This window comes from Macaca mulatta, chromosome 9, assembly GCF_049350105.2.
Source record: "Macaca mulatta isolate MMU2019108-1 chromosome 9, T2T-MMU8v2.0, whole genome shotgun sequence".
In the NCBI taxonomy this organism is placed as follows: domain Eukaryota; kingdom Metazoa; phylum Chordata; class Mammalia; order Primates; family Cercopithecidae; genus Macaca; species Macaca mulatta.
Window position 1 is genome coordinate 58,175,396 of NC_133414.1, and position 144,179 is coordinate 58,319,574.

General features: G+C 41.2%; 2 protein-coding genes, 1 non-coding gene and 2 pseudogenes across 4 annotated transcripts in view; 3 read left to right on the plus strand and 2 right to left on the minus strand.

The window, feature by feature from the left end:
* Positions 1-13,833: 13,833 nt before the first annotated feature.
* LOC144331436 (ribosome biogenesis protein BMS1 homolog) lies at positions 13,834-69,391 on the minus strand (annotated as a pseudogene). Its single transcript, XR_013398513.1, has 24 exons — positions 69,305-69,391; positions 64,315-64,476; positions 63,681-63,693; positions 63,228-63,400; positions 61,609-61,688; positions 59,816-60,004; positions 58,774-58,916; positions 57,924-58,045; positions 57,395-57,580; positions 56,545-56,683; positions 53,727-54,483; positions 53,435-53,541; positions 52,331-52,488; positions 48,473-48,554; positions 34,348-34,421; positions 33,529-33,705; positions 30,633-30,821; positions 30,370-30,549; positions 30,064-30,123; positions 28,859-28,981; positions 27,786-27,933; positions 27,265-27,441; positions 20,323-20,484; positions 13,834-19,878 (listed from the first exon to the last, which is right to left on the minus strand). The product of XR_013398513.1 is annotated as a ribosome biogenesis protein BMS1 homolog (transcript).
* LOC114676081 (small nucleolar RNA U13) lies at positions 40,806-40,909 on the plus strand. The gene has a single exon (XR_003719715.1). It is a non-coding gene; the product is annotated as a small nucleolar RNA U13 (small nucleolar RNA).
* A 59-nt stretch (positions 69,392-69,450) lies between the features above and the next one.
* On the plus strand, positions 69,451-70,292 carry LOC100426395 (olfactory receptor 6C74-like; annotated as a pseudogene).
* A 30,522-nt stretch (positions 70,293-100,814) lies between these two features.
* Positions 100,815-105,783, plus strand: LOC718883 (olfactory receptor 6C75-like). Its single transcript, XM_077945545.1, has one exon. It carries the CDS (start codon positions 101,231-101,233, stop codon positions 102,167-102,169), a length of 939 nt encoding a protein of 312 aa, XP_077801671.1. The 5' UTR covers positions 100,815-101,230; the 3' UTR covers positions 102,170-105,783.
* A 38,018-nt stretch (positions 105,784-143,801) lies between these two features.
* The window catches only part of OR13A1 (olfactory receptor family 13 subfamily A member 1), a 986-nt gene continuing 608 nt past the window's right edge, over positions 143,802-144,179 (minus strand). The window contains 1 exon segment of the mRNA NM_001194549.2: positions 143,802-144,179. This exon segment is cut by the window's right edge and continues 114 nt beyond it. Within this exon segment, the coding sequence (NP_001181478.2) occupies positions 143,802-144,179 (378 nt within the window).

Genomic DNA, 144,179 nt, shown 5'->3' on the forward strand with positions numbered 1-144,179 from the left:
TTTTATTATTATGTCTCTTGGTCCTGGGGATTGAGTTGGCTCAGCTGGGTGGTTCTGGCTTGGGACGTCTCATGTGATTGCAGTCAGAAGGTGACTGGGTTGGGTTCATCTCAAAGGCCTCCCATGGCTATTTCCTGGGCTGGGAAGACTTGAACAGCTGCAAAAGCTGATGTTCCTCAGGTATGCCTCTCTATCGGTATTTGGGCTCTCCATGTGGTCCCTCTAACATGTCAGTTTCAAGGTAGCTGGGCTTTTGCATGACAGCTTAGGACTCCCAAGACACATGCCCCAGAGAGCCCTGTAGAACTGCACCCCCTTTCTAACGCATCTGGGAGTCAAGCAGCAACGACTCCACTGCGTCGTGTTCATTCACAATGTCATATGCCAGTCCCTATCCAAAGGCAGGGGAATTAACCTCTTTCATGGGGGAAGTGTCAGAGGATCTTTGGGCATATTTTACTACCACCACAGTTCTCAATACACACTTGTTGATTGATTTAATGAATAAATGAATAGATGAAGCGCCATTTTTTTAACCATTTCCAATATGAGAGAAAGATAATGTGATAGTGGACTGAAATTTTCTTACTATCTTCTTCAACATAACAAAGAAATTTGTTTATTTTTTAACATGTTTACAACTCATGAGAAAGTGTGAATTTCTTTTGTCCTTCTTATAAAATCACACTATGTTATCGACTGGAATTAATGAGTGTGGACCTCCTTTCTCTAGCTATTAATTTCCTTCTGCTGTTGCCTCAGAAATATCTAACAGTAGGAGCTTTGAAGAACCTTTGCTGTTATCTAAAAAAATGTTTTTAAGTGAAATTACTGGGCATCTCCTTTCTGTGTGCTCTGCTCACAGAAACCTACAGGACACTGTCCAAAAGGCGAAGTGAGCAAGGAGGCCGGGTCAGTCCTTCCTGGCCCTATGGAAGTCAGCTCAGCAGGACCCCACATGGATGGGCTCCTGCAACTGTGAGCAAAGGGGGCCCATCAGGCCATGCCCAGCCCCTAGGACACACACAGGAAGGGCATTTTCCCAATACCTGCCGCCGGGTGCCTCTGCACGGCCGTGGTGTGCACCCTGCTGCAAGGAGCAGGCACCCTCATCCCTGTGGCCTGTCTCCCCCTTCTTGTCCTCACTCTGAGGCCATAGAAAATTGGCCTGCAGCATCCTCACCCTCAACCTTGCCCTGCTGGGAAAACTTAGACCCTCAACTAAGCCTCCCAGACACACTTGCTCGGCCGCAGTTCTCAATCTTCCCTCTGCCTGGAAGGCCCTGTCCGGTATTTCACACTTGCTAAGCAGAGTCCCCTCTGAACTCAGCACCCCCGGATCCAGCCCAGCCCTCCTGGATCCACTTCCCAGAGCATCCCCTGACCCCACCAGCCCCTCCCACTGACAACAGTGCAGGTCGGTGAAGGTGACCGTGACAGCTCTGGTAATCCTGGAAGAATCCGTGGGAGTGAGCGCAGCTCTCGGGCTCTGATTACAGCTGATTACCATAATGGAGAGAATATCTGGATTCTCCCCTAATTTCCTCTCCTCTTAAAATTTTCAATTAAGAGCCTAACCTTGATAGAAAATGACTGCTTTCTGGAGTATTCTCCGTGGTGCTGATTCTTCATTGCTAAGTGCTTTTTCTAGACAAATACAGGCTCTCGATGACTCCAAATAAAATCAGAGCCAAGGAGCTTACCCAAAGAAGGGAGGAGAGCAGAGCAGCAAAGAGCAACGCTCCGGAGCCTTCCCCACTGCTGGAGACCCCCGGTGGGTGGAGGGTCTCTTGGGCCCTTCCAGCCTGCAGAGCTGCTGAGAGCCAGGCCTGGCCACCAACAAAGCAGCTGAAGTCTTGAGAAAACTTCCTGATTGCATTAGCGAGGTCGCACCACCAGGACATAATCAAATCTCCCTGGAGGACGTGGCTTCCGGAAGGGCTGCTACGAGCCGGTGGCAGAACCAGGGCAACCAGGGTCAGACACGGCAGAAGGAGGGAAGTCCCAGGGTTGAGCATAGGTGGGCATCAGAGGGGTGTGGGCTGTACCATCTGGGTGCAGGGGCCAGCGGGCAGTGCGGGTCCACCCAGCCCAGAGCCAGCCTTTCCCAGTGGTCATGTGCAGAAACCTGGCACACGTCATCGGGCAGCGGTCCCCCATCATAGGCCCTCCTGGTGTTAGCAGTCAGGAGGGTGCCTAGAAAAGCCCCATGGCTACAGGGACAGCAGGATCTGAGCCCACCCTCCACACCAGGAACCTGCCCAGCACCGTAGGCAGGGCCCGGGTGCCCTACTTAGGAACGAGCTCTGGTTCCAGCTTGGCGGTCCTAGTTCCATCCTGTCTGTACCTCAGCCGACCAGGAAGATGGCTGTGAGGACCACAGAAAACTCCGACACAGAGCTGGCACGAAGGAGCTGTGCCCGTGGGAGCTTCGGAGTCCTCAGGCCAGGCCGGCCCTGGCTCTGCCACCTCCTGGCTGGAAGACCTTCAGGCACCTACTGAGCCTCTCAGGGGCTCAGCATCCTCGTCTGTGGGACAGGGATAATAACAGGGTTGTTTTGAGAGTGAAAGCACAAAACACAGAGCCTGGCTGGAGAAAGCACAGGTAGCTGAGGTCAACCGAGGCTGAATTAAGTGTTCTTCTTAAAAGAGCAGACAGGCCATCCCCCGAAGGCATCAGTGCGGGCAGGAGGGAACCTGCACTTTGCAGTCCTAACATCTCAGGGCACAATTCCTGCTAACCTGACCCGCAAAAGACCAAAGGACACACCCAAGACCCTGGACCAACATCCCACAACGATGCCTCCTGGTTTCTTCTCTAAGAATACTTTCTTTAAAAGTTCCCCAGGAAGCTAACTCTATATTCCTAATATAGAGTTCCGTGGACCATGGAAAGAAAACAAGTGTCTCAGTTGGTTTATTCAACAAATGTGCAAATGCAGGGATGAACGAAGACACCCAAAGTCACTGAGCAGTTCAGTCGCCTCCGACATGCTCGGGGGCCACATCCACCTCCAACCTCTGCCCTGTTCACGCTTTCCTCCACCCAGGTTCCCCTCTTGCCCTGGCACTACAGGAATTGTTTGCTGTCCTGGAAGCTTCCTTTCTCTGCTCCACAGACCCTGAGCCTGGAGCCTCCCTGCCTGCGTGTTCATCTCACCCTCCGAGTTCCAGGAGCAGGCGTCTGTCCTGCTCACCCTGACTCGGCAGGGAGGGCTGAGCTCTGGAGCCTGAGTGGACCCAGACCTGCCCCATGGCCTCCTGTGCCTCGGTGTCCTCCTCTGCCTCCATGTCCTCCTCACCCTCGACTCACCGAGGAGCCCTAAGGACATGAGGACTGGAACATGCCCAAGACCCACGTTGGGGCCTGGCACACACCAAGCACCCAGTGAATGCTGGATGACTGAGGACAGCATCGCTTCTTCTAAGAGGGAAAACAAAAAGGAAAGTCAACCAGAGACGATTTGTAAAAGATGGTTTTGACTGAGGCCTTGAAGGATGGGCAAGGATGGGCAAGGGGAGGGAGGACTCAAAGTGCAGAGATGAGAAGGCTCTAGGTGCATGAGTGCCTGTGCATGTGAACGTGCATGCGTGTGCATGTACATGTGTGTGTGCATGCGCCTTGCAGCCTTGCATGTGTGTGTGCATATGCATATGTGTGTTCATATGAGCATGCATGTGTGTGTGCCCTAGTCCAGACAGGGCTCTGAGTGCACTGTGGGGGACAGATGATTTCAGACTCCACCCTGAGTCTGAAATCAGTGGGACAGATGACCTTGAACAAGCCCTTATGGCTCACTGTGAGCCAGACTCCATAGAGACAGTGATGGCAGGACACATGCATGGGGGTCCACCTTCCCAGAGCTGGAGCCCACATAGCTCCAGGACCTCAAGGGAAGCCCAGAGGCTGAGGGGTCCAAGAGGCCCATCCATCCAATGGACCCAAGGAAACTTCGGGGACTTCTCTGTTAAGATTTGAAAGGGGTGGGGTGCCGTGGCTCATGCCTGTAATCCTAGCATTTTGGGAGGCTGCGGTAGGGAGATCACGAGGTCAGGAGTTCAAGACCAGCCTGGCCAACATAGTGAAACCCCGTGTCTACTAAAAATACAAAATAAATTAGCTGGGCGTGATGGCAGGCGCCTGTAGTCCCAGCTACTTGGGAGGCTGAGGCAGGAGAATCGCTTGAACCGGGGAAGTGGAAGTTGCAGTGAGCTGAGACTGCACCACTGCACTCCAGCCTGGGAGAGAGAGCAAGACTCCATTTCAAAAAAAAAAAAAAAGATTTGAAGGGAGCCCAGGGGGCAGGGCTGGGTGGGCACAGGATGGAGATGGCGACACCCTTGCTCTTGAGTAGCTGCTGCCAGCCCCAGCATATCCTCAGCAGGTGGGGTGACAACAGCACCACTACCTCTAGTGTGAGGCCCAAGAGAAATTCACGTGACACACCTGCCTGGGCTTGGTGAGTGGAAAGCTCCCATTGATGCGAGCACTGGTGGTAAGGATGGAGAGGGAGGTGGAGATGGAGGTGACAGCGTGGGCAGATCAAGAGCACGGCTGTGGCAGGGAGGTCCTCCCAGTCAGCCTTCAGGAGGCCCATGGCCGGCCTCGGGGTAGGAGGAAAGAATGTGGACCAAAAGCAGAACATCCAGCCAGGGGAGGCCCCAGCAATGGCTGTATCAGGGCTGAGTATGATCACAGGAAAAGCGACCCAAGGATTCAAATCGAATGGAGTCAAGACCACATGGAAGCCTACTTCCATGATGGCAACTTTGGAAGAACATGTGAGCTTGCGGAAGTGCACAGAAGGCACTGCTGGCCTGAATGGGTCCTCGGGCCCTGGTCTCAGGCTGGCTTCTCTCCCTTCCCCAGACCTGCCGCAGCTCCATCCCCTCTCTCCTGCATCCTATGATTGCTCCCAAATAACCACCTGTTCACAAGCCTTTTCTTTATTTTCTTTTTGCCTTTTTTTCTTTACATTTAAAGCATGAGTCCATCTGGAGCTTATTTTAAAGCATAGTATGAGGACTGACATTGACCTGTTTTTTAAATGGAATAACTAGTTGTCCCAATCTTGCTTGCTGGATAACGCTGCTCTGTTTCAGGAGCACCCCCACTGGCATGCACCCATGGGTCTGTACCCCTGGGCTGTCCATCTGGGCACTCCCCTGCCTGTGGCACCCCCTTCCCGAGGGCTGGCCTCACCCAGGGCCCAGCTGCCCTCTCCGTGGCCTGTGCCTTCCTTTCCTGATGCCTCGGATTCCCCCCATTCTCCAGCACTCTCTCCATCCTCCTGGCCTGGCTGGGCACCTCCCCTGAGGTGGAGGACTGCCCTGCTCCAGCCCCCAGCTTCCTCACTCCCAAAGCCTTGTGGCCTTGAAGCAGGAGCCCCAGGTTGCATCTGGATGGCAGCTTCTCTCCTGGCCAACAAAGGCATGGTGCTGGCTCCCTTCCCAGCATCTCCCCTCAACTCCTCAGCTCCACCTCAGGGACTTAACACACACATGCACAGCACACACACGTACAAACATATGCACACACAGACATACACAAAAATGCACATACAGACTTACACAGACACATACAGATGCGCACACATATGCATACACAGATGTGTTCATGCAAACTCACACGTGCACACTCACGGGCACGTACACATGTGTATGTTATGCTAAGAAACCTATTTTGTGTAGAAGACACTCAGGCTCAAATACGTGTCCAAAGTCACACAGCTACAGAGCGGCAGAACTCAGGTCTCTAGTGCACACAGCCCCTGACTTACCACAGTTCCACTTAACAGTTTTCAACTTTACAGTGATGCAAAAGTCATCCACAGTCAGCAGAAACCCTCGTCTAAGTCCCACACAGCCACTCGGTTTTTCTCTTTCAGTACAGTAGTCAATGATTACATGAGGTATCTGACACTTGACTACAAAACAGGCTTGGTATTGATACTTCTCCCCACTGCAGGCTCAGGGCAGTGTTCCCAGCGGGCCAACGTGGGCCCCCACTGTGCTATTCGGTAGTCAGGTGGACTGTCATTTTCCACTCGCAGTGGCCTCATGGGGCCGCAGCCAGGGGTAAGTTGAGCAGCGTCTGTACTTTTAGCTCCACCCTGGATATTTTTAAGTGACAGATTTACGAAAAAAAAAAAAAAATACAGGGTTCCAAATAGTAGGGACATAAAAGGAGATAATGCATGTTGGGGTCAGTTTATGCCTGGGAGCATAAGCATTACAGGGGCACCAGCAGGCGTGACTAGCGATTGTTCCTGCTCTTCCTGGCAGCAGCGACCTGGGCCTGAGACTGACCGCCCTGGCCACAGCCCGAGGCGAGGCTGCGGGGAGCCAGGAGCCGCCACGCCTCTCAGTCGCGTGTCTGCGGCGCCACCCCGTGGCCACTGCGTGGAACTCCCCGTGGTGCGGGCCGGGAAGGCCGGGTCCCCCCAGAGCCGGAGCTGGAGCACAGCGGTGCGCACTCGGCCCAGGGCATCCCACAGCACCCGGAGACTGGGGGCTGGTCCCCGAAACCCCCAGGGGTGAACGGAAGGAGGTCCCCAGCCTGCTGAGAGCTGTCCACTGAGCACACACATGCGCACACTCACACGTGCATGTGTGCATCCTCGGGCAACCAGACGCGTTCACACGCACGCACACACGTGTGCACACGCACCGTCTTTCACAAGCGTATGACGCGTTCACACAAGAGTGTGACCCGTTCACACGCACGCACACTCCCTCTGCCTCGAGCCTGGAAGGAGCTCTGGGCTCATGAGAGGTGGAAACCATTACCGCGGCAGAGAGGCGGCGCCAGGACCAGGATGCGCGCGTTTATTTCAGACGCGAAAACCGAGGCCGGAAAGAGACAGCCGGTTTCCAACCCTGTCCAGCGTGTCTGCTGACCGCGCCTCCTGTGTGCGACCTGGGCGGGGGTGAGGGCAGCGGGCCCACCGCACGCCTGGCCGGCCCCGGAGCCTGGAACCGCTGCCTCAGGAGTCCCCGGTAGCCGCACCCAGCACTTGAGGTTCCCTTGGAGGCAGGCTTCCCGGCACACAGGAGCGGTGAAGCTTCGGGGCGCGGGGCAGGGCACTGCGGGTCCTCGGGTGGGGACTCTGCAGTTGAGTCTTTAAGGACGAGGTCACTGAGGATCAGGGAACCAGGAGGGAAGGGAGGGTGGGGAGGGTTGCCCCTGCCTAGTGGGAGAAGCATGTGAAACCCCCCAAGAGGGCTGGGGGTGATCAAGCGCTCCGCCTGGCCTCTCCCTGTGGACTGCTCTGGCGCCCCAGAGCCTCCGTTCTCCAAGCCCCATGGATGCCCCTAGAAAGGTGACGCCCTCGCCCACGCTGAGCTCTGAGTGCTACACGAGAACTCAAAGGGCCGTGTGCCAAGGCACAGGCGCTCCCCGTGTTATACGCAGGGCTGAGGCACCAGGAGGCCCAGGAACCGGCTCAAGCTCGCAGGACTTCGTGGCAGGATCTGAAACAGGCAGACCAGTTCCAAAATCCATGCTCTTTTCAAATTTTTTGATTTTGGTGAAAATATACTTAACATAAAATGCACAGTTGTACCATCTTTTAGTGTAAGGTTAACTGACATTTAAGTGTACTCACATTGTCGCATATCCCCTATCACTGTCCATCTCAAGAACTTTTTCATCTTCCCGATAGGAAACCATACCTATTGTACACTGAACCCGTTGAACACCAACTCCCTCCTTTTGGTAACCATTGCACTTTCTGTCTCTGTGAATTTGTCCATTCTGGGCCCCTCATGTAAGTGGAATCACAACGTATTTGCCCTTTTGTGGCTGGCTTATTCCACCTAGCACAATGTCCTCAAGGCTCATGCATGTTGGTGGGCCTCTCAGAATTTCCTTTCTGGCGGGGCACTGTGGCTCACGCCTATAATCCCAGCTCTTAGGGAGGCAGAGGCGGGAGGATAGCTTGAACCCAGGAGTTCGAGACCTGCCTGGGCAATATAGTGAGACCCCATTCGCCACAAAAAGTAAGAAAAAAAAAAGAGAAAAAGAATTTCCTTCCTGGTAAAGGTTCAGTAACAGTCTACTGTATGCATAACCACATTTTGCTTGCCCATCCACTCACCCATAGACCCCCAGAATGCTTCTACCTTTTGACTCTTGTGAATCATGCTGCTTTGAACATGGGTGTGCAAATATCTGTGAGAGTCCCTGCTCTAAAAAAAATCCACATTCTTGGCACCACGAAGAATCACCTCTCACAGACACCAGGGAAAAGCAGGTCTGTCTGAAAGCAGAGGGTGAGGAGGGGAAAACCGGGCTGCGGACCACAGTGGGCAGAGGAAAACTCACCCGCGTGTTCCAAAACTCACCCGCGTGTTCCTATGTGTGGGAGGAGAGAGGAGAAATACCCTCCAGTGAAGGAACTCTTGCAGCAGCCAGCTCCATTCCTGTTTGAACTGTGGAGGGCCAGCTCAGGAGCCCAGGCCACGAATAAGCCAAATGACCCACAAGGTCCATCAGGAAACAGAAGTGGGCGGTGTCTCAGCTGCAACAACAAACAGAGGTAGGACCTGCCACCCACCCTCCAACCCAGAGGAAATGCATCCACCACACAACTACCACCACTGCGCTCATGACACTCTCAGAGACAGGCATGGGAGCTCCCGGCAAGGCGCAACCAGGGCAAGTGACAGTTTGCCAGTCCTGGGCAAGCAGACACCTGTCCTCTCTCCAGTCCCCCATCCACCAGCCTGCGCAAGCAGAGAAACATCCTGCATAAATTAAAAGATTAACCGGATCATCGAAAGATCTGAGCAAACAAAACAAGTAAGACAAAAAACAAACAAACAAAAAAACCACCAACAGAAGAACACTCATTTTTACAGAGAGATTTGAGCCCATCCCAACAGAGTACAATGCTGTTTCCAAGCTCATGGACAGCATTTGGAAAAATTAGCTGTGCTAAAGGAGCAGGAAGCCTCAGTCCCTTTCCCGGAACTGCTGTTACACAAATCACATTCTCTCACCAGGGAGCAACAAAATTAGAAACCTGCAATAACAAAGACCATGTGAAAAGTGCATTTTGGGGCCGGGCGTGGTGGCTTATGCCTGTAATCCCAGCACTTTGAGAGGCTGAAGCGGGTGGATGACCCAAGGTCAGGAGATCAAGGCCAGCCTGGGCAACATAATGAAACCTGTCTCTACTAAAAATACAAAAAATTAGCCAGGCATAGTGGCACGTACCTGTAAATCCAGCTACTGGGGAGGCTGAAGCAACAAAATCACCTAAACTTAGGAGGCAGAGGTTACAGTGAGCTGAGATTGTGCCACTGCACTCCAGCCTGAGCGACAGAATGAGACTCTGTCTCAAAAAAAAAAAAAAGAAAAAAAGAAAATGTGTGTTTTGGAAACAAAGTTAGTTTTCACAATGAAAATTATAAAATGCCTGTAACTCAATAGCAATAGGGTATTACATATTAAAATTATGAACTCAACAAAATTGACACTTAGGGAGAAATTTATATCCTCAGATTAATTTGTGATAAACAGGATAAAAGGAGAAAGCTGATGATAATTTGAGTAAAAGAGAAAAAAAACTAAAATGAAAAACTTCAGAAGCAAACTACAATAAGTGTGTGACCTATCAGAATCTTTGGATATGTCCAAAGCAGTTCCCAGGGGAAACGTTATAGCTGCAAGTGTTTATTAATAGGCTTGAACAAAGGATATATAAAATTATATAAACTAAGTAAACATACAAGAAGCTTTTTAAAGGGAAACAAGAAATCAATGTATTTAATTTTAAAGCAGCCATAATAAAAGTAGGCTTGATAAATAAAACCCAAAACTACTTCTTTGAAAAGACCGTTAAAATAAAAAAACCTCTGGGAAGTCAAGCAAAAGAGAAAGAAAAGGCACAAATTTTAAAACATTAGAGGTAGAAAAATGGCATAATAACCGATGTGGAGAAGCTGCTTCAAATCAAGGAGACAGGAGACCAGCTTCATTCCACGGAAGGCCAGCTTCATTCCAGTAGGTTCTGTTTCACCTGTGACATGGATCAGTGGGAATCTCCTCACTGTCATTGACTCTACATTTCCCCAAAGCAGGCTGGGGCCTATATGGTAAACCAAATTAAGGGTACCATGAACCGAACTGGAATGTTCACATAGGATCAAAAGTTTCCTTACATAATAACCAAAATCTCCAGAATATATTTGAAATTATTTATCATATCAGGAAACATAAAAAGCAACTTGAAGCCAGGTGAGGGGGCTCACACCTGTAATCCCAGCACTTCGGAAGGTCAATCAGGAGGATGGCTTGAGCCCAGGAGTTTGAGATCAGCCTGGGCAACACAGCATGACCCTGTCTCTACAAAAAATTTAAAAATTAGCCAGCTGTGGTGGCACACACCTGTGGTGCCAGCTACTTAGGAGGCTGAAGCAGGAGGATCGCTTGAGCCCGGCAGTTTGAGGCTGCAGTGAGCTGAGATCATGCTACTGTACTCCAGTCTGAGCAACAGAGTAAGACTCTGTCTCAAAAACATAACAGAACAAACAAAAAACAACTTAAATAGCAAAATAAGATTAACCAAGATAAATCAGATGTTGGAACTTTAAAGCAGCCATCAAAAAAATGCTTCAGAAAACAATGGTGAATTTTCTTGAAACAAGAACAAAATGAAAATCATACGACTGAAAAATGCAATAACTAAATGAAAAAAATGTGCAGTTGGGTTCAATAGCAGAGTGGGGATGACAGAGAACAGAGTCTGTTGATTCAAGGACGATTAATAGAGCTGACCCATAGGAACGATGGAGAGATAGGAGACTCAGAAATAAACATCTCCTTGCGGACGGGCTGGCAGTGACAAAAGGCCCAGCGTTCCTGTCACCAGAGTCCCAGGACGAGAGGAAGGAATGTGTAGTGAAAAAGTATTCAAAGGCACAATGGTTGAAGACTTCCCAAATTCGGTGAAAGAAATAAACCTGCAGATTCAAGAATCTGAGCAAACCCCAAATAGGATTAACACATCATAACGGACTTCAGGAAAGGAAAAACAAAGAAAAAAATCTTTTGAACCACCAGAGAAAAACGATGCATTAAGGGACACTGGTTCTGAGGATGGTGGGCTTCTCTAAAACCACGAGGCAGAGGGGGCGGCACACGATCGCCACGTGCTGAGAAAAACTGTCTGCCCAGAACCCTATTCAGTGAACATAACCTTCAGGGATGAGGGGAAAATAAAGATATTCTAAGAGGAAGGACAACTAGGATAATTTGTTACCAGAAAACCTACCCTTAATAAATGGCTAAAGGAAGCTCTCCTAACAAAAAGGAAATAAGGAAATCAGAAATAGCAACAACAGAAGGGGTAATCATATGATAAATATAATTGACTACGATGAGTTTCTTAAATTTTATTTTATGGTTGAAGCAAAAAATAATAACATCATCTGCTGTGGCGCTCTACATCTGAAGAGGAAATATTTGTGATAATTACATGTTTAAGTGGGGGAGGCAAAGGGGAGGTAAATAAAAGAAAGCTTTTTGATATTTCTCATGAAGTGGTGAAACACTGATGGCAGCAGGCTGTGATAAGTTACATGTGTGTATTATAATCAATCCTAGAGCAGCCACTTAGAAAACGATACAAAGCAATGCACCCAAAAGTATAAATAATTCAAAATGAAATGCTAAAAACGGTTCAACTAATCCATGACAAGTGAAACGAAACAGGTTAAAGGAAACATAAGAAACACGCAGAAAGCAAATACAAATGGCACATTTGAGTCCTAAATGTAATTTCTGTGTGGTAAAGAATTCGGCCTAGCCCAAAGAGAGGTCTAGCCTTTGTCCTGGCTCCTGGTAAGTAGTCCTGAAGCCATGTGACAGGAGGGTCTCTGTTATTCATGGTGGGCCCCTCAGACCATACTGAAGTTTCTGCCACCAGCTGGCCCATGGTGGGCCCTCCCAGGAATGTGCTGTCAGCCCCAGATTCCGGGAAAGGGAGCGGTGACCACAGAGTTCCAACCAGTCTGCAACAGATCAGTCAATTATGGCTGCACAGTGCAGCTCCAGGAAACACTCTGGACACCAAAGCTTGGGTGAGGTTCCTAGATCTTAAAACAAACCTTAACAAATTTTTAGAAACTGAAATCATACGAAGTATGCCCTCTGACCACAGTGGAATCAAACTAGAAATAAATTGCAGAAAGACAACAGGAAAATCTGCAAACACTTGGAAATGAAGCAGTAAACATTTATATAAAATGTGGACAAGAAGAAGTCTTAAAGGGAATTTTTAAAAAGCAAATAGCAAAATGAAAATACAGCATATCAAAATTTGTGGATGCAGCTGCATGCAGTGGCTTACGCCTGTCATCCCAGGACTTTGGGAGGCTGAGGCGGGTGGATCGCTTGAGCCCAGGAGTTCAAGACTAGCATAGGCAACATGGTGAAACCCCTATCTCTACAAAAAACTAACCAGGTGTGGTGGCATGCACCTGTAGTCCCAGGTACTTGGGAGGCTGTGGTGGGAGGACTGCTTGAGCCCAGGAGGTTGAGGATGCAGTGAATGGAGATTGTGCCACTGCACTCCAGCCTCAGTGACAGAATGAGACCCTGTCTTAAAAAAAAAAAAAAAAATGTGGGATTCAGCTATAGCAGACCTGAGAGAGAAATTTATAGCACTAAATCCTTATATTAATAATAGGGAAAGTTCTCAAACCAATAGTCAAAGAAAAGAAACTAAAAGAAGAATAGTAAAATAAAGTTAAGGCAAATAGGATGGAAAGTTAAGAGCAGAAATTAATGAAATTAAAAACAGGAAAGCAATGCAGAACATTAAAGAAGCAAAACACAGGTTCTTCAAAAAATTAATAAAACTGATAATCCTCTAGCATGATGAACAAAGATAAAAGGAGATAACACACAAATCACCAATATCAGGAATGAAACAAATATCACAAAAGAGCCTGCATCCATGAAAAATGCTATAAAAATTATATGCTGACAAATTTGACAGCCTAGGAAAAAATGGATCAATGCCGTGAAAATCACAAATTACCATAACTCAGAAAAGATGAAATATATAACCTGAATAGTCCTATAACCGTTATATAAATTGGATTTGTAACTAAAAATCTCCTGAACACAACATATCCAGACCCAAATGGTTTCACTGGAGAATTTACCAAATATTTAAAGAAGAATCAACGAGAGTTTTACACAATCTCTTCCAGCAAATAGAATAGAAAGGAACATGATATCATTATCCTGATATCAAAACAAAGCAAAGACAGCACAAAGGAAAGAAGGGAGGGAGGGAGGGAGAGAGGAGGAAGGTACAGAAGAAAGAACACTGCAGGCTGATTTTGCTCATAAGCCTAGATGGAAAAATCCTCAAGACAGTGTTAGCAAATCAAATTTAGCAATGCATAAAAAGAATAGTAGACCATCTCTACTAAAAATTCCAAATTAGCCAGGCGTGGTGGTACATGCCTGTAACCAGCTACTCGGGAGGCTGAGGCAGGAGAATTGCTTGAACCCAGGAGGTGAAGGCTGCAGTGAGTCGAGATCACACCAATGAACTCCAGCCTGGGAGATGGAGACTCCAGCTAAAAAACTTTAAAAAATATTTTTTTAAAAAATAGTGAATAACAGCAAATCCTGGCAAGGATGCAGAGACACCAGAGCACCCACACTTGCTGGTGAAAATGTAAAATGGTACAGCCACTCTGGAAAAAATTTGGCAGTTCCTTATAAAACTGAAAATGTACTTATCATAGGACCAAGAAAATGCAACCATGGGCATTTCCAGGACACAAACAAAAACTTGTTTTTAGACAGAATTTTATATACAAATGTTCATAGCAGCTTTATTTGTAATAACCCCAAACAGAAAACTACCCAGATGTCCTTTAATGGTGAATGGTTGGATACATTGCGGTACATCCATATTATAGAATACTACCCAGCATTACAAAGAACAATCTACTGACACATGAAACAACTTGAATGAAACTCAAATAAATTATCAATTTTAAAAAGTAAGTCAATCTTTAAAAGGTACATACTATATGATTCCATGTATATAACATTTGTGAAATAACAAAATTACTAGCAAAAGTTTTGCTCCTCGTCCCCAATACCTTATGCTCTGCTGGCCTAGAGGTCTTAGTTCCAGAGGGAGGAACGCTGCCGCCAGGAGACACAGCGATGATCCATTGCACTGGAAGTTTAGGCTGCCACCCGGCAGCGCCAAGCTCCTCATGCCTCTGGATCAACAGGTAAAGAAGGAGTTCCTGCGCTGGTGGGGGTGGCTGGTCCAGACCACCAAGGAGAAACTGCCCTGCTGCTTCACAACGGACTGGGGAAGAGCATGTCTGGGGTATAGGAGGGCTCTTGGGGAATGTGCTGTGATTAAGATCAATGGAAAAGCACAACAACCCAATCTAGGCAGGATTAATAATGGTCCAGAACCTTTGGGAATGAGGGTTCCCCACCAGGTTAAAAACCACAACCAGCAGAGTCTTCCTGAAGGCAAAGGGAATACATACTGGGGAGTGGAAGAACGTAGTTATAGGACCATGTGACCAGCTACAGAAACCAGGACTGCAATTGTCATGAGTGTTTCCTCTTTATTTGGTACCAGAGAGAGAGAGAGGGAGAGAGTGTGTGTTTAAAGTTTTGGAAGAAAACATAGGAAGAAATCTTCATCACTTGAGGTTAGGGAAATTGTTCTTAGACATGACGCCAAATGCATGTAAAAGCAAAAATCCATCAATTAGACGTAATCAAAATAAAAAAACATAGCTTGGAAAAAGACACTATTAAAAAACACTGAAAAGACAGCTAAAGGCTGGGAGAGAATATTTGCAAACCACATATCCAACAAAGAAAGTAGTCTGGCATATATAAAGAACTCTCAAAATCAACAGTTAGAAAACCATCCAAACAAAAGTGGGTAAAAGACTTGGATCCTCACTGAAGAGGACGCTCTATGTGGAAGACAGCAAGCCTATGAGAGACCATCAACACTAGTCATTAGGGAAATGCAAATCAAAACCACAGTGCGGTGACACTGGAAAGCACTTTGACAGTTCTGTTAAACCACATAGCCCAGCAGTCCCACTACGATTTTCCCTGCAATAAGGAAAAATTGTGTTCACATGAAAACCTCTGCACAAATATTTATAGCAACTCTATCCATAATCGCCCAAATCTGGACACAACCACATGTCCTCCCATGGATGAAGGGGTAACCACCCGTGTCTCCCTGTGCAGGCAAACACCATTCCACAATAGAAAGGAACACGCCACTGACACACAGAGCACTGGGGTGGATCTCAAAAACATGATGCTTAGCAAAAGCAGCCAGTTACAGAGATCCCATGCTGCGTGTCTCCACTCACGTGACCTTCCCGAGACAACAGTGTGACAGGGATGGAAGGTGCATCAGCACTCAGCAGGGTTGGGTGGGGAGGGCTGGACTCCAGCAAGAGGGGTGCAGTTCCTCGGCATCCTTGAGTGGAACTTTGTACATGTGAAAATTCTCAGACCTAAACAGCTCTTTTAAATGGGACCAGATGGGGAAATAAAACTAACATTTTTGGTCATCTGTTTCATATCAGTCACCACAGGTACAGTTGTGACCTTTGAACAACAAGTGTCCAAACTACATGGGTCTACCTACATACAGATTTTTTTCTTAAAAAAAATTTTTTTTTTTTTTGAGACGGAGTCTCTCTCTATCGCCTAGGCTGGAGTGCAGTGGCGCGATCTCGGATTACTGCAAGCTCCACCTCCCCGGTTCACGCCATTCTCCTGCCTCAGCCTCCCGAGTAGCTGGGACTACAGGCACCCGCCACGACGCCCGGCTAATTTTTTGTATTTTTTAGTAGAGATGGGGTTTCACCATGTTAGCCAGGATGGTCTCGATCTCCTGGCCTTGTGATCCACCCGCCTTGGCCTCCCAAAGTGCTGGGATTACAGGCGTGAGCCACCACACCCGGCCTTAAAATTTTTTTTTTAAATTTTTTAATTAAATCTTCTTAAATAGACATGGGGTCAGCCAGGTGTGAAATGGCAAGCATGTCACCAAATGATAATACTTAAAGCAAGTTCACAGGTTTTGTTAAAAAAAAGAAACAATCTAGTACATCCACAAATAGGAAACCAAACACACCTGAACACATCTATGATTAAATAAGAATATTTAATGGCATGGAATGATATGTACACTGTAGGTTCAATATGTTTTCAAAACATACCCAGCACCTATGGCTGCCTGTGCATAGTGAAAGCATAGAAAGGTATAACAGAGTAATTTTTACAATTAATAAAGTTCAATGCAATTGAGAAAGGTTTCTATAAAAATTGTTAAAATATTTTAGAGGGCAAATGCTTACTTTGCATAGCAATGCTTCAGTTACCTGGAATGCCCTCCCTTCTTTCTTCCAAGCAATTTTATGCAGTGCTAAGCTCAGTGGCTCTTACTCCAAGTGCCAGCAAGGTGAACAACCCAGTTCCTGCTCTCAGGGAACTCACATTCTGGTGGAATTTATTTTTGCAACATACTTGCTGACAATATCAAATGAATAAGCTATTAGTATTGAAAAGTAATTTACACACTCTCCAGTGTGGTCCTCATTGTGACATGTCTTCCTATGAGATGGATGCAAACCCACAGCAAAAACTATGTGTATACATACAGCCACATGCCGCATGACGTTCGGTCGACGGACCACATATATGGCGGTGGGTCCACCATATCCTATTTTTGCTACGCCTCTTCTATGTTTCGATACATAAATGTTTACCACTGTGTTACAACTGGCTACAGTAGTCAGTACGGTCACATGCTGTCCAGGTTTGTAGCCTAGAAGCAATAGGCCATACCATAGAGCCCAGGTGCACAGTAGGCTGTACCATCTAGGCTTGCGTGTCACTCTATGATGTTTGCACAATGACAAAATTGCCTAATGATACATATCTCAGAATGTATCCCCATGCTTAATTGATGTGTGACTGTATTTTACTAACCTGGCCAGGTGGGACCTTCACCAATAAAAATTCTACATAGAAAATGCTATTTATTATTTCTTTCAGACATTAGAGATTCCTTAACTTTAGTTTTAAATAATCTTGATATACAAACTTTTTATTTCCCTTGTTCTCCAAATATGGTAAACCAAGATTTTTCATATTAACAGGTACGACTTCTACCTACATATATTGCCTTTGGAAAAGACAATTATCTGCAACTGTAATTAAACATTCTTTTATTTCTCCCATTGCTTAAAGGAGTTCACTCTTCTGGCTGAAATATAAAACTATACAATTATAAATACTTATTTGCAAGGCTTCTCTTTGAACAAATTTGCTTGTTGTATAAGCCACTTGCTGATCACTTTATAAGCTACTTAATTATAAAACATGGTATGACAGAGTGTCTTGTATAGTTTAATTGAATTATAGTTTTGCATTTTAAAATGTACAGATTATGCTATATAACATATTAGTTTTAAATTGTTTTATAATTGTTATGGACTTACTATGTGTCAGTCCCCAGATCTGTCAGCATGCTGGATGATGAAATTCATAATAGCTCTTGAGAAATAGAGGAAAATTTACACCCAGAGTTGCTCAGAAAGGTCTGGGCATGTTCCAACTATCACATCCCAGATGGACCCAGCCCTGATGGGATCCTCACATCCCCTTCCCTTCTTATGGAGACACAAAGCTGAGCACCTGTCTATTGACAGCTTTCGGCTTTTAGACAGCCTCTCAGACTAGGCCAACTGCTCACAATCCTGCTGACCCTCTTTGGCCCCTATGATGTTGTAAAGGCAATGCGGTACTCATGTCAGCAGCACACATACTATAACTGGCACAACACAGAGGTCAGCATGGGCCCCGTGCACAGATGACATACAAATTCATGAAGTGCTCTACACATATATATATGTGTATATATATGTTCTACATATATATGTGTGTATATATATGTTCTAAGTATATATGTGTATATATATTTTTATATAGGTATATATAAATATACATTTTTTTTTTGAAACTGGGTCTTGCTCTGTCATCCAGGCTGGAGTGCAGTGGTGCTATCACGGCTTACTGCAGCCTCGACCTCTTGAGCTCAAGTGATCCTCCTGCTTCAGCCTCCCAAGCAGCTGGAACTGCAGGTGTGCACCACCACATCTGGCAAATTTTTGTATTTTTTGTAGAGATGAGGTTTCACCATGTTGCCCAAGCTGGTCTCAAATTCCTGAGCTCAAGTGATCCTCCTGCCTTAGCATCCCAAAGTGCTGGGATTACAGGCGTGAGTCACTGTGCCCAGCTGCATTCCATATTTCTACACACACATGCACACACGGAGGAGTATACGTTGGGGAAAGTAAAGCTGGGGAAATGTGAATAAAATCAGTGGGTTGTATTGATATCAATATCCTGATTGTGATATGTGTGAAATGTTACCGCTGAAAGAAATTGGGCAAAGTATACAACTATGTGTGACTCTATGATTACATTGTATAGGATTAGATTGCATATAATTATATCAACATATAATCATAAAATACATTCATTGCCTTTATAATAGTATGATTATATCAATATAATGTTTAATTTTTTAAAAAGGCAATGAGCTGGGCGCCATGGCTCACACCTGTAATCCCAGCACTTTGGGAGGCTGAGGCGGGTGGATCACAAGGTCAGGAGTTTGAGACCATCCTGGCCAACATGGTGAAACCCCGTCTCTACAAAAAATACAAAAATTAGCTGGATGTGGTGGCGTGTGCTTGTAATTTCAGCTGTTCGGGAGGCTGAGGCAGGAGAATTGCTTAAACCTGGGAGGCGGAGATTACACTGAGCCCAGATTGCACCACTGCACTCCAGCCTGGTGATAGAGTGAGAGTCTGTCTGGAAAAAAAAAAAAAAAAAGTCAATGCAGTTAGGCAGGTATAATGCATGAGCATAATATGGGCATAACATATGAGCATAATATAGGAAGCCTATGTCATTGATATATACGATTTACTTGGTCTCTGCACCTGACAATCTCCTGGTCTAAAGCTTTAAAAATGTACTTACTGTTACCTTGTCACTATACTAATGTGCAAACATATGAAATAAGATAGAAAATGTCCACAAGGGCCAGTGATCAAAGGAAATAACAGACAACAAAAACACTACACACCCTTCTCTAAAATTTTCCATGAGAGCTGAGGGTTCAAGTGAATATTTCTTTCTCTTCTGGAAGACTCCTCATGAAGGTGGTAGCATAAATAATTATCCACAAAGGATTGTCAGGCATTCATCCCTAATGAAAACTACTAAGCCAAAACTAACAAAAAAAAATTGTAATGATAGTTTTGTAGCACAAAATAATTAAACTGAGGCAGGCAGAGGAAAGTAAGAGAATCCACATAACCACAGCTTACATCACTTTAAATCTCGACAGCCCCAGGTGGTGAGAACGAACCCAGTCCCAGCAGTCCAGGCTTCTCCATTCCTCCTCTTGCAGGCACAGTTTGGGTAGAGACATCTCTTGAGCTCTTGCCCACTGACTTGTCATTCACAGGCATTCAAACTGTGATGTTTGAAACTGTCCACCTCCGCAGATCCAGGGACAGTCCCTCCAGTCCAAAGGCTTACTGCAACTGGCCCTCAGCCCCCTTCAAACTGGACTTCTGGTTGCTTCTTTCCTTCTCCCCCTGAATTCGGAAGAGCTTCTTCCTGAGGTCCTTCTGCCACTTCAGCTTCTCCTCCTCCTCCTTCTGCTAGGCTCTGAAGTGCTCCTTATTGTGCAGGTGCTGCTGCTCCTTGGCCTTCTTCATCTTCTGACTGTGCACTGTACTCAGAGCATCCAGCAGTGCGAGGATCTGACCAGGACAAAAGCCAGTGAGTATCAGAATGCTCTCAGCCACCTGACACACTCGCATCCTAAACACTAAGACTAGAGGCAACCCACGATCCAAATGAATATTAACTGCATGAAACTGCATCCTGCGCTAGGAAGTCATTGTTGGCATGGAGACACAGGTGTGATCGCATTTTACCTTTACCACCTGTGTTCATCATTCTGTGGACACTGTGTGCAGCTAACCAAGACAGAGGAGTTCTCCAGCCATGTGCCTGTTATCCCCATCAAAAGCACAGGGCAGAGCAGGACCAGGCAAAGGAAGGGAAACGGACTCTGGCTCTTCCTCTGACTTTAGTTCCAGTGCCCTGAATAACTGAGACTGCAGTAGAAACAGGAAGTGTGCTGCTGAGAGCGTTCTTTTCCTATTTAAACGCAGCATGCAGTACAGCATGGGCAACAGCACCTGTCTTTCATGAGGCTCGCGTATGACGGCCGGTCTCCACCTGTTCTTCGGCACCTTGCCTGCCTTTGCTTGGTTCTTGGGCTTGTTCTTAAATGTCAGGGCCTTCTGCGAGGCTTTTGGAATCTGCAGTGAATTTTTGCCTCAGGATTGCCTTAGGACTGGCTAAAAAGAAAAATAAAGACCGTGACATATTCAAATTATGACCAATGTGTATTTAAAACTTCTGCATAAAATCTTCTCATTGGGTTGACTTTTCCACAAGATCAGCAACACCAGAGTACACTGGCCCTGAGAAATCAGGTCTCAGTCATCCGCCAAATATGAACTGCCTCAGTGGACCCCCACAATTCTTAGTAAACAGAGGAACAGAGAGCTTATACTTACAACTCTCCCCCCAAAACCCTCTGTGCCCATTTCTATGGTATGGAACTATGGGGTCTCAACAGAGCAGATGAATAGATCCCAGTTTCTTTTCATGGAAATTTTAGGCCTTGTCTTTAGGCCACTGAGGTGGTTATTTCCCAGCCTAACAAAAATAATTTAGTTTTTCATCTTGACTATCAACCAGTCTAGATATTGGGTTTTTCGTTTGTTTGTTTGTTTGCTTGTTTGTTTGAGATGGAGTCTCGCCCTGTCACCCAGGCTAGAGTGCAGTGGCACAATCTCAGCTCACACAACCTCCACCTCCCGAGTTCAAGCAATTCTCCTGTCTCAGCCTCGCAAGTATCTGGGACTACAGGCACACACCACCATGCCCAGCTAATTTTTGTATTTTCAGTAGAGATGGGGTTTCATCATGTTGGTCATGCTGGTCTAGAACTCCTGACCTCAGGTGATCCACCTGCCTTGGCCTCCCAAAGTGCTCGGATTACAGGCATGAGCCACCACGCCTGCCCCACTCTGGATTTAAGGACAGTTCTTCCTTCAGTCAGCAGCCAAAGAGTCCTGATTCCTGATTCTAATTAAGAAGTTTAACTTTATTCTATTTCTGATGGAAGGCTGGCTGAAAGAAGGGAGACTCAAAAACAGATGAAGGCAAAATACTCTGTACTGAATTTTCAAGGTAATTTTAAATTCTATGTTTAATCAAGATGGCACAAATTCTTAATTGCCTCATAAATACTATTAATAAATTGAAAGTTTTGCCCTAGGCTTTTATTAAAGTCAATCATATAGAAAAAGTTTCTCCTATGTCTTGAAATGTATTATTAAAGACATCATCCCCAATAATATTCCCTATTCTCTGTTTAGGAACCCCAATTGTTTTCGAATTCAAGAATTCAGAGAAATCTGCTTCTCACAGAAGAGTAGAATGGATAATGGGCACCACATCCTGAAGTATATTTTAACAAAAATTCATGTAAGATGGTTCAAAATTTCATTAACTACTTTATATAAAAAGAAATGCCTGGGAGACTTCTGTTTCTAGCAGAGTGGCAGACTGATGCCTTGAACAACCCTCTTATTACAAAACTGAATACTCCACATGAAAACAAATCTTTTCAAATACGTTGTTAAGCTATGAAGAGAATAATGAAATTTCTAAGAAACCAAAAATCTAAATGAAAATAGAAGTCCAGACAGGCACTGAAAACCAAAAAAAAAAAAAGAAAAACAAAACAAAACAAAACTTGAATTGTCTTCAAGCATGTGGAACAGCAGGAACTCTTTAAGCTGCTGCTGCTGGTGGAGGCCAAGCCACTGTGCTCCCAGAACACGACACAGAAGCCTCCACACTGAGGCAGAGCACAGGTGCCCTGGAGTCTCCACCCCACCCAGGGATCCTCCAGCAGAAGTGTGTGTGCCCCTACATACCTGCAAGTCCCACATCCAGACCTAGCGTTCAGGGCCGTGGGATAACGGCCAAAAATAGGAAATCATTTTACTCATCAGTAGATAAATGGTGACACAGTCATATAATGGAACTCAACAATGACAATAAATCAATGTCTGCCATAGACAAGAACATGGATGTGTCCTGTAATACTGAACCAAAGAAGCCAGGCTAAATAGAATGTGTTGTATTTTATAAAAGTCAAAACCAGGCAGAACAAATCTACGTCAGGAACTGGGAAAGTAGCTATTTTGTGGGTTGGGGTGGCAGTGCCTGGGAGAGGCCACAGGGCGAGGCTACTGCTTGGTCCAGGGTGTGGCAGCCTGGTGTGCTACAGTTCATCTAGCTGCACACCTGCAATTTGGGCATTCTTCTGTATGTACATTAACATTTCAATAAAAAGCTTATTAAAACATTAAAACTTTCAGAAAAATCCACATTGCTTCAATAGAAATTAGCACATTGATGCTTTAAAAATACATGTATATGGTGGGGGAAAAAGTGGTTCAAAAGAGTACCCAGTGAAAAGTTTAAGAGGGAGGGACACTAGCAAGGGGCCAATCAATAGCCCCTTGCGTCTGTCCTCTGACAAAGACAGCCAAAGCAGCAAACAACTATATTTTGATGAAGGTTCTAAAGGAGAGCCCCAGAGTGCATCAAGGAGTAGCAGAAATCCGGTAGAGCACAGAAAACCAGGACGGTCACATAAAGGAGAGAAGGAAACATCTGTCCCCTACCACCCATCCCCAGAGGGATCAGCCTGAAGCAGAGGGGATGTCTCCCTGCGGAGATAAGGAAGCAAAAGGGGCCCAGCAGCCCCAGCACTCCCCTCAGAGAAGGAACTGACGTTGCGCCCCACCCCCATGGACCAGCTGCTGCTGCAACGTGACCTCCTGGACCCGGAACCACTTCGGGAGCATGTCCCGCCCAGGGTGAGCAGCCACTGCACCCTTCTACCATCCTCAGGGTTTGTTGCTCTGTATCACCCCCGCCTAGTGGCCCACCACCCCTGAGCTGCTGTTACACTGTCTTAGGCCATTTAGTATGGCTGTAACAGAATACCTGAGACTTGGGAACTTATTTTATAAAAAAGGTTTATTTGGCTCACCCTGCTTGTGTCTGAAAAGTCTGAGATAGGGCAGCACATCTGGTGAGGGTCTTGTGCTGCTTAATCTCATGGGGAAAGTGGAAGGGGAAACAGGTGTATGCAAAGGGCTCACATGGCAAGAGAGGAAACACGAGAGTCTAGGAAGCTGAACTCACTCTGATAATCCACTCCTGGTAACTAATCCAGTCCCATGAAAAGGCCTAACCTATTCATAAAGGATCTGCCCCAGTGACCCAAATACCTCCCACTAGGCCCCACCTCCCACACCACCACATTTGGAATCAAATTTGAACATGAGTGCTGGTGGGAACAAACGAAGTCCACATCACAGCATACACCCTACCCTGTGGGGCCAGGCTGCTGTGCCCCTCCCCTCCCAGCTGCAATTGCGCCCTGCCCCTTGGGCCCTGAGCTGACTTGGTGCCCTGCTTTCCAGGGAATCAGTGCCTTGGCTACCCAGAGCAGACAACCTCTCATTGCATGAGAGCTGAAGCACTGCCCCGCTTCACAGGGAATCAGTCTTGGCTGAGCTGAGCAGCCACACCTGACAGGGATGAGACAACATGGCACCCCCACATCCCAGGAAAATAGCATTGGCTGAACTGGGGTACCTTGCCTTTCAGGACAAACAACTGTGGAACCCTGCTTTCTTGAAACTGGACTATCCCTGGAGAATCTGAGTTGCCCAGGCACCTGCCTCTCCAGGGAGAGAAGTAGTTGTTGCGCTGGTCCCTGCCCCCGAGGGCCCAAGCCACAGCAGTGCTCCACCATTCTGGGGTCCTTGCTGGTGCTGTACTTGGCCTCATGGAGACTGGGATGCTGCTGTGTTCCACCACTCCAGGGTCCAGAGTCACTACCACGTAACTCCCATGTCCAGAGTCACTCCCATCCCCTGGGAGTTTACTTCTTAAACTCCTCCCAAAAATAGAGAGAGAGGAAATAATTCCAAACACATTTCACCAGGCCAGTGTCACCTTAATACCTAAGCCAAACCAAAACACACACATACACACACAAGAAAAACTACAAGTCAACTTCTCCAATAAATTAAACACTGATGCAAAGATCCTAAAAAAATTTTAGCAAATAGAATTCAACAACACATCAAAAAGATTATACATAATGATTAAGTGGGATTTTTCCCTGGTGTGCAAGCCTGGTTTAACATATGCAAATCAATGTGATATATCACATTAACAAAATAAAATGTAAAACCACATGGTCACCTCAATTGATGCAAAAAAAGCATTTAACAAAGTTTAGCAACATTTCTTCATAAAACCTCTTAATAGTTTATGCATAGAAGGAAAGTTTCTCAACATAATAAAGATCATTTATGAAAAACCCACAGTCTACATCATAGTTAGTGGGGAACAACTGAAAGCTTTTCCACTAAGATTGAGTACAAGATAGAGATGCCCAGTCTTGTCACTTGTATTCAACATAGTACTAGCAAGAGCAATCAGATGAGGAAAAAAAAAAAAAGGCAACTAAATTAAAGAAGTAAAATTATCTCTATTTGCAGATGACAAGATCCTTTATCTAAAAAACCCCAAGGATTCCACAAAAAAACTGTGAGAACTACTAAATTGATTCAGTTAAGCTGCAAGGTATAAACTCAACATATAAAAATCAGTCGCATTTCTATATACAAATAACCTAGCTGACAAAGAAATCAAGAAAATAATCTCATTTACAACAGCATCAAAGAAAAACAAAAACTTAGGAATAAATTTAACCAAGAAGGTGAAAGATGTGTACACTTGAAAACCATAAAACATTGATGAAAGAAATTTAGACATGAACAAATGGAAAGATATCCTATGTTCATGGTCAGAAGAATTAATATTGTTAAAATGTTCACACTGCCCAAAGCAAATATACAGATTTAAAACAATTCTCATCAAAGTTCTGATGGCATTCTTCACAGAACAGAAAAAAAACAATTCTGGCCGGACGTGGTGGTTCACACCTGTAATCCCAGCACTTTGGGAGGCCGAGGCAGGTGAATCATGAGGTCAGGAGTTGGAGACCAGCCTGGCCAACATAGTGAAACCCTGTCTCTACTAAAACCACAAAAATTAGCCAGACATGGTGGCACGTGCCTGTAGCCTCAGCTACCTGGGGGACGGAGGCAGGAGAATTGCTTGAATCCAGGAGGTGGAGGTTGCAGTGAGCCAAGATCGTGCCACTGCACTCCAGCTTGGGTGACAGAGTGAGACTTCATCTCAAAAAAAACAGAAAAAACAATCCTGAAACTCATATGGAACCACAACAAACCCCAAACAGCCAACAGATTACTGTTAGAGAAAAAGTTGGAGACATCACATCTCCTGATTTAAAATTGTATTATAAAACTATAGTAATCAAAACAGTATGGTACTGGCATAAAAACAAACAAACAAAAAATAGACCAATGGAACAGAACAGAAACCTTTGAAATAAAGGTCATATACTGCCAACTAATTTTTGACAAGGGCAAACAAGACAACACAATGGAAAAAAGATATTCTCTTCAATAATAGTGCTGGGAAAACTGGATTTTCACATGCAAAAGAATAAAATTGGACCCTGATCATACACCACACACAAAACTTAACTCAAAACAGATGCAAGACCTAAAGAAGACCTGAAGCCATAAAACTCCTAGAAGAGAACATAGGGGGAAAGCCTCTTGATATTGGCCTTAGCAATAATTTTTTGGATATTGCACCAGAAGCCAGGCTAACGCAAATATAAACAAGGAGGACTGCATCAAAATAAAAAGCTTCTGCACAGCGAAAGAAACAACCAATAAAATGAAAAGGGAACCTACAGACTGGAAGAAATATTTGCAAATCACATATCTGATAAAGTGTTAATATCCAAAAATGAGTAAAGAACTCTTACAACTTAAGAGCAGAAAAACAACCCAGTTGAAAAATGGGCCAAATAGGAAATGACCAATAGTAAATGGGGAGACATACATTAAAATAATACAAAGTAGCAGACATGCAGGATGAAAAACTTAAAGATCTAATGTACAACATGAGGGCTGTAGTTAATAAAAATGTGTTGTCTTTGGGATTTTTGTTAAATAAGATTTTAGCTGTTCCTGTCAAACACAAAAAAATGAAACTATGTGAGATGGTAGATACATTAATTTGCTTCACTGTAGTAACCAGTTTACTATATGTATCCTTTAAGATCATGTGGTCAACCTCAAATATATAAAATAAATTTTATTTTAAAAAAGAAAAGTTTGTCTTCAATCCAGAAAGAACCACTATTACCATTTTTTGGTGTTTTTTCCGTTACAAAATATTCCGTGAATATACAACTGTTCAATCAAATTTAACATTAGACTTTATACCTGAACATTCAAAGCATGTAAGAAATTATAGAAAAGTGTCTGTGTGACTCCCTGTCTGCAGGGCACAGACTGCATCTGTTATGCCCAGACGGTTTATTCCCCGAAGAAGACCACCAGAGTCCAGAGTCAAAGCTAAGCAGCAAGGATCTTTATTACAGGTTCGAACCTGGAGCTCTCACTTGCTCGTGAAACGAGACGGGCAGGAGAGCTCCCCTACTGAGCTCTGAACAATGTTATATAGTCTAAGGAAAGTAGGCATAGAATCATTATACAAATTAGAGGTATGATTGGCTGGAGTTTGAACAAAGCGATTTGGCAAACTATGATTGGTTCCCGCCATTTCTGATATTTCAGTACAACCCTTGAGGCGGAAGAGCAGTTTTACACAAAGGCAGTTAATTATATTGCATCAGGTTGCACGACCAGTTTATGGCTATCTTGCTTAAACACACCTTGTGACCTGGCTATCTTACTTAAACATTCCTTGTGACCTGGCCTCAGAAAGAGAAACATGTACTTACAGAACTTACGAAACCTCTGGTACGTGCAAAGATTAGAGAGCAGAACAAGGGTGTAGCGGGTGGGGGGCGGGTACACATCTATCTTTGTGTCCTTTCACATCTCCACTAACACACACGCGACTGGTACCTTACGCAGAGAGTCCTTGTTCGCCTTTAGTCTGACGCCATGGGTAAGCCCGAGTTGGCTGGTGGTCCACATTCCTGACCAGGTGTCTTTCTCACCCACTGGGTTTCAACAAAGATGCTACTGGGTTATAGAAGGCTGGGATGGAAACAGGATACCAAGTTTGCATGAAAACAAGGTCTGAAAAGAGAGGTAATTTACTTTAACGTTTTCAAAAGGAGATTCATATCCATATTGTGAAGAAACAAAGAACAAAACTTTCACTCCAAACTTCTCTGCCTGGCTGCAAAGTATTTGAAGGGAAAGCTCGCTAAGGAAACTATTCTCATAGATCACAGAACTGTTACTGGGTGTGGCCAGGAGACTGCAGACACAAGGCGAATGGGCACACCGCATAAGACTGGGAGATCTAAGGCTGGAGCTGATCAACTCTCTAGAGACCTGACTCCAGCCTCTCGTCACACTGGCTAGAAGTCAAGCATGAATGGTAACACCCTGCCCTGAACACTACTCAGGACACTCACCACTCATCAGCAGCTTATCCTGAAAGCTGGCCCAGAAAGCTCCTTCTGGAGCTCGGAGTGCTTTCTTGATCTGCCCCCTTATCCCACTGACAGTTCGAATCACAGCACCTTCAAATTTGGCTACTTCCAAGGCAGAATTAAACATTCCCTACAGGTATAGCAAGATAAAAACACACACAAAATCATATACTTTATGCTTTACTTCTTCCCTCAAACATATATCCTTGGTTAAAGAAAAAAAACAACTCACTGAAGGGTGATACAATAATCAAAATGTATTTGCCCCTGAAAGTGGAATTACTACCTCAAAAATACAACCCTTTCATTTCCCCCAAAATAATCATGTGGGTTCATGGGCATGCTCATCACCACTGTCTGTGTGGAAGAGAAGATCGAAGAGGGATTTACTGGACTGAACTGGCCTAGGCAGCCTTTGCTGGCGTCTTTCAGACTGGACTGCAGCTCAGATCCTTTTACTCAGGTGCGTGCACTTAGAACATGAAAACAGTAAGATAAACGCCAGTGGTATTATTACCTTATATTGCAAGAACATTTTATGATCTTCCTAACTCTGTGTTTCTAATGGAAACATCCCCACTAATGAAATTGTCAATAAATGCTGCTCAAACCACCCTCCCCAAATACTGAAAAACAGTACATCTGTTTCTCTGTACCCTTGCCAAGTTGTCTGCAAATGCTTTGTCTATTTTTCTACTGAATGGTTAGACAAACTTGTGATTTTTTCCCTTTCTTAACACAAATTTAAAAAGTAGGAAACAAAAGCCAGTGGATAAAATGATATATTTTCATTATGAGTTCTGTGGCAGTCTCACATGGAAGTCATGAGTAACAGCTTCAATTCCTAAATAGCTGTTTACTTTTAAAAAAAAATAGCTTTTTTGAGCATATTTAAGTAACACAGAATATAAAGGAGCAAACAAACAAAATATGAAGTTTATAAAAGATTTCAAATACTTTTCTAAAAACTTGAGGCCCATATTTTAGAAGTATTTCATTCCTTTTCTCAAACAATATGGACATTTATAAATATGAGAATATATAGATATACAGACCTTAATAAATGAAGTGTTCTTGAAAATTTTATATGGAAAACCAGTTAGCTTTAATTTCTTCACAATTTTTATGGATTTATCCAGATCAAGGACAACTCCTGTGGCAGCTATCCGAAAATCAGGATAATGGAAACCCCAAAATTTGAAAATAGTAATAATATCAGCTAGAGAAAAACTTCAATTCTATGTGACACAATACATTACCAAAGTGAATTTTACTTACAATTAGCTAAGAAAAATAAGGGAGACCATTTGAACTGGCAACTCAGTGGTTTGACAAAAGCAATCCAAAACTTTAAAATTGGTAAGCCAAGCTAACAAGGGTGACTTGAGGCTGAGCGCAGGTAATCCCAGCACTTTGGGAGGCTGAGACGGGTGGATCACTTGAGGTCAGGAGTTCGAAACCAGTCTGGCCAACATAGTGAAACCCCATCTCTACTAAAAATACAAACATTAGCTGGGTGTGGTGGTGCAACCTGTAATTCCAGCTACTCAGGAGGCTGAGGCAGGACAGTCACTTGAACCCAGGAGGCGGAGGTTGTGGTGAGCCAAGATAGCACCATTGCACTCCAGCCTGGACAACAGAGTGAGACTCTGACTCAAAAAAAGGTGGTGGGGGGGCAACTTGAGTACTCTCCCGAGAGTGATTTCAGAGGAACGTAATTCACTATAATGATCTATTTAGAATGAAATGGAAAATAAAAATACAGTTGCAATGTTTAGGAAATCAAAATTTGGACCTCCAGGGCAGGTTCCATCTGCTCATTATTCTGCTTTCTTCTCTGTTAAATGGGACCGATAAACCCTGCCCTGCCTGACTGGTCAAATGAAAATGGTGTGAACAGACTGCTACCCCAGCACGGCTGCAGGGAGTCTCGTGTCTGGCTGGTCTCTGATGGCTCTTCACAACCTCATGTAGTGCTTGGCACATGGTGAGCACTTCTTAAGTACTTGCTTAGATAAATAAATCCAAAAGATGCACAAAAGTAGAATATGTCTTCAGGACCATTATAATTCTTCCACCTCACCTCCCCTACTCCCACACCCTACTGAAAAGGATGTAGGAAGATTAAAAGCAAACGGAAATTTACTTTATAATACTAAAAATGAATAATTTTCAACTTAAAGTCTCATGTACATAATAACCCACATTCAGGATATATTTCTCAAACCAATCTGTAAAAGAAATCATCCAAGATAGTTACCATTATGCCACTGACAGACTGTATTGCCAAGAAACCAGTTCCCTGTGGAGTGATAGGGCCTTATAGGAAACGGAAAAAAAGAAATATAGCAAACCACAAATTTTAGATTCCAGTTTTAAATATTGGATATGGATATTTACATTTGGATATAGATTTACATATATACTCCAAACCACCTCCCCGCTCCCAGAAAAGAGAAAAATCTTAGGAGTGAAATTTTATGACAGGAAAAGCACAAAGCTGTAATGATGCAGCCTATAAGGTGTAATCTTGGCAATAGGCAAGTTATTGTCATCATATTTTTCCCCAAAAGGCTGCTCCGCAATGCATGTGCTGTGGGGTATACTTTAGAAGCCTTTGTCTTCCATTGTGGTCTTCGATACAATAGAGCGGGATGGTCTGAAACCTCCTCCACCCTACAGAAAATATGATTGGATCTCGGGACTTGAGGATTTTCTTATACCAGCGATGTTTCTTCAGACGCATCTGAGGGGACGAGAGGGTAAGATGATTGATGGAGGGAAAATCCACAGAGCCTCAGGCACCAAATACCCAGCAAAGGGACCCACCTGCACGTATCCAACATTTCCCTCACTGTTGCCCAAGCCACCCAGGATAATGGGGTAATGGGGGTCAAAGTTCTGCACAAATTCACAGGGAACATTTTCAATCTCAACGCGGACGTACATCCCAGGTCGAAAACCCTCATACTGAACTCTGGCTTCATCATCTTGATCTTCAAATTCTGCGTGATTCAGCTATACATGAAAGGAAAAAAAACCCATATGCCGTTATCTGTAATAAACATAAGATTAACATGAACAAAGGAGCAATTTCTAAGTAAAGGAACTGTGGACTGAATTATGTAGGCTTTATCCTATTAAAAATACTACACATTTGGCAGGGCACGGTGGCCCACGCCTGTAATCCCAGCACTTTGGGAGGCTGAGGCCGGCAGATCATATGAGGTTAGGAGTTTGAGACCAACCTGGCCAACGTGGTGAAACCCTGTCTCTAATAAAAATACAAAAATTAGCTGGGCATGGTGGTGCATGCCTGTAGTCCCAGCTACTCAGGAGGCAGAGGTGAGAGAATCGTCTGAACCCGGGAAATGGAGGTTGCAGTGAGTTGAGGTCATGCCATTGCACTCCAGCCTGGGTGACAGAGTGAGATTCCGTCTCAAAACAAAACAAACAAAACCACACATTTTACCTCTGCAGTCTGCTCAGAATATGTCCCGTTTTCTTCTCTGCTGCTCCAAGGGACAGCAAATGTAGATAACTCTGTGGAGCCCTGCGTGCCTGAACACTGGAAACGTCCCCAGTCCACACCTTCTTTCCTTCCTCTCCAAACAATTCTTTCACACTTTTCCCGTCTTCAAACACCCAACACCACCCTCACCTCCACTCAGCTGATGGCTGTTTCCTGATTCACTCCAAAACCAAAAGAACCTCCATGGTCAACCCTCTACCAGGGTTTCCTCCCATATCCAGCCTTATTAGAGCTCCAACCTGGCCCGTAGGGGAGCTATGTGTGGCTATTTAAATTAAAGTTAATTACAATTACATAATATTTAAAACGCAGTTCCTCAATCACACTAGCCACACTGGAAGTGGTCCATATCAACCTGCGGCCAGGGTTACAATATTGGGAAGAATACACGTGCATCTCCATGATCACAGAAAGTTCTACAGGCAGCTCAGGCACAGATGATTTGTCCAGGCCTCTACTCAGGGCCACACATCACTGGCTCACTAGACACCATCCACTCTTCCTGGACTTTATTCCAACAGCTCTTCCCTCTGTTCTCTCTCTTATCTCAAAACCTTTTGATTCCACTTCTTCCACCACCAACTGCTCCATTTTTCTGCTTCTCTCTGCAGCAAAACCCCTCAAAAGTTTTCTGCAATCGCAGCCTCCAATTCCTCTGTTCCCATTCTCCTACATCCATGAAAATTGGTGCTTGCTAAGATTGCTGAAGGCTTCCACACCCCTGCTCCAGTGGTCAACTCTGCCTTCACCGCAGTTAACATGGCAGCAGGGTCCGAACAGCACGTCATCTCCGTGTACAGCTGGCCTCCCGCATGTGTGCATGCTTACACTGCTTCTCCCTCCCGGGCACTGCTCAGGCCTCACGACCACAGTCGCCCCATCTCGCCCACACCAGTGCTGCTCCTCCAACTCACTCTACCCTCACTCCCCGGCCACCTCACAGCTTTAAGTAGCATCTACATATTGAGGGCTGTACATCTAAGTCCCTGGCCAGACCTCTCTCTCTAGACCTGACACTCCGCTTGTCTGCATGACACTCAGCCGACTCAAACATCATCTTCCCAAAGCTGCATCTACAGAGGGTTTCCTGTCTAACTTACAACAACCCATCCTTCCAAGAACTTCCAGTCACCATCCTCATTTCCTCTTACACACCCCACATTCAGTCCACCAGGAAATCCTACTGACCCAGCTTCTAAATAAAGTCTATCCGGGTTTGACTCTGTCTCATTTCCACTGCCAGCTCTCTGGTTTGTGCCACCCGACTGATCTCTTGGCAGAGTGATCCGATTACCTGAATGTCTCTCCTCTGCTCAAAACCCTCCAAGGACTCCCATTTCAGAGTGAAACATTCAGTCTTTTCCAATGGCCCACAAGGCTCTAGGTAATTTTAAATTGTAAATGGTGTGAAGCAAAAACTTCAGAGTTAACCTAGTCATGCCTGTCAAAGGTCAACACAGACTTGCAACCACTAAGCTAATGTCTAATGAGGAGATAGTTCTTTGACTAAATGAAGACCTAAGATGAAACTCTGTTTCACAAATCATATACCTAATCTGTTCCAGCTTACACAGGCACTCCTGGCCTCACTAACAAGGCGCAACTCAGATGCTCACCATCAACTGTACACACTTTTCTGTGTCTGTCTCCTTCAGAGTGAGATCACTGCCTCCAGCAACCTGCTCAGCACCCCCAGGCAGGAGGGCCACACCATATCCCTTTATCTCTGCATCAGACCTTACACTCCACATGTCCTTGTGAACTCTGACCAGGATGAGTTTTCAGAACACTCTTCCTGGGAGTTCTGGTGTGTCCATAAGCCACATGGGCCACTGATCACCTGCCATTCAAATCAGGGAGCAGCAATCAGAATAGGCAGCCAATGCTTGCACTGAAATGAACACACTGTCTCAGATCACTACATTGTAAAAGTCTCAAAAGTAGAGACCATGCCTCAGTCATTTCTGTTTCCTAATTCTTGTTAGAAAATAGGTATGAATCTTTTTCTGGTGACCTTCTGACTGCAGAAACAATGAGCTCACTGCATGAATAAACACACTCACATGCATCTCTACCCAGGAGTCCAAATGAAAGGCACAGAAGCAGGATAGGAAGCAGGGACCCAAACAAAATCAGGGATTCCTGTGCTATGATAGTCTTGACAAGGGGCTGAGAGGAACTGAGGCTTCTCACCTGTGCTTGTTTCTGCATTTCTCCTTTAAGATAATCAAACTATGTGCTTTTTGCTTCATCATAGTCTGCATCAAACATCTCCTTCAATTTACTCTTCTTATCCAAATGCTTTTTCGTGGCACTTTCCTCTTTGTTGGGGTCAATTTCTTCCTTAACTTCTTTCTCTACATCTTCATTCTTAAATTTCCAGAAGAAAAATTTTGTGTACAGTTATGAAGGTCTTTTCTTTAAACATTAGACTTTTTAAAGTTCTATTTAAACAAAAATCTTAGCAAAAATCTGTTATCATTATCAATAAAACAAAACATAACACGACCTTTGTCTCTGAATAACATGGTACTGCTACAGGGAGTGGTTACATCTGCATTACAATTAGCTGCCATTCCTTAAGCTGGCTGGGAACACAAACTAGAATAAAAATAACAGATGTGTCCCTCACTGAGATGCTCCCAGACCCTGTTCTAAAGAAATATTAGGGAGAACAGGGACTTCGTTCTTTTAAATGACACTTACATTTAAGAGGAGGAGAATGATGGCAACAGTGGAATGTAAGCCCGAGGAGCTAAGACTTCTGTGAATGAAAATTCACAGCAGACTTGGCAAATGACTATGGCAAGAAGCGGTAGTAATTGTCATCCAAAACTTAACAAGTAAACAAGGAAGCTTCTCTCTGGCCCCCATATCCCCACCACCCTTTAGTAAGAAATCTATCCATCCAGTCTGCAATCTTCACACATCACAAGTAAGATTTGCATTTCTCAATGTGGGCCTCTCTCAGAACACAATGACCAAGAACAGCCAGCCACAATAAAGTCACACCTGAGTATCGGGGTCTGATTTTCCCTTGTGCACGTCCCCTGTTTCCAAGTCTTCAAAACCACCATAGAACTCCTCTGGGAAAAGCACATCCAAAGGCTGCTCTGTGAGCCAGGCATGCATGTGTGCTGCTGGCCTCACCCACCACAGGCCCACAGTGTGCTCCGCGTTCCAAGCCTCATTCACATCATTCCCGTCACTACACACACAGACACAGGCAAAACTTTGCTCTAGGGAATGCTTCGTAAAACAGTTAGTATTTCATCATCTGTTTAGGTAAGCTAAATGGACCCAATCCACATTCATGTCAAACTTCATGTCAAAATCAGTTTCAATTTTTCCAGTATAGATAATGGACACTCTTTTTCTTTTTTTTTTTTTTGAAACAGTCTCACTCTGTCACTCAGGCTGGAGTGCAGCGGCGCGATCTTGGCTCACTGCAACCTCCGCATCCCAGGTTCAAGTAATTCTCCCTCAGCCTCCCGAGTAGCTGGGATTATAGGCGCCCACCACCAGGCCTGGCTAATTTTTGTATTTTTAGTAGAGATGGGATTTCACCATATTGGCCAGGCTGGTCTTGAACTCCTGACCTCATGATCCTCCTGTTGCAGTCTCCCAAAGCTCTGGGATTACAGGCATGAGCCAATACATCCAGCCAATGGACACTCTTTATGAGAGACATAGAGGTCTATCTATGTCCCCCAAACGAATAGTTCAAAGAGTGAATAGAAAAGCCCCACGCTGATACCAGCACATGTTAAAAGGAGTCTCAATATAAGTTCAACACAACACTATCATGTAACACACCTAGGGAAATCTTAGATTATATAAAACATAGCATTTAGATTAAGAGTAGAGCACCAAACCCATGGGAAGAGCTTATTCACTCATTCATTCCTTCATTTGTTTTTGCAGCTCTGGGCTCAATTATAGGTCCCATTTTTAAAAGAAATAGATAAGTAAGGCTGGGTACAGTGGCCCACGCCTATAAACTCAGCACTTTGGGAGCCCGGGAGACAGAGGTTGCAGTGAGCCATAATTGCGTCACTGAACTCCAGCCTGGGTGACAGAGTGTCAAAAAAAAAAAAAAAAAAAAAAAGGAAAAGAAAAAAGAATGAAAGAAATAGACAAGTTAAAACTCATTTGGGAGAGCAACTTTTTTTTTTAGTTGTAATATTCTGTATTCTCTTCAAGATACAAGTTTTTAAAATTTTAAATCACACAAATAATTGCTGGTATCAAATTCCAGTTATCTAAAAATCAATCAACCAACCACCAAACAAATGCATCAGGGAAGTGTGTTTTGCCCACAGGCAGGCAGTTAATACCCTTTCCAGATGTTAGACCAATGGTTTCCAATAGAACTTTTGTGCTGATGGAAACGCTATATATCTGCTTTGCCCAACTCCATAGCAAATTACAATATTTCAAGTGGCTATTAAGCATTTGAAATGTGGCTAGCAAGACTGAAGATTAAATTTTAAATTAAAATTTAAAATTTTATGTTATTTTAAAAAGGTTTAAATTTACTTACAGGTGGCTAATGCCCACCATATTAGATGGCACAGTTCTAGGTCATTGTAAGAATTTTGGGTTTACTTGAGAGAGATGAGAAGTTGAGGAGGATTTTGAGCAAGGCAGTGGAATGATCTGACTTACTTTTCTTATTTTAAGAGATGGTAGTGTTTTTGCTCTGTTGCCCAGGTTGGAGGGCAGTGGCTATCATAGTGCATTACAGCCTTAACCTCCTGGGCTCAAGCAACCCTTCTGCCTCAGCCTGGGAGAGCAACATTTAGAAGGCTATTAAAACATTTTCACATAAGGACCAAAGAACCAGGTAGAAGTTATAATAGATAGGAAGCTCCTATTTGTAATAAAAGCAAAAAAGGATAAAACAGGAATAAACCTAACAAGAAATGCACTGGAAATTTATTTTTAAAAAAAGAAGAAAAGCTTTAATATGCCACCAAAGGACAAAAGAAATAGCATCACCACCAACACTCGTAAGTGTTCTCCACACCAGGCACTGCATTAAGTACTTTCCTTGCCTTAACCACATTCTTCAACCCAAGGAAGTAGGTGTTGTAAATATCATCTACTGAATGATGATATGTCCTCATTTGAAAAGAAAGACTTGACATCACAAATATGCCAATTCTCCCTTTAGCACAGTTACAACCCAAAACCACCACTAAGGATTTCTGGTCTAGAGAAGACAACACATTATTTCCTCTTGACTAAGAAGTGTAACCTAAACTCTAGAAATAATAGACAGGAGATGACCAATGGAGAATTCCTAAAGGTGGAAAGAAAAAGGCTGCTGAGGGATTCTAGGACTAGGGAATACATAGTGGCCAGGTGTCTCCCTGGATCCATCCAGCAGGAAGGTGACCCAGACCCAGTGTTTCCCAACTCCCAACCTAGAATAGAAGGCAACCCAGGCAGGCTCAATCCCCCCAGATCAAAGGAGATCTTCCCCACAACAAGAAAACCAGCTCCACACACCAAGACAACCACCATTCCCCACCCACCTAGCTGCAGCAGGTGGCCCAGCCTGGGGCAGCTCCCCTGTTCCCTCAGGTGGGCATCAGCAGGGACTGGTGGGAGAGCCCCAGTGATACCAGATACGCCAAACAGACCAAAATAACACCATGAAGGCTCTGAAATTAAATTGTCATTGGAATTACAGCCCACAATGTAGACCAGGACCTACAGACTAAACTTAAACAGGAGGACTGCCTGCAAAAATAAAAAATTTACATAGGCCTCCTAACAGAATAACCAAAATATGGCCTGTCATACCACTGAGAAAATCATAATTTTAATGTGAAAGGACAAGTGAAGACATCAACACTGAAATGAGTCAGATGTTGGAATCATCTGACTCATCACTTATAACAGCCAGTATAAAAATGCTTCAACAAGCAACTACAAATCCTATGGCAACAAACAAAGAACTGAAAACTTCAGCAAAGAAACTGAAGAAGAATCAAATGGAAATTACAGAAATATAAAATACAGTAACAGAAATTTGAAAAAATCTCTCTGGATGGCCTCTATTGAGTAAAAGTGGAGATGACAGAGGAGAGAATGGGAGAAGCTGAAACCTGATCAACAGAATTCACCCAGTCTGAACAATAGAGAGAAAATAACCTGAAAACAAATGAACAGAGCTGCACAGACCCGTGAGACAATAACAAAAGACCCCACATTTATGTTATCTGAGTCCTACAGGAGACCAGAGCTGTGAAAGCATGCAAATAATTGATTCCTGATGCTTCCCACATTTGGCGAAAGATATAAACTTACAGATTCAAGAAGCTGGGCAAACCTCAAAGTATACCAAAAGAAAGCAACACTGATTAAACTTTCAAAATTAAAAACAAAGACCAAAAGAGGCAGAATGCCTGTAGGGACACGCCAACTCAAATGCCATTGTATTTCTCCTCTAAAATCATGGAGGCCAGAAAGAAGTGGCACAACATTTTCAATTGCCAAAAAACAGACAAACAAACAAAAACAAACAAACAAACAAAAACTGTTGGCTACAAATTCTATATCCCATGAAACTACCCTTCAGAAATGAAGAGAGAAATAAAGACATTCTCAGAGGAAGAGAATACAGGAATTTGTCACTGGTAAATTTAGAAATGTTAAAGAAAAGGGCTACAGAGATATGTTCTGTCATTTCTACAATACAAAATATTAAAACAAAAAAATCAAAATAAAAAAACGGCTACAAAATGTTCTTATGCAGAAGGGATGAACATGGGATCACGGGAGGGACCAGAAATGTGGATACATACACTAGACAATTCACAGTTCTTAAAATCACATTTGATAACTGAAACAAAAACGATACCACCACCTGATACTCAAGCCAGTGATTTACAAAAGTAGAAAAGTAAAGAGGCCTAAATGGAAGGAAGGTTTCCACAGTTTGAAGTGGTAAATACTGGTACCAGTGGACTACTATATTACAATACGCATATTGTAACATCCAGAACAAACACTGTAAGACTATACAAAGAGATACATGCAACTACATTATACAGAAATAGATGAAGATGGAAGGAAAGAAAAAGGAAACAAAGAAAATAATAAAAACATCAGACTTGAGCAATTACATAACAATAAGCACCTTAAATGTAAATGGTCTAAATAAACCAAAAGATGGATTGATGGAGAGCCTAAAATAAACACATGGCCCAATTAGATACTGTTCATAAGAAACTTCAAATTCACTTAAGGACCTAAGTAGGTTGAAAGTAAAAGAATGGAGAAAGATATCTTATATAATCATTAATTTTTTAAGGAAGCAGGAATGAATATATTAATATCTCATGAGGTAGACTTCAAGCAAAATAATTTACCAGAGCTGGAGGGGGTCTTCGCTGAATTTTAAGATCTAAAATTTCCTATGCTGCCTTGACATCTTTGAGCCTTACAGGGCCCCAAAGGCCTAGCCATGGGTTTTCCTGTTTCTGACAGACAGCTCCTACCCTGCCACCCAGCAGGAAAGGCTCCCCACCTGGCTAGTTCTTTTATCAGCCAGAGCAGCTGCACCTCAGCCTAAGAAGTTTCACTTCACCTGTCTGCCAGCCCATGAATGTATTCAAACAAGCCAATTGCATTCCCCCTCAGGAACCATTAGTCATTGTGCGCTCTTGTTACTACCAAGCCTGCCTGCCTCCTCAGACCCCAGCCCTCACTCCGCTACAGAGTACGGTGCCCATCTGACCCTGTGTGGCATTCAGTGTCCTCCTCTGAGCTGTGGGTATATGTGACTAAAACACTGCTGTCAATCTCATCCATCCACACCAGGTGTTGTGTTCAGCCATCTCCTACACTTTAGGGCAGGGACCCCTCCTTCACCAATGGCGTGAAAAGGAAGTGACCATAACAACTGCTTAATGACAAAAGGATTAACCCACCAAGAAGACATCTACTTCAACATCCTCCTCTCAGCAACTGTTAAAACTAGGCAGAGGCCGGGCACAGTGGGTCATGCCTGTAATCCCAGCACTCTGGGAGGCCAAGACAAAGGATCGCTTGAGGCCAGGAGTTCAAGCCTGGGCAACATAGCAAGGCTTCGTTTCTCCAAAGCATTTTAAATTTAGCCAGGTGTGGCGGCACACACCTGTAGTCCCAGCTACTCAGGAGGTTAAGCCAGGGGAACAGCTTGAGCCGAGGAGGTCAAGGCTTCAATGAGCCATATTCATGCCACTACACTCTATCTAGCATAAGTGACAGAATGAAACGAGGCAGAAAAGGAGCAAAGATTTATAAGAGATCTGAACAGTCAACCAGCAAAATCTGACATCCGTACCACACTCCACTCCCCAACAGCAAAATACACACATTTTTAAGGACAACAGAACATCTACTAAGAAAAAGTACATTTGGGGCAGTAAAAGAAATCACAGCAAATCTAAAAGAATTCAAATCATAAGAATATGTTCTCAGAACATAATGTTATCAAGCTAGAAATCTATAACAGAAAGACAGGAAACTCTCTAAATACTTGATAATTAAAACAACATATTTATAAATAATGCATGGGCCAAAAAGAAGCGGTAAAGGAAATATGAATGAAAACACAACATTTGAACATTTGTGGGGTGCAGCTCAGCAGTGCTGAGAAGGAAATTTAAGCACTAAATGCTCGCTTTAGAAATGATAAAAGATAAACCAATAATCTAAGAAATTTCAAAAGGAACAAAATAAACCCCAAACAAGCAGAAGAACAGAAATAATAAAGGGCAGAAATCAATAAAATTGAAAACAAAAAACCAGAAAAAAAATCAATGGAAGAAAAAGCTGGTTATTTGAATAGAATCAACAAAACTAATAAATTTTATGACAAAGATAAAAACAGAGAAGACACAAACCAACAACATCACAAATAAAACAGGGGTTACCAAAAAGGCTCCCGCAGCCGTTAAAGAGTATTAGGCAGATACTCTAAACATCACCCTCAGACTACTCAAGCTGGTCTCTTCGAGAAGGCACTCAGTGCAACTTCCACTTCCCTAACGGGCCTTGAAATACCTTGAAAATAATAAACTACCAAAATTCAGGCAAGATGAAATAGATAACCTGAATCATCCTACACCATTAAAGAAACAAAATTTGTAATTAAGAGCTTCTGAATGAGAAATTTCCAGGCCCAGATGGTTTCACTGGAGAATTACACCAAATATTTAAGAATTCATACCAATTCCATGCAAACTCTTCCAGAAAACAGAATAAGGAACACTTTGCAACTCATTTTATGAGGCTAGTATTATCCCGATGCCAAAACCAGATGAAGACAGAACACCACAAAAAGAAAACAAACAACAACAAAGAAAAACCCACGGACCAATATTCCTCATGAATGCAAAAAGTCCTCAACAAAATACTATCAAATGGAATCCAACAACACATAAAAAGATTTGTATAAAAATTTTCACATGGCGATCTTTTCGTAGTTCATAAGTGTGATGAGTGGGTATTCATGCATGTATGTGGGATATGCCACCCTTGACCCTTGTTACAACATTAGCACATTAACCATCTGACATGAAAAGAAAAAACAAAAAAACACACACATTTCCATATGTTGTATTTTTATTTTTATTTATGACCAAGTGAGAGTTATTCCAGGAATGCAAATCTGGTTCAGCATTCAAAAAATGAATCGGGCCAGATGCAGTGACTCCTGCCTATAAACCGAACACTGGGAGGCCGAAGTGGGAGGATAGCTTGAAGCCAGGAGTTGAAGACCAGCCTGCGCAACACAGTACGACCTGGCTCTACAAAACAAACAAACAGCAACAACAACAAATTAGCCAGGTATGATGGCACACACTTGTAGTCCCAACTACTGGGAGGCTGAGGCAGGAGGATCACTGGAGCCTAGAAGGTCGAAGTTGCAGTGAGCCATGATCGCACCACTGCACTCCAGCCTGGGTGATGGAGGAAGACTGTGTCTCAAAAAATAAAATTGAAAAGATCAACGTAATTTATATCAAAAGAGTAAAGAGTGAAACCCATATCCAGATGACTGTAGCAACTGACACCAAAAGGCATTAGACAAAATTCTACACCCTATCATGATAGTAAACAGAAAGCAGTGAAAAGATTGGGAACAACATAGGAAGTCCACTCTCAGCACTCCTACTCCACATTGTACTAAAAGTCCAGTCACTGAATTAAGGCAGAAAATTTTAAAACAGAAAGAAGGCCAGGAGAGGTCGCTCACACCTGTAATCTCATCACTCTGGGAGGCTGAGGCAGGCAGATCACTACAGCTCAGGAATTTGAGACCAGCCTGGGTAACATAGCAAGACCCCATCTCTATTCCCAATTTAATTAACAAAAAAAAAAAAAAAAAAGAAAAAAAAAAAAAAGAAGAGGGAAAAGCCTTACAGGTTGAAAAGAAAGAAATAACACTGTCCCTATGTTTTCTACGCAATTTTCTGTGCAGATGATCCCAGGCAATCTACAAAAACACAACAAAACGAAACCCTCCTACAACTAATAAGCGAGTTTAGCAGGATAAAAGACAAATGAAAATCAACCAAAATGAAATACTTAGGGCTAAATTTATCAAAACATATTTCCAACCAGTGTGCTGAAAATCATAATACTGACGAAAGAAATAAAAAAGCTAAAATAAATAAGTATACGGTGTTCATATATTTTAATACTCAAACTAGAAAAATATTCTCCGCCAAACTGATCTATAGGTTTAATGCAATTCCTATCAAAATCTCAGCTAAGTTGCTGTAGACATAAACAAGTTTATTCTAAAATTTATATGGAAAGTCACAAGCCCTGGGATAGCTTAACCAATTTTGAAAAAGAAGAATAAAGTAAGAGTAGACACTCTAACTCAACATTAACACTCACTATAAAGCTACAGGAACCTACACGGCAAGGGTGGTACTGGCCAAGGGATTGACACATGAAGTCAATGGAACACAAGATAACCCAGAAACAGATCCACACAAAGATCCTCAACTATTTTTTTACAAAAGTCAAAAACAATTCAATGGAACATATGGTGCTAGAAAAATTATACACCCACATGCAAAAATATAAACCTTGACCTAAGCCTTATCTCTCATAAAATCAAAATAGATCATGGGTGTAAAGAGAAAACAAAAAATACTACAAAACTTTTAGGGTCAGGTGCGGTGGCTCATGCCTGTAATCTCAGCACTTTGGGAGGCAGAGGTGGGCAGATCACAAGGTCAGGAGATCGAGACCATCCTGGCTAACACGGTGAAACCCCATCTCCACTAAAAATACAAAAAATTAGCCAGATGTGGTGGCACGCGCCTGTAGTCCCAGCTACTCAGGAGGCCAAGGCAGGAGAATCCCTTGAACCCAGGAGGCAGAGGTTGCAGTGGGCTGAGATGACGCCACTGTACTTCAGCCTGCGCAATAGAGCGAGACTCCATCTCAAAAAAAAAAAAAACTTTTAGAAAACAACATAGGAGAAAAGCTTCAGGATCAAAGAATAGGAAATAGTTCCTCCACTTGAAACAAATTTGATATTCCCTATAACAAACAAACAAAAACTAGTAAATTGGATTTCATCAAAAATAAAAACTTTTGCTCTGTGAAAGGCCCTGTTAAGAAAGTGAAAACTACAGACTAGGAGAAAATATCTGCAAATCACACATCTGACAATGGAGTTAAATATATAATGAACTCGCAGTACCCAACCCAACTCAATTTTTAAAAGTGCAAAAAAAACCCAAAGACATCCCCAGATATTTTATATCTGTATATAAGATATAAAAATGCAAATAAACACATGAAAAAATGCTCACCATTATTAGTCATCAGGGAAGTTAAAACCTCAGTGAAATATCACATACCTATTAGAATAGCTAGAATAAACAACAGTGAGAACACCACACATTGGCAAGGATGTAAAGAAACTGGATCACTCACATAATTGCTAGTAGAAACATCAAATGGCCCAACTACTCTGGCAGTCTCCTATGAAACTGTGCAATTATCATATGACCCAGCAATTGCATTATTGGGCATTTATTTCCCAGAAAAGTGGGAAGTGCATATTTACACAAAAACTTGTATACAAGTGTGCATAGTAGCTCAATTCTAATAGTCAAAAATTGAAAATAGGCCAGGAGTTCAAGACCAGCCTGAGCAACACAGCAAGATCCTGTCTCTACAAAAAATATGAATATTAGCCAGGTGCAGTAGTCCATGCCTGTGGTACCAGATCCTTGACGGGCTGATGTGGGAAGATCACTTAAGCCTAGGAGGTCGAGGCTGCAGAGAGCCAAGATCGCACCATTGCACCCCAGACTGGGCATCAGAGCAAGACTCTTTCTTTAAAAACACAGAACAAAACAAACTGAAAACAACCCAGCTTGATCTCAGATGAATGGTTAAACAAACCAGTACATCCATACAATGCAGCACTATTCAGCAATAAAAAGGAATGAACTATGGTACATACACTAACATGAGTGGATCTCCAGGAAATTTTTAAAAAGCCCCTCCCAAAAGGTTATAGACTGTATAATTCTGTTTATTTAACATTCTCGAGGTTGACAAAATTGTAGAAACAGAAAACACATTATGGTTCATAAGGGAAGGAACTGGGGGCTGGGGAACAGCAGGGGCATGGGTGTGTTTATAAAACAGCAATACAAGCGATCCTTGTGATGGAACTGCTCTGTATCTTAACTGTTGGTAGACACACAAACCTACACATGTGATAAAAGAGCACGGAAGTACACACACACACACACACACACACACAAGTAAAACTGGAAAAATCTACATAGCAGATTGTATCAATGTTGGCATCCAGGCTGTGACCTTGTACTACAGTACACATAGTATATATGGTACATATATACACAGATAGTGCTATAGTACAAGATACGGGAGATCTCTCTGTATTCGTTCTTACAAGTGCATGTCAAACTACAATTACCTCAAAATTAAAAGTTTTCTTAGGAAAAAAGAATACCAGAAAGTTTTCTTTTGGAAATAGGAAAGGTGATTCTTAAGTTCACTTGGAAAATAAGCAAAATCAGGACAAAGCAAGGATTTTTACTTTGACTTCTTATCCACACTGTCCTGGAAGTTTAAAGCCAGGGCAGTAAGGCAAGAAAAGTTAAGTCATCCAGATAGGAAAGAAAGAAAGTAAAACCACTGGCATCTATCTTAGCCTCTCTGTAGAGAAAGAGGGCTCCTGCTAGACTCCCAGAACCATCCCGCACAGAAATTGGGAGAACCATATGAGATTAGACCAGAGTGAAAGGTCAAAGCAGAAGTTGGAACCCCAGGCTTTATTGTGCAGAACAGGAGAAAAAGCAGCATAAAAGAAAACAATCCTTAGGATAGGAAGAAGTATTTACTTAGAAAACCATCAACACTCTTTAGTCAAAGTTTACCCCTCCCCTCCAAATACACACTTGAGGTCAGGAGTTCAAGACAAGCCTGGCCAACATGGTGAAACCCCATCTCTACTAAAAATACAAAAATTACCCAGGCATGGTGGTGGCTGCCTGTAATTCCAGCTACTTGGGAAGCTGAGACATGAGAATTGCTTGAACCTGGGAGGCAGAGGCTGCCGTGAGCCAAGATCACGCCACTGCACTCCAACCTGGGTGACAAAGAGAGAGAGACTCTGTCCCAAACAAACAAACAAACAAACAAATACAAACTAATGAGTAATTTAGCAACATTGCAGGATACAGAACAATGTAAAAAATAAACTGTATTTCTTACATGTTAGCCATACACAAATACGAGTTGATATGAAAATAAATTGTTGAGAGTTGTATAAGACCTGTATCCTGAAAACCTTGCTGAGAGAAATTAAAGAACAAGAAAAATGGAGAATTACTATGTTCATAGATCAGAAAAGTCAACGTGGTTAATATGTCAATTTTCCCAAATTGTTTTACAAGTTTCATGAAATCCCAATCAAAATTGCAGTGGACTTTTTGGTAGCAATTGACATGCTCATCTTAAAATTTATATGAAAATGCAAAGAACCTAGATTAACCAAAACCACTTTGAAAAAGAGACTAAAGTTTGCAAAACTACCTAAAGTTGAAAACTACCTAATTCCAAGACTAAGTATAAAGCTGTAAGTCACTGAGACAATGTTGGTATTGGTATAAAAATAAACAAATATATCAAAGGAACAGAACAGAGAGCCCAGAAATATTCATCCATATATGGCCAACCAATACAGGCTAATTCAATGGGGAAAAAATGGTCTTTCAACAGATGGTGCTGGGAAAAGTGGATATCAATATGTCAAAAGGAACCTAAATCCATACCCAACACCATAAAAAAAAATTAACTCAAAAAGGATTATAGGGCTAAATGTAAAACCTGAAACTGTAAGACTTATAGAATATAAAAGACAATTTGTGACATTAGATGAAGCAAAGATTTCTTACATACAGTATCAAAAGCATAGTTCATAAAAGAAAATTTTGGGTAGGGCACAGTGACTCATGCCTGTAATCCCAGCACTTTGGGAGGCCGAGGCATGTGGATCACCTGAAGTCAGGAGTTCAAGACCAGCCTAGCCAACATGGTGAAACCCCATCTCTACTAAAAATACAAAAATTAGCTGGGTGTGGTGGTGGGTGCCTGTAATCCCAGCTACTAGGGAGGCTGAGGCAGGAGAATGGCTTGAACCCAGGGGGCAGAGGTTGCAGTGAGCTGAGATCCCATCGCACTCTGGGAGACAGAGCAAGACTCCATCTCAAGAAAAGAAAAAGAAAATTTTGATAAATTGACCTACACCAAAATTAAATACTTTGCTTTGTGAAAATCTATTAAAAATATGAAAAGACAAGGCACACACTAGGCACAAATAATCGCATATCACATGTGATACAGAATTTGTATCAAAAATACATAAAATTTCTTGGAATGTAACCAAATTAAAATAATGTGCAAAAGATTTGAACAGATGCTTCATCAAAGAAGACACAGATGGCAAATAAGCACATGAAAAAATGCCCAATACCATTAGTCACTAAAACTTCAAGATACCACTCTATGCCTAAAAGAAGGTTCTACAATTTAAAAAGACTGACACTACCAGGTACTGGCAAAGATGTAGAGTGAAGCAACCGGAAGTCACATAAAGTTATGGTGGCAATGAAAAATGGTGTAAACACTTTGGAAAACAGTTGGATAATTTCTTAAAAACTTAAATGTGTACCTATCATATGACCCATTTAGTCCATTCTGAACTACTTATTTACCCAAAAGAAATAAAAGTGGTGGTTCATATAAAGATTTCTACAAAAATGTTCACAGCAACCTTACTCATAATAGCCAAAACCTGGAAATAATTGTTTAACAGGTTAACAGATAATAAATTGCTACACATCATACAACGGACTACCCACTAGCCAACAAAAAGAAATGAAGATGCAACAGCATGGATGAATCTTGAAATAATCATGCTGAGAAAAAGAAGTTAGACAGAAAAGAGTACATACTGTAGGATCCCATTTTGGTTAAATTCTAAAGGGAATACCTACTGAATAGTGACACAAGGCAGCTGAATGTACCTGGCGATGGAAGAGGACAGGATGGAGGGTTACAAAGTGGCGTAAGAAAACTGTGAGGGTGATAAATGTGTTCATTATTTTGATTGTGGCGATGGTATATTCACATATTAAAGCTTATCAAATTGTACACTTTAAACACTGTAGTTTACCATCAATTATACCTCACTAAAGTGATTAAAAAAGAAACCCACCACACTTTCTTTTGAAAACAAAAGACTATTCTTAAGTTCCTACGGAAAAAACCCTAAGGAAGTGAGAATAGTCAGGAGAATCCTTTAAAAAGCCCCCCAGCAGAACAAAAAGAGAAAGAAACTGTTGAGACACAGTTTTAATAACTGATGTCTTAATAACGTGATAAAGCTACATAGGGTTCTAAATTATAGTAATAATAAATGAACCAACAGAGATCAATGATATAAACTAGAAAGTCCAGAAAAAAAATTGTATATATGTAAAGAATACATTAAAATACTACAGACTAGGCACAGTGGCTCATGTCTGTAATCCCAGCACTTTGGAAGGCTAAGGCGGGAGGATTGCTTAAGCCCAGGAATTCAAGACCAGCCTAGGCAACATGGCAAGACCCCCATCTGTACAAAAAAATTGAAAATTAGCCAGGCATGGTGGTATACATTTGTGGTCCAAGCTACTCGGGAGGCTGAGGCAGGAGGATCTCTTAAGCCTAGGAGTTTGAGACCAACCTGGGCAACAGAAAATGACTGTCGGTACAAAAAAATTAAAAAATTAGCTGGGTATAGTGATGCAAGCCTGTGGTCCTAGCTACTCAGGAGACTTGGGTCTGCAAGGCTGAGGCTGCAGTGGGCCATGACCACACCAAAGCACTCCAGCCTGGGTAACAGAGCGTAAAAAGTGTGAGCCAAGAATTATTTCAAAGTTGCTCAGTGTGGAGTTCTTTATAAAATGAGCAAAGTACAAAACTACTTAGATGTTGAAAAAATTGTGACTTGAATTATGGTATGATATTCAAATAATAAAAATGAAACCTTTGAAAAAATTTGATGACAAAATTTATATAATGTACATCACTTAAGCAATCCTCCTGTCAAAAGTTATATAAAGTACAACTAAAAAGGTTTATACACATGATTTTTAAGTGACTAGAAGTAAATACTTCAAGAAGTTAACAAAGGTTTCCTTATAGGTTGATAGAATTCCGGTATGTTCTGTATTTTTCATTCTAAATTTTCCACAATGCATACTACCTTTATTATCAAAAGAAAAATATAAATACTATTTGTGTATATTTTTCACATCACACAAAATCTATTTTTAACAAACACATGATAAAATTTATGGAAAGTTTCTCACTTTTAAGGTCTATATGTAGTAAATCAGTTAGCCAACTGAGAAAATAAGATCATCATAAAAGGAAAATCCGGAATATTACCTGGCTCATATACTCCTGTCTGAATTCCCCAAAGCATTTCACAAGTGACTATGATTTTCAATTTCACTATTGTCTAAGATTCAGAAGAAAATAAAGTTTGAGAAGCCAGTCTTCCTGAAGAACCCAGCTCTTTACTTACCATCTTCTGCTAAGACCTTTGCTGCATCTTTATCGTCTTCCCACTTTCTAGTCACGAAACAATCTCTGAGACTGTTCATGGCCTTATGCAGAAAAGTGAGTACTTAGGTGAGATGTTCCAATCACTCAGCAAAACAACTCTAAGAAATGGCAGTAGGCAACAACTTGCCTTTAAATATTTCCCACTTTCATGGATATTCTCATTCCAAATGAGTCTAGGAAATAACTTTACCTTTGATGGAGACAGTGTAACTGCAGAGATGAAACACGTTAAGCAGCAGATAGGGAAAGTATTAAATACTACTAGTCTACTAACCTCATAAGTAAACAAACAGATAATTACTAACTCAACTAATTTTCAATTTTATTAAGGTTTCTAAGGTGATGCAATGAAACAGTAGTTTACAAAGTTGGTCTTGATACTTGTTAATCTAAACCCGTCTGTTTGAAAACTTAATTCCTATAAAATGGGTGCAGATATTTGAGAATTATGTATCTGATAAAGGACTTATATCCAGGATATATAAACAACACATACAACTAAGTAATCCAACTTTTGAAATGGGCAAACAATATGAAGAATATATACAAATAGTCAATAAACACATGAAAAGATGTTCAACATCATTATCTATCAGGGAAATGCAAGTCAATACTGCAATGAGATACAACTTCATCCCCTCTAGGATGGCTATAATCAAAAAGACAGATAATAACAAGTGCTGGTGAAGAAGTGGTGAAACTGGAACCCACATACAGTGCCAGTGGGTAAGTAAAATGGCACAGTCACTTTTGAAAAGAGAAATGAGTGAGTATATGAGGGAAAATATTATTTAACTGTTTTCAGTAATCATATTATTCTGACACTATTTTGTGTGTAATACGGGATAAAGCAAATGAGTAATTATGTGATTCTCTAATTTCATCATCTTCTGATTCAACCAGGGAATAATTGTCCAGTGGAAGAATGAATAAGATGTAGTCCTGAATGTGAACTGGAAATATCTATAAGAACTCTCCTGGTTTGGGTAGCTGAGAAGGCCTAGAAGTAATGACCAACTCATGGCAGTAAGCATTCCTATGCCTAGGCTGTCATGTTGAAATACCATTTTCTACTAAAAGAAATCAGGACTTCTTATGGCTGATTCCAAGAGCTCTCTGACATCACAGAGCAAGAATTGATCAAGGATGACTATGATCGTCACATAAGAACTCAGGAGTTGGCATGCAGAGACTCCCACAGGCCACAGGTGGGATAAAGAGGAGTTTCAATAAGGATAACAGGTGCAGCAGCACCAGGCACATCAACTACATTTATATCCATAACACCACAGTGAAACTTACTAACAAGTGTCCTTTGGAAAAACTGATTAAAAAATCAAGTATGGGCTGGACGCATTGGCTCACTCCTGTAATCCCAGCACTTTGGGAGGCTGAGGTGGGCGGATCACAAGATCAGGAGTTTGAGACCAGCCTGACCAACATGGTGAAACACCATCTCTACTAAAAATACAAAAATTAGCCGGGCACGGTGGCGGGCACCTGTAAACCCAGCTACTCAGGAGGCTGAGGCAGGAGAATTGCTTGAACCCATGAGGCAGAGGTTGCAGTGAGCTGAGATTGCACCATTACACTCCAGGCTGGGTGACAGAGCAAGACTCTGTCTCCAAAAAAAAAAAAAAAATCAAGCATTTACCTTATATATATATAGAAGTGGATAACCGAATAGTAGAAGAAAAAAAGTTTCTCTTTAAATAAGTATTACAGCTAATAAATAAAGAGAAATTATTGAACAGAACATCATCACTCTATGTTCTTAAGAAATGGATGGTTCTGGGCATTGAGCACCAACAACTGATAACATCTAACATGATTAAAAGGACACAATCAGTCTTTATGCGCCTCCTAATGAGAAAACACCACCCACCACCTGGGAAGCAGTTTTGCCGAAAAATAAAAATCAAATTTAAATCCTATCCAACAGTTAGATGTTTTGTCTATAAGGTAACTAGAAACATGTGGCTATTTAAATTAATTAAGATTAAATAAAATTTAAAATTTAGTTCTCTAGTCTCGCTGGCCACATTTAAAGAGCTCAGTAGCCACAAGAAGCCACAACCCACAGCTCAGATATACATTGCGCTCATCACAGAAGTTCTATTAGTATTGCTCCATACCCATTCACAGGAAATACAGGAGGGCCTGTGAAACTACAGAGGGATGCAAAGCAATCCACAAAGTCCAGAATGCAAGAAATTCTGCAGACCAAAGACTTGGTTTCTTAAATAAAATGTAACCAAAAAAAAAGAAATGGGAAGGAAAGATTGTTGACTAAAAGTGTTAAAAGATAGAGTGAAAAACAGTAATGAAAATCAGGTAAAAGTAAACTATGATGCTTATGGAAGCACGGACGAGGAAACCAGGAAGAAAAGGAGAGTCCCCGTAAGAAGCTGGACCACACCTCCTTCTACAGGGAGGAAGGGGACTGTGACTGGTGTCGCAATTGAGCAGCAAAGCTTGATTTTCCAGCCTGAGTGCTGGGGTCTTCACCTTCTGGCAACCCATTAAGTTAAACAATTGTTTTCATGTGGTTTTCTACATCTGTATTAAATTTCACCATAAAGAACGGTTAAATAAAATCTCATAAAGTTCATTATGTGGTACCTGGTGAATTACAATAGGCAGTATGATAGCAATTGGGCCTCTGTGAGAAGCGACATCTAAGCCAAACAGAATTGACAAAAAAGAAGACAACCTTTGGAAGATCAGAACATTGCAGAAAAGAATATAGAGAAAGGGGATGGCACGATGGCTTACTCCTGTAATCCCAGCAGGCTGGGACGCCAAGGCAGGAAGATCACTCGAGCCCAGAGATTGAGACTAGCTCAATATGGTGAAACATTTTCTCTACAAAAAATGCAAAAATTAGCCAGGCCTGGTGGCTCATGCCTATAGTCCCAGCTACTCTGAAGGCTGAGGTGGGAAGATCCCTTGACCCCAAGAGGTCGAGTCTGCATTGAGCCATACGCTCATGCCACTGCACTCCAGTCCAAGATGCAGAGCAAGACGATGTCTCAAAAAAAAAAAAAAAAAAAACAAAAAGAGAATTTGAGAGGCTGAGGCAGATGGATCATGAGGTCAGGAGTTCAAGACCAGCCTGGCCAACATGGTGAAACCCCATCTCTACTAAAAATACAAAAATTAGCCGGGTATGGTGGCACATGCTTATAATCCCAGCTACTCCTGAGGCTGAGGCAGGAGAATTGCTTGAACCGGGACCTGGGACGTGGAGGTTGCAGTGAGCCGAGATGGCACCACTGCACTCCAGCCTGGGCAACAGAGTGAGACTTCATCTCAAAAAAAAAAAAAAAAGAGAGAGAGAGAAAGAGAAGACGTCTAAGAGGAGGGTAAGCTGTAGTGAGTTTGAGTACTGAATGAATTCCAGTGTGATTACAAAGTGGTGAGCTGCAGGAAGAACATTTACAGGTATCACAGATTTCTCTATGCTTACAAATAGCAAAAACTATAAATGTTAACTCAGGAGTGTTACGTATATCCTAGTGATAAGACACAAAATACATCTGATGTATAAAAACTTATGTACGCCACTTCAAAATGAAAATGCACACTACTGTCCACACTGGAAGCTGAACCTGTCCCCCGTGGGCCATGTACATGGTCTAACTAAACTCAGAACATGTTACTGCTTAGGATGCATGAAGTGCCCACTGTAATATCTGGGAGAATGACCTGTAATCCTGTAAAAATAAGAAGCCAACAACAGGTAAGCAATATTGACATCAGATAATCTTATTCTAGAACAATCCTCTAATAAATCAAATGTACTACCGAGCCTTACTTCCTCTAAATCCCAGTCATGGGGGGCCTCCACAAGAAATCTGGAGTGGTCCAAAGAGTCAGCCTTGTGCTTCCACTCTCTGTCAGGCTGGTTGACGTGAAACAATCCTGCAAGCTCTTCTTGGGTATCATGATCTTCTTCTTCATTATCTTCTGCCACTAAAGAGGACGCCATGGCAGAAAAGTGAGAACAAAAACTACAGCCCTGGAGGACTCATTGTTTTTGACAGGTTAGGCCATGAATCTTCGAACTCAGGAACTGAGGGCCCCTGTCTGTGGTGGGTATAGCAATGGCCACATATGAGTTAGGCACTAAGAGGGCAGGGCAGTCACAGGTTAAGAGAGCCAGGAAGCTATTGCTCTACATGTGTGGGCCTCCTGCGCTCCTGCACGGCAGCAGCTAAGAGGCTGAGGAACGAGACTATTAGGGCTCAAGGGAGGGAAGGGACATTTAAAAGCAGAGCTTTAGATGATTAAAGAAGAGCTCTAAAGAGTGTTGAGCCTCTCATCACTAAGCGTACTTAGACAAAACCTGAATGAAAATCAGTTCACAGCAACCCTCCCAATTCAGTGTGCTGAGCCCAAATGTCTCACCATGTGGCCTTGATCTCATCGTGCAGTAACCAGGGAGCACAATGTAAAGTTCACCACTATCTATTTACTTTTGCATTAATTCTACCAGAAAATACATATAGGTAAGTTTAATAAAGCATGAAATCAGAAGAGAAGGGCAAAAGGGAGAACAAACTGTGTTATACAGGGTTCTCATTCTCAGAAAGGAAAAAATAAATATTTTTATGGTCAGAAGTATTTTTCTAGCACCAAATTCTCAAAAAGTTTCTCATGAAGGACTTTTAAATAGGGGACATAACATGATGCAATGGACAGTATTTGCATCAAGTTTTACAACAAACCCATAAGTCTACTTCATAAGACCAAAGTGTGGTCCTCATAAGTTGATGATTAATCTGCCAAATATGAAATGTGATGGCCAGCAATTATGGATGTCAACAATACCAGCCCAATCAACCAATTCCCTCATCTCCTTTTCAGAAAACAATCAGAGAAACTAAAACGTTTCCAGCTCTGAACCAGAATTCTTTACCTGTCCCGTAAACAAGCTTTCGGAGGTTGGGAGCTGCTTGCTGCTGCCTCAGAAAGGCCTCAGCTGCCCTTCTGGAAAGGTCTTCCTTCCACTTGAGGGCACCTGAAATGACCAAAGCCAACCTCCAGTTAGGCTTGTTCACGTGTCTCCCCTCCCTTGAGATCCATCCACAATGCAGCATTTCAACAGTTAATCTCAAAATCAGCAGACCCCCAAATGGAGACATTTCACTGGGTACCACTTCGAGAGCCAAGTTCATAGCAGCAACCAACTAAATTTAAGCTTATCTGAGGTTTCTTTGGAATCATTATTTTCTGCCTTGTAATCTTCTTCCTCTTTGAGTAAATCTTCTATATCACTGGTCTCATCAATTAAGTTCCTTGGCCCCAGTTTCTGACCACTGCTCACATGAGAAGGCTTTGAAAACTTTTTTCTAACAGCCTCGTCATTTTCTGAGTCCTCTTCCTCTGCACTGAATGAGGAGCTTTCTTTAGATTTATCTTCCAATGCAAACGCCCCTTCAGCTGTGTAATGCCCAGAATCGGAAGTCATGAGGGCTGCTTTCTTCATCGGCAAAGACTTCTCCAGATTCACATGGTCACTCTGGCGATTAGCTGGCAACAGCCCTGCTTTACTACCTTCTCCAACAGCCTTTGATCCTGAAATGCCCCCCTCTCCTGCAGTGCAGTCCTCTTCTTCACTGCTTTCATCAGCTTCCTCTGCTTCCCCTTCTTCCGCTGAGCTCCTCTCAAGGTCATCGTCACTGTCAGCAAATGCTGGCAAATCCATTTCACTGTCTTCTTCCAACTCTTCAAGTTTCCATCGTTTGACGCCCTTACCAGCCATATACTGATCAGTCATCTCAGCATTTTCCTCTTCTTCTGCTTCCTCATCACTAGAGCCATTTTCCAACCCATCATCTTCAGATATTTCATCATCTTCTTCATTATCACTATCTCCAGATTCATCTTCATCTCCAAAAACGGCTTTCCGACGCATTCGCCCAGTTTTTAAGTCCGTTTGTTTTCCCTCCTTTGACATCAACAGCCTATGTTGCCAAGGAAATGCAAAATAATTTAACTTGTACATTAATCAGTTAATCTAGAAATGGCAATGTAGTCAACGAAAATATAAAGAAATAGAAAATGTCAAGGAATTGTTTAAGATGACATAGCATAGGGAAAAAAATGATCTGATAAAAATTGGAACACTTAATAAACAAACTCAGGCATGGTTCCCTAACACCATACTTCAAAAGAACTTATAGGGAGAATAAAGAAATAAGCCTTTAAAAAAAAAAATCTAATTTTAGAAAAAAATTGCTTAACAAGGAAGTTAGTGTTTTGTAGATCTTTTGGAAAGCTGATTTATTTCTAAGCTAAAAACACATGATCCTTAAGAGAAATGGCCGAGTCCAGGCCCAAGGCAGGAAAAGGGCAAAATGAGCCTGGATCCTCTTGTTTTGTCAGAAAGTAAGAAATGCTCAAAGACTAACAGAGACAGTTGAAAGGACACAGGAGACAGGCTGAAGGCTCCCGTGGCCAAATCTGGGACAGCATAGGCATCAGGAAGAATAATGATAGTGATGGAAGATAAACCATGGAACAAAATGGAAGTACATTAGTCAGCAGTGATACCAACATAAAGGGGAGAAGTGAAAGCTCTTTGTTAAAAATGCCGGCTAAAAAATGTAGGAGGAATGACAGAGGAAGAACATCCATTTTAAGTCACCAGTGCCATAACTGACAGACAAGAATCATCAGGAGGCTAAAATCACTGGATGAAAGAAAACTGTATAAAGCTAATTAACATAGCAAGATATGTAAAATTATGAAAACACAAATTAGAAAAAAACTAAAAATCATACCATAAGAGATGGATAAGTTAGAATACAGCAATAATAAGCCAGGTATAGTGGCAGGATACAGAAATAATAGGCCAGGCATAGTGGCTCACATCTGTAATCCCAGGACTTTGGGAGGCCAAGGTGGGAGGATTGCTTGAGCCCAGGAGTTCAAGACCAGCCTGGGCAACATAGTGAGACCTCGTCTCTAGAAAAAAAGTTAAAAATTAGCCGTGTGTGGTGGCACACTCCTATAGACCCAGCTACTTGTGGAGCTGGAGTGGGAGGATCACTTGAGCCTGAGAGTTCAAGGCTGCAGTGAGCCAAGATCATGCCACTGCACTCCAGCCTGGGAGACAAAGTGAGACTTTGTCTCAAAAAAAAAAGAATACCCCAATAATAACAACATGATGACTACATGAAGACTGTATAGAAAAAGGAAGTGCTCAGAATATAGAAATAAAATTATGCATTTTAACTAACTGTATTAGAAGAGAGTATTCTTGTAGACAAGGATGACTAAAAGGATATGGAAAAATGAAAGTAGATAACAACACTCATTATAAAAGAGTGATCTTTCGGCGAACACTTCGTATCCGTCAGGCATCGTGCTAGGTAGCTTATGCACACTGTAACAAATTACATACTAGGTAATTACATACTAGGTAATTACATAGTATTTATATGTAAATACTATGTTTATACCAAATTACATACTAGGTAATCTCAAAATTTTCAGATAAATTTTACTGGGAATCAATCAATCCAACAAAACCAATGTTTTGCAAACATCCACTATGTATAAAGGTATATAAATTCCCAACCCAGACTGAGAAATAATTCACATAAGCCACACATCCATGGAAACCTACCCATGGGAGATAATACAACATAAAACTTTCAGAGACAAGGCATGTGGCTTCTGGACAGCCACAAACTCCCTGACTGTTCTAGTGTTTTGGCCACCAAAAGAAAGCGGAGTGCCCTTAGGTCTCTTAAAAAAAAAAAACAAAAAGTAACCTATGGAAGATGGTGTGGTATTCGAAGAATATTTGGGGTCTGTTGAAAAATGCATCCTGTATTTTATTTCAAGAAAATACTCCCTCGTAATGTCAGGTAAGTGAAAAGCCCTCAGAGACACATACACACACACCCACAAAACCAAAACAACCTAGAATGAATTCCACCAAAATGTGTTATGATAGCAGAATTACACATCTTCTATAATGTATCTTTTTATTAAAAATAGAAAAAAAGCAGACTTCTCCTTGATTATCTATATCCTCTGACCCAAGTGGCTTGGAACCAGCAAACAGCATCACCCGAGTTGAAGCCATCTTGGCATCAATGGTGGAGATGGTGAAGATGAGACTCTGGACCAGCTCATGGATGGGCCCCACCTCGTCCTGTCAAGGCCACCAAGAAAAGGCACGTGAGGAAAGCACAAAGATCCTGGAGAGACACTGGTTTCACTCAGTTTCTCAAAATTATCTTAGACACATTTCCTGAGAACCTTTCTTAATGCCTCAAAAAGCAGAGAAGAAAATCCTTAGAGCAAAGCTTGAAATGGATCCCCATCTCCATTAAACTTTTCCAAACTTCAGTGAGTATGTAACCTGATAACCTAAATACCTAGCTAGAAAAATCTCAGTTCCAGTGCTACAACAGTGCTAGCTTTTCTAACATCTTTATATAACCCTGATTTTAACTCAATAAAATTCAACTACAGAACTAAGAAATCAACATTTAAAATCCACTTTAAAATACAGAATGAGGAGACCATTGTGAATGAGAACGGACCAATGAGAGCTGGCAAGCACACTGATTTTGTAGAAACGGGGATGGGCTGTGCAGGCGTCACATGGCAGCAGGGCCCGCACTGGGGCCATGGATCAAGGAGGCCTGGAGGACAGGACTCTTCTGTTTGGTAAAATGAAAAAAAAAAAAAGGTATTATTTTTATCCTATATATTTACAATATGCATTTGGGCCTTTATTATAAGTACAAGAGAAAAATCTTCAATAAGTAAAAGTTGAGTATCTTACTTTTTGTGATTAAAAAACAGATTCAGAAAGAGTAATGAGAGTTCAGAACAATGACTCCCGTCTCACTGAAGCCTGAAAACCGTGGCTGCCACCAAGGCAACATAGACAGCGTCTTTGTCATACAGCACACCCCAATCCCAGAAAGAGGCACATAAACCAGCTTCTCCTTCTCATTTAAACAGCGCTTCTTTTGTTGTTCAGGAAGAGCAAAAGGGTCTGAAAGGAAACCGATGTCACTCATGGCAAAATCTTCTACCCCTGGAAGACAGGATCCAAAAAGCCAGCTTCAGCTGACAAGAAGTCAGAAGTATCCACTGTTGACTGGGGGGTTAAAAACGAGCCATAGTCCAAGGGCTTAACCCATGACACTAAAGAAGGGCATTGTGCCACACTGAAACAGTGGCCCTCTAGTTACAAGACAAGAGGTCAGAGAAGAGGGGATTCGATAACACCTTTGCAGGCCTACACACAGCTGGGTTACTTTTAAAACCTCCAGCAAGGCCATCTTCCCTTGTTTGGTCACTTTTCAGTTTTTCTGAGAAATAACGCCATCCCAAGAATCCTATGTGTAATTCTAGTATGTTCTACAACAAGAGAATACCTGGCATATGAATTTGGCTTTTATTTTTCAAGTGTGCTCCTCTTAAATAACCATAAAGTGACACCTGCCGGTCACCTTTGATGTTTGTTTGGATATCCTCTGGGTTTGTCAAATCTTCCATCCTAGAAAAATAAACTCAATCATACAGTAGAAATGAATGCCAAAAGTTCGTATACCTCCTTTCATGTGTCAGTGACTCATCACACTCTTGTCCACTAAGCACGTCATTTAGAAAACTAGAAAATGAAGAAATAAGGAAGCACCGTTCACCATCCACCAGAGGAAAAGGGGCAGGCACACAACTGTGTCTCTAGGCTGAAATTGACATTCATTCCATAAGACACCAGACAGGGAGATGACGTCCACCTGGGGTCAGGGAGGAGTGAAGAACACATTCAGAAAATCCCTTTCTGGAAGAGGGTGAGCCTGTGCTCTGGGATTTTTGCTGTGGCTTGGATTCTGGCAGGTGGAGAAAGGATATCCCAGGCTGAGAAAAATCACAGCACAAAGAAGAGCACAAAGGAAGGAAACTGAAGGCACACATGAGGACTCAAGCACCCGGGCACGAAGGCAGCATCACTGAAAACTGAGGATGAACTCAGGATGGGGCCACATCCTGTAGCCTTAAATGCTTCCAAGTCCTCCCATTGTCCTAAACTTCTCATAATTAATTTACTCCCAAAGGCACAGCATCTTTGAGCAATGATATAAGTAGACATTTTCCATCAACTACACTTCTACCCCCACTATTCAAATAGGCACAAAATAAATCCTACCACTCTTCTTTTTCCAGACTGTTTAGCTTTGAAATATATGGCCCAGGAAGAAAAAGTTTACAGTCACTTTTTACCTGTCTGCCAGGATATAAGGGTGAGAAGTTTGCCATGTGAGAGGCCTAAACTTCACAACTGTAATAAAATGGCCCAGATTGTGGATTTCTTGGTTTTGATATTCTCCATGCAGCATTCCAGAAAGGGAGAACAGCTTGGCACCCTAAACATTAAAGGAAAATTAAAAATTAAATTCCAATTAAATTCTCATCAATACTGCAACAAAATAAAAGCTCTTCTTGTTTACAAGAAGCAATCCTAAGAAGGAAGATTTGCAGCTGCAGCAAAGCCACTGTTCTGAGGCTTCCAGAGCCTTGCTGGCTTCTTTCAGGACTTATTAGAACCCCACAGAGGCAGAATGCTCTGCAGCTGAGCAGGTTCATCTGTCTAAGTATGGTGAGAAGAGCGAGGTGAGGCATCTGAGCACAGAAATGTTTCTGTGGCTGATGGACCAAAGCAGCATGGAAAGGAAGGGGCAGTGCCTGGTCCTGTAACTGGCAGAAACTTCTGATGTACTCTATTAAGTCCCGACCCCAAAACAGCCAGACACTGCCTGGTGCAGCAGTGAGATACACCAAGAGACCCAGAATAAGCACCCTCTTGAGGGAAACCTTCCAGAGAATGTGAACACATACACAAAGGGAATTCAGGAGCCGAATCCAAATCCTAGAGAGACTTAGCAATGCCTCTTTAGTCTTTTTTTTTTTTTTTTTTTTTTTTTTTTGTGAGATGGAGTCTCACTCTGTCACCCATGCTGGAGTGCAGTGGCACGATCTCAGCTCACTGCACGTTCTCCCTCCCAGGTTCAAGCAATTCCATGTCTCAGCCTCCTGAGTAGCTGGGATTACAGGTGCATGCCACCACACCTGATTAATTTTTGCATTTTCAGTAGAGACAGGGTTTGGTCATTTTGTGCTGAGCTCAAAACTCCTGGCCTCAAGTGATCCACCTGCCTCTGCTTACCACAGTGCTGGGATTACAGGCATAAACCACTGCATCGGGCCTCTTCAGTCTTTTTAGTAGGATTATACTTTAGTATCCAACAATTATTTCTCTTCCTACAGGGTAAACTTCTATCCAGAACCTGTGTTTTAATTGCTTCTTCGTCTTGTTCAGTTGTTTATTATGCTTGAAGGAGTCAAGGTGGGTGAGGACTCCCATAATTTTAGGAAAACCATATACTTGACAGATGTTTAGAAACTCAAACATTTCCATTTCAAACCCAAAGCTGCCATCTGTAAGCATCAGTACCTACAAACAGAATACATCATTTCTCAAAGAAACTACCAAAACAGACCACCTACACTAGGGGTTGGCAACTGGCCACAGGCCAAATCCAGTCCATCACCTGTGTTTGTAACTAAAGTTTTATTGGAACACAGCCACATTAATTCATTTATATATTGTCTGTGGCTGCCTGTGCACTACAACTGCAGAGCTAAGTAGCTGCAAGAGATATGATCCACAAAGCTGAAAATATTTACTATCTGGTCCTTGACAGAAAAGTCGCACTCCAGACTAAGTCAAATGACTACACAGGCATCACCCAGACAGAGAAACCAACACCCTCTTACTTGCTCTAAAAGGCAACCATAAGACAATGTCCACTAGGATATAAACTTCCATTTTAAGAATTTTAATGCATGAGAAGTAACTCAGAAAAGGCTGGGTCTAACCTGGCCCTTACCTAAGAAATCCTAATTTAAAGAAATGAAGTTTTCTGTAATGTACTTTTAAGCCAAATAACAGGTCTTTGACACCCAAAGAATGGGAGGCAAGTGATAATCAATGAAATATATTAAATATGTACAGAAAACCAACTTCTTGTTTCAATATCCTCATAGAAAAAAAAAAGTCTTTTTTTTTTTGAGAAGCATGCAGTGGAAACCTCTATCTTGCATGTTAACTTGTATAACTCAATTGCTCAGAAGTATTTTTTAAATAGGTACCAGTTTAAAATTAAGTCAAAAAACCGTAAGATTATAATGAATGGTAGTCTATAAGAAAATATAAACAGATAAGACCAATTTTTAAAATTTAAGACACTTCAAAGATGCAAAATAATTTCAGAATTGATTCCTGGAAACTTGTAATTTTAATATTAAATACACTTTTGTTCTTATCTTTCCATAGATAAACTAAAAATAACAAAATATGGAAACAGAAATGCCCATCTTTGATTAAACTAAGTAGTTAATAGAATATCAGAAATAGTGAACATTATCATTTCCATAAATGCAAGAGCGTGTACATTTTCCGTACACTGAGTACTGTATTTTCTATTGATAAATTCTGACCACTTCTTCAGGCAATTCATGTACTCTAGCATTATCATTAAGGATGAAGATTCTGGAACCATCGAGAAGAAAGGTCCCATCTTCACACAAGTTACTTAACTGCTGGGAGCCTCTATTTCATCTTTTGTAAGCTACAGATAATGCCTACTCACCTGACGGGTGTATCAAGGGTCTATGTAAGCCAAGTTTGTAGAAAGCAGTCAGCACGGTGACAGGAAGGGTCCAAGAAGAAATGACAATTACTATGATATATTTTTACATATCTATGTACACATATTAATGAGCTCTTATTAGCTGTGTTCATTAAAGGTTTTCTCCATCCTGTGATGTGCTCTAAGATTTTGGAATACATGTCATTGTGCACATTCATGTTTATTATTAATATAATAACATTTATTACTATTATTATCATCAATTCAATCACATCTACTGTATCCCTGATGATGATCATGTTTCCTTTAATAATCATAAAACTCTCTTCCCTTCATCACAGGGTAAATAACCTATCACAGTGCTGTAAGTCTCCATCAGCACCCCAGGATGCCCCTGCTGACTTACCAGATCTGCTGCTTTAGCCAGATCAACTATCACGTTAATGTCACACCCACATTCAATAATGGTGAGTCTGCACTTTTTACCTGTAAGTGAAAAGATGAAAACTTTACTTTAAAAAGACCCTGAAAAAACTGTAACCATCAATGCTAATTTTCATTTTTGTAATTGCATCCAGTAAAACACCATATATGTTTATAGGAGTGTACCAGAAGTTCATTTTTATAAGCAAAAACTGGTAAAATAAAATAAATTCCATCCTGTTTTCCTTGCTGTGTTCTAAATTTAAATAATATCAAAAGTCTACCCAGATGAATAAAAGCGCTCAAACAGGGAAAATTCTGACTTAACAGGCTCCATGATAACCATGATCTTGCTGTTCAGCTGCAGGCCAATGTCTTCACCTCTATCAAAACTTCCCGTATTCCCACTATAGCTACAAATATCCTCAAACATAATGTAACAGAATATTCATAACGATAATCATTTCTAAATTAAGGTTATAAGAAAATGGTCAAGAAAATATGGGCTGGGCGCAGTGGGAGGCCAAGGCAGGCAGATCCCTTGAGCCCAGGAGTTTTGAAACCAGCCTGAGCCACATGGGGAAACCCCATCTCCCCAAAAAAAACAAAAACAAAAAGGAGGACGGGCGCAGTGCAGCAGGTCATGCCTGTAATCCCAGCAGTTTGGGAGGCCAAGGCAGGTGGATCACTTGAAGTCAGGAGTTCGGGACCAGCCTAGCCAACATGGTGAAACCTCATCTCTACTAAAAGTACAAACATCAGCCAGACGTGGTGGTGCATGCCTGTAATGCCAGCTACTCAGGAGGCTGAGGCAGGAGAATTGCTTGAAACCAGGAGACAGAGGTTGCAGTGAGCTGACATCGTGCCACTGCACTCCAGCCTGGGCAACAGAGCAAGATTCTGTCTCAAAAAAAAGGAGGGGGGTGAAGAAAAATTAGTCAGATACGGTGGCATACACTACTCAGGAGGCTAAGGTAGGAGGATTGCCTGAGCCTGGGAGGTTGAGGCTGCAGTGAGCTGTAATCACACCACTGCACTCCGGTCTGTGCCACAGTGTAAGACTGTCTCAAAAAAAAGGAAAAGAAAATATGGATGCTCCAAAGATAAAGAAAAGCCTCAATCCAACTATATTACTGCAATAACAAGAGACTTCAGAGTGTGCATTGCCATTCTACCACTGGAAGTTTGTTTCATCTTCCTTCAAACTTGGAAAGGTCACCATCTCCCAAAGCAGACAATTCTTACAGGAAAAAGAGAAAAAGCGCATTTCCACCAGCATGTGGCTTCATAAGGGCAAGCATGTGCACCTGGCACATAGGAGGTACGTGCTCTCTGTTAAATGATGTGCTCACAGTGACCAGGCCTGCTAGGCCCTTCCAAGGAACATGCTTGGTAAAGCCATAGAGCAGTCAGGATAAGATATGTATCATATCCTTATCTCTGGGAACTTACCCTTTTCTAAAGCTATAGCCAACAGTAAAAGTATAAGAGAGGTAACATAATATAACAATATTTAACATGCTCCACTCAAGAAAACAACAAACACACGCATGTCCCTCAGATGACAACAGCCACGCCAACTCTGTGTCTGGCATCTTTTACCTGACACGATCGTCACAAGGCCTCTGATCTCGGTCAACTTCTACCAGGTGAAGTTCGGAATGAGGCATTATATCAAAGTGCTCTTTCCAACTTTGGAGGCCCCGTCACCACTGCCACTATTGATGGGGGCTCTAGTGGAGTTCTATCAACCACTGGAATATGATGTTTTTTGTCTTCAAATCCTGAGTCCTATTCATTTAAAAAAAAAAAAAAAAGTAAACTCACTTTCAAAATAGAGTAAAAGGTATCAACCTTGTAAGTAGACTTTTTTTAGTATACTTATAGATATGAGTACTTTAGTGTATTTTGTAGAGAGTACAACAGACAATATATAAATATAATTAACTTGTCAGTTATTAACTTGTTAATTTCTGGCCCCTATCCAAACAATTACTGTTTAATAAAGATGTAACAAGATGACTTCAATAGTATAGAGAGTTGAAAATTAAACACTTCTTAAATCTGACTGTTTTATGAGTGATTTTAATAATTTTTAAAAAATCAAAAAGTAAATACCAAAGCAGTGCATCATAACAGACAAGAGCAGAGGCTCTGGAGTTAAATTTGGCTCTCCTGCTTACTGGTTATATGATTGGAGGGAACTCGTTTTCTTGACCTCAGTTTTCTTATCCATAAAATGAGGACAAGAATGATTCCTACTCCGGTGAGGCTGCTGGAAGGATTTAGTTGAATAACGTTTAAAGTACACTGCTAAGAATATCACAAGACTCACTAAATAAAGCTATGTTAGTATTAGATATTGTAATTTTTGTATTTTATATTACAACTACATAAAACATATCCAAGGGGGAAAGCACACTTATCACCATAGAAACAGTTTAAAGTTTAGGAACAAACAAATTCTGTAAATTCTTTTATCCTGGGCAAGAAACACCAAGCAGTGTGCAGATGCTGGAGGCAAGGCAGCTTCTATGGGAAAGGCTTCTCACATTTTAGTAAAAGTCACATACCATGCATCTCCTTGTCCTTTGGAGCTGGACTAGACTTGTGAATACAAATGTCACCTGTGAAAGGCTCCTACTATTTAAAAAGAATCAATGGAAGAAGCACCAGACTGCAGCTAAACACACCTGTGAAAGGATTGAGCCATCTGCACAGCGGACTGAACTGCAACAGCTTTGGGATTTCTCTTCGCAGCATCTTCTTCATCCCCTACCTGGAGATTCTGCAGATGCCACTTCTTTTTCTTTTCAGCTTTGGACCCACTATTTTTCTTTCTGTGTTTCTTCTAGTCTCCATAGTTGCCATTTGCCAATAACAAGTAACTAACCTACAAGGAAGAAGGTTGGGATAAGGAGGTGGGAGAAGCATTTACAATCCAGGCAATACCCAGAAAAAAAAACAATAAATCTCATTTATTTCTTTATGAAGAGATGATGTATTTGTTCACCGAACAAGGGTAGAAACTGATTAATCATCCCCAATTTCTTTTCTCTCTGTTATGCTATAAATTAGATGACTTACTTCTGCTAAATTTACATTTCATAGTTAAGTTACTTTTTATTCATCTTAAGTGTCAACATCAACAGCATGAATTTTTGCAAGGATGGAAATATTATATATCTGCACTTTTTGGTCATTTAGCCATTAGCCTCATGTGGTTACTTAAAATGTACTTAAGGAAACTAAAGAAAGTGAATTTTTAATTAATTTCATTCTAACTCTAAATAGTCACATGTGGCTACCATACTGGATGACTCAGACCTAGATAACAACTGGACTAATGAAGTGGTTTCCTAACTTAATCTACATTTTAATAAAAAATTATAAACATTTTTATAAACCTCCAATATGATTGAAGTATTACTTTTAGTACCTGTTGACTCTGTAAAACTCCTAAATGACAACTCATCTACATACATTTGAAAAATAGCAATATCTGTATGTGTGAGATATGACTGTTTCTAGATGACGCCTGGAGACCCCATGGACTTACAGAGACCCTTTCAGTGATTTCTGAGGTACCTGGGAATCTGTGGCCAATGAATTGGTAATCACTGAATTAGTGAGCTGTTTTAGGAAATCAGGCTCCATAAAATCTGCATAAAATCAACCGTCCTGGCTGCTTTTATGGGCTGGCATTGAGTATCTGCAGCTTTTCCAGGTGCATGCTACAAGCTGTATGTGGATCTATCATTCTGGGGTCTGGAGGATGGTGGCCCTCTTCTCATAGCTCCACTAGGCAGTATGCCAGTGGGGACTCTGTGTGGGGGCTTCTACCCCAAATTTCCCTTCCACACTGCCCTAGCAGAGATTCTCCATGAGGGCCGCACCCCTGCAGCAAACTTCTGCCTAGACAACCAGCTCTTTCCATACATCCTCTGAAATCTAGGCAGAGGTTCCCAAACCTCAATTCTTGGCTTCTGTGCACCCGCAGGCTCAACACCACATGGAAGCTGCCAAGACTTTGGGCTTGCACCCTCTGAAGCCATGGCCCGAGCTATACCTTGGCTCTCTTTAGCCACAACTGGAGCAGCTGGGATACAGGGCATTGAGCCCATAAGCTGCACATAGCAGTGGGGGCCTGAACCTGGCACAGGAAAGCATTTTCCCTCCTAGGCCTCCATGCTTGTGATGGGAGGGTCTGCTATGAAAGTCTCTGATGTACTCTGGAAACATTTTCCCTATTGTCTTGGTGATTGACATTCAGCACCTCATTGCTTGTGCAAGTTTCTCCAGCAGGCCTGAATTTCTCCCCAGAAAATGTTTTTTTTTTTCAATTGCATCATCAGGCTGCACATTTGCCAAACTTTTATGCTCTGCTTTCTCTTGAATGCTTTGCTGCTTAGAAATTTCTTCTACCAGATACTCTAAATTCTCTCTTTCAAGTTCAAAGTTTCACAGATCTCTAGGGCAGGGACAAACTGCCATCGGTCCCTTTGCTAAAGCATAACAAGAGTCACTTTTGCTTCAGTTTCCAAGAATTTCCTCATCTCCATCTGAGACCACCTCAGCCTGGACTTTATTGTCCATATCACTATCAGCCTTTTGGTCAAAGCCATGTAACAAGTCTCCAGAAAGTTTCAAACTTTCCCACATTGTCCTGTCTTCTGAAGGTCAACTTCTGCGGGATTTCAGGAGCCAGAGGAGATACACTGGACTATCTGAATTCTTGAGTTTTTCAATCTGTTTATATGATTAGACTACTCAACCTCTGGTAGAGATATCTCTCTGTCTTGCCTTCCTTACTGAGGCCACCTGCAAGACAGAGAAGGAAAGGGACCAGTGCAGCTACAGTGGAGGAGCCTTTGCTTAGGCTGATTGAGAAAGTCACTGCCAGAGTGAGCATTCGCTGGATGGCAGAGGCTGGCTGCTTCTTGTAGTGTGCCTCACCTCTGTACAACATGTCTACTGATGAGAAAAGACACATCCAGCCAAACACAGAGGAGCTGGGAAGGCTCATCTCTGCTTTCTCCTCACATCTGTCTTAGTTTGACTCTTCATTTTGAAGCCAATAGAAGTTCAGTCAACCTTGGCCAAGAGGGAGTTTTATTTTCACAGGTGGTAGCTCATTCATAATAACCTTGAAACACGAGTAAAAACAAAAACAAGGGTCAAAAAAGGTCTGGTCCTCATGGACACTGAAGGTGGAGAGTGGTTCTAGATTCAAAGCAGCTCTAGGACCTAGTATGTAGTATCTGAGTTGGACCATCCTTCTGCTGCTCTCCCATTCATTTAGCCCCATTCTTCATGGCTACAACTATATGTCCTTTAACCAAATGACAATCTTTGTAGCCTCAATTTCTATCCTCCCTTTACTTAGAATCCATAGTGGTTGTGACTATTTCTGGTGGTACATCTCAGTGTCTCATTTGATTAAGAAATAATAAAAATCATATGAAATGCCGAAAATTTCACTCTGCATTTTACCTCAAGTCAGTAGCAACATTTAAATTGGAATTTTAAAATCCTCAGGAAAGTAAGCTGTGTAATTTCTTTGAAAGATCTTAGCAGAAAACATCGTGCCCTGCTGTCACCTAGAGCAGAAGCTGAGGCTCCTTCAAGGTGCTCTGTGGGCCCTGTGGCTTGGGGGTGAGAGCTTTGGTGGTCTGAGCAGCACATTCAGAGAATGTTTATCCAAAGCAGGTTAGCAGAGTTGCATTCCAGACTGCAGACCTTAGCTTAGTATTGAGGTACTAGAGGCCAATGAGGTTGCTGAGACCAGCTCGGTTGGGTATACCCTAACCCAGTGGCGTTAGAGGAATTAAAGACACACACAGATAAATATAGAAGTGTGAAGTGGGAAATCAGGGGTCTCACAGCCTTCAGAGCTGAGAGCCCCGAACAGAGATTTACCCACATATTTATTAACAGCCAACCAGTCATTAGCATTGTTTCTATAGATATTAAATTAAAGTATCCCTTATGGGAAATGAAGGGATGGGCTGCATTAAAGAAATAGGTTGGGCTAGTTAACTGCAGCAGGAACATACCCTTAAGGCATAAATCGCTCATGCTGTTGTTTGTGGCTTAAGAATGCCTTTAAGTGGTTTTCCACCCTGGGTGGGCCAGGTGTTCCTTGCCCTCATTCCCGTAAACCCACAACCTTCCAGCTTGGGCATTAGGGCCATTATGAACATGTCACAGTGCTGCAGAGATTTTGTTTATGGCCAGTTTGGGGCCAGTTTATGGCCAGATTTTGGGGGGCTTGCTCTCAATAGCCATCATGAAAGAAACACTCTATTAAGGGGACTAAAGAGGGAAGAAGGTTCATTGAACTTTGATGTATAAGAGGGGTGGTGCCAGCTCCCTGGAATGTCCTTCCTAACTGGGCTAATCCTGTGAACTCCCCATCCCTGATATGCCAGCATGCAGCCTCAGAACACCACACAGTTAATCCTAGATTTACAGTTCATACCATGTCAGGGAGCTACCCACCTCCCTTGAACCCCTACCATGTCTCAGATGATCTCAGATTGCTTCTGTAACATGGTTGTGCTAAAATAGATAATCTCTAAAATCTGTGTTATATTCGTAGGTCAGTAATTCATCCATAATATTATCTAAACTAGGCACAGTGGCTTGCACCTGTCATCCCAGCTACTCGGGAGGCTGAGGCAGGAGAATGGCGTAAACCTGGGAGGTGGAACTTGCAGTGAGCTGAGATCCAGCCACTGCACTCCAGCCCCGGCAACAGAGCGAGACTCCGTCTCAAAAAAAAAATATTGTCTGAGGGATGGGTAAAAGTAAAATAAATTAAGTTTAACTGTCATTTAAGTTTGAGAGAATGTCAACAATAGATTTGTTCCTATTAAAAATATTTTGACCAGCCATGGTGATGTGTGCCTGTAGTCGCAGCTACACAGGGGGCTGAGGGAGGAGGACTGCTTGAACCCGGGAGGTTGAGGCTGCATTGAGCCATGATTGTGCCACTGAACTCCAGCCTGGGCACTGTTGAAAAAAAAAAATTGCCATAGCGTTTGGAAATAGCAGGGGCTTTGGATGTGAGCAGGCTTGGCCAAATCCAAGCTCTGTATTTCCTGGCTGTGTAACTTAACTTTTTTGATACTCTCTAAGCCTCAGTTTCCACTTCTGTGGAAGAAGGGGTAGGTGCAACCTGACATTCATGATTATGGTGGAGAGTGATAGAAATACTGAATTTAGGTCACCAGCTTTCTACTAAACATTAGTAAACTCTTCAAGAAGTCATGTTGATAAGGATTTGGACCAAAGAATTATTGTACAATTTAAAAAGTATTGTTCAAGAGAATATTAATAAAATTGCTGTTATGTTTTATTTACAAACTGATTGCATGTAAACACAATAAAATGTTTTATAACTATGCAGATGTTGATAACCCTGTCTACTGAATACACTATACTTAGCAATATGACAATGATCATAATATTACAGTAGACTTTGAGGATCACGTAGATAACATTGATATCACTTTTCAAATAGTTACATGCTTTAATACTCACAATATGAGCATTTAGGTCCTATCATTGTCTTCATTTTACAGAGGGTGAAGTTGACACAGGCTAACTTTCCAAAGAATACCCAGCTCTCAGGAGGTAAAACTAGTGTTGAACTCAGGTCTTCCTGATGTGTGCACCAACTTGCTGGTCCACTCTGCTATTCTCTCCAGTCTTCTCCTCAGGCAGTTAAATGACTTGATCTTGTGCTCCCCTAGAAACTCCATGTTCCCTATATCTCTTTCTTGTAGGTTAAGACCAGTGGGTGTTGCTGCTGTGGAAAGAGATGCCCATGCAAGTGAGAAATGGGACAACTGTCCAGGAATTCACCAAGGTTGGGTCCCCTGCTGTCCAGCACCAGGGGAAGGTCCTCTGGTCCTTCAGCATTTTCTCCTTCTTTGAGTGTTGCTTCAGGAGTGCTGTTATTCCAAAGTTGCTGGTCATCTTTCTTTTAGTCAGGCAAACAATTTCCTTTGCTGCCTGTTCCATACAAGCCTTGGTTTTTGTGCTTCTGGGAGCAACAGGCTTCCTCCTCATAGCTGTGATGTCTCTGGATCAGTGCCTGACCATTTGCAAGCCTCTGCATGACCCCACCATCATGAGCCTGAGGACTTGCTTCCTCCTGCTCACTGCCTGCTTTGTCATGGACTTCACTCTCATCACTGGTCTCGTGGTGAAGGTTTCCCAGTGGTCTTTCTGCGGACCCCATGTCATCCCTCACTTCTTCTGTGACCTCGGCCCTCTGATCCAACTCTCCTGTTCTGACACCAGATCTATTGAGATGTTGGCCTTTGGCTTCATTTTGTTCATTCTTTTTACTCCCTCATTATAACCACCACTGCATATGGTAACATAGTAGACATAATTGTATGGCTCCCATCAGCCAAGGAGTGGCACAAAGCTTTCTCCACCTGCTCCTCTCACCTCATTGTCTTCTCTCTAGTGTATGGCAGCTATGCCTTCATATATGTGAAGCCAAAGTAAATGGACAGGTTAGACTCCAACAGAGAGGCTGCTCTTGTGAACACGATGGTGACCCTGCTGCTGAACCTGCTCATCTCCACTGTGTGGAACAAGCACGTCCACCAGGACCCAAGGGAGACTATGTGCAGAATGAGGATACCATGATCTTTTAAAAAGTGCATTGCATAGCCTTGGAACAGAAGGCTTTAGAGAACCATTTTTCCCCAGTCCAGTGGTGTGCGGTCAACAGAATTTCCAGTGGAGAGTCTCTAGTGGAGCTCACTTAACCTCTCTGCACGTCTCCAGCAAGGTGGAAACCTCTGTTTTCTCAAGGTCACATTTTGTTTGGTATGCATAACTATCTTCTCCCTCAGTATCCCATGTGTTGGTAACAATCTATTTTAATTATAAAATCACTTACTGAATTTTTATTCTTTCTCCTGATAAAACCCATGTGCTTGAATTTATCAAAATATATTCATTTACACTCTTTTCATTTCACTTCATCCCTAGCTATAAAAAGGATTCAGCAGAATTAATTACTATTTACCAAAATGCATTTAATAATTAAATGATGGAAGATTGTATATTGGGCCGTATATACTATGCAAGGGGTGAATGTATCAGGAGAGGAAGATATCAAACCACATTTGTGTGATTTCTTCCAAAAAATCAAGAAGATAGGATCTAAGTTATTTGCTTACCTACTTCCTATTGTTAATGAAAATAACATAAACAATTAAGCATTTTTTTCTGGTGGACTTATGTTATCAACTACTTGGCTATTTTCTGATTGATAACCTATTTTAAAGATTACTTTTTAAATTATTTAATCCTTAACCATTATGTGCCTTCAGCTCCTATTTCCAGGTTAGAAATGCATCTGTTTTAACTTCAGAGGAAATACTTCCAAAAAGATTGATATCATTTTGTTGTTGTTTTAATTTAAACTCTAAAGTTAGATAATCACAAGTAAAAATTGTTTCCATATGCTGATATTTATTTCTACTTAATATTTTAATAGATATAAAGGAGATTTCCTAAGAATGGTATTTTTTATTTTAATTTTTTATTTCCATAGGTTTTGGGGGAACAGGTGGTGTTTTGTTACACAGATAGATTCTTAGTGGTGATTTCTGAGATTTTGATGCACCCACCTCACCCATGCAGTGTACATTGTACCCAGTGTGTAGTCTCTTATCCCTCAACCCCTCTCACACTTCCCCCCAAGTACCCAAAGTCCATTGTGTCATTCTTATGCCTTTGTGTCCTCATAGCTCAGCTCCCACCTATGGGTGAGAACATACAATGTTTGGTTTTTCATTCCTGAGTTACTTCACTTAGAATAACGGTCTCCAATCACACCCAGGTAGCTGGGAATGCCATTATTTCATTAGCTTTTTATGGCTGAGCAGTATCCCATGGTATATATGTAACACATCTTTTTATTCACTTGCTGATTGATGGGCATTTGGGCAGATTCTATATTTTTGCAGTTACGAATTGTGCTGCTATCAACATGAGTATGCAAGTGTGTTTTTCATACAATGACTTCTTTTTCTTTGGGTAGATACCCAGTAGTGGGATTGCTGGATCAAATGCTAGATGTACTTGTAGTTCTTTAAGGAATCTCCACACTGCTTTCCACAGTGGTTGTACTAATTTACATTTCCCCAGCAGTATAAAAATGTTCCCTTTTCACCACATCCACACCAGCATCTATTTTTTTTTAATTTTTTTGGTTAGTGCCACTCTTGCAGGAGTAAGGTGGTTTTGATTTGCATTCCCCTGATCATTGGTGATGTCAAGCATTTTTCATATATTTGTTGGTCATTTGCGTATCTTCTTTTGAGAATTGTCTATGCATGTCCTTAGCCCACTTTTTGATGAGATCGTTTGTTTGTTTTCTTGTTGATTTGATTGAGTTGCTTGTAGATTCTGGATATTAGTCTTTCGTTGGATGCATAGTTTGTGAAGATTTTCTCCCACTCTGTGTGTTGTCTTTTTACTGATTATTTCTTTTGCTGTGCAGAAGCTTTTTAGTTTAAGTCCCATCAATTTATCTTTGTTTTTGTTGCATTTGCTTTTGAGTTCTTGCTCATAAAGTGTTTGCCTAAGCCAATGTCTCGAAGGGTTTTTCTGATGTTACCTTCTAGGATTTTTATGGTTTCAGATCTTAAATTTAAGTCTTTGATCCATTTTGAGTTGATATTTGTATAAGGTGAGAGATGAGGATCCAGTTTCATTCATCTACATGTGGCTTGCCAATTATCCTAGCACTGTTTGTTGAATAGAGTGTTCTTTCCCCACTTTATGTTTTTGTTTGTTTTGTAGACGATTACTTGGCTGTAATTATTTGGCTTTATTTCTGTGTTCTCTATTCTGTTCCATTGGTCTATGTGCCTGTTTTTATACCAGTACCAAGCTGTTTGGGTGACTATGGCCTTATAGTATAGTTTGAAGTCAGGTAATGCAATGCCTCCAGATTTGTTCTTTTTGCTTAGTCTTGCTTTGGCTATATGGGCTGTTTTTTCGTTCCATATGAATTTCAGGATTGCTTTTTCTAGTTCTGTGAAGGATGATGGTGTTATCGTGATGGGAATTGCATTGAATTTGTAGATTGCTTTTGGCAGTGTGGTCATTTTGGCAATATTAATTCTACCCATCCATGAGCATGGGATGTGTTTCCATCTGTTTGTGTCATCTGTGATTTCTTTTAGCAGTGCTTTGTAGTTATCCTTGTAGAGGTTTTTCACCTCCTTGGTTAGGTATATTCCTAAGTATTTTATTTTTTTCACAGCTACTGTAAAAGGAGTTTACTTCTTGATTTGCTTATCCACCTGGTTGCTGTTGGTGTATAGCAATGCTACTGATATGTGTACATTAATTTTATATTCTGAAACTTTACCGATTTCATTTATCAGTTCTCAAAGCTTTTTGGATAAGTCTTTAGGATTTTCTAGATATACAATCATATCATCAGCAAACAGCAACAGTTTAACTTCCTCTTTACCAATTTGAATGTCCTTTATTTCCTTCTCTTTTCTGATTGCTCTGGCTAGGACTGGAGTACAATGTTGAATAGAAATGGTGAGAGTGGGCATCCTTGTCTTGTTCCAGTTCTTAGGGGGAATGCTTTCAACTTTCCTCCATTCAGTATAATGTTGGTTGTGGGTTGGTCATAGATGGCTTTTATTACCAAAGGTATGTCCCTTCTATGTCAATTTTGCTGAAGGTTTTAATTATGAAAGGATACTGGGTTTTGTCAAATTTTTTTTTCTGCATCTATTGAGATGATCATGCAATTTTTGTTTCTAATCCTCTTTATGTAGTGTATCACATTTATTGACTTGCATATGTTAAGTCATCCCTGCATCCCTGGTATGAAACCCACTGGACCATGGTGGATTATTTTTTCGATAGGCTGTTGGATTTTATTAGCTAGTATTTTGTTGATGATTTTTCATCTATGTTCATCAAGGATATTGGTCTGTAGTTTTCTTTTCTTGTTATGTCCCTTCTTGATTTTGGTATTAGGGTGATACTGGCTTCATAGAATGATTTAGGGAGAATTTCTTCTTTCTCTATCTTTTAGAATAGTGTCAATAGGATTGGTACCAATTCTTCTTTGAATATCTGATAGAACTCAGCTGTGAATCTCTCTGCTTCTGGGTTTTCTTTTTGTTGGCAATTTTTAAATTACCATTTAAATCTCGCTACTTGTTATTGGTCTGTTCAGAGTTTCTATTTCTTCCTGGTTTAATTTAGGGGTGTTTTATATTTCCAGGAATTTATCCATCTCCTCTAGGTTTTTTAGTTGGTGCACACAAAGGTGTTCATAGTAGCCTTGAGTGATCTTTTGTATTTCTATGGTATCGATTGTAATATGTCGTGTAGTTTTTAATTGAGGTTATGTGGATATTCTCTCTTTTCTTGGTAAATCTTGCTAATGATCTATCAATTTTGGTTTGTTGTTTTTTTTCACATAATCAGCTTTTTGTTTCATTTTTCTTTTGTAAATTTTTTGTTTCAATTTCATTTAGTTCTGCTCTAATCTTTGTTATTTCTTTCCTTCTGCTGGGTTTGGGTTTCATTTGTTCTCGTTTCTCTTGTTCCTTAAGGTGTGACCTTAGATTGTCTATTTGTGCTCTGTCAGACTTTTTGACCTAGGCATTCAATGCTATGAACTTTCCTCTTAGCACTACTTTTGCTGTACCCCAGAAGTTTTGGTAGGTTGTGTCACTATTACCATTCAGTTCAAAGAATTTTTTAATTTCCATCTTGATTTCATTGTTGACCCAATGATCATTCAGGAGCAGGTTACTTAATTACCATGTATTTGCATGGTTTTGAGGGTTTCCTTTGGAGTTGATTTCCAATTTTATTCCACTGCAGTCTGAGAGAGTACTTGATATAATTTCAACTTTCTTAAGTTTATTGAGACTTGTTTTGTGACCTATCATATGGTCTGTCTTGGAGAATGTTCCTTGTCCTGATGAATAGAATGTATAGTCTGCAGTTGTTGAGTAGAATATTCTATAAATATCTGTTAAGTTCATTTGTTCTAGATTATAGTTTAAGTCCATTGTTTCTTTGTTTACTTCTGTCTTGATGACCTGTCTAGTGCTGTCAGTGGAGTATTGAAGTCCCCTACTATTATTGTATTGCTAATTTCTTAGGTCTAATAGTAACTGTTTTATAAATTTGGGAGCTCTGGTGTTAGGTGCACATATATTTTCCTGCTGGACTATTCACTATATAAGGTCCCTCTTTGTTGTTGTTTGTTGTTTTTTCATTTGTTTTTTGTTTTGTTTTTGAGATGGAGTCTCACTTTGTCACCCAGGCTGGAATGTAGTGGCCCAGTGTCGGCTCACTACAACCTCTGCTTCCCACGTTCAAGAGGTTCTCCTGCCTCAGCCTCCCAAATAGCTGGGACTATAGGTGCGTGCCACCATTCCTGGCTAATTATTTGTATTTTTAGTAGAAATGGGGTTTCACTGAGTTAGCCAGGACAGTCTCGATCTCCTGACCTCATGATCCACCTGCCTCGGCCTCTCAAAGTACTGGGATTACAGGCATAAGCCACTGCCCAGTCTCTTTGTTGTTTTTAACTGTTGTTGCTTTTTTGTATGTGATATAAGAATAGCTACTATTGCTTGCTTTTGGTGTCCATTTGCATGGAATATCTTTTCCCATCCCTTTACCTTGAGTTTATATAAATCCTTATGTGTTAGGAAAGTCTCTTGAAGACAGTAGACACTTGGTTTGTAAAATTCTTATCCATTCTGCTATTCTGTATCTCTTAAGTGGAGCATGCAGGCCATTTACATTCAGTATTGAGAAGTGAGGTATTCCCTTTATTGTGCTAGTTGTTTCCTGAATACCTTGTTGTTCTTGGTGAGTTTATTATTGTGTTATTGTTTTGTAGGTCCCATTGTGTCTGGAATTGGTGGGTTCTTGGTCTCACTGACTTCAAGAATGAAGCCATGGATCCTCATGGTGAGTGTTACAGCTTTTTTTTTTTTTTTTTTTTTTTGAGACGGAGTCTCGCTCTGTCACCCAGGCTGGAGTGCAGTGGCCGGATCTCAGCTCACTGCAAGCTCCGCCTCCCGGGTTCACGCCATTCTCCTGCCTCAGCCTCCCGAGTAGCTGGGACTACAGGCGCCCGCCACCTCGCCCGGCTAGTTTTTTTTTGTATTTTTTAGTAGAGACGGGGTTTCACCGTGTTAGCCAGGATGGTCTCGATCTCCTGACCTCGTGATCCACCCGTCTCGGCCTCCCAAAGTGCTGGGATTACAGGCTTGAGCCACCGTGCCCGGCCTTGTTACAGCTCTTAAAGATGGTGTGTCCGGAGTTTGTTCCGTCAGACATTCAGATGTATCTGGAGCTTCTTCCTTCTGGTGGGTTCATGATCTCGCTGTCAGGAGAGAAGACACAGACCTTCGTGGTGAGTGTTACAGCTCTTAAAGGCAGCACGTCTGGAGTTGTTCGTTCTTCCCGGTGGGTTCATGGTCTCGTTGGCTTCAGGAGTGAAGCTGCAGACCTTTGCAGTGAGTGTTACAGCTCATAAAGGCAGCATGGACCCAAAGAGCGAGCTACAGCAAGATTTATCACAAAGAACAAAAGAACAAAGCTTCCACAGCCTGGAATAGGAACCCAGTGGGTTGCCATGGTTGGCTTCGGCAGCCTGCTTTTATTCCCTTATCTGACCCCACCCACATCCTGTTGATTGGTCAATTTTACAGAGAGCTGATTGGTCCGTTTTAACAGAGTGCTGATTGGTGCGTTTACAATCCTTGAGCTAGACACAGAGTGCTAGACAGACAAGTTCTCCAAGTCCCCACTAGGTTAGCTAGACACAGAGTTAGCTAGATACAGAGTACTGATTGGTGTATTTACAAACCTTGAACTAGACGCAGAGTACTGATTGATGTATTTACAAACCCTGAGCTAGACACAGAGTGCTGATTGGTGTGTTTACAATCCTTGTGCTAGACACAGAGTGCTAGACGGAAAAGTTCTCCAAGTCCCCACTAGGTTAGCTAGACACAGAGTTAGCTAGATACAGAGTACCAGTTGGTGTATTTACAAACCTTGAGCTAGACACAGAGTACTGATTGGTGTATTTACAAATCTTGAGCTAGACACAGAGTGCTGATTGGTGTAGTTACGATTCTCTAGGTAGACATAAAAGTTCTCCAAGTCCCCACCAGATTAGCTAGATACAGAGTGCTGATTGGTGCACATACAATCCTCCAGCTAGATATAAAAGTTCTGCAAGTCTCCATCCAGCTCAGGAGCCCAGCTGGCTTCACCTAGTGGATCCTGCACCAGGGCTGCAGGTGGAGCAGCCCGCCAGTCCCCAGCTAATCCTGCACTCCTTAGCCCTTGGGCTGTGGGTGGAACCTGGTGCCATGGAGCAGGGGGCAGCACCCCTCAGGGAGGCTTCAGCCACTTGGGAGCCCAGGGCCAGTGAGGGAGCTCAGACATGGCCCGCTGCAGGTCCGGAGCCCTGCCCCGTGGGGAGGCAGCTAAGGCCCGGCCAGAATTTGAGTGCAGCATGAGTGCAGCGCTGGCGGGCCAGCACTGCTGGGGGACCCCGCACAACCTCGGCAGCTGCTGGCCCAGGTGCTAAGCCCCTCACTGCCCTGGGCCAGGGGCGCAGGCCTGCTGCTCCGTGTGTGGCCCTGGAGCCTTTCCCTCCACACCTCCCGGCAAGCAGAGGGAGGCAGCTCCGGCCTCAGCCAGCCCAGAGAGGGGCTCCCATGGTGCGGTGGCAGGCTGAAGGGCTCCTCAAGTGCCATCAGAGTGGACACCGAGGCAGAGAAGGCATCGAGAGTGAGGGCTGCTAGTGCATTGTCACCTCTCACCGTGAGATTTATGCCTTAAGGAAGTTCTATTTTGGTGTGTTTCAAGGATTTGTTTCAAGACTTAGAGTTCCTTTTAGCAATTCTTGTAATGCTAGCTTGGTAGTGGCGAATTCTCTCAGCATTTATTTGTCTGAAAAACACTACATCTTTCCTTGATTTATGAAGCTTAGTTTCACTGGATTCAAAATTCTTGGCTGGTACCTGTATAAGGAAGCTAAAGATAGGACATCAATCCCTTTTAGTTGGTAGGGCTTCTGCTGAGAAATCTGATGTTAATCTGATAGGTTTTCCTTTATAGGTTACCTGATGCTTTTGCCTCACAGCTCTTAAGATTCTTTCCTTTGTCTTAACTTTAGATACCTGTTGACTATGCGCCTAGATGATGGTCTTTTTGTGATTAATTTCTCGGGTGTTCTTTGAGCTTCTTGTGTTTGGATGTCTAGATCTCTAGCAAGGCCAGGGAAATTTCTCTAAATTATTCCCTCAAATATATTTTCCAAACTTTAGATTTCTCTTCTTCCTTGGGAACACACATCATTCTTAGGTTTGATTGTTTAACATAATCCCAAACTTCCTGGAGATGCTGTTCATTTTTAAAATTATTTTTTCTTTATGGGTTAATTTGAAAGTCTTATCTTCAAGATCTGAAGTTCTTTCTTCTACCTGTTTGATTCTATTGTTGAGACTTTCCAGTGTATGTTGCACTCTCTAAGTGTGTCCTTCATTTCCAGAAGCAGTGATTGTTTTTTATTTATCCTCTTTATTTCTCTGGAGATTTTTCTGTCTCTATCCTGTAACATGTTTTGTTTGTTTGTTTGTTTGTTTGTTTGTGACAGAATCTTGCACTGTTTCCCAGGCTGGAGTGCAAGGGCATGATCTCTGCTCACTTCAAGCACCGCCTCTCAGGTTCACACCATTCTCCTGCGTCAGCCTCGTGAGTAGCTGGGACTATAGGTGGCCCACCACCTCTCCCAGCTAATTTTTTGTATTTTTAGTAGAGACAGGATTTAACAGTGTTATCCAGGATGGTCTTGATCTCCTGACCTCATGATCCACCCGCCTCGACCTCTCAAAGTGCTGGAATTACAGGCATGAGCCACCGCGCCAGGCCCCTGTAACATGTTTTTTATTTGTTTATGTTGGCATTCGTCTTTCCCTGGTTGATCTTCTGAATTCCTTTTTTGGCAATTCAGAGATTTTTTTTTCTTGGTTTGGAACCATTGCTGGTGAGCTAGTGTGGTCTTTTGGTAGTGTTAAAGAACCTTATTTTATCAGATTACCAGAATTGTTTATCTGGTTCCTTCTCATTTGGGTAGACTACATCAAAGGGAAGATCTGGGACACAGGGCTGCTGTTCAGATTCTTTTGTCCTACAAGGGTGTTCCCTTGATGTGCTCCTCTCCCTTTTCCCCTAGGAATGGGACTTCCTGTAAGCCAAACTCCAGTGATTGTTATTTATCTTCTGGGTCTAGCCACCCAGCGAGGCTAGCAGGTTCTGGACTCCTACTGGGGTGTGTCTGCAAAGGGTTCTGTGATGTGATCGTCTTCAAGTCTCTTAGCCATGGGTACCAGCACCTGCTCCAGTGGAGGCAGCAGGGAAGTGGGGTGGACTCTGTGTGGGACCTTGGTTATAGTTTTGTTTAGTGCTATAGTTTTGTATTTTTTGGCCTGCAGCCAAGAGATGTCACTTTCAACAGAGCATCAACTACAGCAGTAAAGGGAGGATACAAGCCTCCCTAGGGTCACCTAGATAAATATTCAGGTTTCTCAGGTGGTAGGTGGAGCCACAGAGCTCCCAAAATATTATGTCCTTTGTCTTCAGCTACCAGGGAGGATAGAGAAAGACCATCAGGTGGGGGCAGAGTTAGGCGTGTCTGAGCTCAGAATCTCCTTGTGTTGGGCTTGCTGCAGCTTCTGTGGGGAGTTGGGGGTGTGGTTTTCAGGCCAATGGAGTTCCATTCCCATGGAAATTACGGGTGTTTCTGCTATGTCATACAGGTCGCTAGGGAACTGGGGGAAAGCCAGCAGTGACAGGCCTTCCCCAGCTCCCACGCAGCCCAAAAGGCCAGTCTTACTTGCAAAGTGCCCCCACAAATAGCACTGAATTTACATCCAGGCAACTGGTGAGCAGGGCTGAGATCTTGCCCTAGACGACCTCCCTGCTGAGAAAGTAAGCAGGGCTTTCGGGTTTCGTGCCTCCCCACTTGCCCATGGTTTCTGTGCTACTATCCGCACTCCCTGTTCACCCCTCTCCTACATTCTGTCCAAGAAACTTCAAATTCAGTTGAAACTGTTACTAAGTTTAGCTGGAAGTTTCCTTCTCCCTGTGATCTTCCCAAGGACCCCTGTGAGACAAAGTCAGGAATGGTTTCCCTGGGGACTGAGAGTGCCCACAGGGCCCTTCCCACTGCTTTCTCTACCCCTATATTTCACTCAGCTCTCTAAATTCGTCTCAGTTCCAAGTAAGGTTAAATCTTTCTCTTGTGAACTGGACCTTCAGGTTCTCCAGTGATGATGTGTGTTTGGGGGGGCAGTCGTTCGCCCTCATACTTTGGGCATTCACAGTTTTTTGGCTGTCTCACAGGGCCTGCAGGGGTAAACCACTTCCTTCAAAGGGTCCATGGATTGTCTTGTCTTTCCTGGTATGTTCCTGTGGTAGTTCTTGGAGCAACAGCTCACAATGTGAGTCTCCACAAGCTGCTCTGTGCATCTGAGTGGGAGCTGCAAGTTAGTCCTGCTTCCCATCTGCCATTTGTTTTTCCTTTCCCATAGATAAGTGTTTGTTTGTTTGTTTGTTTTTATCAAATGGATGTTTAATTTTTTAATTGTAATGAAACAAAAATAGTAATACCAAATGCTACCAAGAATGTGAAGAAACTGAATCACTCATGCATTGCTGGTGGAAATGTAAATTGTTGCAGCCACTTTGGAAGACAGCTTGTCATTTTTTAATAAAACTAAACATTCAACTACCATACAACTCAGCAATTGAATTCTTAGGCGTTTATCCAAGAGAAACAAAATCTTATGTTCATACAAAGACCTGTATGTAAATGCTTAGAGATTTATTTATAATAGCTAACTACTCAAAATAGCCCATATATCTTCAACAGGTAAATTATTAAACAAAATATGGTCCATACATACAATGGAATAATATTCAGCTGTTAAAAAGGAGTGAACTATTGACACATGCAACTGTAACAGCCCAAGGAGAGTTTTTTGTTTTGTTTTTGCCTGGTGTGCAAATAAAGACCACAGTATTGTAGTAAAGAGAGAGTTTAATAAACATGAGACCAGTCACACAATGTGGAAGTTGGAGTTAGTACTCAAATTAGTCTCATCCAAAACTCCTAGGTTAGGAGTTTTCAAAAGCAGTTTGGGGGAAGGGATGGTAGTAGCTAGGCTTGCTGCTGATTGATTGGAGCAGAGATGAAATCACAGGGGGTCAAAGCCATTTTCCTGCATGCTAAATTGCTAAATTGCTTCTAGGTGGGGTCACAGGTGCAGGGTTGGTGGGTCCAGGTGGAGTAATGGGGTCCAGGTAAAGCTGTGGAGTTTCAGACATGTTAAAAAAAACAAAACAAAACAAAACCTGAAAATGTATCTTGAAAGGTCAATCTACAACAATGGTGTAATCTGAAGGAACGGCTGGCAACTTATGTCTATACCTTAAACAGATTCAGGTTCCTCTCCACCCCCTAGCCTGATGACTTTTCATTAGCTTTATAGAGATGGTTGAGTTTGGGGAAAGGGCTATTACTACTTAAACTATAAATGTCTTTCAAAGTCAGCTTGGCCCAAAAGCCCAGGAATAATTAAGGGAAAGGCAAGATGAAGGGTGGGTTAGCTTGCTCACTGTTATTTTTTTTCACTGATATAATTTTTGCAAAGGTAGTTTCACAACAACTTGGAAGAATCTCCAGAGAATTGCATTATGTGAAAAAAGCCAACCCGAATGACTACATCTTATGTAGTTATATGTATACATATATATACCCCCACACGTATACATATACATATATGTATATGTATATTTCTTAAAATGGAAAAGTTCTAGAAATGGAGAATGGATTAGCAGTTGCAGCAGGAGGGAACTGGATGTGGATATAAAAGATCAACAAGAGGGATCTTTGTGGTGATGGGAATGTTCTGTATCTTGACCTTCTCAGTGTCAATATCCTGGCTGTGATATTATATTTTATAAGATGTTACCATTGTGGGAAACAGGGTAAAGGGGACAGGGATTTCTCTGTATTATTTCTTAAAACTGCATGTGAATCTACAGTTATCCCAAAATAAACAGTTTAATTTTTTTTAAAGAATTTCTCTCTGGATTTGTTTTCTTTCAGTGCAAATTAAGGAAAGCCCACCCTCTGGGAGCCACACTTTGCTCACTGGGATACTGGTTATGACTTAGGCTCAGAATTCCATCTTGCTAGAACGGCCGAATCTTCTTCCCTTATGGGTTCTTATGGTCACTTCTTCCAGCTGGATTGTGGGTTTACTAGAATGTGGCTCAGAGTTCTGACATCCAGAGATGAAGGTTCCCATTGTCAGCACTCTCAGAAATTCCCTATTTTAGGAAGTTTTAAAATTATCTAGCTTCTTTTTTGGAAACATGAGACACAGACATACCTGTCTTTAACAGACCATAACCCCTAGAGTAGCTTATAGTCAAGCCTTCTCAGACATAACAACCTAAATCACTCAATACTCTTTGAAAGTCTAGAATCCTTTCTGAGGGCTGAGGTCACAGAAAAAGTAAGGGATGATGTGGGGTCCCCAGGAAGACAACTGGGAAACCTTCACCACCAGGCCGGTGATGACAGTGAAGCCCACAGCAGAGCAGGCAGTAACCAGGGGGAAGCAAGTCTTTAGCCTCATGATGGTGGGGTAATGCAGAGGCTTGCAAATAGCCAGTACATCACAGCTATGAGGAGCAGGCTGCTGCTTCCAGAAATACAATGGCAAAGACTTGTATGAAACAGGCAGCAAAGCAAATCATTTACCTGCCTAAAAGAAAGATGACGAGCAACTAAGGAATAATTGCAGTTATAAAGCAGCATTCACAGAAGGAGAAACTGCTGAGTAAAATATACATAGGTGTCTGGAGGTGATGGTCAGCCAGGTGATGGTGATTATGAGTGTGTTTCCCATGATGGAGGTCAGGTATGCCAGCAGGTGCACCAGGAAGAGGACATACCCTAGGGGCTGGATGGCAGGAAACCCCTCCAGGATAAATTCCTGGACTACTGTCCCATTTCTCATGTCCATCTTTATCTCCATGTCTCCATCTGTCACCAACACTTTTTGATCTGCTAGGTGGAAAATTTCACTGAAGACCAAATAATTTAATTGATGGCCATATTAAAAACAAAACAAAACAAAAAAACACTGCTTACAGTTGCTATTCTGAATGAGAAATCATTTTCTATTTTCAGAACCATTTCATTATAAATTATTGTGAACATTTTGCATTGTTAGATTACAAACATTGAAGGTTTATTTTTTGGTTTTGTTTTGGAGAATAATTTTTATGTGCAATTTAAGTTTTCCAAACAATAACATCTTTGAATAATACTCCATAAGGTGAACAATGTAAAATAAAAATTATTATTTTTCTCAGACAGGTAACAGTGAAGACTGTCACCCCCCAGATAATATTCTTTCATGAGATCCCAGTTTTAATTTTGACACTTCAGATATGACGTGTGTGCTATAAAGTCCTCCTATGCATTCACTTTGGCCCTCTGAATATAGAAAACATGAAAAAGCCGTGTTCCTATTACCATGTTCCAACCCAGTTATTTTCCTGAAGTTCATTTAGTTTGAGTTCTTTACCCAAGACCCTAGAGTGAGCCTTAAAGCTCACTATCATAGCATCTCATAACTACCCAGTCCATGGATTTAAAAGAAACTGTGTCTAAAGATGGGGAAAAATGGTTACATAACTTTGTTGTTCAGACTCAATGGATAGGCATGTAACAGGTGAATCAGTATTCTTCTCATTCTATCAAACTAGCAGAATGGAAGTGTTTCCTTCTGCTGTTAGTCATAAATTACTCTTCAATGCTCCTTATTCTGGGCATATTATTATTACATTGGAAGATTCCAGTGGGAGTGGAATTGTGTCTGGATGCCCACTGCAATCACTAGAAGAACATTAGTTTTTTAAAAAGCCAAAGTCCAGCTAGAAACTGGATGAACTGATATACAATCTTTGGGAAGGAATCTGGGCATCTGCTGGAAATTAGTGCTCTAGTGGATAAGATACCATAATTAAATTGTATTTGATTTAATTGTTTGATTTGTCCAAACCCGTTGCTTCAACTTATCTCTTAGACCAGCCTCTGGTTTAAATATTTAACCTATTAGATTGCAAATCATCCCTACGGCCAAGTACTCACCAAGAAGCAGTGCATAGGAAATAGAACTTCTGTGATTATATGCTTCTGTTTTCTTCAGCAAGCCAGGACCTTTCTCCTAGGCTAATGGAAACAAAAAAGAAAAAGTTAGACCTACAAAAAGTCAATCGATGCCTTATGTTAAATCAATAGGCAATTGTTAAGGCCAGTTATTTTCAATGAAGACAGAGATTTCCAAACCCTGAAGGAGTAAGAGTCATAGCTTTTCCCTATGGCAATCTGGCTGATAAATCCTAGACATTAAGATAATAAAAATGCCCCAAATTTTCATTAGCATTTGCTGGTGTAACTATATAGAATTCTTGAACATAGTCTTATTCATTCTATGGGACATGATGACACAGTCCACCATGATTAATGTCAAATTTGGTTGGATGTGTATCCATCCCAAAACAGACCCGAAAAGGAGACCACAAAGGCCAAATTAACTTGCTTATAGACCCTGTTAGCCACTTTCCCCACAACCAGTTGCTCCTCACCTTGCTAAGTAGGTAAGCATCACTGCAGTCATAAATGAAAATACATTTAAATTCCCGCTGGTAGCACAGGATTACTTGCTATCACCAATGAAGGCACACAAGGTCCGGAAGGACAAAGCCCTGGAACATTCACCTGTCATCAGTGGAGTGTGAAAAAGGAAGCAGGAACTAAAATCACAACAGATACCCAGGGGATATTTAATTGTTCACTGTCTAAAATGAGAAATTTCAGCAGAAAAATATTGCAATTGCCATTTCACTGCATATAGTAACATACTGTCATCATTCTCAATAGTCAACATGGTCCTCTGTGAAAGTCTTCAGAGGTAGATTTGGCATGCCTGTTTCAGGGTTATAAAATTTGTAAGATACTTAGTTACATATGTTAAGAAAGAGCAGCTTAAGCAACAGAAATACTTTTTTATGATTAAATTGTCTTTGCTTTTTCTCCTATTTTCCCCAATTTTTTTTTTTCTTTCTAATGTGGTATTTTCTTTATGGAGGTCTAATTTACATACTGTAAAATGCACAAATCTTAACTGTAAAGGTTGATAATTTTTTACTTAAGTAAACAGCCGTGTAACCACTACTCAAATTATAAAACATTCCCATTTCACTGTAAATTTCCTCTGGCCCTACCCAGTCAATAGCCCACACCAAAAGAAAACAATTCTTTTTATTTGTATAATCAAAAATTTCTTTTGTGTGCTCTTGAATGGAATACAGTATGTGTTTCTTTCTTCTCTCACTTATTTTGTTTTCTCAACATGTTTCCAACATGGATTATGGTACAGTGAGACCCCCTCCACTCCATGCCCAGAAAGAGATCAATGCTTAGGCTCACCTCAATCCACATACATAGAACTTGGAGCCAGGAAGGTTTCCCACCTCCATGCCTAGACACACCTCTGAGTGCCTGGTGGCTACACATTTGATTCTCCTTTGGCGCTGGTTCTTGTGCCTGTCATTAGGAGACCTGCAGGCAGACCTACCTCTTCTGGGATAGTCTCCATTTCCACAACCAAGTAAATAAAGAATAAGTTGCCAATCTTGAGCATTTTGAAAAGGTTAGTACTTCTTAGCAAACTTCCTTTTTCAGGGACTTTCTGGTAGTAGGACTATTACTTGACCTTTCTTGAAAGTCAGTACCCAAATATTTTATTTTAAATAGATTCACATTAACCAACATGAATTTTCAGATTCTTTAGAGTTAGCATAAGTAAAAATTGTCACTGAAATTTTGATAGGGATTTCACTGAATCACTTTTGGTAGTATGAGTATTTTAACAATACTAATTCTTCCAATCCATGAACTTGGGATATATTTATATATATTTGTGTCTTCTTCAAATTCTTACACCAATGTTTTATCATCCTCCATGTACAGAACTTTCACCTCCTTGGTTAAATTTATTCCTAAATATTTTTATGATATAGTAAATGAGATTGTTTTCTTGGTTCCTTTGTTGGACAGTTTGTTGTTTATGTGTAGAAATGATACAGATTTCTCTAGTATTTATCAATTTCTTCTAGGTTATTCTGCAACTTTACTGAATTCATTTATTAGTTCTAATAGTTTTTATGAAGTGCTTAGAGTTTTCTATATATAAGATTATGTCATCTGCAAATAAAGACAACTTAACTTCTTCCTTTTCAATTTGGATGCCTTTTATTTTGGTGTCTTGCATAATAGCTTTGGGTAGTACTTCCAGAACTGTATCGAATATAAGTGGTAAGAGTGGGCATCGTTTTCTTGTTTCTGATCTTAGAAACTTTCAACTTTTCATTACTGAGCCCAATGTTAACTGTGTGTTTGTTATATATAGTTTTTATTGTACTGAGTTTTGTTCCTTCTATAACTAATTTGTGAAAGTTTTTATCATGAAAGAATGCTGTAAAAAAGAATTTTGTCAAATGCTTTTTTCTGTATTTGAAAGGATCACGCCTTTTTTTCTTTTGTTCTCTTAATGTGATATATCACATTTATGGATTTGTGTTTGTCACATCATACTTAAATTCCTGGGATAAATCTCATTTGATCATGGTGAATGATCCTTTTGATGTTCTATTAAATTCAGTTTGCTAATAAAAGTATTTTTGCATCTATGTTCATTAGGGATATTGGCTGATAATTTTCTTTTCTTGTAGGGCTCTTGTCTGGTTTTGCATTAGAGTAATGCTGGACTCATAAAATGGATTTGGAAGTCTTCCCTCCTATTTGACATTTTTGGAGGAGTTTGAGAAATAACAATATCAGTTCTTCTTTACATATTTGGTACAATTTATCAGTAAAGCCATCTGTTCCTGATTTTCTTTGTAGGAAGGTTTTGATTACTAATTGAATCTTCTTACTACTTATTGTCTATCCATATTTCTGTTTCTTCATGATTCATTCTTAATAAACTACATGTTTCTAGACATTTATCTATTTCTTCTAGGTTATCCAATTTGTTTGCATATAATGTTCATAATCCTCTCTTATTATTCTTTGTATTTCTGTGGCATCACTTGTAATGTCTCCTTTTGCATTTCTGATTTTCTTTATTTGAATGTTCACTCTTTTTTGTTAGTCTAGCTAAATTTTTTTTTATTTTTGTCATTTCACAAAACCAACTCTTATCTTTTTTAAGTTTGTTAATCTTTTCTATTGTGTTTCTAGTCTCTGCTTCATTTATTTCTGCCTCAATATATTTTAAATTTCCCTTTCTATTTCTTATTTATCTGCTTCAGACTAATATACATTCTGTGGTTGGTGAATGGAATGTTCTGCATATGTCTATTAGAGCCTTTTTATCTAAAACACTGTTCAAATCCAATGTTTTCTTATTAATTTTCCGTCTGGGCAATCTCTCTATTGTTAAAAGTGTGGTACTGAAGTCCCTTACAACTATTGTATTACAACCCACTTCTCCCTTCAGATCTATTAATATTTGCTCTATATTTAGGTACCTCAATGTTGGAGGTGATTACATAATTACCTTCCTTTCCTTATTTTACAGTTTTCAACTCAAAAGTTTATTTTATCTAATATAAGTACAGCTAACCCTGCTCTTTGTTTTCTGTCATGAAATATCCTTTCCATCCCTTTACTTTTAGTCTATGGGTGTCCTTAAAAGTGATGTAAGTCTTTCGTAGGGAACATAGTTGGATCTTTTTTTGGTACATTCAACCACTCTGAGTATTTTTATTTAGCAATTTAATTCATTTACATTCAAGATACTTATTCATGGGTAAGGACTTACTACTGCCATTTGGTTAGTTGGTTGTTGGTTGTTTTGTAGATGCTTTGTTCATTTTTTCCTCTTCCTGTCTTTCCTTGTGATGAGATGATTTTCTGTAGTGGTACGCTCTGATTCCTTTCTTTTTTATCTATTTGTATCCATATAGGTTTTTGCTTTGTGGTTGTCATGAAGCTTACTAAAACTTCTTACAGTTATAAGAAGTTATTCTAAGTGGATAACTTTGATCACATTTTCAAAATTCAAAATTTTTAATCCCCGTCCCCACATTTTATATTTTACATGCCCCAATTCATATATTTTTATTTGTTATTATTATTATACTTTAAGTTCTAGGGTACATGTGCACAAAGTCTAGGTTTGTTACATAGGTATACATGTGTCATGTTGGTTTGCTGCACCCATCAATTTGTCCTTTACATTAGATATTTCCCCTAAAGATATCCCTCCCCCAGCCCACCACCCCGCAACAGGCCCCAGTGTGTGATGTTCCCCACCTTGTGTCCATGTGTTCTTGTTGTTCAACTCCCACCTATGAGTGAGAACATGCAGTGTTTGGTTTTCTGTCTTTGTGAGAGTTTGTTTAGAATGATGGTTTCCAACTTCATCCATGTCCCTGCAAAGGACATGAACTCATCTTTTTTATGGCTGCATAGTATTCCACGGTATATATGTGCCATATTTTCTTAATCCAGTCTATCATTGATGGATATTTGGGTTGGTTCCAAGTCTTTGCTATTGTGAATAGTGCCACAATAAACATACATGTGCATGTGTTTTTATAGTAGCATGATTTATAATCCTTTGGGTATACACCCAAAGGGATCCCTGGGTCAAATGGTATTTCTAGTTTTAGATCCATGAGGAATCACCACTCTGTCTTCTACAATGGTTGAACTAATGTACACTCCCATCAATAGTGTTAAGGTGTTCATATTTCTCCACATCCTCTCCAGCATCTGTTGTTTCCTGACTTTTCAATGATTGCCATTCTAACTGGCATAAGATGGTATCTCATTGTGGTTTTGGTTTGCATTTCTCTGATGACCAGTGATGATGAGCATTTTTTTCATATGTCTGTTGGCTGCATAGATGTCTTCTTTTGAGAAGTGTCTGTTCATATTCTTTGCCCACTTTTTGATGGGGTTGTTTGTTTTTTTTCTTGTAAATTTGTTTAAGTTCTTTGTAGATTCTGGATATTAGCCCTTTGTCAGATGGGTAGATTGCAAAGATTTTCTCCCATTCTGTAGGTTGCTTGTTCACTCCAATGATGGTTTCTCTTGCTGTGCAGAAGCTGTTTAGTTTGGTTAGATTCCATTTGTCTATTTTGGTTTTTGTTGCCATTGCTTTTGGTGTTTTAGTCATAAAGTCTTTGCCCTGCCTATGTCCTGAATGGTATTGCGTAGGTTTTCTTCTAGGGTTTTTATGGTGTTACGTCTTACAGTTAAGTCCTTAACCCATCTTGAGTTAACTTTTGTATACAGTGTAAGTAAGGTATCTAGTTTCAGCTTTCTACATATGGCTAGCCAGTTTTCCCAGCACCATTTATTAAATAGAGAATCCTTTCCCCGTTGCTTGTTTTTGTCAGGTTTGTCAAAGATCAGATGGCTGTAGATGTGTGGTGTTCTTTCTGAGGCCTCCATTCTGTTCCATTGGTCTATATATCTGTTTTGGTACCTGTACCATGCTGTTTTGGTTACTGTAGCCTTGTAGTATAGTTTGAAGTCAGGTAGCGTGATACCTCCAGCTTTGTTCCTTTTAATTAGGATTGCCTTGGCTACATTTTGTTTGCATATTAACTTTTAAGTAGTTTTTTTCCAATTCTGTGAAGAAAGTCAGTGGTAGCTTCATGGACTTAGCATTGAATCTATAAATTACTTGGGGCAGTATGGCTATTTTCATGATATTGATGCTTCCTATCCATGAGCATGGAATGTACTTCCATTTGTTTGTGTCCTTTTTTATTTCATTGAGCAGTGGTTTGTGTTTCTCCTTGAAGAGGTCCTTCACATCCCTTGTAAGTTGGATTCCTAGGTATTTTATTCTCTTTGTAGTAATTGTGAATGGGAGTTCACTCATGATCTGGCTCTGTGTTTGTCTATTATTGCTGTATAGAAATGCTTGTGATTTTTGCACACTGATTTTGTATCCTGAGACTGCTGAAGATCCTTATCAGCTAAAGGAGATTTTGGGCTGAGACCATGGGGTTTTCTAAATATACAATCATGTCATCTGCAAATAGAGATAACTTGACTTCTCTTTTCCTAATTGAATACCCTTTATTTCTTTCTCTTTCCTGATTGCCCGAGCCAGAACTTCCAGCACTGTGTTGAATATGAGTGGTGAGAGAAGACATCTTTTTCTTGTGCTGCTTTTCAGAGGGAATGCTTCCAGTTTTCGCCAATTCAGTATGATATTGGTTGTGGATTTGTCATAAATAGCTCTTATTATTTTGAGAAAGTTCCATGAATACCTAGTTTATTGAGAGTTTTTAGCATAAATGGCTGTTGAATTTTGTCAAAGGTCTTTTCTGCATCTATTGAGATAATCATGTGGTTTTTGTCGTTGGTTCTGTTTATGTGATGGATTATGTTTATTGATTTGCATATGTTGAGCCAGCCTTGCATCCCAGGGATGAAGCCAACTTGATGATGGTGAACAAGCTTTTCGATGTGCTCCTGGATTCGGTTTGCCAGCATTTTATTGAGAATTTTCACATCTATGTTCACCAGGGATATTGGCCTAAAATTCTCTTTTTCTGTTGCATCTCTACCAGGCTTTGGTATCAGGATGATATCATAGAATGAGTCAGGGAGGATTTCTTCTTTTTCTATTGATTGAAATAGTTTCAGAAGGAATGGTACCAGCTCTTCCATGTACCTCTGGTAGAATTTGGCTGTGAATCCGTCTGGTCCTGGACCTTTCTTGGTTTGTAGGCTATTAATTATTGCCTCAATTTCAGAACCTCTTATTGGTCTATTCTGAGATTCAACTTCTTTCTGGTTTAGTCTTGGGAGGGTGTATGTGTCCTGGAATTTATCCATTTCTTCTAGTTTATTTGCATAGAACTGTTTATGGTATTCTATGATGGTAGTTTGTATTTCTGTGGGATCAGTGGTGATATCCCCTTTATCTTTTTTTATTATGTCTTTTTGACTCTTCTCTCTTTTCTTCTTTATTAGTCTTGTTAGTGGTCTATTTTGTTGATCTTTTCAAAAAACCAGCTCCTGGATTCATTGATTTTCTGAAGGTTTCTTTCTGTCTCTGTCTCCTTCAGTTCTGTTCTGATCTTAGTTATTTCTTGCCTTCTGCTACCTTTTGAGTTTGTTTGCTCTTGCTTCTCTAGTTCTTTTAATTGTGTTACTAGGTTGTTGATTTTAGATCTTTCCTGCTTTCCCTGTGGGCATTTAGTGCTATAAATTTCCCTCTATGCACTGCTTTAAATGTGTGTCAGAGACTCTGGTATGTTGTGTCTTTTTTCTCATTGGTTTCAAAGAACATTTTTATTTCCTCCTTCATTTCATTATTTGCCCAGAGTCATTCAGGGGCAGGTTTTTAAGTTTTTATGTAGTTGTGGGGTTTTGTGTGAGTTTGTTAATCCTGAGTTCTAATTTGATTGCACTGCAGTCTGTGAGACAATTTGTTGTGATTTTTGTTCTTTTACATTTGCTGTGGAACGTTTTACTACCAATTATGTGGTCAGTTTTAGAATAAGTGTGATGTGGTGCTGAGAAGAATGTAAATTCTGTTGATATGGGGTGTAGAGTTCCATAGATGTCTATTAGGTCTGCTTGGTTCAGAGCTGAGTTCAAGTCCTGGATATCCTTGTTAACCTTTTGTCTCATTGATCTCTCCAATATTGACAGTGGGATATTAAAGTCTCCCATTATTGTTGTGACAAAGTCTGAGTCTCTTTGTAAGTCTCTAAGGACTTGCTTTATGAATCTGGATGCTCCTGTATTGGGTGCATATATATTTAGGATAGTTAGTTCTTCTTGTTGAATTGATCCTTTTACCATTATGTAGTGGCCTTCTTTGTCTCTTTTGATCTTTGTTGGTTTAAAGTCTGTTTTATCAGAGACTAAGATTGCAACTCCCACTTTTTTGTTTTTTTGTTTTCCAATTTGCTTGGTAGATCTTCCTTCATCCCTTTATTTTGAGCCTAGGTGCATATTTGCATGTGAGATGGGTCTCCTGAATACAGCACACTGATGGGTCTTGACTCTATCCAATTTGCCAGTCTGTGTCTTTTAATTGGGGCATTTAGCCCATTTATATTTAAGGTTATTATTGTTATGTTTGAATTTGATCCTGTCATTATGATGTTAGCTGGTGATTTTGCCCATTAATTGATGCAGTTTCTTCATATCATTGATGTCTTTACCATTTGGCATGTTTTTGCAGTTGCTGGTACAGGTTGTTCCTTTCCTTTCCTTCCTCAGGAGCTCTTGAAAGGCAGGCCTGGTGGTGACAAAATATCTCAGCATGTGCTTCTCTGTAAATGATTTTATTTCTCCTTCACTTACAAAGCTTAGTTTGGCTGGATATGAGATTATTGGTTGAAAATTCTTTCCTTTCTATATTGTAATCTTGGTGGAGCTTACATGATTGTATTCATTTGTCAAAACTCATAGAACTGTAACCCTAAAAAGTTGAATTTTTCTGTATATGAATTATACCTCAATTTTAAAAAATAAAATAAAGGAAGCTCAGAGCAACCAAAAAAAAAAAAAGAATTTTGAATATCGCCCCCCACTGTCTTCCTGCTTGTAGAGTTTCTGCTGAGAGATCCACTGTTAGTCTGATTGGCTTCCTTTTGTGGGTAACACGACATTTCTCTCTGGCTACCCTTAACAGTTTTTCCTTCATTTCAACCTTGGTGAATCTGACTATGTGTCTTAAGATTGCTCTTCTCCAGGAGTATCTTTGTGGTGTTCTCTGTATTTCCTGAATTTGAATGCTGGCCTGCCTTGCTAGGTTAGGGAAGTTCTCCTGGATAATATCTGAAGAGTGTTTTCTAACTTGTTCCATTCTCCCTATCCCTTTCCCGTACACCAATCAAACATATGTTTGTTCTTTTCACATAGTCCCATATTTCTTGGAGGCTTTGATCATTTCTTTTCACTCTTTTTTCTCTAATCTTGTCTTTTAGCTTCATTTCATTTATTTGATCTTCAGTCATTGATATCCTTTCTTCCACTTGATTGAATCGATTATTGAAGCTTGTGCATGCATTACGAAGTTCTTGTGCCATGGTTTACAGCTCCATCAGGTCGCTTAAGGTCTTCTCTACACTGTTTGTTCTAGTTAGCCGTTTGCCTAACCTTTTTTCAAGGTTTCTAGCTTCCTTGCAATGAGTTAGCACATGCTCCTTTAGCTCAGAGAAGTTTGTTATTACCGACCTTCTGAAACCTACTTCTGTCAACTCATCAAACTCATTCTTCATTCAGTTTTGTTCCCTTGCTGGCAAGGAGCTATGATCCTTTGGAGGAGAAGGGGCATTCTGTTTTTTCGAATTGTCAGCTTTTCTGCTTTGGTTTCTCCCCATCTTTGTGGTTTTATCTACCTTTGGTCTTTGATGTTGGTAACCTACAGATGGGCTTTTTGTGTGGATGTCGTTTTTGTTGATGTTATTGCTATTCCTTTCTGTTTGTTTGCTTTCCTTCTAACAGTCAGACCCCTCAGCTGCAGGTCTGTTGGAGTCTGTTGGAGGTTCAGTCCAGACCCTGTTTGCCTGAGTATCACCAGTGGAGGCTGCAGGACAGCAAATATTACTGCCTGATCTTTCCTCTGGAAGCTTCATCTCAGAGGGACACCTGCCTGTTTGAAGTGTCTGTTAGCCCCTGTTGGGAAGTGTTTCCTAGTCATGCTACACAGGGGTCAGGGACCTGATTGAGTAGACAGTCTGTTCATTCTTGGAGCTCAAACACCGCGCTAAGAGAACCACTGCTCTCTTCAGAGCCATCAGACAGGGACATTTAAGTTTGCAGAAGTTGTCTGCTGTCTTTTGTTCTACTATGCCCTGCCCCCAGAGGTGGAATCTACAGGGCAGTAGGCCTTGCTGAGCTGGGGTGGGCTCTGCCCAGTTCATGCTTCCTGGCCTCTTTGTTTACACTGTGAGCTACTCAAGCCTCAGCAGTGGTGGACGTCCCTCCCCTGCCAACCTGCAGCATCACAGGTTGATCTCAAACTGCTGCACTAGCAGTGAGCAAGGCTCCATGGGCGTGGGACCCTCCGAGTCAGGTACAGGAGGGTATACCCTGGTCTGCTGGTTGCTAAGACTGTGGAAAAAGCACAGTATTTGGTCAGAAGTGTACTGTTTCTCTAGGTACAATCTGTCACAGCTCCCCTTGGCTAGGAAAGGGAAATCCCCCAACCCCTCGCTCTTCCTGGTTGACCCAACATCCTGTCCTGCTTTAGCTCACCCTCTGTGGGCTTCACCCACTGTCCTACCGTCCCAATGAGATGAACCAGGTACCTCAGTTGGAAATGCAAGAATCATCCATCTTCTGCATCAACCTCGCTGGGAGCTGCAGACCAGATCTGTTCCTATTCGGCCATCTTGGAAGCAGCACCCCTGGGCTTCTCTTTACTGGGAGACTTAGTTATAGCTTTGATTTTCTTGCTGGTTGTTGGTCTATTTAGTTTTTTATTTCTTCATGGTTCACTGTTTGTAGGTTGTATGTGTCTAGGAATTTATACATTTCCTCTAACTTTTCCAAGTTGTTTGCATACAGTTGATCATAGTAGCCACTAATGATCCTTTGAATTTTTGTGTCATCAGTTGCAACGTCTCCTTTTTGAACTCTGACTTTATTTACATGAGTCTACTTTTTGATTTTCTTAGTCTAGCTAAAGGTTTGTCCATTTTATTTATCTTTTCGTAAAACAACTTTTCATTTTATTGACCTTTTGTATTTTCTTTATTTCAAATGTATTTATTTCTGCTTTGTTATATATTTCCTCTACTAGTTTTGGATTTGGCTTGCTTTTCTAGTTCTTTAACTTACAGTGTTAGGTTGCTTGCTTTTCTAGTTCTTTAAGATGCAATGTTAGGATATTTTTTTTGCAGTGTTTCTTCCTCTCTGATGTAAGCACATATAACTGTAAATTTCTTTATTAATACTACTTTTGCTGTATCCCATAGGTTTTGGTATGTTGTGTTTCCATTATCATTTGTTTCCAGAAATTTTTCAATTTTCTTCTTAACTTCTTCATTGACTCCCTGGTCATTTAGAAACATACTGTTTAATTTCCATGTGTTTGGATAGTTTCTAAAATTCCTCTTGTTGATTTCTAGTTTTATTCTATTGTGATCAGAGAAGGTTTGATTTTAATTTTTTGAATGCTTTAAGGCTTGTTTGGTGACCTAAAATATGATCTGTCCTTGAGAATGATCCATATGCTGAGGATAAAAATGTATATTCTGCAGCCATTGTATGAAATGTTCTGTAAATATCTATTAGGTCCATTTGGTCTACAGTGCAAATTAAGCCCAATGTTTCTTTGTTGATGTTCTGTCTGGAAGATTTGTCCAGTGCTGAAAGTGGAGTGTTGAAGTCCCCATATATTATTGTATTAACATCTGTCTCTTTCTTTAGCTCTAATAATATTTGCTTTATACATCGGAGTGCCCCAGTGTTGAGTGCGTATATATTTACAATTGTTATATCCTCTTGCAGAATTGACCTCTTTATCATTAGATAATGACTTTCTTTGTCTCTTCTGAGAGTTTTTGTCTTGAAATCTATTTTAACTGATATAAACATAGCTACTCCTGTTCTTTTTTGGTTTTCATTGGCAAGGAATATCTTTTCCCATCCCTTTATTTTCAGTGTATCTATATAGGTTAAGTGTGTTTTGGTAGACAACAGATCACTGGGTCTTGCTTTTTTATCCAATCAGCCACTCTATGTCTTTTAATGGGAGAGTTTAGTCTGTTTACTTTCAATGTAATTATAAGTAAGGACTTACTTCTACCATTTTGTTATTTGTTTCTGGTTATTTCATGGCCTTCTCTTTCTTCTTTCCTTCCTTCTTGTCTTCCTTTTAATGAAGGTAATTTTCTCTGGTAGTAGATTTAATTTCTTGCTTTTCATTTTTTTGTGTATCTGTTTTATGTTTTTTTAATTTGAGTTTACCATGAGGCTTGCAAATAATACAACCCATTATTTATGCTGACTACAACTTAACATTAATTACAGAAACAAACTAACAATGAAGCAAAAAGGGAACCCATACAAACACTACACTTTACTTTGTGCCCCCAACTTTTTAATTTTTGTTTTTCTTCATGTCTTACGGTACTGTCTATGTCTTGAAAAGTTGTTTTAGTTATTTTTGATTGGCTCATCATTTAGTCTTTCTGCTTGAGTATTTTATGCACGACAATTACAGTGTTATAATATTTGTGTTTTTCTGTTGCTATTACTGGTGAGTTTTGTACCTTCAGATGAGTTCTTATTGCTCATTAACGTCCTTTTCTTTCAGAATAACTCTCTTTAGCATTTCTTGTCAGATATGTCTGGTGTTCATGAAATTCCTCAGTCTTTGTTTCTCCAGGAAGGTCTTTATTTCTCTTTCATGCTTAAAAAATGTTTTCACCAGATACACTATTACAGGGAAAATGTTTTTTGTCATCAGCATTTTACATATGTCATGTAACTCTCTCCTGGCCTGTAAGGTTTCCACTGAAAAGTATGCTTCTAGATGTACTGGAACTCTATTGTATGTTATTTGTTTCTTTTCTCTAGCTGCTTTTAGGATAGTTTCATTATCCTTTACCTTTAGGAGTTTGGTTATTAAATGCCTTGAGGTAGTCTTCTGTGGGTTAAATCTGCTTGGTGTTCTGTAGCCTTCTTGTACTTGAATATTAATATCTTTCTTAGGTATGGAAGGTTATCTGTTATTGTCCCTTCGAATAAACTTTCTGCCCCTGTCTGTTTCTCTTCCTTGTCATTAAGGCCAGTCACTCTTAGATTTGCCCTTTTGAGGGTATTGCCTAGATTGTTTTGTGTGCTTTATTCTTTTTACTCTTTTTTGTCTCCTCTGACTATGTATTTTCAAATAACCTGTCTTCAAGCTCACCAGTTATTTCTTTTGCTGATCAATTCTGCTATTAAGAGACTCTGATGCATTCTTCAGTAGGTCAATTGCATTTTTCAAACCCAGAATTTCTGCTTGATCCTTTTTAATAATTTCAATCTCTTTGTTAAATGTATCTGTTAGGATTCAGAATTGCTTCTCTGTGTTATCTTGAATTTCTTTTAGTTTCCTCAGAACAGCTATTTTGAATTCTCAGAGAATAAAAATATAACACCTGTGCCTAGGCGCGGTGGCTCACACCTACAATCCCAGCACCTTGGGAGGCCAAGGAGGGCGGATCCTCCCAAAGTGCTGGGATTACAGGCATGAGTGGCCGTGCCTGGCCAATTTTTCTTAAAACATATGGAGATTTCTTTTTGGGAGTTTTAAAATTTTGAATTCAATTTTCTTTTTTTTTTTTTTTTTTTTGAGACGGAGTCTCGCTCTGTCACCCAGGCTGGAGTGCAGTGGCCGGATCTCAGCTCACTGCAAGCTCCGCCTCCCGGGTTCACGCCATTCTCCGGCCTCAGCCTCCCGAGTAGCTGGGACTACAGGCGCCCGCCACCTCGCCCGGCTAGTTTTTTTTTTTTGTATTTCTTAATAGAGATGGGGTTTCACCGTGTTAGCCAGGATGGTCTCGATCTCCTGACCTCGTGATCCGCCCGCCTCGGCCTCCCAAAGTGCTGGGATTACAGGCTTGAGCCACCACACCCGGCCTGAATTCAATTTTCTTATTTGATATAGGGCTATTTAAAGAATTTATTTCACATTGAGTGAGTTGCGGTATTGGTTCATCTCCTTAAAGTTGTCAAATTTATAGCTGTAGTGTTTTTAGCATTCCCTTATTATCTTTTTAATGTTTGTAGGGTCTCTATTAATGTCTCCTGTTTCATTAGTGATATTGATAATTTGAGTCTTCTCTCTTTTTTCATTGTCAGTCTTCCTAGAGTTTTGTCAAGTTTATTGATTTTTTTCAAAGAAAAATAAAAGAGAGAATCAATTAAAAAGAGCTGGTTCTCCTGCCTCAGCCTCTCTAGTAGTCAAGAGGCATGCACTACCGTGCTTGGCTAAGTTTTTGTATTTTTAATACAGATGGGTTTTTCACCATGTTGCCCAGGCTGGTCTGGAACTCCTGAACTCAGGAAGTCCACTCACTTTGGCCTCGCAAAGTGCTAGGATTACAGGCATGAGCCATCACACTTGGCCTCAGTATATATTCTTTCTGTTGCCCAAATTGAGTAAATTCTATTGTTTTATCTATCAGTTAATTATTGATTTTCTCTTTGTCCTCTCCATTCTGCTGTTGAATCCTTCCACTGTTTTAAAATTTTAATTTACTCTACTTTTTAGTTCCAAAAAATTTGTTTGGTTCTTCTTTATGTTTTCTCTATCTTGGCTGAAACTTTCTATTTTTTGCTGAGACTCTATTTTTAAAAATTTATTTCAAGCATATTTGTAATTGCTTATTGAAGCATTTTTGTGATGGCTGCTTTAAACTCTTTGTCATATAGTTCTAATATCTCTGTCATTTTAATGTTAGTGTCCATTAATTGTCTTCTTAAATTTAAGCTGAGATCTTCCTAGTTCTTGGCATAGCAAGTGGTTTTCAAATAAAACCTGGACATTGTGGGTATTACGTTATGAAGCACTGGCTCTTATTTAAACCTTACATTTTATCTGGCTTTCTTTGACACTGCTCTGGCAGAGTAAAGGGGACATCCATCTCATTACTGCCAGGTGAAGGTCTAAGTTCCTCACTTGACCCTTCAACCCCATCTTAGTAACATAATGTAATCTGAAACTTTATAAACTTGGGGAATTATTATATGTGCTCCATTTTTAAAGATTTTCATGGAGGACACTTTCAGACATTTTCATATGAAAATATTTGGACACATAATGAAAGTGTAACTATGATGCTTTTAGAATAAATTTCTATTTCCAACAGTGCCCAATTAGCAGCCATCGGGGATCCTAGAGGGACATTGGTCTCTAGATGGCTTTGTTCATCTCCTAATAATGTCTGATGTGTCTAGAATCTGCCCATTGGTCCTGGTGGATCCTGACTGGTGTCAAGAGACAGTCCAATGTTAAACATATGGTAAGGGAAATTCATATCACTTTTATTTCTGCTTTCAATGGTGTGGGTATTCTTCCCAGTCTGGAGAGATCAGGGAGCGCCAAACTCAGTGTGCTTGCATGCCCTTTGGAAAGATACTATTTATGTACGAGATGCCAGTTTAGGTGAGGATGTTGTCTTCTACCCTGCCCTGGAGTGTTTGCCCAGCAATTACCCACTCCTGTTGGTGTCGGCAGGCTCAAGAGGAGGATGGTAGTCTGGGGGACCTAGGGCCTACAAAGAGAGCATGAAAGCTTTTTGGAATTCCAAGTGATCTCACTCCCAGGTTCCAGCAGGATGTTGGGAAAGTATGCTCGTTCCTTTCTTTCCCAGGATTTCATCAAGCAAGATGGCCATGAAGCTATCACTTTCACTTATCTCAGTTTAGGAAATCTCTGAATTCATTGAAGAATGATGCTTAGCAGGCATGATGCACATGTTGAACTTTTCTCTGGTACAAATTAGGGACATCTCAAATGCAAGTGTTTATTTTCTTACTCTTCCAATGGCCTAGAACAGCATCTTGGTTTTTTGGAAAGCAGGGGCTAGAGCTCTGGTTGCTGTGAGCTGCTTGGGGTGAGTACATGGCCTTAGTGTGTTTGGAACATCTTTCCACTCATTTGCTGTGAACTCAAACAGACTCTGCTCCTCTTCAATCTGATCTCACACACTGAAAAGAGTAGGAGTATTGGGCTTGGCTAAATTAGACAGAGTTCAGAGATCTGAGATGAACATTAGTTGACCAGAGTGACAAAAGCTCACCTAAGAGAAGTTTATGAATTCAAAGGATGAAAAATAATGTTTATTTTGCCTAGGTGGACAATAGCAGGGAGCATGAGTCAGAAAATAATTGCTGCATTCAAATCATACAACCCTTCTTTTTATATTGTGGTTGTCATTCCTTAAATATATTTGCACATAAAATGAAAGTGTAACTATGATGCTTGTATAATAAATTTCTATTTCCACCAGTGCCCAATTAGCAACCACCAGGGATCCTAGAGGGACATTGGTCTCTAGATGGCTTTGTTCATCTCCTAATGATGTCTGGTGTGTCTGGAGTCTGCCCATTGGTCCTGGTGGATACTGACTGGTGTCAAGAGACAGTCCAATGTTAAACATATGAGAAATAGTATTTATTCTACCTAGGTGGACAATAGCAAGGAGGATGAATCAGAAAATAATTGCTGTAGTCAAGTCATACAACCCTTTTTTTTTTTTTTTTTTTTTTTTTTTGAGACTGAGTCTTGCTCTGTCACTCAGGCTAGAGTACGGTGACATGGTCTTGGCTCACTGAAAATTCCACCTCCTGGGTTCAGGTGATTCTCCTGCCTCAGCCTCCTGAGTATCTGGGATTACAGGTATGTGCCACCATACCCAGCTAATTTTTGTATTTTTAGTAGAGAGGGGTTTCGCTACATTGGTCAGGCTGGTCTCGAACTCCTGACGTCATGATCTGCCTACCTCAGCCTCCCAAAGTGCTGGGATTACAGGCATGAGCCACCGTGCCCAGCCACAACCTTTCTTTTTATATTGTGGTTGTCATTCCTTAGATATATTTGCACACATAATGAAAGTGTAACTGTGATGCTTGTGTAATAAATTTCTATTTCCAACAGGCTCAATTAGCAACCACCAGGAATCCTAGAGGGACATTGATCTCTAGATGGCTTTGTTCTAGATGAAAGTGTAACTAGTGAACTTGAAGGGTCAGAATATATTCTTCCCTGGACTGACCACTTAGCATGGCATGAAGGGAAAACCAAATTCATCAAAGGTCAAAATGGCCTAGATAGAGTTTGTCTCTGACTCTTTTAGTCTAACTCACTTCAGAGGGCTGCAGTTGGGGCCAGAGTATTTTTCCTATATATGCTATTATGACCCCCCCAAGATGGAAACAAACTCTAAGACGTGATGAAATATTTTTTGGGGGGGATGACAGACTTCAATGACCTTAAGTTTTTTTAAACTTACACATTTATTTTTGCAATATTCATCTTGTGACTGCATGCCATGAGTGGTATCTTCTCAGCAATGTATTAGATGATCAGATACAAAAAAAAAAAAAAAAAAAGAAGAGTTTCTTTTCCTGTTTGGCAATAAACTGTATAGGAAAATGACTAATACTTTTAAAATTACATTATCCTTTATGAAGGCTGATAGCTACATGCACAGTTATTTTGTGCTACATGTAATATAAGTATATTCATAGATAAAAATCATGATGTTTACATAACAAAAATTACATAAAATATAATGTTTGAAAATAAAAAAGTCGAATTGCCACACGGACACTGTTTTACATGTTTAATAAAGTTCTCCATTCTTTAGTCATAACACTGTAAAATAGTTCACTGAAAGCTGATTGAAGAAATGGAAAACCAATGATGGGAGAAACAACAAACAGGACAGCAGTCCAGGAGTTTATCCTGGAGGGATTTCCTGCTGTCCAGCATCTGGGGAATGTCCTTTTCCTGGTGCACCTTCTGGCATACCTGGCCTCCATCACGGCAAACATGCTCATAATCACCATCACCTGGGCTGACCATCACCTCCAGACACCTATGTATTTCTTCCTCAGCAGTTTTTCCTTCTGTGAATGCTGTTTTATCACCACAGTTATTCCTAAACTGCTGGTCATCTTTCTTTCAGGCAGGCAAACAATCCCCTTTACTACTTGTCTCATGCAAGCCTTTTCTTTTTTATTTCTTGGGTCAACAATTTTCTTCCTCATGGCTGTGATGTCCTTGGATCGATACTTGGCCGTTTGCAAGCCTCTGCATTACCCCACCATCATGAGCCTGAGGACTTGCTTCCACCTGGTCACTGCCTGCTTTGTCATGGGCTTCACTCTCATCACTGGTCTCATGGTAAAGGTTTACCAGTTGTCTTTCTGCGGACCCCATGTCATCCCTCACTTCTTCTGTGACCTCGGCCCTCTGATCCAACTCTCCTGTTCTGACACCAGATCTATTGAAATGTTGGCCTTTGACCTTATTTCATTCATTCTTTTTACATCCCTCATTATAACCATCATTGCATACGGCAATATAGTAGTCACAATTGTACAACTTCCATCAGTCAAGGAGCGGCAGAAAGCTTTCTCCACGTGCTCCTCTCACCTCATTGTCCTCTCTCTGGTGTATGGCAGCTGTGTCTTCATATATGTGAAGCCAAAGCAAATGGACAGGCTGGACTCCAACAGAGAGGCTGCTCTTGTGAACACGGTGGTGACCCCGCTGCTGAACCCGATCATTTACACTCTGCGGAACAAGCAGGTCCATCAGGCTCTGAGGGATGCTCTGTCCAGAGTGAAATTGTAAAAACAGAATCACAACCTCCCAGTGAAGAAATGGACCTTCTCCTTGATGTAATCTAATCTTTCTTCTGTTTCTGGAATCCTTTATTAAAAATGTGCAAATATGGTTTTTTCAGGTTCTGTTTGTTTATTCCTAGAATAAGGGCTAATTTATGTAATAATTCAACCTGAAAGTTCTTACATTATCTTTATTTTGGGATGAAAGTATCTCCTGAATCCTTTTACTAGTTTTAAATCAATAGGATTCAACAAATTTTAGTGAAGAACCTCATATACATGAATCTGTTTGATGCATGTAGAATTTCAAAGCTGGAATGATGTAGTTTTAAGTATCTACTTGTGGTAAGTGCAAAGGGATGAAGAACAAAATTTATAAGTATTAAGAGTATCAAGTTAGTTCAAGGGTAGATATAACATGATCATTGTATGAAGTTTGGAAGGATGCATATATACACAACTATCAGGATATCAATATAATTACTTAAGATGACTCAGTACAATTGCTTTCAACGTTGAATATTCTGTATATAAATCTTTACACTTTTTGTTCCCACTATGATAAAAACATACAACTGTATCTAGATGAAATTGCAAGTCCTTGTTGGTTTCATTGGTTTGCAAGATTGATTTCAGAGCCCACAGACCTGAAAATGAAGCAGCACAGGGAAACACTACAATTTTTGGAACAGGGAATTAAATAGTTAATATTTGTTTCCATACTACAGAAAGTTTAAAGGAATTGGGAGAAATATAATCACAGGTGGGAAGAAGTCTGTGACTGTGAAATCTCTCCAAATGAATGTATGAACAAGTCTTCATTTGTGGAATGAGAAGTTTGGTTGTGTCACCTTGGGATGTTCATTTTAGTACTAATGTGAAGTGACACTGTTGATACTGAATGTGACACAGAAACATGCTGTAACAGAAATATAATTTGAGAATAACAGAGAGAAGACGATGAGATGTTTTAATGGAAGCATTTATGCTACAACTGAAATTTAGTTATTCAAGATTTTGATAGGAAATGAATTAGAGACAAAACCCTGGAACTAGAATTTGTTTTGTGTAGTTGGTTAATGGCAATGATCACGTTTTGTTCTGACCACATATTTCTGTGATTGTGGTGGAACAGGAATTAAAAGAAATTAAAGACTGTGTAAGCAGAAACTCAGCTGTATGTAAGAAAGCCCAGTTCCCCCTGAGAAAGAGAAAGAGCTGGAGTCCTTTAAAAATTAACTGCCTGTTTTTCTGTGGCTAGTGAGCCTTATCTCTCCTCCTTACCCAGGCATTGTGAAGACCCTGTTTCTCTAGCTGTGCAGCTGCAAGGTCACTAGACAGATAAACTCAAGTCATAAAACATGTTTTTCCTTGGAAAGTAAGACATGTAATGCATGTCTCAATTAACTGAATAACTCTCTTTGTTTCTTGCATCTGTAATATACGTCCCCCAGCACAGATCTCCCCCTACCTCCCGAAATGCTAAAAAAGTAACTTAACTGTTTGTTCAGGGTTCAGTCCCTTGGATGTTAATCCGACTGAGCTGGCACACCTAAATAATAAATATCCTCCTCAACCCCATCAGTCTCTCTGATTCCTTATCAATCCCACTACAGTGGTGATGTTAAAAGACTATGATGGGAAAGTTTGAGGGACATAATTATGTAAGAATTAGAAAAACACACTTCATTCAACTAGCAGAACCCAAATTTTTGCTCACCCTATATGTATATAAGGGTTTCCATACAACTTTGTGTAGGCTTGTTTCTTTTTCTCACATTTGCAGTGTTCACATTGCTAAAGGAAATGACAAAGCAATACCAGTGAACTGAGTGGTCATTGCTTTTTTTAGCCTTTAAAATGTTTAAACATTACTAGTCTGACATTGTGGATCATATTTGATTATCTACTTTGAAATAAGTGGAAAATATATACAATGTTTTTATTTACTTTTATCTATACATATAAAGTTACATCGCTTAAAAATAATTGCATTGTTTGTGATTAAAACAGTTTGTTTACTACAATTTAGTATACTAAAGATATTCCACAATTTTTTTCATTTATTTGTTGATATACATTTGAGCTATATCTGCCTTTTGGCTATTGTGAATAGTACTGTTATGAACATATGTGTACATGTATTTGTTTGAGTACTTGTTTTCAAGTCTTTGGGGGTATATACCTCGGAGAGAAATTGTGTGGGTAGGGGGAATAGGGAGCATTAGCTTAATGGGTATGGGGTTTCCTTTGGAGATGATATTATAAAAATGTTTTGGAACTAGATAGAGATGGTGGTTGCATAACATTTTGAATGTACTGCATGCCACTGAATTGTTCACTTTTAAATGATTTTATATGTACACTTACCTTAATAAAAAATTCCATAGTTCTGAAAGTTTTACATATTGTTGAAAGTTTTATAATGAAAAATAATAGTCCCTCTTTACCAAGATGGCAGAGTAAAAGACATCACCTTTCAGCCCTCACCTCTCCCCAAAAAACAAATATAGATAGGTATCCATAAATCAAGATGGCCCTGAGAGGACTCAGGGGCCCATTTAATAATCTACAGCAATACCATGGACTGAAAAGAGAATATTCACACAGAAAGGATCACTGTTGAGACTGGCATACCTGAGATACAAGGAGATGGCTAGGAACAAATAAGAAAGGTGGGATCTATTGGTATCAGCCATGTGGTGGGAACCGCCATGGCTCCCAGTGACCTGCTCTGCAGAGGACACTGACATTCCTGCCAGGAATCCCCAGAGAGGAAGATGGGGCTATACACACCTGTTTCCCCAAAAGCAGCTGCTGTTATGCCACTCTGGGACCCGACCTGCCATCTCAACCAACTCTGTGTATGTCCCTGACCTCTGAGCCTCAGCTGCTCCATAAATTCCCACACTTCAGACTCCAACTCTGTGGCTGTACTGTACATGACTATGCCTCAGACACCAGTTCACATCCTGGACCCTGGAGTGAAGGTCTCTCTGCATGTGTCCACAGTTTAGATACCAGTTCAGCTGCCACTGTGAGCTAGCCTATGCTCTGGATCTGTCTCTGAAGCAAGGCTACATAGACCCATGCCTCATACACAAGAGCCACCACCATTGTGAGCTAGTTTGCACCCTGGTCCTTGGAACCAAGGTCTCTCTGTGTGTGCCTGTGCTTAGGGCACCAGTTCAGCTGCCATAGAGAACTAGAATTAACCTGATCCCAGAGGAACTGTAGCTCTGTGCATGTCCATGTTCTCATTCCCAGATCCCTGGCTGCTCTACAAGCATATGACATGGCATACCATTACCAATTTGTCCATGGTGGTGCCTGTGCCCTGGGCACTGTTACCATTACCACCTCAGACCCCAGACCTGTATTTCCTCCACATATATTCATGCTATAGGAGTAGGCTTTGTGGTTGCTCCACAGGTATCACTAATCAGACACCAGTGCCACTGCTACTGCAAGTAGGCATACAAGCCAGATTCAATGTCAAAAGGATCCCTTAAGCCCCAACTTTCCCAGTGGAAGAAAAAGAGACTCAGAGGAACTTAACAGTCATTACCACTGGAGACCCTTTTAGCCCTCACTGCCACTGCAGACATCCACAGTGTTGGTTGCTTTGGATCCTTGCAATCTTTTTCAACACCAAACTCAGTTGACAGAGCTGCATGGGGACTACATTGCTGTACCATCATCAATGCTAGAACTGCTGTGCCCCACCCAACAAGTGCCCTTGAACCCAATGTGTCTGCATAGTAAAGATCTTTCCTCACTGAAACCAGCCTATAAGGTCTGAAAAGGGTTACAGACATCAATGTAGGCAACAAGAAACATGGGAAACTAAGAAGAAATATTGCCACCAAAAGAACACAATAATGTCCTGCTAGCTGACCCCAAAGAAATGGAAATCTACATACTGCCTGACAAAGAATTCAAAGTACTTCTTTTAATGATGCTCAGGTAACTTCAAAACATACAGAGAAACAATTCAATGAGATAAGGAAAACATTAAACAACTCAAATAATAAATTTAACAGAGATATTGAAATAATAATAAAACACAGAAATTCTGGACCAGAAGAATAAAATGAATGAAAAAGAAAATGCAACACAGAGAGAACATCAACCGCATATTTAATCAAGGAAAAGAAAGAATCTTTGAATGCAAAGATAGGTTATTTGAAAACATTCTGTTAGAGGAAAAAAAGATAAAAAACTGGTAAAAAAATTAAACAAGATTTATGGGACAGTATCAAAGGAGCTAATATTCAAGTTATGCTAGGTAGAGAAGAAAAAGAGAAAGCAATAGGGATAGAGAACTGATTTAAAGAAATAATAACCGAAAATTCCCAAAATATGAGGAAAGATATAAATATTCAGGCATAGGAAGGTCAAAAGACTCCAATGAGATTCAACCCAAACAAGACTATATCAAGATATACTGTATTCAAACCATCAAAAATTTAAGACAAAGAAAGAATTCTGAAAATAGCCAGAGAAAAGAGGTATATTATATATAAAGGAATCCCAATAAGAATAGTAGCATCTTTCTCAATAGAAGCCTTACACACAAGGAGGGAGTGGAATGCTCTATACTAACTGTTAAAGGAAAAAAACTCAACCAAGAATACTTTACCTGATAAAGCTATCCTTCAGAAATGAAAGGGAGAAAAAGCTGAGGTGCTTCCTTATAGGAAATGTTAAAGGGACTTCTTTGAGTAGAAAGTTAAAGGACATTAATTAGTAACATAAAAAATTATGAACATGAAAACCTTGGTAGTAAAAGTAAAAACACAGTCAAATTCAGAACACTGTAATACTGTGATGGTGGTATATATCACATATGTTTAGTATGAAGGTGAAAGGACAAAACTATCAAAATAATGACAGCTACAATAATTTGTTAAGGGATACACAATATAAAAAGATGTGGAGGTTGCTTCCAAGATGGCCAAATAGGAACAGCTACAGTCTGCAGCTCCCAGTGAGATCAACGCAGAAGATGGGTGATTTCTGCATTTCCCACTGAGGTACATGATTCATCTCACTGAGACTGATTGGATAGTGGGTGCAGCTGGTGGAGAATGAGATGAAGCAGGGCCGGGTGTCACCTCACCCAGGAAGCCCAACGGGTGGAGGATGTCTCTTTCCTAGCCAAGAGAAACCATGACAGACTGCACCTAGAGAAACGGTACACTCCTGACCAAATACTGCACTTTTCCCACAGTCTTAGCAACTGACAGACCAGAAGTTACCCTCCGTGCTTGCCGCAGTGGGGCCAATGCCCATGGAGCCTTGCTCACTGCTAGCACAGTAGTCTGAGATTGACCTGAGATGCTGCAGATTGGCGGGGAGAGGGGAGTCCACTACTGCTGAGGCTTAAGTAGCTCACAGTGTAAACAAAGGGGCCAGGAGAGGCTGGAAAGCATGAACTAGGTGGGGCCCACCTCTGCTCAGCAAGGCCTACTGCCTCTATAGATTCCACCTCTGGGGGCAGGGCATAGTAGAACAAAAGGCAGCAGACAGCTTCTGCAGACTTAAACATCCCTGTCTGATGGCTCTGGAGAGAGCAGTGATTCTCTCAGCATGGCATTCGAGCTCCAAGAATGAACAGACTGCCTACTCAAGCATGTCACTGACCCCCATGTAGCCTGACTGGAAAACACCTGCAAGTAGGGGCTGACAGACACCTCAAACAGGTGGGTACCCTTCTGGGATGAAGCTTCCAGAGGAAGGATCAGGCAGCAATATTTGCTGTTCTGCAGCCTCTGATCATGATACCCAGGAAAATAGGGTCTGGAGTGGACCTCCAACAGACCTGCAGCTGAGGGGTCTGACTGTTAAAAGGAAAACTAACAAACATACAGTAATGGCATCAACATCAACAAAAAGGACATCCACACCAAAACCCCATCTGTAGGTCACCAACATCAAAGATCAAAGGTAGATAAAACCACAAAGATGGGGAGAAACCAGAGCAGAAAAGCTGAAAATTCCAAAAAACAGAGTGCCTCTTCTCCTCCAAAGGATCTCAGCTCCATGCCAGCAAGGAAACAAAACTGGATGAAGAATGAGTTTGATGAGTTGACAGAAATAGGCTTCAGAAGGTCAGTAATAACAAACTCCTCCGAGCTAAAGGAGCATGTGCTATCTCAATGCAAAGAAGCCAAAAACCTTAAAAAAGGTAAGATGAATGGCTAACCAGAACAAACAGTGTAGAGAAGACCTTAAATGACCTGGTGGACCTGAAAACTATGGCAGGAGAATTTCATGATGCATGCACAAGCTTCAATAGTCAATTCGATCAAGTGGAAGAGAGGAAATCAGTGACTGAAGATCCAATTAATAAAATAATGTTAGAAGACAAGATTAGAGAAAAAAAAAAAAAAGAGTGAAAAGAAATGATCAAAAGCCTCCAAGAAATATGGGACTATGTGAAAAGACCAAACATACATTTGACTGGTATACCAGAAAGTGATGGGGAAAATGGAACCAAGTTAGAAAACACTCTTCAGAATATTATCCAGGAGAACTTCCTCAACCTAGCAAGGCAGGCCAACATTCAAATTTAGGAAATACAGAGAACACCACTAAGATATTCCTTGAGAAGAGCAACCCCAAGACACATAATTTTCAGATTCACCAAGGTTGAAATGAAGGAAAAACTGTTAAGGGCAGCCAGAGAGAAAGGTCATGTTACCCACAAAGGGAAACCCCTCAGACTAACAGTGGATCTCTCAGCAGAAACCCTACAAGCAGGAAGAGAGTGGGGGGCAATATTCAAAATTCTTAAAGGAAAAAATTTTCAACCCAGATTATCATATCCAGCCAAACTAAGCTTCATAAGTGAAAGAGAAATAAAATCCTTTACAGAGAAGCAAATGCTGAGAGATTTTGTCGCCACCAGGCCTGTCTTACAAGAACTCCTGAAGGAAGCACTAAACATGGAAAGGAACAACCATTATGATTTAGTGCAAAAATATGCCAAATGGTAACGACCATCAATGCTATGAAGAAACTGCATCAATTAATGGGCAAAATAACCAGCTAAAATCTCATAATGACAGTTATCAAATTCAAACATTACAATATTAACCTTAAAACTAAATTGTCTAAATGTCCCAATTAAAAGACACAGATTAACAAATTGGATAAAGAGTCAAGACCCATTGATGTGCTGTATTCATGAGACCCATCTCCCATGCAAAGACACACGTAGGCTCAAGATAAAGGGATGAAGGAAGATCTACGAAGCAAATGGAAAGCAAAAAAAAAAAAAAAAAAAAGCAGGGGTTGCGATCCTAGTCTCTGACTTTAAACAGACTTTAAACCAACAAAGATCAAAAGAGACAAAGAAGACCAACACATAATGGTAAAGGGATCAATTCAACAAGAAGAACTAACTATCCTAAGTATATATGCACCCAGTACAGGAGCACCCAGTTTCATAAAGCAAATCCTTAGAGACCTACAAGGAGACTTAGACTCCCACACAATAATAAGGGGAGACTATAACACCCCACTGTTAGTATTAGATAGATCAATGAGACAGAAGGTTAACAAGGATATCCAGGACTTGAACTCAGCTCTGAACCAAGCAGACCTAATAGAAATCTACAGAGCTCTACACCCCAAATCAACAGAATATACATTTTTCTCAGCACCACATTGCACTTATTCTAAAATTGACCACATAATTGGTAGTAATACACTGCACAGCAAATGTAAAAGAACAAAAATCACAACAAACTGTCTCTCAGACCACAGTGCAATCAAATTAGAGCTCAAGATTAATAAACTCACTCAAAACCACACAGCTACATGGAAACTGAACAACCTGCTCCTGAAAGACTATTGGGTAATTAAATAAATGAAGGAGGAAATAAAAACATTCTTTGAAACCAATGAGAACAAAGACACAATGCACCAGAATCTCTGGGACACATTTAAAGCAGTGTGTAGAGGGAAATTTATAGCGCTAAATGCCCACAAGAGAAAGTAGGAAAGATCTAAAATTGACACCCTAACATTTCATTCAAAAGAACTAGAGAAGCAAGAGCAAACAAACTCAAAAGCTAGCAGAAGGCAAGAAATAACTAAGATCAGAGCAGAACTGAAGGATACAGAGACACAAAAACCCTTCAAAAAATGAACAAATCCAGGAGCGAGTTTTTTGAAAAGATCAACAAAATTGATAGACTGCTAGCAAGGCTAATAAAGAAAAGAGAGAAGAATCAAATAGATGCAATAAAAAATGATAAAGGGGATATCACCACTGATCCCACAGAAATATAAACTACTATTAGAGAATACTATAAACATCTCTATGCAAATACACTAGAAAATCTAGAAGAAATGGATAAATTCCTGGACACATACACCCTTCCAGGAGTAAACCAGGGAGGTGTTGAATCTCAGAATAGACCAATAACAGGTTCTGAAATTTAGGTAATAATTAATAGCCTACAAACCAAAAAAGGTCTAGGACCAGATGGATTCAAAGCTGAATTCCACCAAAGGTACAAAGAGGAGCTGGTGCCATGCTTTCTGAAATTATTCCAACCAATAGAATAAAAAGGAATCCTCCCTAACTCATTTTATGAGGCCAGCATCATCCTGATACCAAAGCCTGGCAAAGACACAACAAAAAAAGAGAATTTTAGGCCAATATCCCTGATGAACATTGATGCAAAATCCTCAATAAAATACTGGGAAACTGAATCCAGCAGCACATTGAAAAGCTTATCCACCATGATCAAGTTGGCTTTATCCCTGGGATGCAAGGCTAGTTCAACTTATGCAAATCAATAAACGGAATCCATCACATAAACAGAACCAATGACAAAAAACACATGATTATCTCAATAGATGCAGAAAAGGGCTTCAACAAAATTCAACAGCCATTCATGCCAAAAAGTCTCAATAAACTAGGTATTGATGGAATGTATGTATTTATGACAAATCCACAGCCAATGTCATACTGAATGGACAAAAACTGGAAGCATTCCCTTTGAAAACTGGCACAAGACAAGGATGCCCTCTCTCACCACTCCTATTCAACATAGTGTTGGAAGTTCTTGCCAGGGCAATCAGGCAGGAGAAAGAAATAAAGAGTATTCAATTAGGAAAAGAGGAAGTCAAAATGTCCATTTGCAGATGACATGATTGTATATTTAGAAAACCCCATCATCTCAGCCCAAAATCTCCTTAAGCTGATAAGCAACTTCAGCAAAGTCTCAGGATACAAAATCAATGTGCAAAAATCACAAGCATTCCTATACAGCAATAATAAACACAGAGCCAGATCATGAGTGAACTGCCATTCACAATTACTACAAAGAGAAAAAAATACCTAGGAATCCAACTTACGAGGGATGTGAAGGACCTCTTCAAGGAGTACTACAAAGCACTGCTCAATGAAGTAAACGAGGACACAAACAAATGGAAGAACATTCCAGCTCATGGATAGGAAAAATCAATATCATAAAAATGGCCATACTGTCCAAGGTAATTGATAGATTCAATGCCATCCCCATCAAGCTACCAATGACTTTCTTTACAGAATTGGAAAAAAACACTTAAACATTCATACAGAACCAAAAAAGAGCCCGCATAACCAAGGCAATCCTAAGCAAAAAGAACAAAGCTGGAGGCATCATGCTACCTGACTTCAAACTATACTACAAGGCTACAGTAACCAAAACAGCATGGTACGGGCACCAAAACAGATATATAGACCAATGGAACAGAACAGAGGCCTCAGAAATAACACCACACATCTACAACCGTCTGATCTTTGACAAACCTGACAAAAACAAGAAATGGGGAAAGGATTCCCTATATAATAAATGGTGCTGGGAAAACTGGCTAGCCATATGTAGAATGCTGAAACTGGATCCCTTCTTTACACCATATACAACAATTAACTCAAGATAGATTAAAGACTTACCTGTAAGACCTAACACTGTAAAAACCCTAGAAGAAAACCTAGGCAATACCATTCAGGACATAGGCATGGGCGAAGACTTCATTACTAACACACCAAAAGCAAAGGCAACAAAAGCCAAAATAGACAAATGGGATCTAACCAAACTAAAGAGCTTCCGCACAACAAAAGAAACTATCATCAGAGTTAAAAGGCACCCTACAGAATGGGAGAAAATCTTTGCAATCTACTCATCTGACAAAGGGTTAATATCCAGAATCTACAAACAACTTAAACAAATTTACAAGAAAACAACAAACAACCGCATCAAAAAGTGGGCAAAGAATATAAACAGACACTTCTCAAAAGAAGACATCTATGCAGCCAACAGACATATGAAAAAATGCTCATCATCACTGGTCATCAGAGAAATGCAAATCAAAAGCACAATGAGATACCATCTTATGCCAGTTAGAATGGCAATCATTAAAAAGTCAGGAAACAACAGATGCTGGAGAAGATGTGGAGAAATAGGAATGCTTTTACACTGTTGGTGGGGGTGTAAATTAGTTCAACCATTGTGGAAGACAGTGTGGCAATTTCTCAAGGATCTAGAACTAGAAATACCATTTGGCCTAGCAATCCCATTACTGGGTATATACCCAAAAGATTATAAATCATGCAACCATAAAGACAAATGCACATGTATGTTTATTGTGGCACTATACACAATAGCAAAGACTTGGAACCAACCCAAATGCGAATCAATGATAAAGTAGATAAAGCATATGTGTCACATATACACCATGGAATACTATGCAGCCATAGAAAGGATGACTTCATGTCCTTTGCAGGGACATGGATGAAGTTGGAAACCATCATTCTAAGCAAACTATCACAAGGACAGAAAACCAAATGCCGCATGTTCTCACTCACAGGTGGGAGTTGAACAAGGAGAACACATGGACACAGGGCAGGGAACATCACACACTGGGGCCTGTCAGGGGATGGTGGGCTGGGGGAGGGATAGCATTAGGAGAAATACCTAAAGTAAATGACAAATTGATGGGTGCAGCAAACCAACATGGCACATGTATACCTATGTAACAAACCTAGACTTTGTGCACATGTACCCTAGAACTTAAAGTATAATAAAATAAATAAATATAAAAAAAGAGAAGCCCAGGACCTGATGGCTTCACTGCTGAATTCTACCAAACATTTCAAGATGAGCAAATACCAATCCTACTCAAACTATTTCAAAAAATATAGAGGAGGAAGGAATACTTGACACTCATTCTACCAGCCAATATTACCTTGATACAAAACCAGACAAAAACACATCAAAAAAAGAGAGAAAACAACAGCCAATATCTTTGATGAATATTGATGCAAAAATCCTCAACAAAATACTAGCAAGCTGAATTCAACAGGACATTAAAAAGATCATTTCTCATGATGAAGTAGTATTCATCTCAGGGATACAAGGATGGTTCAAAATATGCAAATCAATTATGTGACACATCATATTAACAGAATGAGGACAAAAACATGATCATGTCAATTGATGCTGAAAAAGCATTTGATACAATTTAACATCCTTCATGATAAAAAATCTTTTTAAAAACTGCCTGTATAAGGAATATGCCTTAACATAATAAAAGCCATAAATGACAGACCCACAGGTAGCATCATATTAAATGAGGAAAAACCGAAAACTTTTCTTCTAAGATGTAGAACAAGACAAGGCTGCCCACTGTCACCACTGTTATTCAACATATTACTGAAAGTCCTAGCTAGAGCAATCAGACAAGAGAAAGATATAAAGGGCATCCAGATTGGTGCTAGAGCAATTGTACTTTTATAGGCACACTCACACACACACATAAACACACACGCACACATACACACATACATACACAAAAAAGAACTTCACCTAAGTCTCACAGTTTATACAAAAGTTAACTCAAAAATAGTTTATGTTCTTAAATGTACAACATAAAACTGTAAAACTTTTAGAAAAAAATGGAAAAAACTTCAAAATTTAGGGTCAAGTAAAGTGTTCTTACACAACAGCATGGTACATGAAAGGAAAAACTCATAAATTGAACTTCATCAAATTTTAAAACTGTTGCTCTGTGAGAATTAAAATAAAAGCTACAGACTGAGAGGAAATATATGGAAACTACATTTCTAACAAAGGACTCCTATCTAGGATATATTCGAATTCTCAAAGCCAAACAATAAAAATAAATGATATAATTAGAAAATGAGAAAAAAGCGTGAAGAGACATTTCACGGGAGAAGCTATACAGATGTCAGATACGCACATGAAAAGATGTGCAACATCTCTAGCCGTTAGGAAAACGAAAATTAAGAATAGGTGTAGGAATGTAAAATATTACAGTTACTCCAGAAACAGTTTGGCAGCTTCTTTAAAAACCATACTTGCAACTACCATAAAACCCAACAATTGTCCTCCTGAGCATTTATCCCAGAAAAATGAAAATCTATGTTCCCACAAAAACTTGAACACAAATGTTTATAGAAGCTTTATTTGTAATAATGAAAAACTGGAAACAACCCAGACATCCTTCCATGGATGAATGGTTATTGTGGTACATGCATACCATAGAATAACAACAACACAAAGCAATAAACTATTAATACATAACTTGTATAAGTCTCCAGAGAATTATGATGTTTTTTAAAAATCCCAAAATGTTATCTACTGTTTGATTCTATTTACATAACCTTCTTGAAATGATAAAATAATACAAATGGAGAACAGATTTGTAGATGCTAAGGGTTAAGGAGATGATGGGGTGAAAGAGAAGTAGGTGTGGCTATAGAAGGGCAACATGAAGAGTCTTTGTGGGAATGTTCTGTACCTTCACTGTATTAATGTGAATATCCTGGTTGTGATATTGTAATGCAGATTTTCAAGATGCTACTATTTGGGGAAACTAAATGAAGGATATATGAGATTACTCTGTATTATTTCTTACAATTGCATATGAATCTACAAATATAAATTTTAGCTCAACATACAATTTTAATTTTAAAAATTGTAGTGATAACTAAATATCTGTAACATATTTCACTGCATATTCCTCCTTTCTTTTCTTTCATCCTGAAATAAAAGTAAATTCATTCCTCATAGCCCACATTTTTAAAGTCTAGAACTCATCCTCCCATAACATATCAGTTAGCATCTTTGGCCTCTGACAAACCAACACAAACTATAATGGCATAAAACAAAAAACAATGTTATATTACTTTTGTGAAAGGAAAATAAACCTTGGGGCACCAAAATCACTAAGCTAAAGAGAAAATTCAAGCTGGAAACTGCTTAGGGCCAACTGCATCCCACTCCATTCAAAGTCACTCCTCTGCTCCCTGAGATAAATATATATCTCATTGCCTCCTTTGGAAAGGCTAATCAGAAACTCAAAAGAATGTAACCATTTGTGTATCACCTATCTGTGACCTGGAAGCTCCCTCCCTGCTTCAAGTCTCCCTGCCTTTGCTTCAAGTTGTCCTACCTTTCCAGACTGAACCAATGTACTTCTTACATATATTGGTTGATGTCTAATGTCTCCCTAAAATGTATAAAACCAAGCTGTGTCCTGACTGTAAGAGTTAAAGAAAGAGGAAAAAAAAACATGAAAAGCAGCTCAACAGTCAAAGACAGGTTTATTTTGGAGAATAAACCTGAGAGGGGCTTCTGGACAATCTCTCTGGCTGGAGGGGAGGTTATCTCAGGGCTGACATGTCTCTGGTTGGGGAGGGGTTTGGAATGTTTCTGCGCAGAGATGTCATTTGTGGTTTACGGTCATGCTGACCTTAGCCATTACACTGATGCCATTTGGATTTGGGCAGTTTTTGATCAAGGGGAACTTTAGAATGGTGGTGCCTGTCCAAGATGGCAATACTCCTGCTCTGTCAGTCCAGACCCTGTAGTTATAAAAAGGATGAGAGGCGGTGTGTTCTTTCTGGCTACTTACTTCTGATGAGGGGACAGAATTTGCTAGTCTTGAATTGACTGCAGGAGTAACACCATCTGTAGATGTTCTTGGGTAGTTGTCTGTGAAATGGCCATGATCATGTCAGTTAAAAATCTTTGAAAAAGGTTAGGCAGGGTAAGAACATTACTCCTAGGCATATTACTAGGAGAGGGCCCAGGAATGGGATGACCCATGGTATGATTTTGTTCCCAAACTAAGAATCTGTTTGGTTGTTTTGGTATTCCCTTAGCTTTTTAGCCCTTTCTTTAAGTTTTTCAGCAGCATCTCTTACTAGGCCCGATTGGTTGATACAGAAACAATATTCCTTACCTTTTGAGAGGCAGAGGTGCATGTTTGGAAAGGCCCATATGTTCTTTTCTGTTAGTAACCATTATTCCTGCTATGTGGATAATAATTAAGCAAAATGATACAGTAATTGAGATTTTCTGTTAGATATTCTACCCTAAGGGTGCTACAGTAAAGTAATTCCCACAAGGGTGGCATAGTAAATCATTTCCATTAAAAAGTTTTAATATTTTGCTTAGAAGGAGAGGTAGGAATGACAAAAAGTGCTTGGTGAGGTAGGGGTGAGACTGAGTAAAATGAATAGTTCTCAGTCAATTACTTATTTTTTATGATTTTCTGCTAAAGATTTCCTATTTCTTTATTTCCACTTGTGAGAGTTGGAGGGCTTAGAGGCAGTGCCTACTGAAACATCTAGTTTTAAGTTTACATGACTTTAAGAAAGCACAGCTTAGGCCAGGCACGGTGGCTCACACCTGTAATCCCAGCACTTTGAGAGGCTGAGATGGGCAGATCACAAGGTCAGAAGATCGAGACCATCCTGGCTAACAGGGTGAAACTCCATCTCTACTAAAAATACAAACAATTAGCCAGGCATGGTGGCACGTGCCTGTAGTCTCAGCTACTTGGGAGGCGGAGGCAGGAGAATCCCTTGAACCCAGGAGGTGGAGATTGCAGTGAGCCGAAGTCACACCACTGCACTCCAGCCTGGGCAACAGAGCAAGACTCCGTCTCAAAAAAAAAAAAAAAAAGAAAAAAGGCACAACTTATTTTGGAAACTTGTAGCCAGAAAAAATAGAATTTAATTTAAACTGTTTAAAACAATAAAAATTGAAAAACATTAGGCAACATTAGAATTTAACAACAGGTGTGCTATAGTTTTGGAAACATAGTTTTCTCTCTCCAATTTCCCATTTTTATTAAAAGACAAGTTATGGTAGGACTTACTTTTTTATACTTGGTGTAATTATTTGCATACAGCACAGCAAGAATAATTATTTGTTACATAGGCCTTTTAAACCACTTTGATGGAACTTTGTTCCATAGAAGGAATCTGAGATAAGAACTTTTTAAAGCCAACCCTAGCCATGGATTTGTACCATCAAATACCTATGAGTTGGGTGAATTTCTCTCCTCTTGAGCTTCCAAGATAACTTGGGGTTCCCAGCCTGCTAGAAAGTGACGTTCTTTACTTACCGCAGGTCAGAAACCCTGTACAGGGATTGTGTACACAAAACATGAGGCCAGTTTTCCAAGGGCTTTATTGGCTCCATAAGTCAAGTTTGATTCCTTAAAGGAAAGCACACCATTCCAGTCAAAGCCTTGGTAAAATAACCAGTTTTTCCAATTGTGTTCTGTTACAAAAAAAAAAAAAATGTATTGCACTTATGCAAACAACTGTATTGTCATAACATAAGAATACACTCAGATAGTTTCCAAATTCTGGAGAAAATCAGGTAGAGAGGAACAAGTATGCTCCAAATTTTGTTTATGGGAGTATACTAAATTGTTAAAAGCTGTCGATAGCTCAGAAGAAAAGTTTCTTTGACTTTGAAAGGCAAAACAAAGAATTAGCAATATTTTAAGCAAAATGTCAAAAAGATCACTCCACCCTCTTATTAGTTCAGTTCATGCAGTTACTTACTGTCTGGCTTGATATTAATGAACACTTTAGCTCTTCAAGAGTCCTGAACATTTTTCCTCTATTCTGATGTCACAATCTCCAAAGTTATCAGAAACTTACATTCAAAAACACCTGTTAGAGCTTTATAGCTGATTATAAAACCACCTTCTAAAGAGGACTAAAACAACAGTTGTTTATGGATGGCCAAAAGTTTTAGAGTAGCCATAGTTAAAGACACAATTGACAAGCAAATCTGCTACCTGGGTGGCACACAATAATTTTAACATAAAATTATAATCACTACTAACAATGTACACTAAGATATATCAAAATTACAGGAGTCTCCCATAACTTTGGAACATATACCAACAACGTATTTATACGAATATAGCCCAAATAAAGACAAACACCATTTTGTATTTGACAATGCTTTCTGTGTGATTTTATACCAAATAAACCAAATTTTATCTTTATATTAGTGTGCTATTAATGTTAAACTCTATTTTTAATAAAACTTTGTAGACACATTTACCCAATTTTAATGTTTGACCATAGGTAAGATTTTTATACACCCCGTTTAACTATCTATAATTTTTGTTAAAAAGCAGGTTAGTGCTTTAAGAAAAACCCTTTGTGCTTGTATTTTAGTGTTCAATTTACAGAAAAAATGGATGATATCCTTTCAACTTTAGCTGATATATTTACACACAGAATTTCCTTTACAATTAATCTTTTGAAACTTGCTTAAACCTTCATTTTTATTTTATTCAATTTAAAACAATTCTTTAACCTTTTAATCCGGGTAAAAATCCCACATTCTTATGCCTCCTTATAAACTTTTTACCAAAAGTATATTTAAATTATTTTTTAATAGTCTTAAACACATGTTACACTGTAAACTTTTAGCAACCTTTATTTTTGTTGGTAAGTTTGGGATTTTAATTCTGTACTAGGTGTAGAGCCTAAGACCTAGACAGACGTGCAAAGAAAGTCTGACTTATTTCAGCATTTACTCCATGTGTCCTAGGTCTTACCTAGCTGCAAAGCCCACAAGTTGTATAGCTAAGAGTTATAATTGCATTTTATATTGTATGACATTTAAATTGTATACCTACATTATATTGTATGACTTATACATTATATTGCATGACTTTTAAATTGCACGACATTTCTTGCATAAATTCCCTTTTATAAAATTTTTCATGACTTTCACAATCTCTGACATGCCTCAACTTTCTGACTTGTTTTAAACATCCCTCCTTTTAAACAACCAGTTAACTTACTTTAGGACAAGAATTTATCATATAAGATTTTTTATATAAATTCTATTTTCTTTAATATCAAATATGATAACAGTCCTTTACCAAAACAAACTTCCTTCATGACTGTGAATTGGACTGCCTAAGGCCACAAGATTAGAAGTTATGGCGTTTCACTAAATAGTTCAAGATGTAGCTATCTTTTAAAAAAATTAATGTTTCATTCATTTAAAAATTACACAAGCGAAGATTATCCTGTTTGGGCCGAGTTATAGTTTTGTAGTCTCTATGCCAAATTTTAATTCCTTATGGTATTTGGCAGAGACAGGTATGAATTTGCTTATTCAATAAAGGCAAACAAAAATATATGTTAGCAACTTTTAAGACATTTCTAATTTTACTGTACCAGTAAGTTTTAAAGATTAAAGTCACATAAACCGAAAGGTCTGACAGCTTTTACTTTTTCCTTAAAAATATTTGATTTAAGTGCTCATTTTTCTTAGGCCAATTAATTAGGGCACTTTTTAACAGACATTGCACACATAACACATATATAGCCACAACCAGAAGAAGATCCAGTAGTTGTAAGACATTTTGGGTTTTTTGTTTGTTTGTTTGTTTGTTTGTTTTGCTAATTTCCCAATTGGATTGTTGGCCTTTGAGTGAGTGTTGGCCTTTGGGTGAGGCCCTTTAAGAACAGAGTAGAAAAATAATTTCTGGGTCTTAATAAACAAATATAGCTGGAAGACAAAGACAGATTTTGAGAGATACTTGTTCACCTCTAATTTCAGAGGTTCCATAAGGAAAACAGATTTTTCCCAAAATGGGATTTTTGGTGCCTTTTCTGTTTTCCCAAGGAGACCCAGGCCACTAGAAGTCATTTTAGGGTCTTTCGTACACGCACCAAGAATGGCAAGACAGAGTGGAGAAAAGTGATTCAGTTAACTGGGAGAAAACCTTTTCCAGGAAAACAAGGTTTATAAAGAGGAAAACATAAAGGCCTTTGACTATGTTCATAGCTAGGATATTCATTTTAATTAAGCTGAGCATTCTTTTTGATTGGGTTATGTGCAGGAATTTCCTGTGACAATGAGAGGGATTTTTAGAGAACAATCCCAGGGGAGGTTTGACATGGAGAAAGGGATATGAACACAAGCTATGCCTTCAACCCCAGCCACTTCCTGGAGAGGGAGAATGGCAGAGGCAGTGTGACTAGTTGGAGCCGTTTTTGAATGGGTAAAAGGTGTAGAAAGAGGAGGAGTGGGGTTTGAGCCTGAAGACTTAGGGGCAGGAGGGGTCACTGGGGTGGAGTGTTTGGATGGGCAAGGAGAAGATGCAGGGGGATGAGAATATAGAGGGGTTCACCTACAGGGTCAAAAGGGGTTTTGGAGGAAGGGGTTTCAAAGGAAGGAGTTTTGGAGAAAGGAGAGAACCGGGGAAGGTTTTCATTAAAAAGAAGGATTTCATGAGGGTTGCAAGCTTAACATAGGGAGGGCTGGGATCTAAGGTAGAAGTAGAAAAAAGTCTGAATATAGAGAATCTCTTGCCATTTGCCATTCCTGGTTATAAAGCTGTCAAGGTCTCTGAGAATTTGAAAGTTGAAGGTGCCATTTGGGGGCCATTGGCTGTCATTATCCAATTTGTACTGGGACCAGGCCATGTTGCAATAAAATACTAAATGCTTTGGCTTTAGGCTCCCCTGTAAGCCCAGTTTGGTGAGATTATGAAGGAGACAGCACAGTGGGGAGGATGTAGGAATGTGGGACTGTTTGACACCCATGTGAATTGGTAAGAGGAAGCCAAGGGTGTCTGCTTTTGTTCTAGGCATCCCCCACGAAAGACAGAGACCCAGGATCTTCTTTCTAAAGAAGATGATCAAGCTGTGAAGAAACTGGGCATCCCCAAGATTTCCTCTAGCTTAGTCCCACTGAACCTCTGAGGACTGGGACAGCAGATCTGACTTTCCTGGCTACCATGAGAAAGCCAGGGGAAGGCAGATCTTACCAGTCAGCTGGATTAGTGTCCAATATTGGAGGTTCCAGTTGGAATAGGCAAAGGGCCTCTTGGACTGGAGCTGCATGAGGAAGAGAAAGAGAGAGAGAAAGAGAAAGGAGGATGAGAGAGGAGGAGGGGAGAGAGTGAAATACCCATTGCCGGCAGCTGGAGGTGGATTGCTGAGACCTGAGTGTTGGGAGCCAAAAGTCTGAGGGTCATGACCAACTCAGCATTCCACTGGAGGCTGTATAATCAAACAGCAAACTGTTTATCATGAATGCAGGATGTGGGCAAACTGATATCTGCACCTGCCACCAGAAGGTATGCTGAGGGCAATCACTACCTGGCACCATTCTCCTTGAGGTTATCTACTGGAACATCTGGAGCCTACTGTTCTAAGAAAGCAGTCATGCCATCCTGCGCTAAATCAAGCAACTGACCGACTCCCTATCTCCTTTACTCAATAAATATGAAGGGTTATGGAAGCTCAGGGCCCTTGTTCACTAGAAGCAAGAAGCCACATGACCCCTTCTTCCAAACATACTCTTTTGTCTTTATCTTTATTCCCGCATTCATCCTCCTTTGTTTAGTCCACCAGGATGCATGGCAAAGTGGCATCACGAACAGGGACTTCAAGAACGTGAACGACAAAGGTCTGCTGGAGCAGAAGAAGTAAAATTGACCAGATGAGTGGGCACCCCAGGATGAATCTGCTGGCAGAGAATATAAGATCAGTACTCTAAAGAAGTACTGGGGATGAGAACTTTCTGAATCAGGATAACGTGAAGCAGAATTTCTCTGTTGAAGAAAAACATCACGTGCAGTTGCTTAAAGTTCTGTTGAAACAGTGTGGAGCTCAAGTTAATTCACAGACACTAACTAAGCTTCTGCAGGAGATTATTATGCATAACCCATGGTTTCTGCAGGCAGATAGTCTCTACATAGAAAATTGGGACAGAGTAGGAGAGGGATTGAAATGGACTCATCAAAAAGGTTTCAAAGTAGACCCTTCTGTTTTTTCTGCTTGAGGTTTGGTTTGCATGGTCCTACTGCCATTGTCTCCTTCTTATTCTGTCGGACAACAGGAGTCAGGTTCTGAGTCTTAAGAATTAAAAAAAACTGTTTGTTCCTCTGACAGCACTTATTGAAAATAATGAGCAGGAGAAAGGGGAGGAGAATTGGCTGCTTGCTAAGCAGGAAAAAGGATAGGAGAATTGGCCTCTGCCACTCCCTCCAATAACAGAAGTAGAAACCTCCATACAAAAAATTTTGTGCACTGCTGCTATGGCTGGGGAACCTTTAGGACATTGTGCTTTTCCTATTACTATAAGGCCTAATCCAAATGATCCACAACATCTTTTACATGAACACACTCCTGTAGAGTTTAAATTACTAAAAAAATTAAAAGCTAGTGTGGTTAACTATGGAGTGCAAAGCTCATTTACTATGGAGCTGTTAGAATTGGTGTTCGGAGCCATGTACCTCCCACCCTTTGATATAAAACACTTGGCTCACACTTGCTTATCTGCCAATGCATATCTGACAAGGAGTTTAAATTGCCAAGAAATGTTTGCAGACCAGGCTAGGCTGAATCATGCCACTGGTCGAGGAAACATTACAGAGGAAATGTTGACAGGAAGTGGCCGCTTTTTCAGATCTGGTACAACAATTAACACTCCCAGAGGCTGCTTACTACCAGTCTGCTTTAGCCATGAAGCATGCTTGGAGCAGAATTCCTGAAGAAGGAGTTCCAGTGTAGTCTTTTCTACATGTCAGGCAGGGATCACGGGGACCTTATGCACAATTTATTGCACAGCTGCAAGAGGCAGTACAGCGTCAGGTCCCTCATGCCTCTGCTGCAGAAATGCTTACCATAACTCTAGCCTATAAAAACACGAATGCAGATTGCAAGCGTGCAATGGCTCCTGTGAGAGCCACAAAGAGTTTGGAGGAATTACCTTAAAACCTGTCAGGATGTAGGAACTGAATTTTATAGTTCTACGATGTTAGCTCAAGCAATGGCTAGTTTAGTAGTTGACAAATCTGAAAGGAGCCAAGGGTCAAACCCTAAAGTGGGAAAATGTTATAATTGTGGAAAAACTGGACATTTTAAAAAAGGAATGCCATCAGATCTCAGAACAGAAAGGACCTTACAATGTGGTGCCTCCTGCTCCACCACCCCTAGTGGAAAAAATGCCAGGACTCTGTCCTTGCTGTAACAAAGGAAATCATTGGGCTAATCAATGCCACTCAAAACTTCATCAGAATGACACCCCCATGTCGGGAAATGAGAAGGGACCTGGGCCCCCCAAACAAAGAGGGCATTCCCAGTTCAAACCACAACTCCACGTCAGGGGTGGGTCTCAGGAGGAACATTGATTCCCTCTCCCCAGGAACACCAGGAAGCACAGGATTAGATCTCCTCACCAGAGAAAAAATTACATTAGTTGGAGGAGACAAATCTACCAAAGTTCCCACTGGCATTTGGGGACCCTTACCAGCAGGATACATGGGACTAATTTTAGGCAAAAGCCACCTTAACTTGCAAGGCATCACTGTAGTCCCCAGAGTAATTGACTCCAATTATGAAGGAGAAATTCATGTAGTTTTAATGTCACAAGACCTTTGGATTTTTGAACCAGGGGAATATATAGTGCAATTATTGCTTATCTCCTGCAGATTATACCCTTCATCACGAAAGGAGAAAAGAGGAAACAAAGGGTTTGGGAGCACAACTACCTGAGAAATCTATCACAACCCATAGTCTCTACTAGAGCCACCTGTGTAGTACAAATTGAAGGAAAGAAATTTTATGGGCTTATGGACACAGGAGTTGATGTGTCAGTGATATCCAGTAAGGATTGGTCCCCATCCTGGCCCCTCACACTAACTCCACATCCCTAGTGGGAGTAGGTGCAGGTCGAAACATTCAACAGAGTGCTGAGATTTTACCTGCCTTGGTCCGGATGCACAATCATGTACTTTCCAGCCTTATGTTGCAAATATAGCTATCAATTTATGGAGTTGAGACTTACTGACAGCATAGGATATGAGACTTACAAATGAAAACTTTGATAACCCAGGATTTAAAATGTTGAAGGACATGGGATATCTGAGTGGGAAAGGTTTAGGAAAATTCCTACAAGGAAAGCCTAACCCAATATCAATAACTGGAAAGACAGACAGAAAGCATTGGGACATCAGGATTTATGATTGGAGTCTTCGATACCTCTCCTCCACCCACTGCCTTACCATTAGATGGCTCAGTGACAAACCTGTGTGGGTCGATCAATGGCCCCCAGCACAGGAGAAGCTAGCTCAACTTCATCTGTTGGTGAAAGAACAATTGGATGCAGGACATATAGAGGAGACAGTTAGTCCCTGGAATTCACCAGTGTTTGTTATCCCAAAAAAGTCCAAAAGATGGTGACTGCTGCATGATTTGAGAGCTATTAATGCACAAATTAAGCCAATGGGTGCATTACAGCAGGGCTTGCCATTCCCAGAAGCCATTCCTACAGACTGGCCTCTTGTAGCAACGGATTTTAAAGATAGTTTCTTTTCTGTACCATTACATGAGGAGGATAAGCCTCAATTCGCCTTCTCCATGCCTTTTATTAATCAAAGAGAACCTGTTTCTCACTATCAATGGAGAGATTTACCTCAAGGCATTAATAACAGTCCCACATTATGTCAGCATTTTGTGGGAAAAGCATTAAAAGAGCCTCAAAATACGTTTCCCACTGCACATATCATTCATTACACAGATGACATTCTTTTGGCCACTCCTACAGACCAAATATTGTATCAATATTCAGAGAAGTAAAGTGAGTTCTTGTTAAATGGAATCTCAAAATTGCTCCAGAGAAAGTGCAAACAACTTCCCATACCATTACTTAGGAACTGTTGTTACAGAGAGGAGTGTATGGCCTCCAGACAGTAGTTCTCTGTAAAGATAGGTTACAGACTTTAAATGATTTCCAACGGTTATTAGGGGATATTAACTGGCCACACCCAATGCTAGGTATTGCTATTTATCAACTTGCACATCTTTATCAAACCCTGCAATGAGATTCTTCTTTAAATTCCCTGTAGCAGCTTATGAAAGAAGCAGAAGCTGAGTTACAACTTGTAAAACAGATGCTTCGGCAGAGACATGCCTCCCAGCTACAGCCACAAAAACCTTTGCTTTTGTTTATTCTTCCTATCCCCCATTCTCCAACAGGACTCCTGGGCCTATGTTTAGACAAATCTGTAAGAGTGATAGAATGGCTCTTTTTAACTAATCAAACAGTAAAATCTTTGCAAGTCTATCTTTCCTTAATTACACAAATTGTGACTATGGGCAGGCATATGTCAAAAATGCTTATAGGATATGACCCTGATAAAATTATTGTTCACTTAGACTCCCAGCAACTGGCTGCAGCATGGGAAATGTCGACTACATGGCAAATTGCTTTCATAGATTTTGTAGGCGCAATAGATAATCATTATCCCTCAGACAAAGTTGTGCAGTTTTACAAAGTCCATTCTTTCATTCTTCCTGTGATTACTCATCACAAGCCTATTCCAGGTGGCCAGACCTATTTTACTGACAGCTTTTCCAAAGGTTGCACAGCTATTTATGTACCTAAACATATTCAGACAATAAGGACTTCTGGGGTTTCAGCTCAACTCTTAGAGTTAATTGCAGTATTCTAGTTTTAGAGCTCACAGCTTCAACTCCTATAAATATTGTCTGTGAGTCAGCTTATGTTGTAAATGTTGCCAGTCACATAGAAACTGCTACAATTAAAAGTATACTAGAGCCAGAACTGCTTAACTTGTTTCTAAGACTTCAACAAGCTGTTTGATCTCATACTGCTCCTTTTTATATTTCTCATATCCGTTCTCACACTCCACTCCCTGAACCATTATCTTTAGGCAGACAAACTGATCAGTTCTGTATTTCAACAAGCTCAAGCTTCTCATGCATTACTACATCAAAACACTTCTGCCCTTACTTGTATGTCTCATCTGCCTCGCAGCCAGGCTTGAGCTATTGTACAAGCCTGTCCCACTTGTTAGCATGTCCCTGGTGTTGCATCTGTAGAAAGCTGTAATCCACAAGATTTGGCTCCAAATGAAACCTGGCAAATGGATGTTACACATATACCAGCCTTTGGCAAGCTTAGCTATGTTCAAGTGACTATAGACACTTATTCTCATATGCTGCATGCTACATACCAAACAGGTGAGACAGCTGGTCATGTACAGTGACATTGTCTGTTGTCATTTGCTCATATGGAGGTCCCTAAACAATTAAAAACTGACAATGGACCTGTTTATACTAGTCATGCTTTTCAAAATTTCCTACAACTTTGGGCTATTACTCACCAAACAGGAATCCCTTACAACCCTAGAAGACAAGGAATTATAGAGCGGGCACATCAAACATTATAATGAATGTTGAAAAAACAGAAAGGGGGAATAGGAGACCAGCTGCCACCTCAAACAAAACTACATTTAGCCCTATTTACTTTAAATTGTTTGACTTCTGGTATGGATGGTAAGACTCCAGCAGAAAGACATTGGCAAGTGTTGGAGGAAAAGAGGAAACGTTATCCGAAAGTGCTATGGAAATCCCCAGGAGAAGGACAGTGGAAAGGTCTGGTGGATTTACTAATGTGGGGACAAGGGTATTCTTGTGTTTTTACAGGAGATGGACAAACCATGGGGTGCCCTCAAGGTGCATGCGACCATGGAACGAGAGACTGGGGGGACCCATGGTGACCAACCATGGGCCTGGTCCCTCCAGTATGGGCCATGAGCCAGCTGATTCTGAGTGTGAAGACTGAGAGAAAGCCAGCTGGAGTCATGACTACATCAAGCCCCATAACCTGGGGGCAACTCAAGAAAACCATGCAGGAAGCTGAGAAACTGCTGGAGTGTCAGGGCCAGGCAAAACCCCCTGATTCCATGTTCTTGGCCATATTAGCCATAATGTCATGTATGCTATGTTTTCCCTGTGCAGAGGCAAAAACACTGGGCATATGCCCCTAATCCCCCACTAGTATGACCTGTATTTTGGAGTGACACTCCGCCTGACATCTCTCATGATCAGGAAGTGTGGGCTCCAGGACCCCTAACTCCCCCTGATATAGAACAGCTAGACTCTCAGAACAATGTCATCAATTATACCACCTCACTGGAAGGACTCCCCTTGTGTTTCACTACAAAGACCTCACTAAACCATAGTTGTCTTACAATTTAAGCTTAAGCATGGTTGAGTTGCCATGGAAAAGTCATGTACTTATTAGTTATTAGGTCTTAGTTCTACTAATGTAACTAGTGTGCTAACCAACCATTCCCGGCCCAATCACCCCAGTTGTGTTGACTATATGGAATGGATTCCCTTCAATAGTTCCTACCTGCCTCCATGGACCCAGTGTCTTGGCCCGTTGGCTAGAAAACAATCTGTATTAACTGGAGACATTGTGAATTGGGGGCTTAAAGTTCAACTAGATGGAAAAGATGAAAATCAGACATCATGGCACAAACTTTGTTGGCATTGGTGGTAGGCTTTTAATGTTTCTTCTTTATGCCACACTGGGATCCAATCCCAGTATGTCACCCAGATTGCTTGGCATGGAGCAGGCTTTAGCCTGCCTCTTCCTCAGTAACAATATCTAGGGAGGAAAGGTCCAATTCAAGAAAAAATATGGAAAGCTGCACTCCCATTCACAAATGGTAGTATCTGGGTAGGGGTACTCTCTAATACTAGTACTGCTACTCGACATAGTTTTGATGTTACATTTGTAAAGAGTATCACCACTCAATTTACAGTTTGTGTTTTTAATCCTTATGTCTTTTTGGCAGCTAAGAATGACCAGCTCAGGTAAACGGTATCCAACTGACCTGTAAATCTTGTCAGTTATATCACTGCATTAATCATAGCATATTGCAAACACATAATATCTCTACTTTGATAATTTTGGGTCACATCCCTGGGCTATGGATTACCATTAATCTTTCCAGCCTTGGACCACACCCCTGCTTTGCACTTCATGAAACTTCTTTTAACTCAACTTACTCATGGTGCCCGTAGAGCCTTAGGCATGATAATTTTTGCTATTGTTTCCTTGGTCACACTAATAACTTCTGTTGTAATGTCCCCTGTAGCTTTGCATAGTTCTGTTCAAACGACTCAGTATGTGGATAACTGGATGCATACAACCAACCAAGTGGGGCTACCTCAGAGTAAAATTAACACTGAGTTACAAATTGAAGCAGCAATGTTGAAATCCACAGTTCTATCATTAGGGGAACAAGTACAAAGCTTACAATTGCAACAGCAATTGTGCTGTCATTTTAATAACACTCATATTTGTGTAACCAACTTAGAATATAACCAAAGTGAGTATCCACAGGACCTTGTGAAAGCTCATTTGCAGGGAGCTTTCACATCCAACATCACCTTTGACATTGGTGAATTACAAAACAAAATTCTTGATTTAAATAAGCAAACTCAAGAGTCTCAGCCTTCTTTAGAAGCCTGGACTGAATTCCAGCAAGGTCTGGAGAGCCTCAATCCTTGGACCTATCTAAATGACATATTAACATCTCATCTATAGTTCTGGAAATATTGCTGTTCTGTCTCTTGTTTTCTGTTCATAAACTGTAAAATCAGGTGGACTGCCAATTGGAAAATGAGAGCTGCCCAACCTGGTGTTACATTCATTCAATTAATGAAAAAACAGAAAGGGAGAGCTGTTGGGAGCCAAAAGCCTGAGGGTCATGACCAACTCAGCATTCCACTGGAGGATATATTATCAAACAGCAAACTGTTTATAATGAATGCAGGATGTAGGCAAATTCACATCTGCACCTGCCTCCAGAAGGTATGCTGAGGGCAGTCACTCCCTGGTGCCATGCTCCTGGGTGCCATGCTCCTTGAAGTTTTCTATTGGAACATCTGGAGCCTCCTGTTCTAAAATAGCAGTAATGCAGGCCTGCACTAAATCAAGCAGCTGACCGACAACCGCCCCCGCTCCCTATCTCCTTTACTTAACAAATATGAAGGGCTCTAGAAGCTCAGGGCCCTTGTTCACCAGAAGCAAGGAGCCCCTTGACACCTTCTTCCAAACATGCTCTTTTGTCTTTGTCTTTATTCCTGCATTTGTCCTCCTTTGTTCAGTCCACCAGGGTATGCGGCACCTGAGGGTTTTGAGGGCTCACTGCAGGGTAGCCCCACCCTGAGCCTCACAGTCCCCTTCAGATTAATTGTCCTCCTCACACAAATCACTCAAAAAGTGAAGTGAAAGACAAGATGGGGTGGGTGCATTGGGATGAGTGGCTGCTGTCCACTGCTTCCTGGGTTGCAAGACAGCCTCTACCCCCAACACCCATCCCAGGTTTCAGCACCAAATGTTAAAGAGTTAAAGAAAGAGAAAAGAAACAGTCAAAGACAGGTTTATTTTGGAGAATAAACCTGAGAGGGGCTTCTGGCTGATTTCAGTCATGAGCACTCTCTCTTACAGACTAAGAGTATTTATTGGTTTTAGGGTGAGAGAACTTATCACAGGCTTGGAATGCTTATGTGTCAAGGAGAAGTCTATTGTGGGATTGGAATATCTGTGGTTGGAGAGAAGGTTATCTTCAGGCTGACATCTCTCCAGCCAGAGCGGAGGTTATCTCAGGGCTGGCATGTCTCTGGTCGGGGAGGGGTTTATCTTATGGTTGGAATGTTTCTGGTCAGAGATGTCATTTGTGCTTTATGGTCATGCTGACCTTAGCCATTAGGCTGATGCCCTTTGGATTTAGGCAGTTTTTAATCAAGGTGAACTTTAGACTGGTGGTGCTTGTCCAAGATGTGATTCTCCTGCTCTGTCAACCATCACAACTGTTTCAGTACTGACTGAGTGGTTAAATATTAAAAGTTAAAAAGCCAGTGCCCTTATATAAAGGCTGGAAAGTAGCAAAAGTCCAACAAAAATTTTGCCCAGGCCTTTCCTGGGCCTTAAAGCATTATAAAATAACAAAGAAATTCTTAGCAGGACCCATTTAGGATTAAACAAGTTTTATTAGGGGTCTGAAGAAACTCCCCAGGCTTCCACAATCAAGTTTATTGGAGATCTGAAGGAACTTGCCAAACTTCCGTGATATAGCAAGAGACAAGATAAGGGTAATCACCCCAGCACCCAGACCCATTTAGATTAAGTAAATTTAATGAGGCTGTAGAAGAAGGTCTTCAGGACTCAGACCTTAGTTATAGATTAAAAGAAGTCAACTACTTATGTCTTTAGATGAATGCACACTTAACACTTAAACATAGACATATAGCTTAGAAGGTATATAAGCTCTGAGAAACTTTGTAATTTTGAGGTGGTCTGGTGAAAATTTCTGGGCCTTCTCCCCGTAACGGGTTGCAGAAAATAAAGCTCTCTTCTTCCCGAGTTCATCTGCGTCTCATTATTGGCAGCAGGAAATAGCAGCCCAACCCTCAGTTTGGTCCAGGAACACTACTGCCTCAGCCTCCCAAGTAGCTGGGATTACAGGCATGGGCCCAGCTCACTGCTACACTCCCACTAGTGCCATGACAGTTTACATTTGTACACTTGTACATTGTAGCAGTGAGGACAACCAGAGGTCACTCTCATTGCCATCTTGGTTTTGGTGGGATTTAGCCAGCTTCTTTACTGCAAGTTTTATTAGCAAGATCTTTATGAGCTGAATCTTTGTGCTAGCCTCCTATCTTATCCTGTCTTAGAATGCCTATCTGGGAATGCAACCTATAGGTTTTAGCCTTATTTTACCCAGCTGCTACTCAAGATGGAGTTGCTCTGATTCAAATGCTCCTAACAAACTCAAGCATTTCTTTATGCTGAATTCAACTCTTAAGGCAGAGCTTAACTCTTTCAACCAACTGCCAATCAGAGAATCTTTGAATCCACCTATGACCATGAATCTCCACCCACTTTGCTTCAAGATGTCTCATCTTTCTGGGTCAAACCAACATATACCCTATGTATATTGATTTATGTCTTTGCCTGTAACTTCTGGCTCCCTAAAATATATAAAACCAAGCTGTAATTCAACTACCTTAGGCACATGTTTTTAGGACTTCCTGAGGCTGTGCATAGGCCAAGATCTTTAATCTTGGCCAAATAAACCTCTAAATTGATTGAGCCCTGTCTCAGATACTTTTTTGGTTTACAAGGGTTATTGTGGTGGATTAGACTGTTGCTCCCAATTCTTTGCTCCTTCCCTGTAACAATTACACAACCATGATACAAGTAGAGGTTTAAATAGGTTTGCTTGGTTTGGTTTGTCTCTCCCACTACATCCATCAGCCATGAAAAGAACATGCCACAGGTAGCCACAGATCCCAGCATGAAAAGACACATGGAACATAGTGAAACCAACCTTCAATGAGAGCCTCACCAATCCAATCCCAGTGGAACCTAGTGGAGCCCAGCCAAACCACCAACTAGTGAATGAGAAAAAAGATATGTTTGTCTTTGCAAACTGCTGAGTACAGCCTGAGGATAAGCTTTACTCACCTCCAAGTACAGGGGGGTAAGTACACAGCACTATCAAAAAAAAAAAAAAAAATTCCAAAACCTGTGATAATTGTGGGGTTTTAACTCCACTAAATGCAAAAAAGGATATAAGCATTTGGATTTAACTTAGCAATTTTTTCCTCTGTTTGTGGGTAAAGATTTAACAAAACCCTGCCTTTCTGCAAGAGGCACTGACCTTCTGTTTACTTTCTAGCTTGATTCCTCTGGAAATCTGATAACTATGGAAAGTCTTGTGTTACTAGGTAGCAATGCTTAGGTAAAAGAGACCCCTGAGTGGCTGATTGCTTGTGGATGTGAGGAACTATTGACAACAGATAAGCCATAATTTGAGACTTCTCTTCCACTAGAAGTCACCTACATTAGTTTCCTAGAGCTGTCATTAAAAATTGTAATACTGGTGACTTAAAACAACAGAAATTTATTCTGCCATAGTTCTGGATTCTAGAAGTGTAAAATCAGGTGTCAGCAGGGCCATGCTCACTCTCTCTCTGAACACTCTAGGGAACTGTCCTCTCTTGCCTTTTATGGCTAGTGGTGGTTTCTGGCAATCCCTGTTGTTTTGTGGCTTATGAAAGCATCGCTCCAATCTCTTCCTCTGTCTTCACATGGATTTCTGCTTTGTGTGTCTCTATGTCTGGCCAGTTTGGGGGTGCGTATGTTGGAATTGCATCAGTGGGAAGTTGATTTGAGTGGGAACTAAAGTCACTTAGATAAACCAAAATCTGTTTACATATCAGTAAAAATCAACTCAAATGCTATGCTTTTCTCAAGAGCGGCCACATGTTCAAATGTAAGAAAAAGATGCAACTACAAATTGGCCTTACTTTATTTCCCTTCTTGGGTTCTGTTAGGACATAATGTATCCTCTGTGGGAAAAAGAAAATAAAGATGTAATTCGCATAGTAGACTGATTTACACACACACACACACACACACACACACACACACACACACACACAAAGGGAGAGAGATGTCATCAGTTCTGAGAGCATTATTTATTCATCTACATTTGAGAGGTCCAAGAGTCTCCACCATGTAAAAGCCTCAAGAGATTATCAGTAAGAGACTGGGCTCTACTGACATCAAGAGAAATTAATATGATTAATTAATGGGGCCCCTTTCATTGCTGATAAATTGTAGGTATAAGCATTTGTAATTGTTTTTAGGGATATGATGTTTTTCAATTGAGTAAGTGAAGAACACAGGTAGAATATATCCCTCCCAATACCCATTGTATAAAACTGTTGGTGATGGTCATTTTTCCATGATTTTAGTCCAGATCAACCACTCTTGAGTTCTTTCCATTGGGTGTATGAGCCACACTCACTCTCACCAGACACTCTTGCCAGGAGCCTATAATACTCTCTCCATCCCCACTTCAACACTAAGTTATCCTGTCTGTCTGCTACTTATCCTTAGGAGCACAGCCTAAATGGCATGTGTCACTGGAGGCCTTCTTTAACCCCCACAAGCATTTCCCTTGTTATGGGGATTTTATTGTCATTGTTTATTATATTGCCTTCAAAACTAGAAGCTCAGGCAATGTTTACCAATCTTGCTCACTGCTGTATCCTCAGCAAGTATTACAGGGCTTGATGAGGGCAGAATAAGGACTTATTATAAGAGGAAGGAAATAATGAAAGTCTACAATGACATAGTCAGAACTGAGATTATTATGTGATTGATCTTCACCAAACAACCCAACCAGCAGGAAAACAATACTTTCAGGGGTAAATCTAGGCTTTATGACATATATGAATCCAATTAGTAGCCTCTTGCTCTCACTTGGTTTATGCACACTGTATTGTACTCTTGAGTCCTCTAAAAAATTAGCCTTGAGCAATATGAGAATGGTAGCCCTCATCCTTTGACCAAACGACTGACCAAGGCCATTGTCATAGTGACTGGACCCCAAGGTCCAGCCAAGGGAGCTGCTTTGCACATAGGAACCATAGAAACTATGTGATATACAGGAAGGGGTGGAAATGAGTGAATGTCATAGGGAGGACGTTGGGATGGGAGGATGAAGGAGAATGTAAAGCAATGGTTAAGCTTCCAGGCACCAAAATAATCACATGTCTAAAGAAGGAGAGAGAAAATCTGCACCCCCTGCATCCCTAGTGGTAGTGTTACAGGAAAGGGGTTCCAATTCAGAACCCAAGAAAGGGTTCTTGGATTTTGCACAAGAAAGAATTCAGGGCAAGTCCATAGAGTAAAGTGAAAGCAAGTTTATTAGGAAAGTAAAGGAATAAGAGAAAGGCTACTCCATAGACAGAGTAGCCCTGAGGGCTGCTGGTTGCCCATTTTTATGGTTACTTCTTGATGATATGCTAAACCATGGGTGGATTCAAAGAGATTTATCCCTAGCCTAGCCCCACGATGAGGAGCATGTTGACTTCTTTGAAGGGAGGTTCCAGGAAATCTGGAAGAGGAAGTCTGAAAGAACTTTTAACTTTTATAGAAAATACCATCCAAGGGCAAGAGAGGTGTTAACAAACTCAGGATGAGCTCTCCTCGCTCCTGGGATTGAATGAGCTCAGCCCTTTATGGGCACAGATTCAGCTCACTGTTGTGTCCGAGGCAGAAATAGCTGGAGTAGGACCTGGATCTGTCAGAGCCTGAAGAACTCACATGAGAGACCACAGGGAGCAGCACAGGATCACGGAGCCTACAGGCCCCGGAAGGGAGGCCTGCATCAGTTGGCATCTGGATGAAAAAACAGAAACCACACCACTGATTTCACAGAGAGGAACTAATGTAGGGAACTGGCCAGAGACGTTTGGGAAGACTGTAGGGCACAAGGGAAATCGCCGTGCTGCCATGAAAAAATGCTCGTCATCACCGACCACAAGAGAAATGCAAATCAAAACCACAATGAGATGCCATCTCACACCAGTTAGAATGGCAATCATTAAAAAGTCAGGAAACAACAGGTGCTGGAGAGGATGTGGAGAAATAGGAACACTTTTACACTGTTGGTGGGATTGTAAACTGGTTCAACCGTTGTAGAAAACAGTATGGCGATTCCTCAAGGATTTGGAACTAGAAATACCATATGACCCAGCCATCCCATTACTGGGTATATACCCAAAGGATTATAAATCATGCTGCTATAAAGACACATGCACACGTATGTTTATTGCGGCACTATTCACAATAGCAAAGACTTGGAATCAACCCAAATGTCCATCAGTGACAGACTGGATTAAGAAAATGTGGCACATATACACCATGGAATACTATGCAACCATAAAAAAGGATGAGTTTGTGTCCTTTGTAGGGACATGGATGCAGCTGGAAACCATCATTCTCAGCAAACTACAGCAAGAACAGAAAACTAAACACCGCATGTTCTCACTCATAGGTGGGAAGTGAACAATGAGATCACCTGGACTCTGGAAGAAGAACATCACACACCGGAGCCTATTATGGGGACGGGGGAGGGGGGAGGGATGGCATTGGGAGTTATACCTGATGTAAATGATGAGTTGATGGATGCTGACGCGTTGATGGGTGCAGCACACCAACATGGCACAAGTATACATACGTAACAAACCTGCACGTTGTGCACATGTACCCTTGAACTTAAAGTATAATTAAAAAAAAAAACAAAAAGAAAAAGAAATTGCCATGCTGCAAAAACAGCAACTGCAAAAAGCAGCTTTATATCCTGGGACTGGAGGAGCAAAGAGAGTTTGAGGCCATAGTCAGTGAGAAAGCCAGAGAAGGGACTGCACTGAGCTGGACCAGAGACCCCTGAGGAGAGTGGGTTTCCTGGGTGGCCTTGGTCTTCCTGTGGCATAAAGAGATCCCACACGGCTTCAGCCTGAGGACCCATGCTACTCAGTGTGTGCTGCTTCCTTAGCAGCTTGGAGGAGAGCCACCCTGGACAGGGATTGAAACCTCTGAGTAGGCAACACCAGTGACTATGTGCCAGCATCTCTGAGGGGCCAAATGAGGCTGCTCCTGCAAGTGTAAAAGCTGAGACCAGCTGCTGCCCTTGGACCAAATCACTGCTGCAAAGCTAAGGAATCATCCTCAGTCAGGATGATGCTGACAGAAGTTGGAAGCAAATGGGACAGAGCAAGTTCCTGCTGTCTCCCAGCCTTCCAGGATCCCTCTAGGGCCCCCTTTGGGGAGAGACTAACAGAAATCCAGCTGCAAAGGAAAAATAAGATTTACAGCATTCCAGGCTCAGAGTTGCAGAGCTGGGTTTGGAACTGAAAGACAATAGGTTAAGAGTGAGCACAGTTGCTGCCCAAGGAACTCAGGACCCTCAGCTCTGGACCGGTTCAGGCAGCTACCCAAGTGCAGAGAGAAGCAGGAGGATGCTGGTGGTCAGCCAAAGTAGCATCCCAGGGAAGCTGAGTGGAGGTTGGATCATCATTTGGGCTCTGAATTTTTCCACTTATGATATATCTAACAAAGGTGACAATTCCATCTTAGAAATCACACATTTGCAGTGCTATCTAATCACAACTGTTGATTCTAATTCAGAAAAATGAAGCATTCTGAGTCTAATACTCCTGATTTGTCTATTATACGCTGAGGACAAGTGTTTAAGAGGGAAAAGATAGCATATAGGAGCATGCAAACACAGATCAATTCAGCATCAAACTACCAACAAGTTCCGACTCAGATGTATGGTCTGCCAAAGACATGAGGCTCACTCACCCTAAAACCGGACAAAAGCAAGACCCCATCACAACTTGGCTCTCGAATGTGACACGGAGCCAGCATAAGATGTTATCTTCAAGACCCCAGTCCCCTTCCTCATGCCATGCTTGTATAAAGAGTGCAAGGGGCTCTGTCTAGCTGGGCTGCTGAGATGCCAGGACGCAGCTGTGGTGCCTGTCTTATGGGTAGAGCTCTCATTCAAGGAGAGAACTGGGCTCACCTAAGTTGGTGGTGAAGGATGAAAGCCTAGCCCTGCCTCTGGGGTATGTCCCCTCCCAAATGGGGTGAGCCAAATGCCATTCTTGCTTGCCTTTGATAACAACAACTCCTCCTCCACCAGCGTCATTTTCCAAGAGAAAGAGGGTCCTTAGATTAAATTTAAAAGTTGAAATAAGAATCTGCCACATGCAATGGAGATTAAATGTGATGGGCCCTCCCAGTCATATGGAGGTGCCTTTTTCTGGGATAAATGCCTACACCTGCCAAACAGGGCCCTAAGACATCTGTTTCTGGGAAAATGACTCAGGTCTCCTGTCTCTGTTAATTAACTGGCAGAAATCATCGCACCAATTCAGTCGCTCTGACAAAAATTGACAGGATCTAAATCTTGTGTCTTTTCCTGAGGCCAGTTGTTACCTTTCAAGATTGCTCTTAGACTCGCTGGTCTGCTTGGGCAAGAGCTGCAGAGGGCTTGCTGCTTGGTAACAAAGTTCATTGCTGTCCCAACTACAGACAGCCCCAGAGGCTATAATCCATGATGAGCTTTATAATACACTTTGATGAGCTTTATAATACACTTTGTTGGCTATGAGTTTTGTGGACTTTTTATTCAAATTCCCCCCTACCACCCACACATTGAGCGACTTGGACACATTATGCAGCCTCTTATCTTCATAGTGGAAAACTAGGAACAAGTTGTGGTAGTGTTTAACCCCATGCCTGGCATTTAGCAACTCTCATGTTAGCTAGAGGCAGTCATCATAGTGGTGAAGAGGTATAGTAGCAACCAAAAATTGTTTTCAATGTGAGAAAGACCATCTCTGGTTGGCTGTAGGTCAGTGGTTCTCATTCAGGGATCCTCTCTCTTCCCATGCCAGGAGACCTTTGGCAATGTCTGGAGACACTCTGTTGTCACAGGTGGGACAGTGCAACTGGCATCTAACTAGTAGAGGCCAAGGATGCTGCTAAACTCCTATAATTCCCAGGACATCTCCCACAGCAAGTGTCCAGCCCAAAATGTCAATAGTGTCAAGGTTACATCCAAGGTGTAATTGCATCCAATAATCAATTCCTAAACTTAAGAAAACGTCAACATGAAACACAAAAATACAACGACCTTCTTGTCTGGGACCAAGGGATAGAAATGTGACTGAGATTTCAATGCATGAAGTAGCTTCTGCAGAGAGGGAGCTGGATGTACTGCAGTGTCCACCAGGTAGACCAGCAACATATGGTTGCTGGTGCTGGAAAACCAATCAGGTTCACTTCATTTAGAGGAGATCTGCTTCAGTCAGGAAGACTAAAAAGATAAGGGCTTGCGGTTGGAAAATCGCTGAAAGAAAGAATGTATTTTCCTTGACTAATACACATTATGAAAGACAAAAAGCAGAGAAATGGGTAAAATGGAAATTCTGTCACTTCTTCATGACTCTTGAAGACATGATGATGTGAAGTCATAGCCACTCATTGAAGGTACTGCCTGCTGGATGCCTATGGGGTCATAACGTTGTCTTGTTTAATCACAGGACTAATGTTAAGCAATAGCATCATGAGGAAGCAAGAGTTGCTTCCCAGTCTCAGCTAAAGGAGGCAAATTGGCACCGGTTCCTTCAAAAGCATCCACAAAAAGCCTGGACCCAAAGGGTGAGCAGCAGCAAGATTTATTGTAAAGAACGAAAGAACAAACCCCCCATGGTGCGGAAGGAGACCTCACTGGCTTGCCACTGCTGGCTCGGGCAGCCTACTTTTATTCCCTTATCTGACCCCACCCACATCCTGCTGATTGGTCCATTTTACAGAGAACGGATTGGTCTATTTTACAGAGAGCTGATTGGTCCATCTTACAGAGAGTTGATTGGTCCGTTTTGACAGAGTGCTGATTGGTGCATTTACAATCCTGAGCTAATATATTAGCCAAGGCTGGCACTATTATCTACATGAATATGGGGAAGAAGTGCCAGGCACCTGCACTCCGCAGCCCTTGGGTGGTGGATGGGACCAGGCACCACGGAGCAGGGGCGGTGCCCATCAGGGAGGCTTGGGGGGCTGCGTGGGAGCCCATGGAGTAGGGGCGATTGGGGCATGGTGGACTGCAGGTCTTGAACCCTGCCCTGCAAAGAGGCGGCTGAGGCCCTGCGAGAATTCCAGCACTGCGCAGGCTGGCTGGTAGTGTTAGGGGGACCTGGTGCACCCTCCACAGCTGCTGGCCTGGGTGCTAAGCCCCTCACTGACCAGGGCCAGCAGCCCCAGCTAGCCACTCTGAGTGAGGGGCCCACCAAGCCCTGGCCCACCCAGAATTCATGCTGGCCTATGAGTGCCCCAGCAGCCCCAGTTGCCACCTGCACCTCTCACTCCACACCTCCCAGCAAGCAGAGAGATCGGGTCCCAGCCTCAGCCAGCCCAGATAGGGGCTCCCACAGTGCAGCAGCCGTCTGAAAGGCTCCTCAGGTGCAGTCAGAGTGGGCACAGAGGCAGATGAGGTGCCGAGAGTGAGCAGGGCTGTGAGGGTTGCCAGCAGGCTGTCACATCTCACTAGGTGTTGCTCAGAAGAATGTATATTCTTTTGATTTGGAGTGGAGAGTTCTGTAGATGCCTACTAGGTCTGCCTGGTCGGGAGCTGAGTTGAAGTCCTCAATATCCTTGTTAATTTTCTGTCTCATTGATCTGTCTAATATTGATAGTAGCATGTTAAAGTCTCCCACTATTATTGTGTGGGACTCTAAGTCTCTTTGTAGGTCTCTAAGAACTTGTTTTATGAATCTGGGTGCTCCTATATTGGGTGCATATATATTTAGGATAGTTAGCTCTTTTTGTTGCATTGATCTCTTTACCATTACGTAATGCCCTTCTTTGTCTCTTTTGATCTTTGTTGGCTTAAAGTCTGTTTTATCAGAGACTAGGATTGCAACCATGTTTTTTTTTTTCTTTCTATTTGCTTGGTAAATATTCCTCCATCCCTTTATTTTGAGCCTATGTGTGTCTTTGCACATGAGATAGGTCTCCTGAATACAGAACACTGATGGATCTGGACTCTTTATCCAGTTTGCCAGTCTGTGTCTTCTAATTAGGGCATTTAGCCTATATACATTTAAGGTTAACATTGTTATGTTTGAATTTGATCCTGTCATCATGATACTAGCTGGTTATTTTGCACATTAGTTGATGCAGTTTCTTCATAGTGTCATTGGTCTTTATATTTTGGTGTGTTTTTGCAGTGGCTGGTAGCAGTTTTTTGTTTACATATTTAGTGCTTCCTCCAGGAGCTCTTGTAAGGCAGGCCTGATGGTGACAAAATCTCTCAGCCTTTGCTTGTCTGTAAAGGATTTTATTTCTCCTTCTTTTATGAAGCTTAGTTTGGCTGGATATGAAATTCTGAGTTGAAAATCCTTTCCTTTAAGAATGTTGGATATTGGCCCCCACTCTCTTCTGGCTTGTAGGGTTTTTGCAGAGAGATCTGCTATTAGTCTGATTGGCTTCCCTTTGTGGATAACCTGACCTTTCTCTCTGGATGACTTTAACATCTTTTCCTTCATTTCAACCTTGGAGAATCTGATGATTATGTGTCTTGGGATTGCTCTTCTCGAGGAGTATCTTAGTGGTGTTCTCTGTATTTCCTGAATTTGAATGTTGGCTTGTCTTGCTAGGTTGGGGAAGTTCTCCTGGATAATATCCTGAAGTGTGTTTTCCAGCTTGGTTCCATTCTCTCTGTCACTTTCAGTTACCCCAATCAATCTTAGGTTTGGTCTTTGCACATAGTCTCATATTTCATGGAAGGTTTGTTCATTTTCATTCTCTTTTCTCTTGTCTTCACGCCTTATCTCAGTAAGTTGATCTTCAATTTCTGATATCCTTTCTTCTGCTTGACTGATTCAGCTATTGATACTTGTGTATGCTTCACTAAATTATCATGCTGTGTTTTTCAGCTCCATCAGGTCATTTATGTTCTTCTCTAAACTGGTTATTTTAGTTAACAGTTCCTGTAACCTTTTATTAAGGTTCTTAGCTTTCTTGCATTGGGTTAGAACATGCTCCTTTAGCTCAGAGGAGTTTGTTATTACCCACCTTTTGAAGCCTACTGCTGTCAATTCATCACACTTATTCTCCATACAGTTTTGTGCCCTTGCTGGAGAGGAGTTGCGATCATTTGGAAGAGAAGAGGCATTCTGGTTTTTGGAATTTTCATCATATTTGCACTGATTTTTCCTCATCTTTGTGGGTTTATCTACTTAACCTTTGAGGCTGATGACCTTTGGATGGGGGTTTTGTGTCGGGGTCGTTTTAGTTGATATTAATGTTAATGCTGTCTGTTTGTTAGTTTTTCTTCTAACAGGCCCCTCTTCTGCAGGTCTGCTGAAGTTTCCTGAGGGTCCAACAGTGGAGGCTGCAGGACAGCAAAGATTGCTCCATGTTCCTTCCTCTGGAAGCTTCCTCCCAGAGGGGCACTGGCCTGATGCCAGCCAGAGCTCTCCTCTATGAGGTGTCTGTCAACCCGTGTTTGAAAGTCTCTCCCAGTCAGAAGACATGGGGCTCAAGTACCCACTTGAGTAGGCAGTCTGTCCCTTAGCAGAGCTCAAGTACTGTGCTGGGTGAATCCTCCTTGTCAAGGTCCATTGCTCTCTTCATAGCCAGCAAGCAGGAACATTTAAGTCAGCTGGAGCTGCACCTACAGCTGTCCCTTCCCCCAGATGCTCTGTCCCAGTGAAATGGGATTTTTATCTATAAGCCCTGACTGGGGCTGCTGCCTTTCTTTCAGAGATGCCCTGCCCAGTGAGGAGGAATCTAGAGAGGCAGTCTGGCCACAGCGTCTTTGCTGGGCTATGGTAAGTTCTGCCCAGTCCCAACTTCCCAGCCTCCTTAGCACTGTCAGGGGAAAATCACCTGCTCAAGCCTCAGTAATGGCAGACACCCTTCCCCACACCAAAGTCTATCATCCCAGGTTGACTTCAGACTGCTGTGCTGGCAGCAAGAATTGCAAGCCAGTCATTCTTAGTTTGCTGGACTTTGTGAGAGTGGGACCCACTGAGCAAGACCACTTGGCTCCCTGGCTTCAGCACACTTTCCAGGGGAGTGAACGGTTCTGTCTTGCTGGCATTCCAGGTGGCACTGGGGTATAAACATAAAATAAAATTCCTGCAGTTAGCTTAGTGTCTGCCCAAACAGCCACCCAGTTTTATGCTTGAAACTCAAAGCCCTGGTGCTGTAGGCACACGATGGAATCTCCTGGTCAGTGGATTGTAAAAACCATACAAAAAGTGTAGTATCTGGGCTGGATAACACAGTCCCTCAGCTTCCCTTGGCTGCAGGAGAGAGGCCCCTGGCTCCTTGCACTCCCAGGGTGAGGCTGTGCCTCACCCTGCTTCTTTCTGCTAGCCCTCTGTGGGCTGCACCCACTGCCTAAACAGCCCCATGAGATGAACAGGGTATCTCCGTTGGAAATGCAGAAATCACCCACCTTCTATGTTGGTCTCGCTGGAAGCTGCAAACCAGATCTGTTCCTATTCAGCCATCTTGCCAGGTCCTCCAAAATGCAACACTCTTTATGTCTTTCTTTTTATATTCATCATCATGGGTGCAAGTCTGTTTAATTAGATTATCAGCTTTGTAAGAATGTCAATCAAGTCTTGTATTTCTATTTCGCTGAATTACTAATGCTCTCTTAAGCTCTCAATGCATGTCTAAGTCCTTTTTACTTTTCAAATCCATTGTAAAATATATAAAATGTAAAAAATGATAAGAAACTAAGGTGAATAACACTATAAACTCTTTTCATTGCAAGTTGAAAATCTATTAGTAATCATACAGAGTCACTGGTGGTAGTTTTCAAAGCCATGTTTATTGGAAAGTCTCTGAGACCACTGAGGGTTTCAAAATGTGATTTAGGAGTCAGACTTCAGTTAGAAGAGATTAAACTGTCTGTAAGAATCTACATGCCAAAGCCACAGTCAGCCGCAATTCACCAAATACTTGAATCAATGAGCTTCTGATGAATGATAATGAGAATACTGGATGAAGAACCATCCCATCTAAATCAAATATCAAACTCTACTCTCAGCTTCACACACATATCAAATGATATGTTTCTATTCAATTCCAACATACAACTAAACATTCACGTCTTTGTTCTGTCGTCTTTACTGGATCATGTTAAAGATAATGGATTTTCCAGTGCAGTTTTGTAATAGCACAGAGCACAAGCACAAGACCTGTCTTTATTAGATACAGAGGATTCATTCACCCAGTTTTATCTGAAGCAATGGAAAGATAGCAATGCCTTATTACAATGCCATTTAACTTATTAGAGCTGACTCATGGCAGCTGTCCTCGCTCCAGGCCAGTTAGGTGGATCAGACACTCAGGACCTGAGAACAAAGTCAAGGGGTGATGAAATCTCAGGCATTTTTTTAGGTGCTAAAGTTGGAGTTTCTACACTGGAAGCAATGGATGGTCCTAATAATACATTTTGTCTTAAGTATTAGTAAGAAGAAAAGACAAAAGCAGAAACAACAGTTTACATTAAAATCAAACTATTTTTGAAGTCCAAGTGGCTCCAGAGAAAAGAGCTGAGGTAAGATAATGGGGGTAGAAGGTTTCCTAGAGACCACTGGTCACCTTAAAACAATGCTTCACTCTGACAACCCTTCAGGGGCTGTGGGGTCCACAGTCCTGCCTAACTTTTTAGACCCACACACCTGAATTCTAGGTGTGATTTTAGAATTTACACCCTGAGTGTTGTACATACAAAAGGAAAACATTTGATATGGCTATGAGTTGAAAACACAAGGAACACTTTTCTCCTCCTAGGGACCTGTGTTTCTCTGCCAACTCAGCACTGTCACCACCTTGGAGTCAGACCAAGAGATCCCGTGTCTCAGAGGCTGGTGGGTCACACCTACTGCAATCCCCCCATCACCCAGTCTCGGGGCACCAGCACTCCCAGCTTATCCATGCACATGTTCTGCTGGGGTAGAAGAAACAAGTCTATTTACCTCCCAGTCCAGAAACTTGCTCATCAGACTCCACTAAAACTCAGTCTCCAAGGACCAGAACTTCAGAAGACGTAAGTTAATTTCTGAAGAAAGGGAAAAGCTTCCTGAGGGCTGCTTTGACCTCCTTGTTTCTCAGAGTATAGATGAGGGGGTTGAGGGTAGGACTCAGCACAGTGTACAGCAGGCCAGCCAACTTGCTCTTCCCGGCGCTGTAGCCGGAGACCGGGCTTATGTAGGCGTAGAAGACAGCGGTGTAATACATACACACCACGGTGAGGTGGGAAGAGCAGGTGGAGAAGGCTTTCTGCCTCCCCGCTGCAGTCTGCACCTTCAAGACGCTGGAGATGATGAAGCCATAGGACGCGATGGTCATCAGGAAGTTCACTATGCCATAGAAAGCATCCGCCAGGATAATCATGACACTGTTGACGTAGGTGGAGCTGCAGGAGAGAAG

What these genes read in the sequence shown, in the direction of transcription:
- LOC718883 (XM_077945545.1), top strand. Translation starts at nt 101,231, where the DNA reads ATGATGGGAGAAACAACAAACAGGACAGCAGTCCAGGAGTTTATCCTG.